The 144,179-nt window shown below is 45.1% G+C and overlaps 1 protein-coding gene across 1 annotated transcript; it reads left to right on the plus strand.

Annotated features, from left to right (window-relative positions):
- Positions 1 to 16,023: 16,023 nt before the first annotated feature.
- Positions 16,024 to 76,905, plus strand: TAAR1 (trace amine associated receptor 1). The gene is made up of 2 exons (XM_069606678.1): positions 16,024 to 16,241; positions 73,999 to 76,905. Exon 2 carries the CDS (start codon positions 74,042 to 74,044, stop codon positions 75,134 to 75,136), a length of 1,095 nt encoding a protein of 364 aa, XP_069462779.1. The 5' UTR covers positions 16,024 to 16,241; positions 73,999 to 74,041; the 3' UTR covers positions 75,137 to 76,905.
- Positions 76,906 to 144,179: the final 67,274 nt, after the last annotated feature.

Below are 144,179 nucleotides of genomic sequence, written 5' to 3' on the forward strand. Positions count from 1 at the left end.
CTGGTGAAATGATTACCTGTGCACCCCTGTCTTCAGACCCAGAGTGCCTCTTTTCATTACAAAGTCTGTATACTCTGTATCTTTGCTTACAGGCGTGAGATACATTGTTTTGATTGTGTGTGTTTATATTTTATAGTTTAATGAAGCATTCTGTTTTAATAGAGCCTCAGATGCACATTCTTTTATTTTGGTACCACGGCACTATTATTGTTTGGACTGCTTCTGTTCAAACTCACATCCCTCCTCAAGAGTACAGCCCATTTGCTGCCCAAGATACCTTAAAGAGTTGAAGGAGGTTTACATGCCAGGCAGTGACTGTTTCACCTTTATGATTTGGATCGCTTGTGGTTATTTAGTAGCATGGCGCTGAAGGGCTCGAAATGAAGTTTGGATAAGCAGGAGCTAAAAGCAGCTCCTGGGTATCCTGCATTCACCAGTGACTAAGAGCTACCACTGGGGAATGAGGACCTAGTACATAGCGTTCCATAAATCGAACTTCCATACAAGATGGAACAAATAATTGTGCCCATTATTTATGACTCCCTATGCCTTCAATGTCATATGGATGTGCCCTAATGTTTATTTATGCATTGTCCCAAATGTGCATAGTTACCTTCACATGTTTGTTTGGCATCAGCCTGGGGATCCAAAAGTAGCTTGTGGGCTAAAATCAGGAGCTAATTAGCTCCCAGCTGCCCTCAATTTAAAATCCTGGGACTGATTATTAGTTTTATCCAGACCTCATCCTTGTACTCTTGCAGAGCAATTGTCATTTCGTCACAATCCTGGGATCCATTAGTGCTTGCTGATTATGATGCCGTTGAAGAACCAAAGGGGGTTGTTTTGGGGTGCCTGCTAGCTGAGACCAGGGGGACTAATGCATGAACAGGTGACCCTACACCAGCCAGAAAATACACAGAATAAAGAGGGAAGTGCTTGGGATCCTATGAAATCCAAGTAACTGTGAGTGACTGTTCGACCTGAAAGAGAGGCAGCCTTCAAATAAAGTAGCAAAGTGAAGGACCAAAGACCATGGTTCAAAACGAAATGAAGGCTCTAGTTCCTGCCCAATTGTATGTTAACCCCTCTCTAACCTTGCCAGTGTTTAGAAAGTCAAACCTAATCCCTTATATTGTAATAAGTATACAAAATCAGATAGCTCTACGTTGGTCCTGAATCGTCTGTTGATCAAAAAGCCGCTACAAACCACAAAACAGACCACATCAACTGAGTCCTGCGCAGACCATTTACGTGTCAAAAACGTTATTTGCCTTTTAAGTAGGGCTTACGCCCTTCTTGTGATTATGAAAGCAAATGGGAAGGACAGCTGTGACTTACACAATTACCCATTTATTAAAAATGCTTCAAAAATCAACATTTGGACCAAGCAGTGGTGAAATAACAAACATCATCAAGAGATAGTGGTCAATTATTGGAAATGATCCTGAACTTAAGCAAATCTTTTTAACTCTGCAGATTGTACCTAAAAAACCTGAGGCCATTGACAGTTAGGACAGACCTGGTGACAACCTCTGAGTGACAAATCCTATTAGCCACGGAGAAGAAAAGCACATTCCCATACCTTAATGGATCATTATGAAACAACGCCCTAAAAGGCTCTGAGATCTCAAATCCACAAATAGGTCAAAAAAACTATTTTGCAAGTTGTTTATCAGCGTTCTATTTGCATTTGTTGCAATGCGTAAAGGAAAAACCTAATTAGGGAAGACAACGAGAAGCGTAAAGCAACGGTATATTGAACATGAGTCCGACATAAGGTATCAATCCACAAAAACCCTGGTTGCTCAACATTGTATTCAATCCATAGCCCAGCTGAGTTTCCAAGTCAATGAAAAACACTCAAGAGGTGAAGACCGATTTTTGGTGATGAGTCATCCAGCTGTTGACTGGATTGACTAATTATCCAGTCTTCAAACATCTGGATTGAAGAAAAAGATCGACCACTCCGAAGATTTTTGACAAAGGTGTAATTTTTAATTTTGATCATGATAGTCATTGGAAACAGCACATCATTGTTTCATATCAGAGACTATTTTCAATGCAGCAGGGTTTATGTTCAGTAAAATAGTATGCTGATGTATGTATTATAGGATTGCATGTTATTATGTAAGGAGAGGTTTTGACCAAAAATATATGGTGGCCATTTTGGGTATGAAAATGTTTTTTACATTTTATTTTATTTTACATTTACAGCAGCATACAAAGCCTGAGGCATCTAGGCTCTAGTTACAGTAAGTGTGAAAACATAGTCCACAAAGTACAGGATCCAGCATAAAAGTTACAAAAAAATGGGTAGATCTTGAATGCACGCTCCGGAAAGCCTCACCGCATGGTGTTGGAGGGGGAGGGGGCTACATTAGGTGTGAAAGTGGGCATGGAAAACAGCAATCTGGTAACGCCTCACCTTATGATTCGGGGGGCTACATCAGGTGTGCAAGTACGGATGGAGAAAAGGAATTTGGGAGGGTGCACATTCTGGTGACAGAGGTGGAGAAGGTCATAGTAGTCTTCCAAGAACATGAGAGCGAGTAGGAGACTCGTAGAAGAAATATTCACCATGCAACTGTGCGTGAGTATAATCTCGCTCAGTTACTTTGCTTTATTATTCGCAGGCTACAATACAGTTACTGGTCAACAGTTAGGCAATATAGCCCACGGAGGAGGGCATTACCAGTAGGGTAATGCCCCTGGGGCCATAGTTAGAATCCCCAGCAAAGCGAGGGCTTTAGCCTGGGGGGCGTTGCGCCACCGGTAATGCCCCCCTCCGATGGTTATATTTCTTTTAGTACCCCGGCACATCGTACCGGGGTACTAATAGCAGTTGTTCTCAAATTGAGAAATGGCGCTGCAACCGTTTCTTGACTTGAGAAAAAAAAGCAAATAAAAATGCCTGCCAGGGATCGGGGAGAAGGGACTATGTGTAGTCCCTTCTCCCTTTCCATGGCAGCCACTCACGGAAAGAGCTCCGGGACGTGGCAGTGTTAGGAGCCTTGTCGGGCAGGTAAGGCCCAGGCAAGGGCCAATGAGCTTGCTTTTTACAAGCTCTTTGACCCTCACTGGGTACTAATTTACAATAAAGAGTAGACGACATATAAGGTGGAAACATGATAGGCAAAGTGAGTGTGCAGGATTATAAACGCATACATAAGTGGGACAGTTGCATAGTAAGCCTTAGTCGTGGTCTGGAAAAATCCAGACTCAGCGGGCTGAGGGCTACTTCAGATGTGGGATGCAGAGTCATAGATGAAGTGGCGGGACGAGTTTCTAATTAGCGCATTCCAAGTTCAGTTAGAGACAGTGCAACAAAACACCCAATTGCTGGATGCGAGTTAGGCAAGGTCATAAGGCGGGATCACAGCAAAGGAACGGTAGCCCAGAGGGCTGTTACAGCAGTATTGCAACAGGTGCAAAATGTGCAAAAAGGTAAGAAAATCACAACAGGAACAACCACGCGCGCATGTTACTAGAGTTACTAGTTACTACAGTTACAGACATTGGAAATGTTACGGTATAAGACAAGATAAAAACTCACTTGCTAGGACCCTGGTATGGCATGTTTGCATGCAGCATGAGGCAAGGATGGTCTAGCGAATGCTGTCCCGCCGAGGGAAATGTAAGTAAGTTTGTAATAGTCTGCTGTTTAGGTCAATAACACTGTGACCAAGAGATATTGCGGACAGTTGTGCTATTTCTTTACTAAACCCAAGGAAGTTCCCCATTACAATCTATATTGGGAGTTCCGAGCTGAGTTCCAGTCTGCCCCAGATCTCTGCTGTGAGAGGACGTGATTCTACAGCAGTGCTCCACTTTCTCACTGCGCTTCACCTTTAAGGAAAAAAGACCAACTGCCCTTCAAAAAGCTCGTGGCCGCGCGGAGCGCGCGCGGAGTTCCGAGCTGAGTTCCAGTCTGCCCCAGTCCGCTCCGGGAGCTGGGGGCTGGCGGCTCCACCAAGGACTAGCGGTCTGAGGCACTGAAGTGCTACAAAGATAAAGACCAAGAGGTAGGATCCCTCCTGTTTACCTGTGTCTGCTGGCGCTGGCTGTGACCCTACAAACTACAGGCAGAGTTTCCCTTTCTCAGCGCTCTGTGCTCCTTGCTGCCCCTTCTGGCCCCGGGGCTCAAGCCTCCAGGATTTCCCACTACTGTCGGTTCATAGTTGAGGTCTGTGGGTTCGAAGTGCTACAAAGACCGACTACCGACTTGGTTCCCCCCTCCCCCCATCACTTCCATCCCATTTCCTTCTTTCCACTTCCCTCTTTCCCTTCTTTCCCCTGGTCTTGTCTCTTGCTCTTTCCCTTCTTCTTATCCCTCTCCTATTTTCTGCAAGCTTCCTCCTTACCTTCCCTCTTCGCTCCTTCTCTCCCTTCTTTTCCCTCTCTTCCCCCTATTCTCCCTCTCCCTCCCCCCCCCCCTCTGCCTTCCTGTTCCTACCTGCGATGGAGGAAGACTCGGACCAGCGTCTCCTAAGGAGCCGCACAAAGAAAACTTTAATGACGGCGCCTCTGTTGGTGCCCAGCAGCGCCGCGGGTTCTGTCCCTTTTCGGCACCCGGTGAGAGCGTCAGCGGCCAGCAATGTGCCTTCTCAAGAAAATCTGAGTCAACCTGACACAAACCTGGGTCACGCTCACCATGGGTGCCCCAAAGAAACCTCTCTGCCTGGTAGTGATAACGATCACGGACAGAATCCATCTTTCGACCTGATGGGCCAAAGCAATGTACCTGTACTACCTACTTTTGGCCCGCCCATGGAACTACGGACCTCTCTGTCAGTACAGGCTCCTAAAGACAGAGCTCTTGGAGGCCAACTGGGCCGGTGGCAATCTTTGGATACCGAACCTACACGGCCCACCCCCGCACCGCCTCGGCGAGTGACCAGCCCTGTGCGGGGACTGGAGGGCCTCTGTCAGGGGGTCTGGGGGCGGGCCCACCTGCAAGTGAAGTGTTATGCGACCCTCAACTTCCTCCAAATCGGCCGGCTCGGCCGGCAACTATCTTTCAAAAAAGTTCAAGTGTCTCCGACCTGTCTCACCAGCAACAAGTCGCCCACCGGTCACTCCACCTGTCCACCAACCTTCCAGCTCAGGCCCCGCTCCCCATTTTACAGGCCATCCCGGATGTTCAGATCATTACGGCCTTGATTCACCCGGCTGCGCCGGGTAGCCGGGGCCCTTTCTACCGCGGCGGCGATGGGCTTTTGGAGAACCCAACGGCCTCTGCCACCCCGGTCAAGACAATCCAGCAACCCGCATCGGACGCTTTCACGCCACCAGGGATGGGTGTGGCGCCAGCCCCTCCCGACAACATCCGAGACATTGGGGAATCAAGGTCGTCTGACATTCTGTCCCCAGACGTGCATAATCATCCAACTTCCTCGAATCCCCTCCTGGACGAGCTTAGCGAGACAGATTCTGACCCTTGCTCTGCAACCTCAGATAAGGGCAGCCGTAAATTGATAACCCACCCAAAGAAAAAAAGACCTATTTTCAAAAAAAATGGCAACTCCGCATCCAAGTCCATAGAATCACTGTTTACAGTCAAACCTACAGCCGTCTCTAGACAGCCTAAAAAGGCTGTGCCGCAACAAGGCCAGAAGAAGAAGACCCACACTAAAGCTACTTTACCTATTCCACTTCTGTCGAACGCTTTGCTGAATTTCTTCCAGACGCAAGGCAAAAGGAAACTCTCCAATGACTCAGAACTTTCGGATGTGGAAATCCTTGAAGCCCTGGATGAGACGCTTCAGGCGTCTAAGTCTAAGACAATCTCCACTCTCGCCAACCCCCAGGGCACGCTACCCGGGGAAATCTCGGCTTTAACTATACCACCCCTTGGTCTACCACCTAATTCCCCCCCGCGGTCTGATTTAGAACTCGCCCATCCGGACACCTTGACCCCAACGGTACCTGAAGCCGTCCTACCGAATGTATCGTCGCTAGTCACGCCAAGACGGCAGGTCTCAGCTTCAAGTCCACCAGAGTTTGGTCAGGTGAAGGTTCCATCACCCCCGCTTCTAAGGCCGTCGGTCACTACAACGATCGACCCATTAACCAACAAAAGGGCCTCATACCAGCCTCTTTCAGACATCTTTGACTTGCTGCACCCCAAAGTAGGTCCACAAAGAGAAAGGTCGCCTCAACCCTGGCCAAAGAACCATCTGACGACCTCGTTGCCTGTTGCGAAGCACCAAGACGCCCCGACGCAGCTATCTCAAACAAGGGACCTAAATCTGAAGTCCCTTAGTACGTCTGAGCCTGGAGAGTGCAATAACAGGCGTAGACACTCACTGGCGAACCCGGTGGCTCCAGGACCAAGGGACCCGACAGCAAGTGGAAGATCTGATTTCTCCACATCATCTCAGAAAGACTTACCTAACACCAGAAAAGACCTGACAACAATAATGTCGGCAATTACCATCTCTATGGCCCCCTTCTGCAAGCTGTATGAAACGCTAAGTGATGTTTCCAAAGACAACACGGCCATTTTAGCAAGCATACAGTCGAAGTTAACCTTCTTAGAAGGCTATATAACAGCTATCGACTTAAAGTACGAATCCCTACCCCTAACAAAAGAGACGGCAGCCTCGGCTCGGGAGCGGTCTGCGGCTTCGTCATCAACACGAGGCTCCCTACCACCACTGATAAAGCACAAATCTACGCAGACGACTCAGGCAAAATATCTAAACGAAATTGCTCCAGTGTTCCTACACAAAGCAAAAGTGTCGCAAACATCCAACCTGTCGACTCCGATTTTAAATCTGGCTATGGGAAGTTCCCCGGGTTCGACCCATCCCCTGTCTAAAGGAAAGAAAATCCTGAAATTAACCGGGATCGATCAATCAATCTCATCAGTCGACAAATTAAATGAACGTAGCCCCTCACGGGAGGACCTGCCTTTCAACCCCAGAGTTCCAGGATGCACGGCTGAAAAAGTCACATGCTCAGGCTCAGTGATGGACCTCACCCAGTCTCCTAGACCGTTAGCATTCTGCTTGACCTCAGGCATACAATCATCCACGTCGCCTGGCAAGGGGCATCCCGCTCCTGTGAACGACCCTACTTCCTGTGAGACAAACTTGAATTCCAGAGCGGCTCCCCTCTCTAGTCGGAGGGAGGCTCCTGAGCCGATCAAAACGACGCAGATCCGACACACTGAAGCTCCATCAAGACACTCGACGGATTCTCAAAGCAGACCCAGGATGAGAACTCACTCAGCCAGGTTGTCACCGCAGGAGACGCGGACATCCAGAAGCGCAACAGACAAACACACTATCTGCACAAGGGGTAACTCTACCCGTCTCTTTAAAATAGAGCAACTTTCCAGCAAAGATAAGTACATCATCTTGAATAGAAAAACTGTGTTAAAAATTACATCATCAACACCCTCGCTATGCAAACTAAATTCGGATGATTTTAAGAGGGTGGAGCCTTATCACAGAGACAATAAAGCCAAAGCATACCTACACATTTATTCTTCTGCAACTCAAGATATAGGCCCACTAGCTAGCGATGAACTTAAAGCGCAAGGCCTCCTACTGTCTGAATTAAAGACTCCGGCCCTTAAGAATAATACCCAGGACCGACAATCAACAAAAGGAAGACCGGGTGTCTACAGTCCATCCCAACGGCACACCGATCGAAGAGAGTCATTGAAGGCACACTTTTTCTATCCATCACGAACCCGGAAGTCGAGGCAAGATTCACCTGATCGCCCCATAAGACCCGCCGGGGGCTCTCCGGACCCGCCTCCAGGGCCATCACAATTCTCCAAACGGTCTAACGACACTCACGGCCAAGCTAGACAGCGTCTACGGCATTCCTCAAACCAGCGACTCCGCACGGCGCAAAGAAAGCTAAGCTGGCGAGATCAATCTCCACGAAGAGATCATGCATCTCACAGATCGGGTGAGCAACCTAAACTACCACCGTCGCCAGTTCCGAAAAAAGCTGTTCCTCACACTGGCCCTTGGGACTGGATAAAAGGGGCTCTTTCATCACATCGCCTCAGATAGCAATTACCCAAAGAAGCCGACGTCCAACTATGTGATAAACTCTTGTCATTGGCCTCCTGGAATACCAGAGGTCATGCCCATCTGACTCACCCTAATACCTTCGACCTGGGACACTATGACATCTTCTGTTTGCAAGAAACTTGGCTCCAGGATACACCCTCTATGGATGGGTATGACATTGTGATCTCGCCGGCGACAAAAGGGCTGTTAGGTCGTCCCTCAGCAGGTCTGCTCGTTGGTGTACGGTCAGATCAAAATCTAAAAATGCTCAGAACCACAGCTAGATCATATGGGGTATTGGCAGTCCTAATTGAATGGAACCCTGCTTCGGAACCTTTAAATCGTCGGTCAAAGAAGCTCTCATCTCCGCCACTCGCTTTGATCACTACATACTGGAACCCGCAAAGAACCACAACGCAACTCTTCTGCCAAACTATGGCGGAGGTCATTGATGAGATCCTTATTGAATGGAATACTCCCTTCATACTAGTATGCAGTGATCTTAACGCGAAGTGCAGCCAGCAGAAGACAGTCCCTAAAAGATCAACCGAGGCAACAGAAGCAGAGCATAGAGGACAAGCATGGATGACCCTCATGGCATCCCGGAACCTACACAACGTTGCCTGGATCCGTGAAGGGCAGACCCATATCCCGACCTGGGAGAGGGGCCGGTCGACAGCCACTTTGGACTACATTTTTGCGTCACAAGCCCTGTGTGCTGCAATTCAAGATTTCAAGGTGGTTAAAACGGCCGCCAGCGATCATAACATGCTCACCACTTCTTGGAGCTCTTCAGCGAGGAATTCAACCTATTATTCACCATTGGTAGAAACAAATCCCCAACAATCACGCCTGCGACTGAGTCTGGCCAATATTAGAGCTATCACCGATCAATACGTGGCTGAATTTGGGACTGATCAACCTTCCATGCCATCGGCCAGGCCGGACTACCTTCCCATGCTCCTAAAGTACAGGCATCATCCGGCAGTGGGCCTAGCTATCCCCAAATCTGGCATCCACCAGTATGACATGGAAACTGCGGGGAGGAAAAACGGCTTGAGAACTCTCAGAAGACATGCAAAGGCCACCAATACTGTAGAGGCATGGGATCGCTGGAGAATTGAAAAAAAAGCCTACAAATCATGGATTAGGGCACGTCGCGCCGTTTTATACCAACAGGACGCAGAATCAATGATGAAAGTCCTAAATGCAAAAAAAACGGCAGACTTTTGGGACTTGGTAAATGCTTCGCAAGGATCCACAACCTACAACATGAGCAACTCTGTTCCGGAACAAGTTTGGGTCTCGTTTTTCACTGATCTATTTGCCAGTCCAACCCAGGATATGATCCCGCCGTTTGACACCACCGGAGCACCCTGGATCGACCTTTCTCCAATATCAGGCATAAGTACAGCCATCCAAAAGTTAAAATCATCCAGAGCCCCAGGCCCGGACGGCCTGTCCAACATAGATCTAAAAAAGCACCATGTGGAATGGGCTGCCTTTATGTGCATTCTGTTTGACCACTGCAGATCACCAGACAGATCTCATCATCATGGTGTAAAGCAACCATCATACCTATCTTCAAACGTGGAAGCAGAGAAGCACCGGAAAACTATCGACCGATTGCCCTACTGGACATAATGGGAAAATTATTTGCCACTCTCCTTTTAGACCACTTCCACCGCTGGGAGAAAGTAGCTCCCTGCAGTGATCCCTACCAACTAGGCTTCAAGAAAAATGGTAGTACCACATTGAACATCTTCATACTTACAATTCTAAAAGCCAAAATAAAGCAAGGAGCCCCTGCGGTGTATGTGGCTTTTATCGACCTTTCTCAGGCGTTCGACAAAGTGGATCGACATAGACTATGGAGAAAGCTGGTAACCTGGAAGTGTCCTCCGGCGATATTACACCCTATAATAGCCTTGCATACCAACACCTCCCTCAACGTTCGTCTAAACAAACAGGGGGCCTTGTCCAGAAATATTCAGGTGTATAGAGGTGTTAAACAAGGCTGTCCTCTGGCCCCGGCACTTTTCGTGGCCTTTTTGGGGGATTACAAAGATTCGGAAGTGCTGGTTCGATGTTTCCCCCCGAAGTTTGGCAATCTTCCCCTGTCCCGCCTTCTATACGCCGATGATATGATCCTGTTTGATCAAACTCCGATCGGCCTCCAAAGGCAGCTGGACAATTTGGCAAACTATATGACCACCAACAATCTTCAAATAAATCAGACCAAAACCAAAATTATGATCATGTCCTCTTCACGCCACCAGCCGAAAACCACTTGGTCCTGGTCAGTGTGTGAAACCAGAATTGAAGTGGTCCAGCAATTTAAATATCTAGGTGTGCTCTTAGACGGGTCGGCATACGAAATCAAAATGCAGCAACATCTCTGGACCAAAACAAAACAACTGACCTCCCAATTACGAGCACTTGACAGGAAATTTGGCAAATTTTCACTAATGCCGGCCATCAATTTCTATAAGGGCAAAATGGTGCCCGCTTTGACCTACGGCATGGACGCCATGTTCACTGTACCTTGCGAACTATGGCGGAAACTAGAGGCCTACATATGGAAGTCCCTTTTAGGTCTGCCAAATGCGATTCCCATAGAAGCGGTCAGACGAGAGTTGGGCCTTTTGTCTCTAAACGCCACCGTCAGCGGGGCTGCGCTTGCCCTATTCAGGAAAACCCTAATTAAAGACAGCCTGCCGATCTTCAAAATAATTGGGCAGGAACTTGAATCAACCACTACTAAGTCGGTCCAAAAGTGGGTTTCTCTGCAAAAAACCAAACTGGAAGCCCTGCAATGCTCACTCAATGACTTAATAACGAACCCGCAAAGAGTAAGTGAAAAACTAAAACTGGAGGACTGGATCACCACCATGGACAAAGCAGCTTCCACCAAGTGCTTAAACCATTTACCTCCAACCTATAACAAATTGAATCGTCCCATGATGTACTGTCTGCGATTTCCAGATAAAAAACTGCGCTCAACTTTCTTGAGGGCTCGCTTAAATCTGCTCCACACCCGTGAAATCTTAGGAAGAAGACTGCAGGCCAGTTCAATTACATGCAGATTGTGTGAAGACCCTGGCTCGGTGGAGAACATCCGCCACCTGCTCTTAAACTGCCCGGCTTTGAACGACATTCGCGCTCCATTTTTGACTCCGCTTTGGCTTGACTCGGTCTTGATCGAGGAGCACACGTGGTGGTGCCGTTTAATATCTGGCGAGAAGCCTCGATGGGCGGTAGCCACGGCCAAAATATTGGAAGCAGCCTTCATTAAAATCGGTGGCTTAGCTAGTGATCTGCCGGTGCAACTCTGAAAACTTCTGTGAAGTTTAGTCGCTGAGCTTTACATTGGCGAACTCTTCTCTTGATTTTCTTTTTGATTTACACCTACTGTATCATCAACTTCTTGTAAAAATCAATTTTTCCTTTGATTGTACACAAGTAAATAAATAAATAAATAAATATTGGGAATTTTGATTTAGAGACATGAACCATGCGGTAACTGGAAAACAATATGTCATTCTTAAGCATCTGCAGTGTTTACTTTATGAGTTTGTGGTTGATGGAAATTGTTTCTCGGTTCCGCAGATTGCGATTCTGCAATTGATGAATGGATGAAGGCCAGAAACATGTAGCTGGGCAGCAAACATGATACTGTTTTCAAATCCGAAAGTGCACATTTTGAAGGTCCTATTTGAGAATGTTGGGTAACCTTGAGATTGAAAAAAACAATATTCAGTGGATCATAAACAATGCGTATTTATTAAGTCCTTCTTGAATATGAAACATTTCTGAGCTAAAAATCCATGTCAGACATTAAGTAGGAGCATAGAAATCATGCCCGAGTGGACATCAAGATTGTAATTACAGTCCTTCTGTAGTTTGCCAAAGTTAGTTTTGGTTCATTGAAAGTGCGTGTTTAAAAAGGTTTATTTTTCGCTTCCATAGTTTGAATGATGCACCCGATGAAGGTCCAAAAGCGTAAAACACTTAAGGGCCGATTCATGGAATTTTCTGGGCAGTATATTCCATTTGTCGATTCATGGAATCGACTGCGCAGGACTTTTTTGTACTCTGCGGGTACTTCGCACAGGCTCGGCACATCTCTGTGAGCAGCCACGTGCCTTGCGCGAGACATCTCGCAGAGCTTGGGCGTGACCTGTGCATAGACCGGAGTAGGAAGTGGAACTCACAAAAAGGGAAACAACAAGGGAAAATGTGGGTGTTCCGAGGGACGGCCCGCACAAGGCGATCACACGCCCACAAATGCGCAAGTAAAATTGCATTCATGGATCTGACCGTGCAACCTGACATTGGGGAAATTACCATGCAAAGCTTTTAATGTTACGGCCACCCGAAAACAGGTATACAGACACTTGCGCATAGGAATCACCACACACAGGTAAAATTGCATGTTGGATATCGGGGTGCATGCACGCAGTCGGGGTTCTGATAGATGTTAGGGATGCACGTAACCAGTGTAGCGCCATGCAGGAACGGTTTATGGGTGTTAGCATGCAGATTTTTCTGAGTTTTACCATAGTTATGGTAATGTGTATGCATGTTGTTGTGGTGCGGGCAATAGTTACAGGGGACCTCGCGCAGTGTCCCCGAGGTGCAGACCTGGTTGGGGGGACCACACGCACTGCTTCAAGAGTGTGTGTGTTCGCAAAGCTAGTCTGGATCTTTTTTCTTTGCGTGGGGGCGTGTCGGCGACGTTCTGACTGCGACTTCTGTGTAGGGTCACTTTGTGGGAGCAATTCCATGAATATGCAGAGCGCGCAGAAAAACTTCTGCACGCTGGCTCGGGCAGAGGCGTTCTCGGCCCGCTGCCTTTGCAGGATCCCTGCACACTTTTCCATGAATCGGGCTCTTAAGCGTCGATTCACTGAACTTTTTGCATGGTGCAAAGTGACATTGCACTGCCAACAAACACCCTGATTCACAGAGTGGTGCAAAATGACTTTGTACTGACTTTGCACTGCTGCAAAGTCACTGTGCACTGCAAAAATACACTTTCGACCACTCTGTGAATCAGGGTGTTTCTTGACAGTGCAAAGTCAACCACGCTAAAAATTCCAGGAATCAGTGTCTTCCTGTATTGCGGCAGGAAAATAAGTTTATGTCTAAATGGCTGAAAATGCACGATTTGTAGAACCTCATTTGAGAATGTTGCTTCAAAGCGGACTAACAATACATCAAAACATGTTGTTAGCCTAGCAAAAGTAGTTTGAGATTTGCGTAAAAATGAAAAAGATATCACAAAGAAATGTGTAATGCACAACGAACATCAAGGCCACATTTCCTGCTATTCACAATGTGAGCCTAATTACATTGAGTGGGGTCCAGCCTGCTGTAGTTTGGTGCTGCTCCTTCTGGGACACCGTATGTAAAACAGCAATGAGCCCAAAGGCCAGACATTGCTGCAAGGAGAGAGGGGTTGGGCAGTGGGAGCTGCCGCACGTGCCCATGGCTAGTGCCTCTCATGGAGAGCTATGAGCGTTTGTGAATGGCGTCTGAGATTCATACCCACATTGGCCATTAACCAGGGGCCTGTGGAGAACCCATTAATAGTTGAATATAGCCAGTGGTCGAAGTGTACGAAAAGAAGTAGTGCGCAAGCCAAACCTCCAAACAAACACACCTGCTATTTAAGCACAGTGCACTGAAATGCAAGTTTAAACTTCTTCCAACACGTTTATTTAAAAAAAAAAAAAAACATTCCGGAATGGTTTCTTTTTAAAATAAAAGTATAGGAATAGTAAAACTTTTTAGAGGAGCACCGACCCCAACCGCTCCAGACCATTGAATATGGCACATTCACTGATTAGGTAGGCACTGGAATGTTTGATTGAATGCATCCCTGTGATTGGTTTAAGGGATCCACTTACCCCCAAATTGATACAAAAATAAACAAGAGCCTCTTTTATTACCTAGTAGAACCTGGAGAGGGGCCCGAAGGCAACCTTACCAGACTCCCAACTATCAGAGAGCGACTCTCTCTGCCCTTGACTTGATGGGAGCAACCAAGCAGCAAGCGTTTGAGATGCCATTACTCGGGGAAGCCTGGCCGTTCACTTCAGGGATCCAAGGGGAACTGGTGAGTGCATCGGGCAATGGGAATACTGCACTTGTGTACAGAATGGCCATGAGGAAGAGTTGTTACCACCTAACAAGTGAGGGGCTGCACACAGGGCTGGCTGAAGATGTATGGGAGCTTAGGCCCAATCCAAAATGATGTTTGGGGGACCACTTGCCTACAGCTGGGAACACTGAGGTACTTGCGGGGTGCGTAGATTATAATGGAGCAATGTGCATACCATTAATCCGTCCTTGCTGCTTCATTCAGTATCAAAATCCTAGATAAAGAAATTGAAGGACAGTGTTTAGCTTTAAATCCTCACAGGACAGTTTAATCAGCCTCTGCACGGCAACACAAAGATAGCCCCCAGGGAGTTGAAACACTGAATGACCAGTCATTAAGGTTCTATTGAACTGGAATCTGGAGTAGGAAAGCAAAGAGGTGAAAAAAATGCTAGGGGAGACAGCAAGGCCAGAGGAGTTGACGGCTTGAGGGCTAGCAATGGCAACCTGCAATGTGAGTGCTGCAAAGCGCACATTTAGGGCCTGATTCATGGAATTATTTGTGTGGGAAATAGGAACTTGCGCACCAAACTGTGTGCAAATTCCTGTTCGTCGATTCATGGAATCGACTGTACAGCACTTTTTCATAACTTGCGGGGACTTTGTGCAGGCTCTGCACATCTCTGCGAGCGGCCGAGTGCCTTGCGCGAGACACTATGCAGAGTGTTGGCACATTTGCGCACAGGGCAGGAAAGGGGGCGGAACTCAAAAAATGAGGACGAACAAGTGAAAATGTGGGAGTTACGAGGGATGGCCCACAGGCAGTCCATCAAATGCCCACTATTTCGTGGAAGGACATGTATTCATGGATCCAACCACTCTCAGGAGGCAAATGGCCATGCAAAGTCCTCATTCAATCCGCCAAACGAAGGCAGGCGTGCAGACACTTGCGCATGGGATTCACTGCGCAGAGGTATAATCGAGTGTCGGATTTAGGGGTTAAGTGTATGCAGGCGAGGTACCGAACTGTGTTAGGTGTGCACGCACGCAGTGTAGTGGGGTGCAGGAACGGTTTATGGAGGCTCGCACACAGATAGTTGAGTTACGATAAATCAATTGTATATTGTCGGGGCGCCAGTAACAGTTACAGTAGACCCCGCGCAAGATGCCTGAGACGCAGGCCTACTTGCAGGGGACCCCACGCACTGTTTCACAGGAGCATTTATTCGCGCCCAGGGGGCGTGCAAAGGTAGCTGTTTCTAGCTGATTTTGCTTTGCTTGGGGGTGTGTTGGGGACGTTCTGGCTGTGACTTGCGTATACGGTTACTTTGCGGAAACAAATCCATAAATACGCAAAAGGTGCAGAAAAAATGTCTGCGTGCAGGCTCGCGCAGAGTCGTTCTAAGAGCGCAGGCACTGCAGGATTTCTGCACACTATTCCATAAATCGGGCCCTTAATGTACTGAATTGAAGCATGTTGCTTTATGCTAACACTGCATTCATGGGGGCAAGAGTGAATGAGGCTAATTTCACATGGAAGAGTTGAAAGGCCCTTCATATTCCATGAATGCACAAGTAATAGGATTTCTGCTGCATAATGTATCTGAGCTCCTGCCATCCAGGATGGCGTAATTTTAAGGGAGATGGGGGTGTTTGTCCACCCCAACTTTCGTGGCACCCCATTTTTCCCCACTCATTTGGCAGGGGCCCTTTCCTTTAGATGTCATCTCCACCCTGCCCCTCGCCACTACGTCCAGCCATCCATCTTCCTGACTAAGCATTGTGTAGCTCAGACCTCACCCTGTTAACGCGTTTAAGGGAGTGGGAGGGAGCTGGCGGGAGTGGCTTCCTCGTCCTCGGGGATCTTATCTGCGCCGTGGATCAGAACCTGGCAGTCCTACCGGTCCCCTTATTGGCTCAACAACGCTGGCTAGAAAGTAGTTGACACGAGCGTAAGGGGCGTAAAGGGCGAGTGAGGCGAGACATCTCCGCTTCCACGCATTGAGCCCTGCGGGGGCGCAGAATCTCCGGGGAGAGGGTGAGACGTGCAGCTGCGCACAGAGGGAATAGCCGGCCATGGCAGAGTGCGAAGTCGCGGAGCGCACGGTAAGTTGCAAAGCGGCCTTTCCACTGTGCTTTAGTTAGGAAAAGAGGTGGGGGCTTTCCCTCCGCCATATCAGATACATGCAGCATCAGGCAAATGCGTACTGGAGATTAGAAAGTCTGGAGCCGTTTACTTGTGTGTGTTTGGCTGGGGGAGCTGCTCTATTTATATAATAATGATGCTTTCATATAGCGCTTTCTCCCTTGCGCGTGTACTTAAAACCCTTTTATTATAACTCGACCGAAGTTGGTAGTGCTTTAGAGACCTCGGAATGATAAAAGGCGGAGTTAGTCTTATTAGAAGCTGAGACTTCCAGCTTTTAACCATGGTGAGACAGTCAGTTTGACCAATCCTTCTTAATGCTCAGAGAACCAAGGGGTATTTAATCAAACCTGCCACGGTGGCTTTCTCGTGTAAAGTAATCGATCATCGCCCTCTTTTGATAAACTCTCCAGGGCTGGGGATGTTATGTGGGATTTTACCTGTATTTTTATTGCTATTTTCTCGCGATACTTAACTTTAGGTCTCATTGAGCCTAATGGCATTATGCCTAATTGGTTAATTTACCCATTAACCCATTTTTGAAGCAGGCTTTTTCTTTACATCATTTGACCCGCTTGTGCGTTTTGTTTTGTTTATTCTCGTTTTCTAAACTGGGATGACCGATAGACGCCCCCCTCGTTCTGCTTCTTCTCTCTCGCCGTATGCTCCGTCTTCTTTGTTTCTTGCCCTCTATTTCAATGTTGCCTTATTCTACCATATTTCCTTTTGCTTTCCTCTGTGTTTTTCCCTCAAACTCATGACTTCCCTTTTATTCTCTGGACAAACAAAGGGAACACAAAATGCCTCCTGCTCCTGCAATGTGTGCATATCAGAAATCCACTCTTGATCTCTGGGAACCGTGTCAGAACTACAACCCGAGGCACCGGGTGTGCGTGCCTTCTTTTACCAGAAAACCTTTAGGTCTATTTTTTGAGAAGAGCAACCAATTAAACGAAACATAGGACCCCCCAGCTTACATGGAATTTATTATTCACCTGTCTACATCTGGTTCCTATTCAACAGGAGATAAAAGATGGATCATACTTTGAAGGACCATTTTGCATACAAAAGACAAACACAATAGACATTTGACTTTCGGCATATACATATATACATACAGTTTATAAAACAAATGTATCACAACATGGGTTTCGGGTAAAGTGCCACTTTGGAAAGACATATAGTTTCCTTGTCACTCTAGACTCCGACTACTTTCCGAATTGGTGTTTTTTATAGGTTCTTAACCCCTCTCCTCTAGGGAATACTAGTAAGCAGTGGATGAAGCTGCTAAATGTTCAAGTCAACGCGGTGCGTTTCGGCCCCTTTGGCACCGAGATAGACCGCATGCATCCGTGGTCTTCTTCTTTAGTGGTGCCTTCTTTAGTGGTGCCGGGCCTTCATCAGGACGGGGGATCATTTTTCTGAAGGGCTTCTGTAGTCTTTAGCCCATGTGATACTTCTCTTCTGTCGTGTAAGGTGAGCGACGCAGTGACAGTGGGTCAGTCACTACGTTGATTGTAGTGGACGGTCATGGCCTCTTCTAAAGGCTAAGATGTTTCATTGTTGCTGTGCGGCAGGCTAATATAAATAGACGGCCAGAAGGGATTGTTCAAACCTCCTAGCTTGCACAGGCTTCTTATCCCACTCGTGAATGGCGAGCGGCTGGACTACTTTCTGCTATCTTGATAAAGGCTCCGTCCATGTATGAGCCATCTTTTATCTCCTGTTGAATAGGAACGAGATGTAGACAGGTGAATAATGTAGTTTATTAAAACTCCATGTAACCTGGGGAGTCCTATGTTTCGCTTAATCGGTTGCTCTTCTTCTCAAAAAATAGACCTAAAGGTTTTCTGGTAAAAGAAGGCACGAAACGTTTGCCAAAGGGCTAGAGGTGGTTTTATCTGACTGGCTGGTGTGAAGGTAGTGTACCTTGAGTCCAGGCAGCACTACAGTATCCCCCCGCTCTTTCCTATAGAACCTGCGCTATTGTGAGTGACACCCTCTAATAACGGGAAGTAGTAGGCTGCAAAACCAAGATAAACAAGCATTGGCAATGCCAACTGTCTGAGTTTATTTGTAGGCATGGAAAAGCAAATTGCTGGACACTGCTGTAGTGGTATGAACTGGCCATTCATAGAAGTAGATGCAAAATGGTGCACGTACCTGGCCATCTAATAGCAGTGCCTGGCAAATGACTAATACTTATAAACAAGCCATAGCTGTTGGCTTTTCCAATGCTTGTATTTAACAGGACTTCAGCTAAGGATATACATAGTGCTTATAAATCGAGTGGCTGAAGGCAGACCTGGTTAAGAGATTTTTTTTACACTAGTACCACGTTTACAACTCCAGTTAAGTCATTAACTCTCAGCCAGTAAACAGAGGCAGCGTGCCAACATGTGCTGCAGTCATAGAAGTGGCCTGCAACAAAAAGGCACGTCACTGCTACAACAGGTGGGGACATACTAGATGAGGCACAGTGGCTCATCTAGTATGTCCCCACATGTTGTAGCACCTAGAGGCCCTTCTTGGTCTCCATCTTTGCTCAGACCTCCTGATGAACTCACAGCGGGCCCCAGCCAAGAGCGCTGATGTAGCACTGTTTTCCACTCTGCGCACTCCTTCTGTGCCTTTCCACCGAATGTGTAATATGCTTCTTGTAGTTTTGAATTGAGATGCAGACTGCATACCTAAGCAACGAGAAATCCAATTATGCAAAATATTCCTGATTAAGTGTCCATAAAATGAAAGATTACATTGAATTGCATTCGCTCACAATATGACTGTGCCACATCATTGCTCTAAGCCAAATTGGATCCTTAGGGCTTTGTCGGGCCCTGCAAAATGGCAAAGTCAAATGCCTGTTTCTGACAGGCTTGAAAGTGGAATGGCATCGCATTTTTCACAAGGTAACCTTGGCATTGCACGTTTCTGAACAGGACCACTGCTTTGCGCTATATGAGTTTATACCTTTGCAGTTTGTCCATAGGTTAAGAGCATGGCTAGATTGACCTATAGAGAAGCCGGGCCACATTTCCTGACAGCATGGTGCAAAGGGGAGACTGGCAGTTCTTGATCACATCTTGGGTAGGCATCAAAGAAATGATATCTTTTAGACCCCCTTACCGACAAAATGTTCCGAACAAAAGCAGTTACTACCTCGGCAGTAAAAAGAGAGGAAAGTCCCCAAGGGGTATTAACTTATCCAATTAGTCGTAGCATGACATTCTCACTCTCTGTGTTACTATCGCAGAATGTTCGCAGCAACTCCGGCTTCAGAATGCACTAATTTAATGGGCTTCCGTATTAAATAAAGCCCATACATCCAATGTGTGTCACGTGATGTTCTCGCATCTGCGTGGGTACGTGATTACTGCGGCCAATCACGGGCCTCCCCCACCAAAACACTGGTCGCGGTATAGCGATCTCAGTGTTAAACAACAGCCAGGAAACACTGGCACTTTGGACTGTACCATTCAGCACTGACAGTGTCACAAGGATCAATAGAGGAAAAGGAAAGAATGCAAAACAGAACAAACACTCTCTCCCCCAGAGTTAAACATAAATTACATTAGCTATTTAAAAAAAAAACATAAAAACAAAATAAATGTACATTAGCTATTTAAAAATGGATTAAACTCTCATGCTTCAATGTATCATTTCATTTGGACGATGCGTGGTATATTTTCCATTCAAAGATGGCCAGTTTGTTTCCAGAGAGCTTCCTTAGAGACATTCATCCAAGATGGCTGCCTCCATGGAAGAGCTCACATCAAATCAAAGTGGTCCGAGATGGGCAGGAAGGGGTGGGATTAGTCATAGGGATAACATTGGCAAGGGGCAGAGAATGGGAGGGATTACAACTGTGTTTCCCTCCTCAAATGTTGTCTTAATTGGAAAAGCCTTTCAGACCCTATTCAAAGCCCATGTTTGAAGCTCTTAGGTTAACAACAATCGTTTCAGCTTTTAAGGTAACGTTTTCAGCACCACCTAATAGCCCAAACTAAAAACCAATACCTAGTGAAAATGGTCTCCATTATTATGTATTAAAAGCTATTTCAAGCTTTACAATGTATCTGTAGATAGGAAAAGTAGAGTGTGATGGGCGGGTAGGAGAAAACACAGGAGGAAATGCTGTAATATCCACAGCAGAAACTTGGGGCGCCTACATCTCAAGAAGAAAGAACCAAGAAGACTAGGCCGGGCCCATTTTTTTACTGTCTTGGTGCCTGTTATAACAGGAGACATCAGGCAGTGTTCTGTGAGGACACAGTACGGAGGAGGAAGAGGAGGAGTGGGAAGAAGTCGGAAGGAGCAAGGTCCTTTAGTTTAATAAAATAAGGTGCCTAGTTAACACGTCTCTGTGTCTATCATTCCCCAATCCAAAGGGGGTTAACAGCTGGCGATGAGGGAACATTATCCATTACGTGCCGGCAGCTGTAACTGTTGCGGTGTCCTGTTGTTACATTGGGGAGTTTCCTGCATCCTGCTTCCATTACCACATCAAGCTGGTATTGCTCCGGCGCCCCACGTCTGTGATGCATTACCGTTCCATTGCAGTGCTGCTGAGCGGTCTTGTCCATATTGTAATCCCTGATCCAGCCAATGAGCGTCAGTGACCCATCCCCACTCCACCTCGAGGCTGCAGAACAGTCATTCCTGACCACCGTAGTCCCTGTTGGGATCAGGGCCTGCCGTGAGTCAATCCACGGCTTTGTGGCCCAGCACAGGCCCCATTTGTACAGGGCAGCACGAACAACCATGCGCGCATGTCTGGAGGTACACGCTGGATGCTGGCATCCTATATTGATATATTCACAAAGGCCATAAGTAGAGTGCTGGCAAAGGTAGCAAGCTACCTCCAGTGGCTGCATTTAAAATTACAGGGAGCAAGTGTTTTGTTGGATTCTGGGTCAATTGTATTGCCTGCATAAATTACATACTACTGCCCTGAGGAACTACACACAAGGCATGTGGTACACCTACTGAGTGGTTGACATATAGAGTACCTGGACTGGATTGCATGGGGCGATGACCCTGCCTAGCCAAAATCAGCTGCCAACACCTGTGAGCTTCATATTCACTTCATCACAACTGCGCTGACAGGGGTGGTGGGCACCAGACACTGTTCAAGAAGGTGAGAACACGTCAGGCAAGCCGGGTGATCTGTGTGTGTTCATGGTGGATCAACCAGAAGACCAAGGGGTACAATAGCGGGGAAACACAAAAGTTCATTTTTAAGGAAACCATGCACGTTCATCATCTTGCAACCTCAACATGACAAGGGGCCACGGTGGACCGAATGGGTTGAAGACTTTGATGATTTCATTAGGGCCTCTGGGGAAGAGAAGTCACTGGTCATGAGGGATATTTTCATGAACCTTGCTGGCAAGGAGGTTAAAGGTATCACCAAGACCATCCCGGCGGGGGAGAGGACCACCTATGATGAACTTGTGGTGGCACTGAACAAGAAGCTAGTGATATAACCTAATAGAGACTATGAGAGATATGAATTTAATCAGTGTCATCAATCTCCACATTAAACCATAGAAGAGTTCATTACTTGACTGCGGCAGAAGTTGGACCACTGGCAATTCTCAGACTTCTTCGATGATGAGAGAGTTCGGCTTCACGTTATAGAGGGCTGTGTGTCGTCCGCCCTATGGAAACAACTGCTGAAGAAGCTGCTAACAATTGACAAGATCATAGAGATGGCAAGTGTCCATGAAAAAGCGGAGATCCAAGCGACCCGCATGAAGACGCCCAAGATGAAGGGTGACAAGTAGGAGAACGTTGCAGCATTCTCGGCATCTAGGGTGATGGAAAGAAGCACTGGTCACAACCCAACCATGTCACAAGGTCCACAGAGAGATGGGTACACGTAAGGGCGGATGGGCCCCCGTCCACAGAGACTATTTTATCGCTGTGGCCAGGACTTTCCTCATGCTGGCATGTGCCCAGCTATCAGCCAAAGATGCTCAAGGTGTTGCAGGGAAGGTCATTTCCACACAGTGGCCCTCATTACGACCCTGGCGGAAAGTGACTGACCGGACCGCCACAGCGTAAATAGCGTTTCCGCCATTGCACGAAGGAGCAAATTGCGGCCCATTCCGACCCATCGGGCACGAGCACCACGGCATGGCGGAAGTGCAAAGTCCGCGATGGCGGAAATGACCCCAAAACGGCCCACACCGCCGCCGTACGGCGCCCTAGGTGCAATACCGCCACCCATCACAGCGGGCACCGCAGAGTGCGCCTACCGGAAAGTACGGTGACCGGAAATATACGGAAACGGAAGTTAAAACATGGTCCCGGAACGGGAAACATCCCGCCGTGCACCTATAAAACCACCAAAACCACACAACCACTAAAAACACTACCCCGAGACACACCCCAACCCGTCATCCACCCTAGCGAAACCAAGAAAAACGGGAAAAGTAGCGAAGAAAGCGTGCGACCGCAAGCGGCAGGTCCACTTCTCCCGTGAGGAACTCACCGTGCTAACAGAGACCCTCCAGGAGAATGCTGCCGTCGTCTTCTCCACGCAAATGACCAGGACGGCACTTGCGAACAAGAAGGCCATATGGGCTCTGGTGGCACAGCGGGTAAGCGCGGTGGGGACCGCACCCCGCAACCCACAGCAATGCAGAAAGCGGTGGGACGACCTGCGGATACGCGTCCGCAGCATACTCTCTGCCAACCGCAACATTGCCACAGCCACCGGGGGAGGTCCTGAATCACCCATCAAGTTGATCCCCTGGGAAGAAATCTGTGCCTCCACCATCGGAATGGAGAGCATAGAGGGAGTCGGAGGGATGGAGAAAGGAGTGCAGACATCAGAAGAATCAGGTACGTGGCCCAGATAAAACAATGCTAAATCCACAATGTCCAATCATGTGAAGTACCATGTGTCCACATAGTGCAACAGAAACACATGTCCAGGAGAACGTCCACACACATCGCCCTGATAGTGCACCTTAAAACCACAATAAATACATAAATAATTAAAAACCCCTAAAACACCCACCACACGTCCAGCAGGCACACCCTAACTGCAGGCTGCCAAACAACTGCACCCTCACCCCACACACAAATAAAAGCACCTCCAAGGCACCGACCCAAATCACCCTCATGTACCACCCCAATGCATGTGATACAATGCCATTCCAATACCCACAGACCCATTAATAACCCTCGCCCTCCTTTACTCCACCACAGGCTCCGATCCAAACGACGAGCATCAGGACACCCCTACCAGCACACCTGCAAAGAGGGCCAAGACCAACGGCCAAAGACCCTCCACCTCAGCTGCACGCATCAAGACACGGCAGCAGCACAAATCAGGTGGCAGCACAGAGGGGGGAACATCAACAGGCACCCCAGCAGCCAGCATGCCCACAACACCACCACCACAGGTCCCCCCAACGGATGCCACAGAAGGCACTGCCTCTGGTGGCAGCAGCACCACAGGTGACACCCCATTGATGGCAGCATGCTCCGACACAGAAGACGGGGATGTCGAAGTCAGATCCATCCATGACCTGTCCCATTCCCCCTGTCTGTCCCATCCCGTACAACATGAGGATACCACGCAGGGGCACCCACAAGACGACGACTGGCCATCCCCCCCAAGCCCTGTGGCAAGGCAACATGAGGTCAACAGCCCCTCTGTGACACCCCCGCAAATGGCCATGGCCCAGCAGAGGCAACAGTCCCTCGACCAGTTAATCGTGCAACAGCAGCAACTGGCCACGCTCCTCAAGGACCATGCCGATGAATGTGGGCGCACTAAGTCAGACATAGAAACATCAACTGAGACACTCAGGGCAGAAATGGAGAGAAGTACAGAGACACTAAGGGCACAAATGGAGAGTAGCACCGAGAGCCTGAGAGTCCAAATGGAGAGAAGCACCGAGAGCCTGAGGGGGGAACTGCATGCGACGTCCAAAGACGTATGTGCCGAACTTGCCGCAGTGCGCCGTGTGCTCACTGAGCTCTCACAAACCCTTAGGGACATGCATGGACGTGAGCAGGCAGAGACGTCATCCGTTGCAAGTTCCGTCCAGGGCAGCCCCCAACGTAGATCTGGGAGGAACCTGCGCTCCACAGGCAGGGGTGCCCCTGATACCCGCAGAGGGGGCTTGCAATAGCGACAGCCCACTGACAATGAGCTTCTTTGGACACTGGTGTTCGGGGGGGAGGTAGGAGGGTGGAGGGGGTGTGTTGGGCTCACTTGGGTGGCGGGTCGATAGGGTGTTCAACATGATATCACATATGCCATAAACAGTGCACGATCAACCAATGAGATGTGTGGACAATGATCTTTGTGTACTAGGCCATCATAGGCGTACAGTCCATATTGTGCATGTACCAGACACACACAGTGCCACGAGTCCCGTGTCCATGTATCAGCCACCAGGCGTGAGTGCTAGAAGCATGCATCAATGAGATGCTGACGAATGTCACGGCCCTCCGGTGCCTCGCAGACTCCTTGAGGTGCTGCCACATCCCCACCCTCATCATGACCATCATCAGGTGCTTGCAGTTCAGCGTCAGGGGGCATGGGCACATTTCTACGTACGCACATGTTGTGGAGCATGACACATGCCATGACCATCTTTGCAACCTTCTCATGGCGGTACAGGAGTGCCCCGCCAGACCTGCTGAGGCAGCGGAAACGAGTCTTCAGTAGGCCGAATGCCTGTTCAATGACTACACGGGTACGTGAGTGGGCATGGTTGTAGTCCTCCTCATGCTGGTCCCGTGGGTTCCGGACTGGTGTGAGGAGCCATCTCTTCAGTGGATACCCAGCATCACCTGTATGTGGACGAGAAACGTATGATGTGGAATGCCATTGCTACGTACGCACCCCCCCCCCTTCCTGGCAGTTCATTGCCGCATCACATACCCCACATCATCATGCATGAAATGAGACTCACCGAGTAGCCAGGATCTGTTCCCTGCGTGTCGCTCCATGTAGCGTGGTATAGTAGAGTTCCTCAAGACCATAGAATCATGGGTTGATCCAGGGAATCTGGCACAACAATGTGTAATGATCCTGTTGGAGTCACACACCATTTGTACATTCAGGGAATGAAATTGTTTTCGGTTGCGGTACTGGGCCTCCATGGCATGTGGAACGACCAATTCCACATGGGTGCAGTCGATGGCACCAATGCAACCCGGTATGCCGGCAAGTGCATGGAATCCCACTTTTATGTTGGTAATTTCCTGCTCCGAGCGTGGTAGAGAGATGTAGTCGTCTGCGTGCTGCAGGAGGGCATCGAGCACTTGCAATAGTGTCTGTGAGAACAGTGGCTGTGAAATGCCATGCAACTGTCCGACTGTGTGCTGGTAGGTGCCTGTGGCCAGGAAGTGGAGTACAGACACCACCTTCAGTAGGGGTGGGATGGCGGTTGGGCTATCTATCATGCTGACAAGGTCAGCCTGTGTCATGTCCACGATGGCGGCTATGGTGTCCCGGTCCAAACGGTAGAGGGTGTGGATCTGCTCATCAGTGAGGTTGAACGGATGTGCTCGGAGGCGTGGGATTGCGGGCTGCCTGCGTGGTGGTAGTGGCTGTGCTGGCGGCCCTTGCTGGCCCTGCCTTGCCCTCCTCCTCCTCCTGCGTCTCCTCCGTGCGGCCGGTTGTAGTTGGTGTTCGTCTTCTTCTTGGAGTTGGAGTACTTGCAGTGCTATCAGGTCCCCCAGGGCCAACATCGCGAGTCCTGCCGGTAGCATTTCGGAGTGGGTGTGGTTGTGGGAGGAGACTGGGTGTGCAATTTATGTGTTTTCAGGCTGTATGGCCTCCACCTGTGGTGATTCATTCCACCTGTGCAAGCTGCTCTCCCCTTTGGCCGAGCACGTCCCGCACACAACGCTGCAATTCGAGGAATGGCATCTTGCTCTTGCATTCATGTATTTGTACCCGATGGCCGTGTAACATTTGTTGATATGTACATTCGGCTATGGTCCCATTGTTTCACATACAATCTTTGCAGTCGCGAACAGACTTGTGATGGGTCAGTGGGACGTAGTACTCGAGTAACGGTGGGCCCTCATGCATCACTGTACCGAGTTGCAACGACGGGCGGGGCGTCCCATTCGTGGGTGAAGGCAGTTGCCATTTTCACACACAGCCGCACTCGATGGATTAATTAGTGATTTCAAACGGCCACAGATGCCTTTTCGACGTGATGTTGCAAATGAGGAATTCGAAGGCCGGCGCTTTCGGTTTTCAGCTAGCGCCGGGGAGATGCCCACAGGTCTGACTGCAAATATAACGTTCTTTTGTTCGATGTCCTTGAGACAGGGGCCATGGCGAGGAAGCAATGATTGATATGAATAGTTTTGGATGCGCAATAGTGACGTGGGCGATGAGGCCGGACGTTCCCAAATACATGTAACTTCACAACACTGGAATTACGGGCTGGGGCACTGTGGATTTTGCAGGCTGCATAACGCACAGACTCAATGGAAAGTTCGAATGTTTTGTGAGTAAATATTCAGGCGTTTTTATAACAGGATGAGGGAATGATGAATGGATGCATGGGCAGGTGATTTGATACAGGGTTTGCCATGTACAGGGCTTGTTGGAATCTATCCGCCTCCCCTGCGCTATGTGATGCAGGGCTGCCATAGTGGGACCATCGTCTATCTGGCCTTGTTGAGCCCTCCCTGTCTCGACGCGCCTTCAGACACTTGTGTCCATGCACGTTAACATTCCCATCTGATGGAATCTGTTCTGACAGACGCATGCACAGGTACACTCGTTTGTGATGGTGTTTACACCTCGATATAGATAGTTATGAGTCGCAAGTGGTTTCGGGGTGGTGATGATCCTTTCGAGTGGGCTAGCATGCATATGACTGTGGATTTAGTGTGATCATTGAAGTGAGTTGTTCGAATGTAGTTCTGATGGCCATTCTGTTCTTTTTCTTTTCTTTTGGTTGACAGGTATCTCCTCCCCTTTTGCCACTGCCATCTGTATGCCACTCCTGCAGATGGCGTTTACTCCCGACACCTGCTGCTTCGTGTTAATCAGTGGAGCAGCATTACGATCTTATGGGACGATCGCCAATGGGCCACATGCCCTTACGCAGTACTAGTGGCTCGGAGCAACATTTCGGCCTTTCAGCTGGACTAGTGCCTCCCCATTGGGACGGCCCTGCGGGTCTGTGCGCTTCCATGTTGCCTTTTCGTACGTGAATGTGGCTCTGTGTACCATGATGGAACAGGGCGTCACACAAGTAGTAGCTGGTCATTCCTTGCGGATGCAGCCCACAATGGTGATATGTGTTTTGGAGTTCATGGACTAATGGCTGTATGGGCTTGGTGATTTAGTTGTGCATTAAATTTCTATTCTGATATGGGCCGTGTAGCGTTCTTCTTTGCGAGTGATGTGGCATATTCCTATTTGGGGAGCGATGTATTGTGAGGAGATCTGCATTGGGTTCCAGCTTCGGAGTTTAGTCGCGTGGTACTGTGCTGGGCGCGTTTGCCTACGGAGCCCAGTGAGGTCAGGGATGGGGGCTGCCAATGTGACTGTTTGAATGTTGTCATGCTCAGGGGCGGGGGAATGGGTTTTGTGTAACAGATGCCGGTCAGCCAGGTGGACTGGTGGAATGTTGTGATTTTCGGAATATTGCTGATCACAGGTGCCTGTGTTTGCGTGCGTTTCGGGGGGGGGGACTGTGGTCATGTCCATTGGAATGGCTTCTGTATTCGTGCCATCTGTGCCCTGCAGCTCCCATTGGCCCCTCTTGTGTTTCTTTTGTTCGTTGGCATGCATGGGTGACTTGTACATTTCACTGGTTGCATTGTGACTTCATTGCACCTACGGGGAGTTGTACTTTGTGGGCAGGGAGCGGTGTACAGGCACTCAGTGGGGCCGTTTACGGTTGATTCGCGATGCCGTACTTCTCACCATGGCGGATTGGTGCTTTCCGCCATGCTTGATGGCGTTAGGTACATGTCCGCTAGGGTCGGAATTCGCGTACCCTTGCGCCATGGTGGTATTTACGGTTTGGCATGGCGCGCGCGCGCGTACTTGGTGCAGTTAGCGTTGGCGTTCACTACGGTGTCGCTAATGGCTTCGTACTTTGCGGTGACGGGTCATAGTCGCACCGAGCGGTATTCGATGGCGGTATTGCATTTCCGCCATCGTTTTTCGGATTCCGCCAGGGTCGTAATGAGGGCCAGTGTGTCATGAAGGGAGGCTATTCCCAGCTGGACGTCAACCACAGGTGACACCCAACCACAGGTGACACCCATGAGTTGGCACCCACCTGCCAGGCCTAGCACGCAACAGCATTGGAGACCACCACCAATATATCCACAGCTGCTGAGAAGGATTATAAGGGACATGACCCAGAACCAGGACCATGCAGAGCCTTCCGGTGATGAGAGGACACCACAGGTGGGGTTTGGCATGGATCAGTACAAATATTCCAGAGACACATACTATGAATATGATAAGTACTCACAGAAGCCATACACTTACTACACAGAGGAGTTTGTCAATTTAATGCACGGCGGCAAGAAGGAGCTGGTGCCCCGAAGGTGATGTTCAAGATGGGCGAGGCGACACACTGCTTCCTGATCGACATGGGCGCCACTGTCAACATAATGGGACAGCAGGAATTTCTACAGATGGGAGACAGGAGAGATTTAACCGAGTCCAACATGTGCATTTGGGAAGACGACCAACACCATCCACATACTTAGGAGCCCCATAAACTGGAAGTGTTTACTCAGCTGCTACACAGCAAAGGCACTGGGGTTGATAGATGTTCACTACCAGGACAATGAAGTGGTTCAGTGTAGTGCGAACCTGGCTGAATATCAGAGCATATCAGAGCATCGCTCATATGACCGGCACCATGATGGGGAAAGAAGTGATCAAACATGCTTTTTCTGAGCTATTTCACGGACTGGGGAAGCTCAAGGATACTGTACTGTTGTACGATTACACATTGACGGAAACATCAGGCACGTCCCGCCTCACTCCAGGAAGATAGGGTTTCACCTGCAGGAGGCAGTGTCTCGGGAGTTACAACAGTTAATTAAATTTGAGAGGGCGACCGTACCCACACCTTGGGTTTCTCCCCTAGTTGTGGTGCCAAATGAAGGAAATATGATAAGACTGTGGGTCTCTTTCCGAGATTGGAGGTAGCCATGGCGCTATTTGGGCCATGGCTGCCTCCAATACCGGGTCCGGCACCGATCTTGTTCAATGGGGATTTACCGGTGCATTCCGACCCTGGAGGGACCGGTAAGTCCCCATTGAACAAACCATTCCCCAGTCCCATTTGAGCCCCCATAGGGCTCAATGGGAATGGGGAGGGTGCTAATAGCGGGCTCTCGACTAGCAAGCCTTTTATTAGCACCCTGGTCCCTTAGCAGGACTCGTAAGGGACGGTCAGACCACACGTTCCTTACGGTTCCCACTAAGGGACCTCGGAATCGGGCAGTAAGGGATTACAGGCACCGGTCTCCTTACCGGTGGCGGTAATCCCTTACCGCCCAACTCATAATGACCCCCTGTGTATTGCCATGAGGGTGCCCAACACCGCAACGGAGAGCGAAATGCACCCAGGGCCCTAGATCTGGGATATGCTTGTAAAACTGAATCGAGCTACCAAATTCTCTAAACTGGACCTCAGCCAGGGGTACCACTTGCTGGAGTTACACCCCAAGTGTAGAGTGATCACGACTTTCTCCACCCACAAATGCCTGTTTTGTTACAAGCACCTCAAATTTGGGATATCGTCCGTTGCAGAGATTTTCCAGGAAGCCATCCGACAGCTACTAATTCTGGAGAGGTCGGCTTTTAACTACTCTGATGACATTCTGGTGCATGGAACATGACCAAGGCCTCATGGAGGTGTGTAACATCCTGAGGAAAGCAGGGCTTACCCTAAACTATAAAAAATGCAATATCAACAAGCACAAACTGTGATTTTACAGACACATATTCTCCAGCCAGGGGATGCAACTGGACCTGGAGAAAGTGTGCATGATCAGTGAACTTCCTGCACTAGCTCAAGTGGCCGATGTCCGGTCATTCTTAGGAATGGCAGGGTACTGTGCCAGGTACCTTGCACGATACACTGTTACCACTGAACCACTGCAGAGGTTGTTGAGGAAGGAAGAGCCTTTCCACTGGTCGGCGGAATGCCAGAGAGCATTTGACACCATCAAACTGGAGCTAGCAAATGCAACACATTTGGCCTATTTCAACCCAAGTTGGCACAAAGAGATTGTGGTTGATGCCAGCCCCGTGCGACTGGGGGCCATCCTCGCCCAACGTGAACAACTGGAGGCATCTGCCAGTCTTATTGTGGCCTCTGCCAGCTAAGCACTATCCCAGAGAGAAAGCGCATACTCACAGGCAGAGAAAGAAAGCCTGGCAGCGGTCTGGGTATGTGATTACTTTCACCACTTCGTGATTGGCAAAACCTACACCCTTGTGACTAACCACCAAGCCCTCCTGTCATTATAGGGCAACCCAAGCACAAAAATGCTGCCCAGAATAGAGAGGTGGGGCATCTGAATAAGAATAAGACTATACCATCATCCACCGGCGGGGACAACAACTCAGCTGATTACATCTCACGACACCCGAGCTCGAGGAAGAAGCCACCATGGGAAGGGGATGCAGAGTATTTCGCTTACATCACTGAGCAAGCTATGCCGCCAGCGCTGACGACCGTAGAACTGGCATAGGCATTGCACAATGACCCCTCCATTGTGATGGCCAGGGATCTGATGAGTACCAACAAATGGAAAGACTATAAGCAGAAACTATCACGCCATAGGGGTGCTAACACGCAGGAGATAGAGCGGATGGCAAAAGTATGCACAGAACTGGCCGTGTCGGAACAAGGGAAACTACTGAGAGGATGTCTCCTCGTTGTCCCATCCTCCCTTCGAAGGGGGTTGGTGCTGCTGGAATTTGAGGGACACCAGGGGGTGGAGGCAACCAAGATAATATTGAGACAAACAGTGTGGTTCCCATTCATGGACAACATGGGGGAGGAAGCAGTCAGGAAGTGTTTCTCGTGTCAATGTACCGCCAAGAGTGATCTGCCACTCCCGCTACAAGTGACCGAGATACCTGAGAGGGTTTTGCACAAGGTTGTGATGGAATTTTATGGACTACTGGAGATGGGAGATTACCTGCTAGTGATGTATTACCCAATTTGATCCAATATTATTGATTGAATGGTACATATGACCGAATTCGGCCAGTACCATTCGAGCGATTTGATTTGATTAAATTAGGCAATAAATACCAAACATGGGCAGCGCGGGTTGCGGGGGTGTCCCCTGCTCCCCATGTTTGGTATTTTTGGTCTTGGGAGGTTGCGGGAGTGGCCCCTGTTTCCTGAAGATTGGAGGCAGGGGATGAAAAAAACCCAAGAAAAGGAGACCCTGCAGCATCAGGTCTGACCTGTGTTAGAGGGACGGAACTGACGCTGCCTGTCAGGAGAGGCAGTGGACGTGGAAAAGGAAATTGAGAGGATGTCTTGGGGTGGTGGGGGGGGACATAGTTTGGGTGAGTCTGGCCACTGTAAAATTGTATTTGTGGTGAAATTGACTACGGTCAATTCAACTGAGAACAATTCTGCCATGGCCAAACAACAGAGATCCATAAAAGATGAGTTCTCAAGATTTCCGTTTGTAAAAATGGCTGCCTCCACAGCATTCACCCAGGTGGTGGGTGTAATTGATGAGGTCTTCAGTGATTGGGGCATCGCCCACACTGTGAGAACGGACAATGGACTACCACTTAATGGCCACGAGTACCACAAGTTCACAAAACAACTAGCGTTCATGTACCAGAAGATAACTCTGCTGTGGCCCAAGGCCAACGGCATGGCAGAACGATTCATGTAGTCCATCAAAAGAACTATACAGATGGCTGTGATTGAAGGGATGTTGATACAACAGACGCTGTGCCACACACAGTGACGGGAGTGCCACATGGGGACCTGATGAGAGCCTTCGTGGCAAAGACAAAGCTACCCCAGGCAGGTGGAACGAACTGGGCACAAACAGAAGAGGCGGAGGTGACGGAAGCAGATCTACGAGAGAGGGGTACCAGAAGAAAGGAGATAGCCAAAGAAGGGGCTGACTGGAGGAGAGGGGCAAAGATGCAGGCTTCTGATGAAGGAGATGTAGTCCTGGTGAAACAGAGGATACAGATGAAGACGGATTCAAGGTCTGAAAGCGTGCCTTTACAGGTGACAGAAGTGAAAGGGACAATGGTCATCGCCACCAGTGAGAAGAAGGAAGTCACCAGGAATGCATTGTTTTTCAAGCATCTTATGCCCGGGGGAGAGGGAGCATCGGACCAAGAACATGCTGGGACGCAGGACACACCAGAGACGACAGGAGAAGATAAAGGAGGAGCTGCACAGCACGAAGGGCTGATGTCACTGGAAAATTAGTGTGAGCGGGCTGACCAGCCGAGACGACTTCCAAAAGACCCAGCAAACTCATTGAAGAGATATGAGGCAAACGTAAGGCGATATGGGCGGGGAAGGTGTCACGAGGGGAGATAGACATCAAGCAGTCTCCACTGAGGACACAGTACCAGGGAGGAAGAGGAGGAGATGGAGACGGAAGGATCAAGGTTATTCAGTTTAATAAAGTGAGGTGCCAAGTTAACATGTCTCTGTGTCTTTTCTTACCCAATCCAAAGGGGGTTAATAGCGCCTGATGTACAAAACGTTTTTCTATGGGATTCTGCCATTGTAAAACGCTTTTGTGAATCAAGCCCTTAGTGTAGTGAGATCTATGTAGCTGAAACATCTTGGGAAAAGGCCCATCCTAACCGTATGAGCTGAAAGCATTAGGTAAGAAGCGTAATGAATTCACATCACCTCGAAAGTTCTGGATAATTTTGAAGATCTTATCAAATATGCTGTGAGAAGAACAGTGTACAAAATGGCCTCGTGTGTCATTGATATGTAGTTTATAATTGAGACGTGCCTTCTTTCTGAGATTAGCAGTCGGTCTCATGTATGCATCATAATTACAAGTGTACCACATAACGCCCAGACCCAGAAACAAAACAGGGCGGAATATTTAGGGAACAATCAGACAAGCGGGCCAAAATGTTTACATCTCACCTCCAACAGTCCAACCTCCAACCACTCCACCCTCCAACAGTCCTTTCTATCTCAGTGGTGGATGCCGAAGGGGGCTGCGTGCAGACCCTCTCCCCGGCTGCACAAGCACCCTCTTCTCAGAGAGCTGCGACCAGGGACGATCTGCCAGCAGGGCACCGGGCACGGCATCCACCCCTCTTTTCCAGGGCAGTGGATGCCGCCTCCTCCTTTCTCCCTTCTTTTTTTTTGTTGAAAAATGAGGGACAGCGGGATGGGGGACATTTCAGGGGTTCTTCCTCCTCTTCATCGCCATTATAGTGGGGCGGGCGGCGGTCACGCGGCCGGCCTCACAGGTGATGGGGGCCCAGCACCATGTTGGTGTGCCGGGGTCACTAGGAATTACTGGTGTTGCAGGATAGGACCCTGTGAGGCTGTGGGGACACAGCCTAGGTGCTGGAGAACCTTGGCTGCCAGCAGCATCCTGGATGGTGGGTGCCTGGGCTGGACACAGGGCATCAGGCTGGTCTGCACAAACGAGCAGGGTCCTGCAAGACCGTGATCACATGGTATAGGCACTCAGGCCCAACGTGAGAGACGGATACAACAGGAGTCCCATAGTAGGAGTCTTCAGCCGTTCTCCTGCAAGTGCCTGCAGGGGCTCCTTTTATTAACTTGGGCCATTAGACAGTCATGGCCCATCTTAAAAGGGCAATACACGTGGGAGGGACACACATCTTAAAAGGGCAATACACATGGAAGGGTCACACATAACAATAGCATGGTCCTAGATGTGGTTATCAATCAGCATACACAGACAGGGTTTACATGAACTTCTTGCGGCAAATGGCAAACAAGATCATGTTCGTATTTAGTAGCTTATATGACAAGATGGAAAGTTAGAACGACTCCAGAGGGCACTGGAACACAATATCCCTATCATGTGAGCATCTTGTAGGGTGAAGGAGGGGGTTGTAGAAAGGGAGGACGTCCTAATGGTATGGTAAAAGAGTATGCAGTACTCACCCATGGGAAACCTAGTGGCCACGGGGTGGCAGACAGTGGTCGAAGTGGATGCGAGTGGTTGGGAGCAGTGCTCCTCTACTTTTTTAAATTAAGTTTTACTGTTCCTATACTTTTATTTTAATAAGAAACCAGAATGGTTTCGTTTTAAAATAAAAGTGTAGGAAGAAGTTGCTACTTGCACTTCCCTGCACTGAACGTTCGTTAAACAGCATGCACATTGGTTTAAGGGCAGGGTCGGACTGGGACAAGAAATAGGCCCGATCACCCAAAAAAAGTGGCCCACACTCGCCTCACGACCCTTGACCGCTGATGACATCACAGGAAGTGATGTCCTTTGACCCCACCCCAAAGTGACATCCCAGGAAGCGATGAAACACAACTTTTCACCCGTTGACAAAACAGGAAGTGGCATCAAATAGGATTGTTCCTAAGTACACTATGAAACATATGGTTATGCTTTCACTAATGTGATTCATTTCATACAAGAATGGATCACCATAGGTATCATTAATATCTGTGTGCATAGATCCATATTGTTGAATTACTGTGAATGCAAGCAGACGTCCAAGGCCAAATGATAACATGTTATTGTATAGCACTAAAGCTTAAGCTCTTTTTTATACAACAAATATGCATACAATATCACCCAACCTGTGTTGGTACTCATTTATCGACCTAAGAAAGTTGAAAGGCTTTTTAAAAAAAAAAATAAATAAAGGAAAAAACAATCTTTTTATTCTATTTTTCTTCCCAAACCAGCCCAGGCATGTCCAGAAACCGGCCCCACTCCCCGTTTAGGGGTTTGTATGGCATGTGGGAGGGGACGTGACGATGTGGTTTGTGGGGAGCGGGGGCAGGTCAGTAGGGAACATAGTTCCACTACTTCTTTTCCTACACTTGGACCACTAATGGCAGATTGAAATTGCTACCATGCAGAGGTAGGTGGGGGGATAGAGGCAAGTCCTGACATAGGTATCTGTCAATATGCCCTCTTAGAAACACCATCTGGGAAGAGAACTGCCGCAGGAAAGGACATCTGGCCAGAGATGCGGAAGAAAGAAGCTGTGGGCTTGCATAGGATGATTATGGCCTCACATGAGTATTGCAAAGAGGCCAAGGGGCAGTGTACATGCAGTTGCTCTTCAAGGATGACCATAGAGTTGCCCAGGAAAGGGATGAGCTGAGCACCTTTGCTGCTGCGCGAAGGGACTCGCGCACTATCGGAGATATTTCAGGAAGCGTCGGGAGCTGTCATCCAATAGCCAGAGAATCGGAATGAAAGCTATACTAGAGGAATTGGGCCGTTTCTCGGTTGAACACAGAATGACTGTTAATCTCAAAAAAACAAAGTCATGCTGTGTTTCTTCTAGAAAGATCAGTAGGCCAGTTATGCGCATTAGTTTGGGACCAATTGAACATACTGATACATATAAATATCTGGGAGTGGAAATGGACTGCAAATTAGGATATGTTCCCTGAATAGTAGGACCCTGCGCACCAGACAGATTACTATGCTTGTGAAAAAGTTTGCTTTAGAATATGCTGGCTATACGCTGAGAGGAATTATGCTTTTATATACCCAATGGTTCATACCGCGTATCCTCTGGCCTGGAGGCTGTCACTATGGAAAATCTAAACTGGCTCGAGAAGGTTCAGGGCTATTTTTGGCGGACCGTATTGAACCTACCGTCATCGTGTCCAATTCATTATACAAGAGCAGAATTCGGTTTCATGTCCCTTAGGGCCTTGATAAAGTACCGAAGAGCCCTTCTTCCATTGAACGCTCTCAGTCATCCCACGAGTGAAATGCTCCAAATAATAGGAAAATATGTAGTTATACTAGAAACTGCTGCTCTCTGCTTGACCTACTATGAAGAGCTGAATCGGTCATTTAAACGCTCCTCTTGTGCTAAATATGGGATCGTAAAAAAGGTATTTAAAAATAAAGCCAAGGGGAAAGACTGGGAAGACAATTTTAGCCATCTGACCCTATTACATAACTATCAATATTTGGAAGATATTATCCACAAGTACTTTTATCCCCAATTGTATCTAATTAGGTGTCCGAGTCCTAAAATGCGCAGGTTTCGATTAATGATGCGACTCAATCAATTGCCAGTTAGAGCTACGCATGGCACTAGGTGGAAACTAGCTTCTGATCAACGTATGTGTCGGATATGGGATATAGGAACCAATTTGGAAACTGTGAGACACATTTAACTGAGTGCCTGAAATTGGAAGCTGCATATCGCTGTATGTATGGTCAATACTATCACTGGTTTGATTTTGTTGCCACGGTGCTGTTTTGGAACTATTATTTAAATATTTCCTCACAAGCTATGATCATTGCACTTTATAATGTGTGAAAAGTAGCGATACCTCTACGTAAACCTAGCAGTTGTGTCCAGTAATTATAAGCACGTTTGAATGGAGCATCAGATATGCTTTTATAAAATATGCTTGATTGTAATGATACTTGGATTTTAAATATGAATGCTTGAATCATGAGTAGTTATCAGGTCTTATGATGATTTTAGAATGATCTGTTGATCATGATATTAACTGTATAGAAATGTGAAGTTCTTATTTATTTGGATGTTAAGGATGTAAAGGTATGACTTTATATGGCTAGTAAGAAAGAAAGTAGATGATATTTTATGCAAGTATTTTGTTGTAAAAGTTTTAGAAACTAAAAACAACAATAAAATAAAAAATATCCAGAGAAGGACGCTTGCAGGACTAGTACTTGTGCGTAAGATGTCTCTTGAAGAGAAACGACTTCAGGATGTGAGCCAGACAAGTGCCTGTGTATAAGGTGTTTCTTGAAGAGAAACACATCTTGAGGAGGAGGAGAGCCAGGCTAGTGCTAATGTGTAAGGGGTTTCTTGAAGAGAAACCTCTTGAGGTGGCAGACTAGCACCTGTGGGTTAGTTGTTTCTTGAATGGAAACATCTTGAGGAGGAGAGCCAGACTAGTGCCAGCGTGAAAGGTGTTTCTTGAAGAGAAATGTCTTGAGGGAGCGTGCCAGACTAGTGCCAGAGTGTAGTGTGTTTCTTGAAGAGAAACACATCTTGAGGAGGAGGAGAGCCAGACTAGTGCTAATGTGTAAGGGGTTTCTTGAAGAGAAACCTCTTGAGGTGGCAGACTAGCACCTGTGGGTTAGTTGTTTCTTGAATGGAAACATCTTGAGGAGGAGAGCCAGACTAGTGCCAGCGTGAAAGGTGTTTCTTGAAGAGAAATGTCTTGAGGGAGCGTGCCAGACTAGTGCCAGAGTGTAAGGTGTTTCTTGAAGAGAAACATCTTGAGAAGGTGTTCTAGACTTGCACCTGTGTGTAAAAGGTTTCTTGAAGAGAAATGTCATGAGAAGGTGTGACAGATTAGTGCCTGTGTCTAAGGTATTTCTTGAAGAGAAACATCATGAGGAGGTGTGCCAGACTAGTGCAAGGGTGTGAGGTGTTTCTTGAAGAGAAACGTCTTCAGCAGGAGGGTGTCTGTGTCTATGATGTTTCTTAAAGAGAAACGTCTTGGGGAGGTGTGCTAGACTAGCATCAGGGTGGTGCAAGGTGTTTCTTGAAAAGAAACCTCTTGAGGAGGTGGGCCAGACTAGCACCAGGGAGGTGTAAGGTGTTTCTTGAAGAGAAACATCTTGAGGGGGTGTGCCAGACTAACACTAGTGTGCAAGGTGTTTCTTGAAGAGAAACGTCTGCAGTTCTTTCCTGAAAATGAGGAATGACGGGGCACAGAGTAGTTCCGGAGGGAGCAAGTTCCAGATTCTTGCTTGAGAAAGGCAGTCTCAAAGTTTGACTCCTCTTGGACTCTAGTTGTTGTAGGCAAAGTGTGTCTTTGCTCTGTAGTACTTTGCAGTGTCCAAGATCAGAAGGCGCCCATCCAGACACTGCTCTGCATGTGGGCAGGCTGTCCTGAAAACACACCTAGCTTCAATCAAAAGCCAGTGTAATGCAATGAGTACTGGAGAAATGTGGTCGAAGCAAGAGTGCCATCTATGACGCAGCATGCAGGGTGGCCTTCCCTGGTGCTAGATGGCTTTCCAAGAGGCCTGTGAGGAGGGCCTTTCCAGAATCCTGTCTGGAAAGGAAAGCTGCTTCTACCACTGCACATAGGTCTGGTCTCTGGGAATAGTAATTTTATGATTCTTAAAAGACACTTCAACTGAAATGTCACATATTATGGCATGTTTTTGATGTTTGTATGCCTGTCTAGGAAAACCACTAGTGCCTAGAGCCACCCTGGTCTCTAAGAGGGCTGGCAGTCAGTGTTGGATGCGGGAAGGTTTTGGAACGTTACCATGACATCAGCGGAAGTACCGTTCCCTGAGGATTTTGCTTCAGTTCATGAAGTTAGATAATGTTTTGTTCCATCATGAATTGATGTAAATCTTAGTGTCACTTGCAGGTTCATGTATCCTGAGGCTCATGTCGCTTAACAGCCCAACCAATGGGTCCATGATGTAAACGTTCAATAACAAGGGCGAGCGGACTGGACCCTGAGAGTCACCATGGGGTTCAGGGTTTGGGACCAGAGAACAGAAACCAGGATGTGATGAAGGGAGGTGGTGGGGAGGGCTGTTATTGTGATAGGGCCTGGCAGAACCCAGTTCAGTATGAGTTCACATACCTTTTTCACTTTAAGTAGGGTCTTTTCTGCACATATGTGCTAGCATTTTCCACAAGCCTTGTCCATGTAAGGTCTCCTTCGTTTTTGTCAGTTCATTACACCGGCACCCTGGCCTAGCCCACCGGCACCCTGGCATAGCTGCTTAGGCCTTTCTTTTGCTGCCCGGTTAATCATTAGGAGTGGGAAGTGACGTGTTTCAATCTCATATTTCCAATTCCGTTTACAGCAATCTACATCCGTGACAATTAATTGGTTTACACTGCGATTGGTTTCCGATTTAAAACGTGATGGCTTATGATTTAAGCAAAGCATCCTAGTAATTCTCACGGTCTTATTATCACAAACAAACGCAATGATATGGCAATTAAAAAAAAAAATCTCCCGTGTATTGAGGAAGGGAGGTAGTGAAGGAAGAATCAAAGTAGGGATGGGTGGTAAGGAGAACTGGAATGAAGGGACGGGGAAGGAAGGAAGGAAGGAAGGAAGGAAGGAAGGAAGGAAGGAAGGAAGGAAGGAAGGAAGGAAGGAAGGAAGGAAGGAAGGAAGGAAGGAAGGAAGGAAGGAAGGAAGGAAGGAAGGAAGGAAGGAAGGAAGGAAGGAAGGAAGGAAGGGAGGGAGGGAGGGAGGGAGGGAGGGGCTGGTAAGGAGAAAGGGAAGGGAAGGGAAAGGAAGAGAGGAAGGAAGGAAGGAAGGAAGGAAGGAAGGAAGGAAGGAAGGAAGGAAGGAAGGAAGGAAGGAAGGAAGGAAGGAAGGAAGGAAGGAAGGAAGGAAGGAAGGAAGGAAGGAAGGAAGGAAGGGGGCTGGTAAGGAGAAAGTGAAGGGAAAGGAAGAGAGGAAGGAAGGAAGGAAGGAAGGAAGGAAGGAAGGAAGGAAGGAAGGAAGGAAGGAAGGAAGGAAGGGGGCTGGTAAGGAGAAAGTGAAGGGAAAGGAAGAGAGGAAGGAAGGAAGGAAGGAAGGAAGGAAGGAAGGAAGGAAAGAAGGAAAGAAGGAAGGAAGGAAGGAAGGAAGGAAGGAAGGAAGGAAGGAAGGAAGGAAGGAAGAAAGAAAGAAAGGAAGGAAGGAAGGAAGGAAGGAAGGAAGGAAGGAAGGAAGGAAGGAAGGAAGGAAGGAAGGAAGGAAGGAAGGAAGGAAGGAAGGAAGAGGGCTGGTAAGGAGAAAGTGAAGGGAAAGGAAGAAAGGAAGGAAGGAAGGAAAGAAGGAAGAGGGCTGGTAAGGAGAAAGTGGAGGGAAAGGAAGAGAGGAAGGAAGGAAGGAAGGAAGGAAAGAAGGAAGGAAGGAAGGAAGGAAGGAAGGAAGGAAGGAAGGAAGGAAGGAAGGAAGGAAGGAAGGAAGGAAGGAAGGAAGGAAGGAAGGAAGGAAGGAAGGAAGGGAGGGGGAGGTCTGGTAAGGAGAAAGTGAAGGGAAAGTAAGAGAGGAAGGAAGGAAGGAAGGAAGGAAGGAAGGAAGGAAGGAAGGAAGGAAGGAAGGAAGGAAGGAAGGAAGGAAGGAAGGAAGGAAGGAGAGAGACATGGAATGCCGGTAGGGTGGGAGCGAGAGAGGGGAATGAGCGATGGATGGAAGAAAGCAGCTAAAGGGGAGAGATGGAGGGTGGGGGGAAGGGAGGGTGGGGTATAGGAAGGAATGAAAGATGGGGAGGGGCAAAGAAGGAGGACACATGAAAAGAAGAAAGGGAGGGAGAATGGGTGGAGGAATGTGAGAGAGACGGTAGATCTCAACAGCTTTTCTCCACACAGCGAGGCAGCAGCAGGCAACAGGGCGGGCATTTAGTCGTCACCAGGGGTCGCAACTGCGACCCCTGTGGTCTCCCTGGCTACCCCTGTGGTCTCCCTTGCTACCCCTACATTTTTTAATTTAGGCTCTTGGGCTGTGGCCAGCATCATGTGGCTCTTTTTTATGTAATGGCTGGTTTTCTGGTAGCTATAGCCAGAAAGATAGCCCAACGGATTGAGCGCTCGCTGGTGCAATGTGTGCGTGTGATCAGCAGGTTGCAGGTTCGACTCCCGGCAAGGTCAACTCAGTCTTCCATCCTGCTGAGGTTTATTAATCAGAACCAACACAGGCTGGGTGTTTTTGTATGTATATTTGTTCTGTATATAGGTGAGGAAGCATAGCCCAGGGAGAACACATTTGTCTTGGAAGCAAGACAACGTAGCGCCACAAAGGTTTGAATCCCGATCCCGCTCTTATAAACTACAACGCTGGTATTAAGAATTGTGATGCTGGAAATGCATCGGAGGGACAGGGCCTCCGAATCCTTGTCCTTTACTGCCTTATCATGAATGTTCTGTCTTGTTTTCCACGTAGGAGTTCATGTGGGACTCCTGGCGGTGCAGCTCTTCCTGTATTTGGTTTGGTGAACAGACCCTTGGGATACCGTTATGGCACCCATGTGTGGGAGTACGACCCTGTACTGCTAGTGTATGTTTTTGGGCACCTGTGTGTGGCCCACAGAGCAGGGTTACAGGCTGGTGGCCGCTCTGTGCTGAATTGACAGATGCCCTGCGCATCATCCGTTTTGGGATGCCCAGGCCCTGTCATTGGAATCAGTGGATCCTGATAGGAAACAAAATGGCCTCTGTGGCCTCTTGCTTTCTATCGCCTGTTATCTTACTTTTCCCGAAGTCCCGGGCATCCCTGACTCTGTCCCTTCCCCCTAACTGGCTGTTGGGTGGAAGTTCCATATATTGTGTTGTGGGGAAGTCCAGGCCAGACTGGCTGGAACCTTCCCAATGACTGCATGTTGTAGGTACACCCGTGGGGTGGTACCTGGGTGAATGGAATGTGTGACGAATATGTATTCCGTGTTATGGGTGTCTAGTGTCTGGTGTTTGACACAATGACCGAGACAGCCCTGCCCAAAACTGGTATGAATGCAGTGTGTAGTGCTGAATTACAGAGTGCTTGTCCGAATCCACTTTCTGTGTTGTGAGTGTCCAGATGGAGAAGAATGGCTTGAATACACTGTGCGCCTTATTGGCTGCCTGACTGCCTGAATGCCCTTCTGAGTGATTGGTTGCCTGATTGTGACCCAGCAGAGTGAATGGGAGATCAACAGTATATCTGGGGGGTCCTTACTGCTAGAAATCGTCCAGAAGCTGAAGTTAATACTTGATGATTACTCTCGAAGCCGAGCCAGAAGAAGAAGGTGAACTGTTGTTTCCTTCATTGCACTCTGAAAGCTGCTGTGCCTTCAAGAACTGATCCAAGAGAACACCTGGGTAGGAGACCTCTTCTCGAGCTACGAGGGACTATCGTGCACCAGCTGATCTTTGCCAAATCTCCCTGGTAGACAGACCTACGAAAGGCTGCCGACCGGAGAAGGGGACCGCCGAGGAGAACTAGGAGAAGCAATGGACAGCCGTCCACCGTCGTCGACTGCCGTTGCCAACCGGAGCCGCAGTGCTCCCTTTGCCTAAGAACATTTTCATCCAAGGACTCCCTTGTTCATCATCGTCGTCCGCTTTTGTCCTGCCGGAGAGAGTCAAGGCTGCCAACGACCGAGGAGAATCTGCCGGTGGGACTCCCGCCACCCGAAGACCTCAGAGACGCCAACAAAGCTACTGAAGCCAGCCGTGGTCCTGTCCCGTTCTCCCATGCCAGACGCTGATGACTCAATGCTCTTGCTGGGGCAAAGTTCTTCATTGACTCTTTGCGGCCATGCCCACTCGCCGGTTGAGATGCACTGCATGCCTCTTCTTCACAGGACGTTCACAAACATTCGTCTACGAGCACCGCAAAGATCGAAGCTGCTCCCTCCATGACAATGTTCGCCCCTTTCTTCACCGACTCTCGATGACCCATGGCTCCTGCCTTAAAGGGAGTGCTCTCAAAAAGGGCCTGTTGACGACTCACCGAAGAACTCTATGAAACCAGGTACTTTGGGGCAGTAGAACTTTTATAGAAGGAGATAAGACTCTAATAGACAATATCTGGACTGCGCTTGTAGTGCATCTTTATTTACAGGTTGCCCAGGTGGGGGGTTCCTCATACAGAACTGTGCCTAGTGGTATGGGCCCTGTATTCTGACAATTGTCTAGCCAACTTGTTCTCCTCCTAAGTCTATGATTGATATTGCTTTACTGTGTTGATTCGTGTGCTATTTTAACAGGGTACAGTTGATGCATTTTAATGGGATCAGAGTAATCGTGGTAACACCTAGAACTGTATATATTTACCATTTTACAATTGTCGGAGCACAAAGTGTGTTATTGTGATTGTGTATATAATGTGAACCTTTATATAAAGAGCTGTGTTTTAACTAGCATAGGGTGTGGACATTCCTTTGTGGGTGCTTGGGGACTACACTGTACTTAAGAACCAGCCTGCATCACCTCCTGAGAAGCTAGGCCTTGATTGCTCGTCCATTGCTACCAACAATAGAGATTCTTGGCTGGGGTCCTCAGTGCCTCTCCTCTGCCATATAGAGCGCAGGAGTACAGATGCCCCCCTCCAGTGGAGTCTTTACAAGCTTATTATGCATGAATAATTAAATAAATAAAATATATGAAGTGCTTAAGCGTAAGTGCTATATAAAAACACATCATTAATCGTTTGGCCTTGGACGTCTGCTTGCATTCACAGTAATGTGGTAATATGAGCTTATACGCATTGATATTAACGATAAATATGGTGATCCATTCTTGTATGGAATGTATAGCACTTTATAGTGATACTTAACCATATTTTTCGTCGAGTACTTAGAAAAAATGCTATGTGGTGCCACTTCTTGTATTGTCAAGGAGTGAAAGGTTGTGTTCCATTGCTTCCCGTGATGTCACTTTGGGGTGGCGGTCAAATGACTTCACGTCCTGTGATGTCATCAGGGGTCAAGGGTCGTGTGATGTCATCAGGGGTCAAGAATGAGGACAGACAGATGAAGAACGTGCAACTGCAGCCCGCCAAACCTCCCGTTGACTATGAGTGACTGATTGAACCTTGCCCTCGGGGCCTGATGTGGATCCTGATCAGTGCATGATCATGATTATTTTTTTTAAATAAATTAGGGATTGGACTCGGGGCATTAGGTCCTCTTAGGTTAGGTGTTCATTAGACTTTCCTTTCGTTCCACATGCCTCTCACTGTGCCTTTCATAAATGCTCTCTTGTTTTGTTTGCCCATTCAAAAAATAAATTGACTGATCCCATTCGTTCTTTAGCTTGGGTTCAGCCAGGAATAAACCTGTCACAGTAAGAGACAAGCCAAGGTGAAAGAAGCACTCCTTCTAAAAGTAAGGTGAAATTAGTGTTGGGAAAGTGCCTACCCTAGCGCTCAATAGAATTAGTTTGATGTATGCCAATTCCTTTCCCATTACTCTAGTTCCCCTTTACTGTTATATTGTACAAATAAATCTGGTTGGGAAACCTATGATATTATGACAGTGTTATGGTCCTCCTTCCTGTGTGACACAGAATGTTGCTTTATCTTTAGTTTTGTCTAGCATCCAATTTGTTGGATGCTAGAACACTGCCATCAGATATGCGAGAGCACTAGAAAAGCCACCTGAAGTTAATATGGGGCTTTATTATTTGAAATTAAACCCCATAGAAGTCAGGTGAGTTTAACCCTAAACATACCCACTTATTTATAACATGCTTTCCCCGTCATCGTTTATCAGCAATGATAGGGTTAGGTATGCCAATAGACATTTGTTTGACATTTGTCTGTCTCTCTGGTACCTGTGGGCTCTCAACGGGAGTTAACTTGAAAAACAGCTTCAACATTTGAAGAAGCATGATACTTTTATATCTAAAATGTGTCAATTATCCTTCCAGGTTCTGGTATGTTTACAGACTGTGTAAAAGAGAAGTATACATGTGTCCACTATATGGATTCCAGTGATTACATTATGCACTCACTAAGCCTTAATTCAACTCAGGTGCAGTGGAGGAGCCGGGGAGGAGGTCCAGTGGAGGTAGCAGCAGCCTTTGGGCCCTTCCCTCATTCCGAGCATGCCTGCCCTCCTTCATCCACTGGTTTACCTCATTGTTTCTTTAAATAAGTCGTCAGATCCTCTCCAATCCTCACGGCAAGGTGGTGCAGGTGGTGAGAACTATGCAGCCCTGTTCTTGGATAGTAGTTGCCAGGTAACCACACTTTGGTTGCCACAAGTGTTCCTCCTGAATGCCATTGCATGGAGCTTTCTCATACCTGAGCCTTCCTGAAACCTCAGATTGTGCAGAGAGTGAAGGCAAAATTGCTGGATGGAAGGTGCCATTTTGTTTTTGTTCTACTTTTATGCATTCATGCATGTGTGTTTTCAATTTTATGTAATAATATGTAATGTGCGTGTGCAAGAAAGTATGAATAGGTGTTCACGCATGCAAGAATGTGTATTGAGTGTGAGTACATATGCATATGCATTGATGCTAACTCACAGCTCTCATACCCAATAAAAAAAAAATGCAAGTGGCCACGGAGAAGTTGGAAAACTCTGGGAGGGCAGGCTGCGAAACTATGACATCATATTTCTCATGTGTTGATTCCCTGATAACCAAAGAAAGTCTTTCTACAGTTTGCATTTGCTTTACAAGATCACTCCTGTGGCTTCTGCAACAACTTGAGCTCCTCAGAATAAATCCTCATGCCTGGTGGGCTATCAGCTCAGGAATGTAGTTCCTCTCTACACTGGTGTAGTTTGCATTGTAGAGAGGCATTTGTACATGCCATCTGCAGAGCCTGCCCCCTCACCTCCTTCATATTGGAAGAACCGCAAGAGAGCACTGTGCATGAAACCTGGTATCATCCCAATACCACATTGAAGGTATGAGAGACGTTATGCGCTCAGACAACCTTATCAAACGTACCCTCGAACTGATGCAGTAGACATTAGTTTGCAGACACCACTGGATATAGAAGAACTATAAGCAAAGTCAGACTAAAGAGAAGTGATGTCACAAAAAGAGAAGACACATAGACGCACTGAATCTGATATATGGATGATCAAAAAATGAAGATGTAACTGAAGCAACAAGGGAATCACATATGCAAATATGAAGAAAACCATCTATTTGTAGGAGATATGAGACACAAGTTGTTGTAGATGTATATACAAAGAAACGCAAGGTAGATAAGACACCGTAGAAGCTTGCTAAAGTAGGAAATATAACGTGTGTAAAGCAGCCATGTTGAGAAAATGGATTTCAGCATCGTATAATAGTAAGCGAGAAGCCTCAAGGAGAAAGACCAATGTTGCAGAGTTGACAGGCGATGGAATACAGATTTGTGAAAAGAACAAAGTGTATTTGCTGGGCTAAGGATCGAGGATGCCACAGCAAGAAGCAACTGCAAGGAACTAAAGGAGTCAAAGAGGATAAGCCATGTGCATAGGACATATTTCTCTCAGATTACGTAAAGCAGTGAATAATGACTAAGTGGCAAGTATTGAACAATCAAAGATGCAGAACGCACATGCAAGATGGAGCAACCAAGTCTCCATAGGTAAAGTAGAGTAATAGCACCCAAAATAATTGAATCAAATAACACTAAATAGAAAAACAGAATGGACAAAATCATGGTCTCCTCAGACGTGGTGTAAGACCAAAAAACAAGGCTTATTCATAAAGCTCCAGATGAAGATAGCAATGGACCTTCACTCCCTTTAAAGTTCTGAGGAAGAGAATGACCAGCAAGGTCAACTACAAAGAAGAAGCTTTGGCTTAGGGCCTAACGGATGGGAGATTATAGGCTAACTAGCTAAGAAAGGCAGTTGTCTGATGTTGTTCCCCTGCACCTGGGTTTTGTTGCTTACGTGCTGCTAACAAGCCAATTGTCCAAGGTTGGAAGAGGGTGCCAACCAATCATGAGGGTCTAAGTAATAGGTATTAACTGTTTGCCACGTAGGATGATGTCATAGCTGACGTACATCGAGCTATAAAGCCGTTTGCGTAATGGAAATGCACTGAGAGTGTGTGAGCTACTATCTCTTGGCCAGGTTTCCCTACTTTATTGAACTGATAATAAAGTAGTATTTTGCCATATTCTTTGAGTCTGTTTGGTTATTTGGGATTGAGATCATTTATTTGGTAATCCCATTTGGCACTTGGAATACTCCAGGTGCTACTGTACATTTTGGTAGCAGTGCGGATGGTTCAGAGCCAGACTCTCAGATTTTTGATGTCTTCTACCATTAGCCAGAAGACCAGAAGAGTTTCCTGTTGAGAGCAGAGAAAACCCGCATGTGAAATGAGACGGTCGGGAGGTGCCTCTTTGAAGAAATTCCTGTCCTTTCCCCACGTGCACCCCGTGGACTGAAGGTGAACTGGTCGATTGGGGAAGAGTCGATACCGAAGGGCTCGAACTGAGCAATGGACTTAAGTACAACATCGAAAGTGGCAAATAAAAAGGGAGGGATTGTATTGTAAGTGATAATATATATAGTAAGGAAACGGGAATTGTATTTATTTTAAGAGAGAGAGATTACCTTGATTCTTATTGTCAAGGAGATAGAAGGTAACGCATTACACTCCAAGTGCGGTATATTTGAGGATTCCTGAGACAAGGCCAATATGAAGAATGGGTTACACACTCCAAAATAGGGTAAAACGGAGAAAAGATACTTTTACTAGAGAGAGTAAGGAAAGACGATCGTAGAAATTGTTGGGCTTATGAATTTGTCAGTGTAAAAAGTTGATTTGTTAAACTAAAAACGTAGAACAATAGTAATAATCTGGCTGGTTATCAGACCCTAAAAACCAAGTGATTGACTTCAATCATAGGGAGAAAAAAAAGAAAAATTAGATTCTTAGATTGTCAATAATAAAACAACAGGACAGTGAGAATCGATAGAACTATAAACAAAAGTAATAAAGAGAATATTATTGTATAGGTTTGAAAGTTGGTTGAAGAATTGTTTTTGGATAATAGGCGGCAATTGATGGTGCTTGCCCGAATTGATTGTTGTGATATAATTAAGTAAAGTATTAGCAGAATAAAAAGTCCAGTAAGTAAAATTATTTGTCATCACACCTAAGATTAGGAAACATTATGCTGAATGGGTAAGATGCACGACTGACAAAATGTTCATGCCTTGGCCTCAAGAGGGTTCCCTATCAAGAACTGTATTGCAACACATGACAATATACTTACATGCTGTGTACACAGGGAAGAAGCTACATAAAAGGTTAGCTGTTCTAGAGCTATGAAAAATGTATCACAGAGAGAGAGAAGACCCACCTGAGAGAGAGAGTGGATGCTTACTCAGCATGAAGGTGGGGGCGCAGCGCCCTCAGCTCCTCTTTTCCCTTCTGATGACAAGAGTACCAACACTGGGAAACATGGATTCTATCCCTTAAAGAAATTAAAAGCAGCAGCAGGATATATGAATGGGATATATGTACCCCCAGTTTTATAGTAGTTAAGATTATACAGAAGAAAGTAAGATTGAAGAACGCTAATCTATATCCAGACGTCATAAAAGGGAGGAGCATAATGAGAGAATGGATAGATTGATAGAGATAGAAGAAAAGACCAAGGGCCTCATTACAAATCAGGCGGTCCGGAAATAACGGTGGCGGTAAACCCGCCGCCACCGTTGCTTCCGGACCGCCTGATCCCGACTCCTGAAGGCGGGAGGTGATGCTCCCGCCAGGTTTGACCTGGCGGTTTTAACACCGCCCACCAGCAGGCGGACGAGGAAACACCGGCAGCATTACGAGATGCTGCCGGTGTTTCCATGATCCCCATTCCCATTGAGTCCCATAGGACTCAATGGGAATGGAGATTAACACCATTCCGCCTCCGTGATTCCCGGAAAACCGGGGTTGTAATGCCCCGGTAATTCCGGGAATCACGGAGGCGGAATGGTAATACGAGTCCAGCGGTAGCCAGGCAGTTATACCGCCTCGGTTACCGCCGGACTCGTAATGAGGCCCCAAGAGACAAAAAGGAGAGAAAGACAAAGCCAGTGAAGTGACAATTGTACAGAAAGAGTGGTGGAGTACACATATTACTTAAATTAGATTGAAAGTGTATTAACGAAGTTAAAGAAAGAGTAGAAAGAGAGGAATGGGAAAGAAAGTAAAAGGAACGAGAAAAAGCATATAAAGATTAGAAGGAAAAAGAGAGGAAGCAAAAGGAAGAATGAAGAAGATAAAGAGCAAATAAAGGAGAGAGATAGAAAAGATGGGGAGAAAAAGAAGCGTTAGGAAATAGAAGCACAGAGATTGAAAGAAAGTTTTAAAGAAGTGAGAGGAAGAAGAGAAGAGGGAGATGAGACGACCGGAAGACTAAGGACAAAAGTAAATGAGAAGAAGTAGAGGACAAAGGGAGGACGAAATAGAACACATTGTTAACAGATGTACAATTCCATTCCCAACCAGACACAATCAAACTACCAATAGCACAAACTCAGACACCCCCATCGAATCCACACTCGACACCTTGCCCACCCCAAACAGCAATCCCATATCGAACTCGCGTCCCTGCACAGGCATTCCGAGATGCAATCGCCTCAGAACCAGGGCACACATCACTCTGTGCATGCCCAACACAACACTGAGCATAAGGAAAGGAAAAACTACCCCCCATCTTCCACATACAAAAGCAACTCCACAACAAACCACTCCCCACCCCATTGCTGCACTCACTCCATTCCTCCACCAGAAAAACCTACCAACCCATTACTGATACGCTCAAAGGCGCTCTAATCAACGCAAGATCCTTAGACGCCCACGCCTTAGACATTGCTGACATCATTTCGCTTAACGATCTAGACTTCTTAGCCATCACCGAGACTTGGCTCCATGCAGCTGCAGGCCCTACCCCTAATGACTACACCATCTACCGCTCGGACAGACAATCTGCCAAAGGCGGAGGTGTAACAATCAAAGCAAGAAGTTCGATCAACATAAGACACATATCAAACCAAACCCTACCGTCTGCTGAACTACTCACCATTAAACTATCTGCCACTCACTCTAGCACCATCACAATCCATCTCATATACAGACCTCCAGGCCCCATCTCCTCATTCAGTGAAGACATAGCGCTCCTACTTTCTACGAACGTCAAACCCAACACACAGATACTTATTCTTGGCGATTTCAACCTACGCCTCAACGATGAGAAAGATGATAAAGCCAGCTTGGTAGCAAATACCATTTCTGAACTAGGATTTACCCATCAGGTCACCCAGCCTACACACAACAAAGGCCGTACACTCGACTGGATCACAGACTTGAATTGTAACACACTCATCCTTGCTAATACACCATGCGCATGGACCGATCACCATCTCATCTCCTTCACCATTAACAAAGGCAAACAAACTCCAACATCGATGCCCATTGCACCTCCCACTTTCACAAGAAACAGCAAAAACATCACAATTGAGAAACTCATCCCTCTACTCCAACCCATTATCGACGTCCCGCTCACCCTCACTAATCCCACCGACCTAGTCGACCTATACAACTCAACTATCACAAAGGCCATCAATACCATAGCTCCCCTTAAATTACACAGAACCAAACCACAAGCACACCTTAATTCATGGTTCACATCTGAATTGAGAATTCTCTGCAAAAATAAAAGGCTAGCCGAACTAACCTGGTAACAATCTCCCTCCAATAACCACAAACCGCCTATTCAATTGCCTCCATCACCTACAAGTCATCTATTATACAAACAAAAAAAAACATGTATAATGACAGAATTAGCAAAGCCAAATCCAACACCAAAGAGCGCTTTAATATTCTCCGAGAGATCTTGAGTCCCCATCTCCCATACCCGACACCTGCACCAAAGACACTGCCTGGTGCACCAAAATACAAGAAGCCCTCCTGGGCAAAATCGCCATGCTACAATCCAAAATTGAGTCTAAGAAAGCAAGCCTCCCCCTCATAAACAACCTCACAGCACCTACTAATTCTACCTGCCAAGCCAAAAACAACCCATTTGAATTCTCAACCATCACTATGGAGGTTGAAGACATAATAAACTCACTCAAACCTTCTAAATGTCAAGGAGACATTTGCCCAGCCCCTATCATTAAAGAGGCGGCCAAAAATCTTGCCCCGTTCATCACCTCGCTCATCAATTCCTCCTTCACTTCCAGCATAGTTCCCAACAACCTAAAGCACTCATGGGTACTGCCTCTCCTCAAGAAACCTACTCTAGACCCCAACATTCCCACAAACTACAGACCCATCACTACCATTCCCTTCCTACTAAAAATCCTCGACAGAGCGGCTTACTTGCAAATACAGGACCATCTTGAAAAAAACAACCTATTAGGACTTAGGCAATCAGGTTTCCAACCCAAACACGGCACAGAGACAGCCCTTATCGACCTCAAGACCCAAATGGACAATCTCAAAGACAAAGGCAAACTAGCCCTCCTTCTACTTCTTGACCTTTCTGCCACCTTCGACCTGGTAAACCACAACATACTATGCCAACACCTAACCTCAGCAGCCAACTTCTCAGACAAAGCAAAGGCATGGATCCAGTCTTTCCTGAATAACCGATCCATGAGGGTCTTTGCTCCTACAGCAGCCACCCACCCAGCCCCCGTCACATGCAGCATCCCCAAGGGCTCATGTGTCTCCCCCACACTCCACAATGTCTTCACGAAACCCTTATTCGACATACTGGACCAACTAGGCGTCATATATACTAATTACGCAGACGACACCCCAATACTCACACCACTAACTGGAGACTACGCCACTGACAACGCTGTACTTAATAACATATACTCCATCATACAAGAATGGATGGCTAACCACGGCTTATGCCTCAACGACGTCAAAACTGAACTGCTCCTCCTAGGATCTCAAACCAGACTCAACAACCTCAACAAATCATACCAATCTTTCTCTATTGACAGCAACAACATCCCAACCTCCAACAACGTCAAAACTTTAGGAATTTATCTCGACTCCTCCCGCACTCTGACCAGACAAATCAATGCCACCTCACCCGCCACTGCCTACACTCGTAAGCTTATCAATGCGTGTAGTCCCTACCTCTCGACCCCTAACTGCATTACGCTAGCCAGAGCTCTTGTACTCTCGAAAGTCGACTACTGCAACGCCCTATATCTGGGCACAAGCATTAAGAACATCAACAAACTTTAAATAATCCAAAGCAATGCACTTAGATCAGCACTGAACCTCCCCAAGTATGACCACATATCAAACATCAGACGCTCTAATCAATGGTTATCCATACCTCAAAGAATCGATTACAAAACACTCTCCCTTACACACAAGTGTCTACACAACCAAGCACCCAGATACCTATCAGACAACTTCTCGTTCCACACTCCATCCCGCCTAACCAGATCAGTCTCAACATCAACCTTAATCATCCCTAGGTTCAAGCTACAAAAAGCAGGTGGCACCAGCTTCACCGTACTCGCATCTAAGCTCTGGAACTCCCTCCCCACCACGCTCAGAGCTGAACCCTCCTTTTACCGCTTCAGAAGCGGAGTCAAAGCATGGCTTCTTGCCAATGAAAGACAACAGCTATACTCAATAGGCAACTAGGAATATTCATTTCCCACTCCCTGTACATATTGACCCTCCGGATAATTTTCTAGGCTTTCACCCGCTGTACATAGATCTCTACAACCTGAACATGTGCTGCTTTGTATTAACCATTCCGTATTGAATTGTATTGATTACTGCTCTTAACTATGTTTACCTCACTGCATTAACTATGTAACCTTGTCAAGCGCCTGGATGCCCCAGGGCCAGGCGGCGCTATACAAATAATAAACTAAACTAAACTAAACAATACCAGTTGGAGAACGAGAATGATGGGAGGAAGAAAGAGGGTTGCAACAGCCCTGTACAAAGTTGCACAACATACCTAGAGCAAACAACATGGACTGATGAGCATGAGGCAGAAGGCATACGGAAAAGGATTGGGAATTATGTATACATATGAGGAAAAAACATGGATATGAGGCCAGAGGGAGTATCGAAGGATCACCACCAAGAGAAACAAGAAATATATTGGATGACGTAATAATGGACAAGGATATAACGCTGTCCTTAAGCAGCCTAGATCTTGATGATGAGGAAAGGGAACAAAACAAGAGACCGCGAGGAGGGAGAGCGCGTGTGGCTCTTTAATAGATCCAGACATAGGAAAATGGGTATAATGGTCAGACTTTGAAGAACTAGAAATAAAAACACCAGAGCCTATATCATATCCCGAACGACCAAAAGGATGATCGCATAGGGTTGGGGAAATGTTTCCACCTTATGTAATTAGATTGAGGTCATTGCCAGGACGAAGACAAGCAGGTGGAACTAGCCCTACCTGGAAGACAAGGAGCATAGGTGGGTATGATTGTAGAACAGGAATGACACAATTCTCGTTATTAGAGAAAGGGGCAGAACAACCACAATATATACTATGGCCGTAGATGGATAAAGATCATTAAAAAAGTAAATTACCTAGTTTGACCGGGGGAGCGGGTAAATGGATTCATGAGTTAGAAAGAATGACAGCGGAATGGCATTAGCAGGAGGAGGAGAGAGCTGATGACATTTGGAGACGAGCGGGATTTGCAATTGTAACAGCACAAAACACTACACACAATGGACCACCATTTAACAATTGCAGAGCAGACATATGGAGGGCACTTAGATTACAGTATCCTGATATGTCTGACATGGGTGTGATTGTGACAAGGAAAATGGGAGAGAATGAAGATCCTGTTGCTTATATTCAGGAGATTCAAGAACATTGGCGTCTTGAGATGAGGGAACCGTGGTATAAGGCCGTAGCATTATTTTCTCATATTTTATGTCATGGACTGCCTGAGCAGTGTAAAGGCTGATGAAAAAACAAGTAGGTATGGAAGCAAAACCATGGCCAGAAATACAGTTGACAATTGTACATCATTGTCGATTGTTACAAGAGAAGAATAAGAAAAAAACAGAGAACAGGAAGCTTAAGAAAGCAAAGTTAGTTCTGAAAAAATTGTTGAAATTTGCCATAGAAGGAGCAGTATTGACCAGTGGTGAAGGGGTGGTCACACAAGAGTTACCGCCTACACATCCATTTAATGCACGGTACCCCATACATCAGGAAAGGTACCATTATTGGCCATTTGATAGAGGGAATGGACCTAGAGGACAAGGAGGCAGATTTCAAAACCCTCAAGGTGGAGGAGGATTTAATTGAGGGAAAACGCAGCAATGCTGGAATTGTGTGAGAATGGGACATTTAGCCTGCACATATAGAAGTAGAGGGGGCATGCAGTAGAGCTCTGAAGCTCCAAGAGGGGGGACAGGCTATTTTCCACAGTATAGTACAGAACCACCAGAATATTATGTTCAAGATTACACGCAGTATTAGACGCACGCTCCATAAATGCAGCATATGCAGCCAAATCTGCTGCAATCACTGTCGCCACACGGGCAACGACAGCAAGCGCCTATGCAAACACAAGTACAGACACAACAGACAACAATGCCACAATGGAATACAAATACAGGAACCCCACAAATGCCTACACCCAGGATAGGGAGTGTGACTGTGGTGGGAGGAAATCCTTTTCATGGGTACAGGGGTAAATACATCCACACACACAATAAGAAAGCCCACAGAGAGAACTGAAGTGTTCAGTGCTATCAGTGCCACCAGAATCCCAAGAGGAAGTGAGGCTCACCGTAATGATAGGAGGCAAGACATTTTTGTTTCTTGTAGACATGTGAGCAACTCGTTCCTGTGTTCAAAAGGAAAAGTATCCAATGTCTGGCATTGCCATGAATGCGCAGGGATTCTCCACTGGCTCCCAGTTGCTGCACAGATTAAATTCAAATTCCTTTGTATCACCCACAAGGCTGTCTGAGGTCGGGGACCACACTATCTGCAACTCTCTCTCACCAAATACTCTGCTTCTAGACTTCTATGCTCCTCTGGCACCAACTCACTGTGTGAGAAGCGTTTCACTAAACAGAGGGCAGTAGGAAGCTTGCTTTCTTCAGCTAGATCCCTCCTCTGGAACAGCCTCCCCCTGCTACTGCATCTTGAACAGGACCTTTTGAAGTTCCGAAAACACCCCAAGACTCTCCTCTTTCCTCCTCCTTCCATTCTTCGTTCCTCTGCTAATCCCACCATTGCTGTAATTGGTGTCTTGGGCCCTTATGCATCCTCTGGGTCTCTGACCATTCACACCCAATCTCCCCAGCATCTGTCCTCCTTCAGCACTTGCCTCGGCACAGCCTCTGCACTGGAGATTCACACTTTCCACTCATGGTGGCGCCTGGCCACATAGCACTTATCATACTTTGCACTTCATCTCTGGCTCAACCTCGAGCACTAACACCACAGCACCTACCCCACTGCCCTCTTCCTCCCTGTACTTGCACGTTCTGAATACTCACAAGGCATAGTAGGTTCGGCCATCCTTTCCTCCTCTGTATTTTTTGTGTTTCATTGTACTGCTATCCCATGTTCCCTCCCTGCTGCCCTGTGGGCGATTTGAAGCAGAATTAATTTCTTTTATAAGCACCTAACAAGCAAACAATAAAATAAATAAATGAGATTAGTTTCTTTAACTGATGACTTACCAATTTCAATAGGAGAACATGACGTGTCTATGTCACTATTGTTTTCTCGGCAGACACCAGTTAATATATTAGGACGTGACTTGATGACAAAACTTAACATGAATCTACTGACAAAGGGATAGTATGTTCCACTCCGGGGATACATTACATGAATGTAAGAGAGTCTATATTAGCATTTACATGTCAAAAAGCATTGCAAGGTTTCCTCTTAGACCCAGAAGTATTTTTGTATGGAGTAAATATTTTGTTGACATGGTTTCCTTTTTTTTTGTTTAGACCTCAAATACCTATGAATGATGGGGAAGGACATGTTATTGGTTGTTCATGGGACAGATGATGAAGGAAGAGCATGGAGAACAGTAATAGTTCTTGAAAAAGGGTAAAGACTAACAGACTTGACAGATGAGGAGTTGTTCAGAAATGAGTATTCAGATGATGAGCTTGTGTTTGTTATAAGCCTTATCTATTGGATAAAGGTTGAGAATACGGAAATATCACAGAGAATGGCAATGGTAAAAAAGAAACCGTCATTCTTCCAAGAAGATTTAGAAAAGGTGCCAAGCATCTTATCGACCAACTGTCCATATGACATGAGTCTATTGAGTGGAGCAGTAGCATTCAAAATCAAGCTTAAGACAGGTGCATTTTTACCATGAGCACAGCAATACCACATGTCCATATAAGTAGATAAGGTATATTCGAAACCATTTCCACTTTAGTACGGCAGGGAATACTGGTACCATCAGACTCCACATGTAACACGGCTGTGTACCCAGTAAAGAAATCAATGGGTGGTGTCATGGAGATTTATTCAGGATCTACACGCCCTAAACAATATTGTCGAAGCAGAGTTTCCTCTGCTTCCGAATCCAGCTACGATATTATGTAACATCCTAACTACAGCTAAATATTTTACAATAGTAGATTTAAAAATGTTTTCTTTTCAACACCCTTCATGAGGATTCCCAATATTTGACCTCATTTTCATATAGAAATCAGGAGTGGAAACATACAAGATTACCACAGGGGTACTGTGAATCCCAATCAATCTTTAATAGTGTTCCTCAGATGGACCTAGGTTACGTACAACTTGAGAGCACAATAATTCAGTATGTAGATGACATATTAGTGAGCAGTGAGACAGAAGAAAAATGCAGAGAACATTCAGCCCAGCTAATAAGAGTATTGACAGAGAAAGGATACAAAGTGGACAAGGAGAAACTACAGTATTGCCAGGAAGAGGTCCTGTGCTTAGGACAGGTAATCTCTCAAAAAGGGAGCCAGGTGACACCCAAGAGAGCAGAGATCTAAGACAGTGAGGGAAATGCATCAATTTTTAGACCTATGTAATTATTGTAGTGCAAGGGTTTTTGAATATAGCACATATATTAGACCCTTTTTGAAGGGACGTAAAGAAGCACAGATAGGTCAAGATGACATAATATGCACATATGAAATGACAGAAGGATTTGAAGAATTAAAAAGGGATGATTTGTACAGCCCCTGTTAAGTATTCCAGACAATAACAAAGCGTTTTACTTATTTTCACATTCAAATTGAGTGTTAATGACAGCAGTCCTTAGGCAGAAAACATTAGGACATGGAAATAAACCATTGGCTTATTACAGTGGGATTCTAGACCCAGTAATGAGAGGGCATTACCCTTGCAAACAAGCATTAGCTGCTGCTGCTTTCCCAATTGAAAACGCTGCAAGTATTACAACTGGATGCTCAATGATGTTATTTGTCGAGCATTCACTTCCCTATTTGCCATTTTGGAGAAACCCAAAATCATGTTGACTACGCAAAGAGCGTCATGTTATGAGGTGATTATTTCAAACCTAGCGATCAACATTTTTAGATGTAAAGTAGTGAATACAGGAACATTCATAGTAGAACCAGTAGAGGAGGATTATGTACATGATTGTACAACGTATACTGAGTTTTATGATGATATTGCCCACGTTAAAGAAAATGCTCTAGGACGGGGTGAAATTCTATTCATTGATTGCTCTTCAAAAATTGACCAGACAACAGGAGGAAGGCATACGGGATCGGGAGTAGTGAAGTTAAAAAAGAATGGTGAATTTGAAGTAATAAGATTGCCTTCACATTGTTCAGCACAAGCTGCAGAATTAGTGGTGCATATTGCAGCAGTTCAGAGATATGAAGATGATGAAGTGACATTGTAGCCTGACTCTGCTATGTGACGTTAACCGTACACGCAGGATTGTCACACTGGAAAGGGGGGACTTCCTCTACACAGGCGGCACACCTGCAACATGTGCCGCTATTGGACAAGCTTATTAAGGTAATAAAGCTTCCATTGGCTATCACTGTGGTGAAGTGTGCAGCCGAAAGTAAGAGGGCAGACATGATTTCTCATGGTAATTAAGCCAGAGATGTTTAAGCAAACAGAGCAGCATATTTTCCAAATATTTATAATTTTGAAGTAGAAAGTGTTAAGCAAATGTCAGAACATCGCATGATTATGAAAGAAGGCTTTGACAAACATTTTATCCATTGTAAAGTTAATTGAGCTGCAGGGTTGAGCCCCACAAGAAGAACTGGATTTATGGAAGAGACAGGATGTTCTTTATCCCCACAGAGGCTATTTGGAGAAAGTTAGTACTGGAAAGTCAGTTATGCCTCAAGCCCTATTTTAAGTTTCGCTGGATCAGCTTCACTATCCTATGCATATAACCAGAGACAATCTTGCTGCCACGATCGCAGAAGACTGATTGTCGCCAAATTTATTAGAACATGTTGCATAGTTTATTGTGAATTGCATTGTCTGCCAGAAATTCACAGCAGGGCATGCCTTGCGAACAGTGAGAGTTGCAATACCCCACCCTAATGGTCCCTTTTAGCATTTACATATATATTATGTGGATATGTTGCAAACATGCAATGGCTACAGATATATGCTAGCAGTAGTGTGTAATTTTTCCTGATGGAATGAGGCAGGTCCAAGCATGCACCCAGATGCCACATCTAGTGCCAAGCTTCTCGTACATGAGGTGTTTACTAGATGGAGTGTATGCAAAGTCTTGTGGTCTGATAATTGGCCGCATATTGTAAATGAGATGTTTGAACAGATCACTCTTCTATTAGGCATAAAGCATACTTTTTCATCTGCTTATTACCTACAAGCAAATTGTATTTGTGAGCATTTAAATGGACTCCTTAAAGAAAGAATAGCCAAGATAAAGATGACTTTGAAGAAGGGATGGCTGCATTGCCTACCCCTTTCCATATATGCATTGAGAAACCAACTTGGCTCAGATCACCACCTGACTTCTCATGAGTTGGTGACTGGATGCCGAATGAGAGTACCCCTTGCAATTCCCACTCAAATAGAAACTGATGCCCATAGTATAGCAAAAACATTAGGGGATGAGATGCATGATTATTTGGAAAATATGACTGCTAGTGTTCCTCTTATTTCCCAACAGATCAATAAATGGAGGAAAGGGTCGAAGAGGATTGAAGAGGACAGCCAAATGATTAATGCTGTAGAACTGTTAAAGCCACCTACTTTTTATCCAGGGGACCAAGTGCTTGTAAAGTGTTTTGTCCGCACTTGGAATAAGCCCCACTTTCAAAGGCCGTACCTCGTAGAGGAGGTCACCCCCACTGCTGTGAAGATCCAAGGAAGACAAGCTTAGCTGCATCTGAATGATGCAAAGCCTTACAAAGGAGAGACCCTTACCCATCTGGTACCCGTTGACAGTGAAGCAAGAGAAGAAGATCCGCAAATGCAGACCAGATCGGCTACCAAGAGCCAACAAGAGTCATTGAAATAAAGACAATTCAAACTTTCAATATTCCCAAGTTTAAAGGCAAACAAACAAACTTTGCAGTATTTTCAGAACTATTCCTAATAGGTTAAAGAAACAATGTTTTAAAACATAAAAAGAAGCAGAGCAAACAACACCTTATGTTGCCTATAACGTTCCATACAAACTTGCATGGTGTTCTCACTTAAATACTTTGATTATATCCTGCTCTAGTGAGATGAAACGTTGATATAGTCACCTTTTTTGGAAATCCTAAGACAGGCCCTATTATTCAAAGGATCATCATTGCAATACTATTACAGTTTCCTGTTACAAAAAACTGTGATTGTAATACAAAGTAATAGGAAATACACATTCATAAAAAATAATGTTAATTTTCCAGTTGGTAAAAGACACATTGCTAGCAAGACAACCTATAGATACACAAAATGCAGTAAGAGGTTTGAATTCTTTTGCAATGCTTCTTGTGGCTACATTTTGTACAATGTGCAGTCTTTATTTCCTTACTGTTATAGCATTTTGCCAAATGATGTTTTACAATACAGATGGAGTGTTCAGAAATGAGACAGCTGTTTTTATCCCTAACAAAAGCATGAGTGATATTTTCTTCCCTGATATTTCCAAGCTTATTATCTGACTCAAGATGGATTCTGAGGAAGAGCATGAGGATGTAAATATATCTCGATAACTCAGCCCATTTAAAGAATAATATGTGGTATCAGCACATGAAGGAAGTGGGGAAAATAATGTTTGATGAGAGCTGCTATGTATGTTCTCTCATCCCTAATGCCATGAGCACAGCCAGAACATTTACAGCAAGAGTAATACCTACACATGATGCGAAGTGTCTCAGTCATCTAACAGTATGCATGACAAGATGAGAAGTTGAAGGAAAATGGGCGACCCTACGGTGGAGGTCAAAGAAAACATTCCCATATGAAGATGCTTACATAAAAATGCAGAAAATTGAAAAAGACCCAGTTTGGAAAAGCAGAATGCTCCTGTACTCATTCAGTGGTCTGAATGGAGAACAGATGAGAACTGTTGAACAAAAGAGACTGGATTGTGCAGACACATTGGAGACACCAGGATTGCCAGGATGCTGGGAGAGACCTCAGCAATTGGTATATGGACAAGTACCCACCAGTACATAATGGGAAGACGGAATGTTAGGATGCAGTGCACATTTATTGATGACAGCACCAGTAGAGATAGTGCAAATAGTGAATGATGAGTGCCTTAATGAATGGGCCAAGTAATCAAAATTATTGACATGGGTTGAAAATGAAGCAGGTCCTGTGTCCGTACAGCCAATGAAGAATGTGACACTGTTTCAGAAACAGTGGTCTGTTGGAGAGAACAAACAATGCAAGCAAATAGTTGATGTGCCAGGAATTAATGGAGGAACTGCCGTGCTAATGGACCACTATTGGGCCTGTGGATCCAAAGCTTATATGAAGCTGCCATACGAATTTGGGAGGAATATGTTCCATAGTGGTAATACATGTCCCTGCGTTGGTGATCCCTCAAAGTGATCTCCATATAACTGACTTTCCAAAAATGGATGCACATCAAAGGAAGCAGAGGTCGCTCAACCTCTTCCGACAGAAGAGAGAGAACAATTTTTCGGAAAGATCCATAGAAGCTTATCACAACATTCCAGATGAGCACAAACTGCTCAGTAGAACGGCAGTGATATTTCCAGCTATATTTATACCAGGAATTCAAACTGCAGTAAATGCCAAGTGGTTACAAATCACCAGATCGGAGCTGCTACAAACAACACATCAATAAAATAATTTAATGTGATTAGAGAAGAATTGAATTAAGGGCAATCAGACTCATGACTCTCCAGAACAGGTATGTCCTGGACTTAATTACAGCAACGGAAGAGGCGTGTGCACCAGGATCAGGCCTTCTCGCTGTCCATACACACCTGCCCATGATGGAGAAAATGGAACCCTGACAGAGGCAATAAATATGGTGTCAACTCTGCATACGAAAATGGTGGAAGAAGTAGATGAGACCAAAGATGAAGATTGGTTTTCATTTCTATTCTCAAGGGTCCCAACCTGGATGGCAAGTGCCTTCAAACTATTGGGAGCAATACTAGTGTTAGTGGTGCTGGGATTCTGTCTTATAAGAATGACTATAGGACAATGCAAGAAGACAGCAAAGAACTAATTGGAATGAAGATAATGATCGATGTAAATGCTGTGACTGACGAGCATACACAGACCGAAAACACCACCCATGAGCACTTCAAAGGAAGTACCTTGGCACCAACAGGAATGAAGTTTTATTATCCAAAGGATCATAAGAACTATGTGGGTCATTAGGTGTTCTGACAACTGACTGCGGAGTGCAGGGGGGAATGTAGAGAGGCAGATATACACATCACCTGTGGAGCCCACCCCCTCAACTCTGTCATATTGGAAGAACAGCAAGAGAGCACTGTGCATGACTTGGTATCATCCTAATGCCACATCGAAGATATGAGAGGCGTTATGCTCTCAGACAACCGTATCAAATGTACCCTCAAAATGATGCGGTAGACAAATCGGACTGAAGAAAAATGACATCACAAACAGAGAAGATACATAGACGCACTGAATCTGATGTATGGATGTTCAAAGAATGAAGATGTAGCTGAAGCAATGAAGAAAATATACATGCAAATATGAAGAAAAACAGATACATGTAGAAGATAAGTGACAAGAAATGTCATAGATGTATATACACAGAAACGCAAAGACAACGTAGAAGCTTGCTAAAGTAGGAAATATAACATGAGTAAAGCAGCCATGTTGAGAAAATGGATGTTGGCATCGTATAATAATAAGCAAGAAGTCTCAAGGAGAAGACCAAGGCTGCAGAGCTGACCGGCACTGGAATGCAGATTTGTGCAAAAAACAATAGATATTTGCTTGGCGAAGGATCAAGGATGCCACAGCAAGAAGCAACTGCAAAGAACAAGAGGAGTCAAAGAGGACTTTGTACATAAGACATATTTCTCTCAGATTAAGTAAAGGAGTGAATAATTATGAGTACCAAGTATTGAAAAATCAAAGATGCAGAAAGGACATGCAAGACAGAGCAACCAAGTCACCGGAGGCCAAGAGGAGTAATTGCACCCAATATAATTGAATCAAATAGCACTAAATAGAAGAACAGAATGGACAAAATCATGCTTTCCTCACATGTGGTTTAAGACCAGAAAACAAGGCCTATTCATAAAGCTCCAGACGAATATAGCAATGTACCTTCACACCCTTTCAAGTTCAGAGTTAGAGAACGGCTGGTAACGTCAACTACAAAGAAGAAGCCTTGACTTAGGGTCTTACTGATGAGAGATTGTAGGCTAATTAGCTAAGTAAGGCAGTTGTCTGACATTGTTCCCCTGCACCAGGGTTTCATTGCTTAAGTGCTGCTAACAAGATCAATGTCCAAGGTTGGAAGAGAGTGCCAAGCAATGATGAGGATCTAAGTAATGTTATACCATACATTGTTGTAGAAGCCTATCAGTTGCTGGTATTATCTGCATTTTACGTGGTTAGAGGGTGTTTAAGGCGTGCCTACCAGATATGGGGCAGCCAATGATGATACTAACACTTATATGAACTATAGGTATATATGTTCCCGTAACCAACCCTCCACCCGATAGGTTTCTATCGTTTGCCATGTAGGATGACATCATAGCTGATGTACATTGAGGTATGAAGCCGTTTGTGTAATGGAAATGTGTTGAGAGTGTGTGAGCTACAATCTGTTCGTTCGCCTGGTTTCCCTACTTTATCAAACTGATAATAAAGTAGTATTTTGCCATATTCTTTGAGTCTGTCAGGTTATTTGGGCCTGAGATCATTTATTTGGTAATCCCATACGGCACTTGGAACGCTACAGGTGCTACTGCACACCATCTCTGCCTATTAAAAAAAGGAATTTCACCAGATATGTGGGTAAAGATATGAGAACAATTTTTTTCCACATCTGTTGCCGCTAACTTAACACAATCACACTATTTCCTTCTACATAGATCTTACCTAACACCACTCAGGATATCAAAAAGGTCTACTACTATCACAAATGTATGCTGGTCTATTCAATCCCCATCCACTGATTTCATTCATGCTATATTCAAGTGCAAATTTGTCTTCTCCTTTTGGGAAAACATTTGGAACTGTTTACAAAATATGTTTTCATTTCAAGAACCATTAACATTATCCAATTTAATGATTGGTGTTTTAGTAAATCCTTTCATGACTTCCATCCCTTCACCAGATGTGTTTATGTTTTGTTGTTTATGTTGCCTTTCAGCGTATTACTTCAAACTGGACAAATTCACAAAAACTGACATTGACATGATGTGATATGATATGATGTGGCATTTATAATGCGCTTGGACACAAGTGCTTCTAGGCGTGACAAGACAAGGAGGGGGAAACAAGGGAGGACAAAATAACAATCTTACTAAGCCTTGTATCATTCAGATCACGCAATCGCGGGGAAGACGGAAGGGGAGAAGTGCCAGAGGGACGGGGTGGGGGAGGGGAAGGAGGAAGTGCAGTTAACTCACAAGTACAGCCAGCGGGGGGCTCATAAGTGCAGAAAGAAGGGACTATAGGGTTGCAGATACAGACCCTTGAATGCTGGGGAGCCTGCAGGCATTGCAAGGGCAACTAGACATGCAGGAAACTGGGGCCGAGTTCAAAGGGTGACCAGGTGACCAGTACACGGTGCAGTCAGGTGAATCAGCAGGGGAGAGGTAGACAGAAAGCAGAAGCGAAAAGGCAGGTCTTGAGTTGCTTCCGGACCCAAAAATGGTTCTGCTCAAGTTTGAGAGAGGCAGGGAGGCTGTGCCAGAGAGAGGCGCCAGCCATGGAGATAGATCTGCCCCCAACTCTCTGATTGGAGAAGCGACTGACTCTCCGAGAGTTGGAGGTGGATGAGTGCAGAGCTCGAGAAGGAAGATGTTTTGGAAGAGAAAGTTGGAGGTAGAGCGGTCCCAGGCCCCAGAAAGCCTTGTGGACAATGCAGAGGGTCTTGAAGTTGATCCTTGCAGCCACATGGAGCCAGTGAAGAGATGTCAGAGCTGGAGAGATACGATCCGTGGGCTTGAGGCCAAGGGCAAGTCTTGCTGTCCTGTTCTGGATAAGTTGTAAAGGTTGACGAGTAGAGGAAGGAAGAATTAGAAAGAGGATGTTGCAATAGTCCAGTCTAGAGAGGACCAGAGCTCTGGAGACAGTGAGCTTCTGGGAGAAAGTGAAAAAAGGAAGAATACCTCTGAGGAGGTGCTGCTGATAGTTTGACTTCTTAGAGATGTCAGAGATGTTAGGAGAGAGCGAGAGGGTGGAGTCGAAGATGACACCAAGGTTCTTAGTCTCACGGGAAGGAGCAGGAAGAGAGCCCAGAGTGGACGACCAGAGAGAGCGGAAAGGAGGGAGCGGGTTTCCCAATGAGGAGGATCTCAGTCTTACTAGCATTAATGCAGAGATCAATGGCCGCACACCATTACTGAATTGTGGCCAGGCAGTCTGGTATAAGAGACTAAGCAAAGGCAATTGAGGGAAGCCTGAAAGAGAGCTGAGTGTCATCCGCATAACATTGACAATTGGAACAGAAAGTAGCGATGCGATGAGCAGGAGGTGCCAGGTAGGGGTTGAAGAGCCAGGGAGAGAGGTTAGACTCTTCGGGAACACCACAAGTATAGAGAGAGATAGAAGAGAGGAAAGACCCCAGTTGGACCTTAGAGGGTCGCCTGTGAGAAAGGAGGTTAACCAGGCCAGGGCCTGATCAGTAATATCAATGTTGTCCCGGAGACAATTGAGCAGGATGCCATGGTTGACCATGTCGAAAGCAGAGGATAGATCAAGGAGAATGAGGATAGAAGGGAGATTAGAGTCAAGATTGGAGAGCAACTCATCACGGGTGTTCAAGAGAGCAGTTTCCGTGCTTCTGGCAGCTCTGAAGCCAAACTGGTGGTCATGGAGGCAACCAACAGATTCAGTATGTAGATTGAGCTGGGAGATGGCCAGCCTTTACAAGAGTTTGCCCTGGAAAGGAGTGATGGAGATCAGGAGATAGTTAGCCAGAGAAGTCAATTTGTTCTTTCCATAGAATTGACCAAATGTATGCTTTGTCTTCCCAAATGTAATGCCAAATGGGCTATCTTTACATCATATTTAATGTAAAATACTAATCTTACTTCGAATTGTGCTAGGCCCTATCCCTCTTATTTCCTTATTGTGTATCTAAGTGCGTTTTGAGCGTCTCCCCTGTCAGTCTAGCCCATTTTTCAATTTTATAAGCATAACGTTGAAATATAATAATTGGTTTGTTAACTACACTTTATTTGATCCTAAAAAAACGAATTGTTCTCTATTGTAGTAACATGTTTTATGGAGTCTTCTATGTAACAAGCTTATTTATTCTTTAAGAAATTGTATTGTTTCAAAATATTAATAAAAATGACTTAACGTAAAAAAGACTGGAAAAAAAAGCTATGTAAGTATTTCTAATTGGTGTCATGTTCACAGTATTCTTTGCATGACCCAGTAAAAGCTCAGCTTTTAAAACAATGTTAACAACTAGCGTGCATTTAGAGACGAAGCAGACAATTGTTTACAGGTTGGTTAATTTTAAATCCAGATAAATGTATTTTCTCTATTACTAAATACAAGGTAGTGATGTTTATAGGTCAATAAATAGATTATTAGTGAACACAAGACCTCAGAATGCATAGTGGTGCCTTAGATCACAAAGTATTGCAAGCCAAATGCTCCACTTCCCAATGCAGATAGCTTTCCTCCACATGGGCTATCGTCCACCTCTTGTCACTCACAGCTTCTATCTGTAATGTTGTAACTGACAAGCTAGAGGGTAACTCAAGAGTATAATGCTGAACACACCACCACTGGGTGAGACAAATTAGATGAATTGCACACCTGTCGAACTAATGGTAAACAAGGTTCTCCGGAATTGTACTCAGTATGTTGGGTTAACAGCAAAATGTGTTTATTTTAGGGTTGTGGCAAGGCTATGCACATTTTCCAAATATACACATTTTTGGGTCACAAAGGAGGTGTGGGCAACACATATGTGACCCTCAACCCCACTGTGAAAAGCTAACATCTATGTGCTTGTGGCGTGTGCATCGGTTTAGGTGCGTTTCTATGTGTGTGTGTGTGTGTGTGTGTCTGTAAGAGAGACTGGGGTGGAGGGTGGACCTCCACAGGCATGATGAGGAATGCTTTTTCCTTCAGAGGCATGCTATCCTGAAAGTGCTTTACACAGGCAATGCTGGCAAATATTTGGGCAAATATTTGGGCACAGCGAGCAAAAAATGGTTTCCAGACTGTGCTTTCCAGGACTGCGCAAGTTTAAATTGTGGATAGAGGCATCATGAACTTGTACTTTAAAGTGACAGGCTGGCATATATTGTGAACACCATCATGAAAATGGTTTAATTTGGCAATGCTGGTATATATATTTGGAGACGTGGCATCATGAAAATGTTGTACACTGTTTCTGTTTATTCTGTTTACTGTTGCTGGTGACTTCAAGTCACCCTATTATATTAGTTTCTAACGTTACCTATAGGACCAATTGTATTGCTTTTTACCCAGTTATTCTAAAAATGCTGTAAAATGTACCACTTCAACCGATTATTTAAAAAGACTCCCCATACCCCACCCCCAACCTCCTGCACTGCTTAGGGTTGCGTTTCCATACTAGTTCAGGGTAACAATTACCATACCTTAAATTCCTTATAATGCAGGTGCCTGCTCAGGATCTCCCACACCAAAAGCTGCCAGCATCAGTGCTCAGGTGTAACCACTGACACTGCTTTTTAGGTACAGAACATTTTATGGAAATTAGGCTGTTTGTCAGAACAGACATTCACTAGAGCCCTTAATATTTCAAATGAAACCCTGTGTCACAATCATACTTTGATCTAATAATCTCTCCCCATGCCTACCTTTTCTTCAGCAGTTCCTGCTCTCCCTTTCTCCATATCCCTATTTCTTTCAAACAAGCAGTTTCTACTATATGCTAAGCCAGGTGTCTGCAACCTATGGCTCTCCAAACGTTTTGGACCATAATTCTCATGATCCTTACCATTGGCTATGCCTGATAGAGCTAATGAGAGTTATAGTCCAAAACATTTGCGAGGCAAAGGTTACAGCCCCCAAGGGCTAAGCAGTTTGTGCTCTCATTGTTTTTCATTCTTTGCCCATTTCATTCTTCTGAGGTTCTCCTAACACCTCTGCATTTTCTCTGTTAATTGCTACCCCATTAATAGTTTTTCTTCAGCTGATTTTTCAATCTGTCCACTCTCAGCTTCATCCCTACAATTGTCTCTTTTATATATTCATATCTGGAAAGAAGGCACTCAGCTCCGGTCCGACTCCGTCGTTTTCTTTCTCATAAGAGATGTTACCCAAGGACGCCATTTGTGGGTTGCCAGGGGTCGCAACTGTGACCCCTGGGGGCCACAGTTGCAACTGCTGGGGACTCCCTTGCAACCGCAACATAAAAAAATAAATGTTTTAAAAAACTGAATCTCCTGGTGTAGCAGGAGTCCCCGCGATATGGGGGGCTCACCACACCAGGTCTGGTGGGTCCCCGGCCCATCCTCCATATCAGGGTGAAGGCTGGGCCGGGGAGGTGCTCAGTAGGGGTTGGAGTGACCATGACATGTGGCACAAGTCACATGCCACGTTCAGCTCCAACCCCTTCTCCCTCGGCTTCCTCGCAGCTCACATAAAGGAACCAGGAAATTCTAGCAGCTTCCTGATTCCGGTTTGTGAGCATCACAGAGAAGGCAAGGGTGACCTGGAAGGACAGCCAGAAGCTGCAAGAAAAAGGTATGAAGGCTTTAAAAAAAAATATGATGTGTATTTTGCATGTGTGAAGTGTGTGTAAGATGTTTGTCGATGAATGAGAAGTGATGTGATGTGTGTTCTTGAATGTTCTGGGTGGGTGTGAACCTGTGTAGAGAATGCAATGAATGGATGTAAGAGAAGGTGTTGGTGACTGGTGGGTGAATGAGAAGTGAAGTGATGTGATGTGATGTGATGTTATGTGTGTTTTTAAATGTACTAGGTGGGTGGGTTTGTGTCTGTGTAGAGAATGCAATGAGTGGATATAAGAGAAGGTGTGAGTGACTGGTGGGTGAATGAGAATTGATATGATGTGATGTGTATTTTTGAATGTTCTGGGTGGGTGGGTGTGTGCCTGTGTAGAGAATGCAATGAGTGGATGTAAAAGGAGGTGTGAGTGACTGGTGGGTGTATGAGAAGTGATGTGATGTGATGTGTGTTTTTGAATGTTCTAGTGGGTGAGTGTTTGCCTGTATAGAGAATGCAATGAGTGGATGTAAGAGAAGGTGTGAGTGAATGGTGGGTGATTGAGTATGAATGTGGTAGTGTGTGTTTGAATCTTCTGCGTGGGGTTTGGTGTGTGCCTTTGTGGTGAATCCAGTGTGAGTGAATGTGAGAGTGGATATATGGGTGAGTGACCTGTGGGTGAAAAGGGATGCATGTGGGTGTAAGGACCTGGGAGTCTGGGGATCACCTGAGCACTTTTGCCACATCCTTTATTGACTTTGCATGTTTTACTGGTATTTTTGGGCAGAGCCAAGTTCATGTGTGTCATTACCTGGCTAGACTGGCATTTTGGGGCAGTCAGTATAGCCATTGCTTACTGTGGCATGACATTTGTTACTCAGCATCTTTAAAAAAGCAAGCATGATAAGTAGTGTTACCTCGCTAGACTGATCTTTTGGTGTAGCGGCCTGTGTATTTGTTACTGTAGCATGACTTTTTAATTAATTTAGCATCTATGATGAATCAAGCATAAGTGTTCCTATGGGTCTAGACTGGCTTACATTGCAACCAGTTTGAATAGGTTTTCATGTTGAGACATGTCACTTTTACTGGCCAAACCAAAGGGAGTATGTTCATACCTAGGAGTACTGGCATATATCGGCAGAGCCAGTTGTGTGCCCAGTGCCAGTAATGATACCATAAAAAAACATCTTAAAGCGAACAGGAGTATGGTTTTATATGGGAATACTAGCATATTTTGGTGAAGCCAGCATGGAAACGTATGGGCACAGCCAGCATGAAAATGTTTTTATACTTACATATATTGCAGGGACCGGCATGATAATGCATTGGGAAATGCCTTGTGCACTTTTGGTGACTTGCATCTATTGTACTTTTTTTCATGATTTACCCTACACCCTAGACAACTGATTGTTGGCCTTTTACCCAAATTGTTGGCCTTTTACCTACATTTTCACAGAAAGTGTGCTGTGTAATGCACCATTATTCAAAACATGTTCTCAGGGGAGGGAGAAGAATCCCACCTGTCCCCCCCTGTGAGAAACCTGAGGGTATTCTCCCAAGTAGACCTCGAGAATCCCTTATTCAGGTGGCCAGGGACGGGCTTCGCTCTCAGATCCCAACCCTGGGGTTGGACGAGCGTGGGAGGATCACCTGGGTAGGGGAGACCGGTGTTATGCTTGGGGAATATCCAAGGTGAAGCGGAGTATTATGCTGGAGAAAGGGCAGAGGAAGAAGCTTTTATATGCTGCACCAACTCAACCGCCCTTCCACCTAATGAATCTCCCTTATTCAAATTCAATGACCCCTCCATATCTGGTAAATTCTCTCGGAACCCAAACCCCGTCAAAATTGAAAACCACAATTACCAGAATCCCTGTTTTCCTGTTTTTGACCTGAACGCTCCCAATTCTTCTTTTCCACGTCACTTTGAGTATTCATTTCCGAACACCCAGTCTACTTGCAATACACTCTTTTGTTCCCACAACCCCCCCTGTTCCGTTCACGATAATAATCCCGGTCATTCCTGTCTGTCTCACAAACCATATCTATCTCACCCTTCTGAGTTTGTCAAACCCCCTGGTACGAGGGTTGTAATTCCATGTAGCACCTTTTCCCATCCTACCACGAAAGACACTGGACTAATATTAAAACTGTCTACCTTATAACTCAACCCAAGGGTCAGGCAAAGTCAGGCAATTGACCCGAATCTCACTCACCTGACAGCTCTTTCCTTTCCCCACAGGGATAAAAGGTGGAGCAGAGGAGCACACAACGAGCATGGAGGACTGCACAACGAGGCAGCTATCCAGGCATGGCAGTCCAAGATGGGGAGAAAGGCAGTGAATATCATAAGGCTGACAAGAAGAGAAGCAACCTTGCCCTTTCTGACCCAGACCCGCGAGACCTCTGCAGAAGGAATCGTAAGACTGTGGACAATAGCTCAAGTGAGTTGTAGCAGACGTCAATGATACACAGAGCGTGCCTACGCTGATAAGCAGGACCGAGTGAGATACCTCCTACTTTGGTTCCAGTCTTGACTGCAGAAGGAATCGGCACCACGTGGGTGTTCACTCGAGAGACTCTAGTTAATCCCATGTTGATTGAAACTACTGATACCAGAAGGCGGTAGGAAAGCCGCCAAGAGAGTTCAAAGTGGTCATATAGTGGTCTAGCAAAATCCCTGTACAGTCAAAAGTCTTTGACCACCAAACTGTTGAGAAAGAAAGAGAAGTGATCCTGCATCAAGAGAAAACAAGAGGAAATATGAAGTGTAAGAGTGAACCCGAAGGAGGGCTAAGAGGGGCGAAGTCTGAAGTCCCAAGAAACAGTTGTTGACAAAAGTGAACCCGGCAGAGGGAGGTTCACTGGAAACTGTTTAGAAAGACATTAAGATTTGTGAATACCAAGGAGAAAATATCTTTGCAAAAGCCAGCGGGAACCCGACAGGAGGGAGTTAAACGTTCGAAAAGGATCTGAGCCAAGAAGAGGGAGATCCAGAGGTAAGAAGCCATCACCCCAACGACACGTAAAGGCAATCGAGAGGTTATTTTTTAATATAAGCCGGAGTGAACCCAACAGGAGGGAGGCTGATATTTGAGAGGGATCTGAGCCCAAAAGAGGGGGACCCAGGTGTGAAGAATCATCCCCCCAAGTGTAATCTGAAAGTAACTTTTTGTTTATTATTTTTGGTACCTATCAGGCCCTCGGAAGCACGAAATATTAAACCCGAAGGTCCTGATATCAATAGGAGCTGTTTTGGGATCCAAGCCGGAAGAGGGGTGTCCAGGAGTGAAGATGAATCACCCAACATATACATTTGAAAGGAACGTTTGTTATTTTGGAGTCAATTAGGTCCTCAGAGGCAAGAGACTTTTTTGTGGAAAAAGAGACTTAACCACTGATGGTCCTGATACCTGACGCAGAACTGTCGTCTCGTGCTGGAAAAGCTCTAGCGTGTGCTGTGCTCAAAAGTCCCACCTTGTCCCGTGCTCAAAGAAGGGAGGCCCCCAGCTACCGCATCCTGACTTATTATTTGTGAACTCTTCTTTCTTTCTTGTGAATGCTTTCCCACACTCTTTTTGGTATTAGTGATAAAGGTTGCCAATCGTTATTTTTCAATATAGGCCCTTTTATTTTTGACAAGACGCCACTATAACTGCCTTATTTTGATTTGATGGTCGTAGCTTGCTCCCATTTTAGATTTAGGTTTAGATTAAGCGTTTTTCGACCCTACCTGTACAGTTGAATAAACACCTTTGAACTGTGATCACTTGTGTCTGTCTGGTCTTGATACCATGCCTTCCTTAAACCCCCAAACACATTTTCGTTAGTTTGGGTTGCCTCGCTACACTCAGTCGCAAGCACATACTTGTGGCAAATATTTACACCCTCCAAAAAAACAACTCACCAGCCATTTGTGGACCCGGCACCGCCTCCTTTTTTCTATGTTACATTAAACATTTAAGCTTTGATTAAAACACATATTTACATCTTTCACTTGCAGTAGTGCAAGCCCCTGCAGTGGCAAAATCATCATGGACAATGCAGACACGTGGTGGTCCGGAACGGGCCGGGGTGTGGCGTGCCCTGTGCTTGTTAAAGAATTTGGGGGGGGTCCTCACAGTGTGGCTCACAAAATTTTGTGCTACGCCATTGGGCACCACTGGGTCTGACAGAGGGGTAGTGGGCAGTGTGCGCCGTGAAGCCTGCCAGTGAGTCCCCAGATGAGAAGCAACTTGTGGGTGTTATCAATTTAAAATAACTGTGTGGTGCCATGGACTTATGTGTGCAGCAATGACATTTCATTGAATTGTGTTTTTTTTATAGTCCTTTCCCATCCAGTATTAGGCTTGGATAAAAAAAAAACTATGGGGGATCTTGGGTATATTGAAATAACCTTTCCTAGGTGTTATACTCCAGCAAAGTTAACATTATCAGGTGCACTCCCCTGTGTGCACGCAGACCAGTCTAATAGGTTTCTTTTATCGTACTGGTAGCTGACTCATAGATACATTTATAACCAGGGAATTTTGTTGGTACTAAATCCTGGTCAATTATTTAATTTTCAGGCCTTGCCCGTGTAGCAGCACACGCCTCCCCAGGTCAGTGTCTTCTTGGCTTGTTTAACACATCAATGCCACAGAAAACGCAAATGTCTGTATCCATTGATCTATAGATGTTTCATGCACTAGCTTTAGCCTGCTTTAGAGATTTTGGTTACCCTGTTACAAATACTGCATTATGTATGTTTTACATATCGATCCCACGTCGAATGTGGAAAATGACATCCCCCAAATGTGTGATCGTGGACAAATCATGCCTCCCTCTGTGCCTCAGTTCTTACATCTGGCTGAAATGAGAGCACCTGGAAAAACGGGTGGTAGATGCACCTGGAAAATCTGAAGGTCAAATGACACCACTTCCTGTGATGTCACCAAGGGGTCAAGGGTAGTGTGCTGTCACTTCCGATACTCCTGGCATTTTGGTGAAATGGCGTCCCTGGTGTTACCCGGTGATGCATTTACATTTTTTCTAATAATTATCAAAATGATGACTAATCTAGTAAATTAGATCAATGCTTGTATTCTAAACCCTGGTGCTCATGAGGCTGCGAGATCTGCGAGTGAACAGTATGGGCCTCATCACGAGTTGGGCGGTAACGCCGGCGCTAGTAGCGCTGGCACTAATAGCCACACCGCCAAACGCCCCCAGCGCTATTAGCGCTGGATCACGGGTTCGGCGGAAGGGTTATTGCCCATTCCCCATTGGGCCCAATGGGGAAAATTTGTGCTATTACCGCCGGCGGATTTTCCCCCCAGCAGCAATCGCGCTGAAAATCGGCAATTTTGCAGCAGATGTCCCCCAGCTCAGAGCTGGGGGGAAATCTGCCAAAGCCATGATCTGGCAAACACTTAAATGCGGAGGTAATAGCACTACTGCTGCATTTAAGGGTTACCGCCAGACTCTTGATGAGGCCCTATATCTGGCCAAGGCCACTGCCACCAGACTCTTGGCCTCTGGCAAATGTCTCCCCATTGACCTGGGCCATGATGCATGGGAGCTGCACAGTATACAGTATGATAATTATCTCTGGGGATGTATGTTTTTTTCTAGATAGTGAGGTAAAGAAAGAAAGCTTGCAAGGTTTAACTGGGCATGCCTTCATAAAGGAGATTATGTGGCTAGAATGCTATAGACAAATGTAAACCAATTCTACCACCATTACAAGAGTTACATGCTTTCTTCTTTTATTTTCATACAGCATTGCGAGCCTGAACTACTCCCAGAAGGCATTGCACTAAGACATGTGTGACAGTAGTGGATCACAAATATACCGTGGGGTTAAAGAAAGAAACAATTATTCAACCACCTTTGAGAAGATGCCCGCTCAGTTCTGCTTTGACTCTGTGAACGGGTCCTGCGAGAAGAGCATCTGGCCTGTCAGCATTCGTGTGCCCATGTACACCTTCATGGTCTGCACCATCCTGACCACGGTGGCCGGTAATCTGGTGGTCATCATCTCTATTGCCCATTTCCGGCAGCTCCACAACCGGACTAATTACTTGATCCTCTCCATGGCTATTGTGGACCTTCTTCTAGGCTTCATGGTCATGCCTTACAGCATGGTGCGCTCGGTGGAACACTGCTGGTACTTTGGCGACTTCTTCTGCAAACTCCACACCAGCATGGACATTATGCTTAGTACTGCCTCCATCTTCCACCTCTCCTGCATCTCCGTAGACCGATACTATGCCGTCTGCGATCCTTTGCGTTACAGGAGGAAGATCAACACAGTGGCCATTCTCTTCATGATCTGCCTAAGCTGGGGCGGCTCTGCCATTTTCGCCTTCAGCTTAATCTTCCTGGAGCTCAACCTGAAGGGGTCAGAGAAGTTCTTCCATGACCACATCAGCTGTGTCGGGGGCTGTTTTGTGTTTTTTAATAAAACAACGGGTGTCATGGCCTCTCTGATATCCTTTTACATTCCAGGATTCATCATGGTGTCCATATATGGAAAAGTGTACTGCATCGCCAGGAGGCAAGCTAGATCTATCACCGATACCACATACCAGTTTCAGTTCCAGATGGGACTTGGAGAAAAACAGCAGATCTCTAGAATCCGAGAGAGGAAAGCAGCAAAGACTTTAGGGATAGTGATGGGGGTGTTCCTGTTTTGTTGGTCCCCATTCTTCTTCTGTACCGCCACTGACCCTTTCATGAACTATGCCATGCCACCGGTCCTAATCGACGCTCTTGTTTGGTTTGGTTACCTGAATTCCACGTTTAACCCCATGGTGTATGCCTTTTTCTACACGTGGTTTCGTCGAGCCCTGAAAATGATCCTCTTTGGGAAGGTTTTCCAACCAGAGTCTTCCAGGACAAAGTTGTTCACTGATTAAACTCTGGGGTTTGGGCCTTCAAACAGTCAGGCTTGGATGTGAAGATGTATAACTGATAAGGGGGTTGCAGCACTGCAGCCAACCATGCGTGCAATTTTGGCAGTATGTGATTTTCCTGATTTTGCATACAGAAATTTTACATGAACTACCATGAAGACGAAAAAATGCAATCTAGTATGAAAAATAAGGAAGTGCCCAGCACAGGGGTGGGAATGTGATGTCAATGGAGGGTACGGGGGAAAACACCTGCATCCAAAGAAAGGGGAAAATGCTATCAGATATGATATGATATTTTATTTATATCGCGCTCATACACAAGTGTTTCAGAGCGCGATGAGGCAAGTGGGGGGACAAGGGAGAACAAAACAGCGATCTTACTAGGCCCAGGGACATTGAGAATGAGCAAGTGCAGGGGAGAGGGAAGGGGGAAAGTGCATTGGCGGTAGAAGTGGAAAGTGCTGAGCAAAGGATAAAAAAAAACAAGTGGTAGTGCAGCCAGCAAGGTGGCAAGTGCTAGGTTTAACTCACAGACAGGGGGTGTCTGATAAGTGCAGAGAAGGTGACTGTAGGGTTACAGATACAGACCCAAGTGCAAAGGTTGCCAGGAGGCAGTGCATGTGTGTGGCAGGGTGGGCATGTACCTGGGCTGGAAATCAGAGGGTAACCAGGTGCACGGTACCGAATCAGACAGATCAGCAGGGGAGAGGAGGAGAGAAGGTAGAAGCAAAGAGGAAGGTCTTGAGGTGCCTCTGGAACTGGAGATGGTTCTCCTCAAGATTCAGAGGGAGGCCCCAGCCGAAGACAGAGATCTACCCCCAACTGGTTGCTTGGAGAAATGACTGACCCTGAGGGAGTTAGAGGAGCGAAGAGCTCGAGTGGGAAATTATTTATGAGGGAGAGTTGAAGGTATTTTGGACCCAGGCCCCAGAAAGCCTTGTGAACAATGCAAAGGGTCTTGAATTTAATCCTTGCAGCCAATGGGAGCCAATGATAGACAAAGTCGACACAGAGGGCCTCATTACAAGTCTGGTGGTAACCCTGCCGGTGCAACTGGTGGGTTACCGCTGGACTTGCAATATTTACCAGCGCCTGGCTTGCCGGAAACACCGGGGGATTACGACCCCGGTGTTCCAGGAAGTCAGGCGCCGGTAAATGTTAATCCCCATTTGCACTTGAGTCCACAATGGGAATGGGGACCACAGAGGCACTGGCACCATTAATAACGGTCCCGGTGCTTCCGTGAAACTCTGCGGGCGGGTGCCGTTCCGCCCACCAGGTCTGACCCTGGCTGGGTCGGGACATCACCCACTCACAGAGTCGTGCTATGCCTGTCCGGTAACAGCGGTGCCGGTAGGCTTACCAGCACCGTTGTTACCGGACCGGCCTGGTCGTAATGAGGCCCAGTATGGGTTGCTGAAACCACTTACATCCCTGTTTTCTATCAGACAAGACAGATGGAGTATAATTGAGTCACCTCCGTATGCAAAGGGTATATTCAGAAATGGAAATTAACGCCATTTTCTGTGAGGCTCCTCCACTTGCCTTCCCACATGGTACCCTTTTTGGCTTTGCATTGGAAGGGAACCTCAGTTTAGAAGAGGCATCTGCCGGGGAGCCTATTAGAATGTATGTGCTGGAAAATTGATTTGTGATGCAAGGACAGATGCAGAAACTGAATGCAACAATCCACAATTTGATCCATTAATCGCAAACATATTTTATGTTATTTATTTTGTTTTCACACCTTTGGCGGTGAAAAAACAACTAAACTGAGAACATGTTCAATTTGACAAGCTGTGTGTCTTTATTCTCAGGCAGAAAACGTGCTGATTAATTTCCAACATTATGGCTTGTTACTTTTAACAAAAGTGGAAATGGTTTGTTGTGTTATTTTGTGTTATGTTACTTGGTGCTTTGCGTCCTGCGAGTAAGAAGATGGGGTTATGAGTGGGTTAGTGGGGGCAGATCATTAGATCAGCTATGCAAGGCAGGCAGGGTGTCACTGGTGCCTGTGTTGGGAATTTATATGTGGGTATGGTGAGATGGCTAGAATGAGTGATAGGAATGGGAGATGTACGAAGTGCTTGATTTGTGCGCAGAGACATCTTTATGGGAGGGCAAAAGGGGCACTTGCCCTGGGCCCCCACCTTGGAGGGGGGCCCCATAAGGCTACATTTGGCCTCATAAGAGATTTGGTGGTAGCCTTGCCTGTAAAACTGGCAGGCTGCCGCCAAACTTCTGAAAATTTCCGGCACCCGCGAATGGGCAATTACCAGGTCATTACGGCCCTGCCGGACCCAGTATTTGCACGTTTGCGGGCGCCGGTGCAACTGACATGCTGTGCTCGTGGGTGCCTTTCTGCCTGGCAGGTCCGACCTGGTGGGCAGAAAGTCACCCGCGAGCACAACTCGTAGTTTGCCAGTCCGGGAACTACGGTACCAGCATGCTTACCGGTACCGTAGTTCCCGGACCAGCAAACTTATAATGAGGCCCATTATCTTTAGAAACCAGTTTCCAATGTTGAGCAAACATAAATCGCACACGTTAGGATATTTTAGGGGCTGCTGCTGAGGCTAATCCTATTGCCGGTTTGCTGTTGACAAGAACATTCTGTTCCGATTAATTCACCCTGTAATACTTTCTTTGTTCACTGTGTATACATAGTTTGTGCGTCAACAATAGTACACATCCTGTAGCATTTTTACCTTTCTGTGGAGACCCTATTGATCATGTGCAACAGCCAAAGTTGAAATGCATAAAGATACATTTGAGTGCTGCGATGGTGAAGAAGATAGCTCAGTGTGTTAAGCACTCATTGCTGAGATCTGTGTTCATATGCAAGATTACAAAACCAAATTCCACAAAGGCCGACTCAGCCTTTCCTGTCTGAAGTTGATAAACCAATATGTCTATGTACTTTGCTTTGTAGCACATCAGGTGCTAGTAACAGCAATCTACCTGCACCAGATAGCGGTTGCTATAAAAACAAAAAGCACCAGTATGTTGAAGGTCTAGATATCAGAAGTCGTGTTTCTTCAGACAGGTGGTTGTAAAACACAGGCAGCCCCGCCCCCCCTTAATGATGAGCATAAAGTGTTAATTCAATAATGTGAAACCAAGACGTTCATTCGCGTGTCCTGGCTTTGTCAGCAGATGGTACAGTCATCCTGGACAAATCATTTATATATCTTGACAGTACTGTGCTGTCTTCTATGGAAAGGTTTGCCTTATTACATGCTGGTAGCATCGTTTAGCACATTACCTGACCTTTTTATAAGTAATTTGTTGGTAGGGGGTCCTACACAGAAGAAAACGGACCAGATATTGAAGGTCTCTGGCAAGCATCCTTTAAACTATGCTCAATTGACACAAAAAACGTTTTTTTTTTTTATACAATGCACAGGGTTATCTGTGCATTTATAAAAAAAATAATTTCACAAGCCTGAGTTATGAGAATATCTAAAGCTTTAAAATACAAAAGATAAACCCAGATAAAATCTTTTAAGATCCCATCAATTAGTATGCTGATACTTAAATACTTTCCTTGATGATGAAGGAAATGAAGGTAGAATCATCCCCATTTTTCATTATACGCCTCGATAAAATGTAGTTTTAAAAAAAATGTCATGTTGGGTTATGTGACTTGTGTGCTTTACAAGTTGCTTGTATAAAGTTCATTATTTTAGTTCATGGTAACATCTGGAAAAGAAACTAGCAGACATTGCAGAATAGGAGCGAATCCCAGCATCACCGCGTAACCAATGTGTGATCCTCATCTCATGTAATCTCATATTGCCTCCCTTGTCAAAATGACCAGCCCCCAAACCTTTCAAAAATGTCACCGCTCACAGTGATTTCGTTCTCAATGTATGGTCTTTAAAAAAAGCCTCACACATGCTTTCGATAGATACAGTGTTACCTCCCCTATAATAATAGTGAGCATTTATATATTGCTCCCCACAACCACTACAGAAGTACCCTTATCATGGACTGCTAAGGTTGTCCTTGAAATGCTACTTCTTTATCATTCTGATTACAGCAAGAATGAAGAGGGTAATGGGACTGAAATGTTGTACCTATGCTTATTTTGAGAGGCAACAAATCAAGCTATGAGTGGTGATGGAGATGAGGGGGGTGCAACCACATATTCGGATCCCTTAATTCTTTTGGTTTGGTGGAGGGGGGGCACAGGTATCTGTGCCCCGGCGGACCGCAAAAGTGATTCAGATGGCCCTGTTTGTGCGGAATCTGTGTTGTGTTAGGACTGGAAGGCGAGGCATGCGTGCTATTGTAGAGTTGTGAGGCTGTTCGTTAGGGTAGGGGGTTTGTGAGTTAGGTACTATTCACAGACAGGAGTTGCGTATCTTACCCAACACAGCAGGTGTCAGTGACATTGCATCAATAATCAGCCTCAGTCATTGCTTGGGTCCAGACATCAATATTCCCTGCAGCATATTGTGGCCTAGAACATGACCGCATAGCGTTACATTGTATTTGAACAATGCATTGTTTGCTCTGTCTTGTGATTTGTAAATAAAGCACATACTAAAATAAATCTCTCAATGGCGCAGAGCTCCTGCCATTGCACCTTTGGGCTGATATTGCAGTCCTTAACACATTTCTGCTTTATCCAACTAGTTTTGTTGACCTTCACCTCCCACCAGACCAGTGGCACTTATTTCCTATTTGCCAGCTGATCAAGGACTGAAAGAACGGGGCTCCCCAAAGGCATTGCTAGCAAGGGTGGTATCAATGATACGTCCATGAAGATGGGTGTGTCCAGTCTTGGGTGTATGCACAACTTCCCTAAGCTGAAACTTGATTTTTGCACTGCATGGAAAATGGAACAGTGTAAATAATGTATTAATTGGAGCGGGGCATGACTTCTGAAGGCCACTGAAAAGTACTGGTAAACCTGCTGCATACAATTGATACCAAGACCATTATATTGGGAAGATGAAAGATATCAGGGGATATTTCTTTATAATATCTCCCTCGGTAAAAGAAAGAAGGGGTTAATACACTGTATGCTGTGCCTCCAACACTACTTTGGTAAGAAGCCAGTTGATGAAGAAGTTGTCCTGAGGTGCAACTTTGTGGAGAGGGTGGCCACATGCTAAAGGGGTATCAGGCCATGGACTCTGAAACCTGAGGCTGATCATTCAGATTCGAACAATTTTTGCAAGATGACTCAGCACCCTATCCTCTCTAAACTCCTTACGAATATGATTACTGATACACATCATGCATTTGTGGCACACATTAATGGCATGACGGCAAGGGTGTAGGAGCCCAGGCTTTTTCTGATTCTTAAATTAACAAAATGATGCAGTTAATTCCATCTCTGAAAGAGCTGTTCATGAGTTCCCCCTTTCATAAGCTCCATGCCATAAGCATAGTGCGTACCTGTGTCCTGCTGCATCAGTACCCTGATTGGCAGCACCTGCCCTATGAGTAGCACCGAGCAGGTTCATTGCTCACAGGTGCCCATTTGACAGCTGCAGTGATAGCAATGTCTCTGCAGTGCACAGGCTACATTTAAGATATGCACCCCTATCCAAAACCCCATCATTGTGGGTCTACCTCCTGGTGGCATGATAATATTTAAATATAAACCTTAGTTAGGGTATGGTGGGTGGTATTTTCTTAATTATTACAGCCACATCCAATTTGATATCACACATGTGTCAACTCCTGAGAGTCAGCCCAGCTGCCGAAGGTGATGTGTATTCTGGCCAGACGGGCTACGCCAGCCACATTACAGGAAAGGAACCTGAATGGCCATGCCTCTTTTTTGATCTCTTTGTGAGGATAGGTAACTCCCTCCGCCAGACACAGCTGCCCACCAGGTAGCTGCCTTGGTCCCAGGCATCAAAGGAGCACACCAAATCAAAGGGAGTAACCTTACACCAGGGTGCTGTATTTTTAAAGGCCTTTCATCCTTAAAGGGTTAAAGTAGTGAGGTGAGCGCTGTACCAGGAAAGACTTTCACCATTCGTTTCTCTCTGCTTCATTCATTCCTTCCTGTCCCCAACCCCACTTGCCCTAGAGCAAAGCCCTTTGGGTGTGATGTCAAAAGGGCAGTACACTTCTTTCAAGAACAGGGATTGGACCACTAAAGCAGGCTAGCTTTAGTCCAATCACCTGTGGACGTTTACCTTTAAAATAAGGGGTCTCCCACCGCTTCTTAGATTCAATCTGGTCCAACACCTGAGAAGGAGTCATTGGACTTCTTTTGGGAGAGTTGCACTTTCCAAAGCCCTCAACCACTGACATGAAGAAGGAGCAGCCCAAGGCAGAGAAGGGTTCTTCACCATAACCACTTCCAGGGCACATGGGGTGTGAATTTTGCTGTGGACCAGGATCTGCCACTCCGCACCAAAATCTCTCAAGGCAGAGAGAACAGGCCCTGAAAGGACTCATCCTCTCCTATTGCCTTTAGAGTGGGCATCTGGAGGACCAGATCAGCTAAAGGCTCCCTGAACTGCCGTTGAACCACTGACACTGAGCGATACCGCCGTTTCTAATTTCTGGCACTCCTCCAAACCTTCAAACTATTGCTTGCACATTGAGCCGCTTGATGCTGCATAGTGCCTCGCTGAGCACTTCATCTGCTAGAATCAATTGAACCGCTCAACACCGGGACCCGAATCAAATTGCTGGAGAGTCACTTGCTGACTCTAACCAGGGGTTACACTATGACTCGACCCAACCCTACCCCTCAAAACTGCTGCTTCACTGAATGCACCTCGGAGCAACAGGATCACCATTTTGACCATTATTGCCAGCCGACTTGTACCGCTGGAGCGTAACACATCGACCTTTCCCATGGTTACAACCTGAATCAGCTCTACCTCAAAGAGATCCTGCTGAATGCCCCAACCTGCATCACCAAAAGCCATCTTCGAGCCACACAGAGGTACCGTATTTGAACCTGCTTGACTCCCGCTTGCTGCTTGGGTCCACACAAACTACTGTACCCGAACTGAACTTTACCCACTCGCACCATTGCTCGATACCATTGAGCCATATAAAAACCGAAACACAAGGTACTATGGATCCATACCTGCCCACTCAGTCTTTAGACACTAGTTATGTCACTTTTGCACCTTTTTTCATCGAAGAAAAATATCCTTTTAGGAACATTGTTGTTTTCACTTACCCTACAATCCTGATTAATTACCCAGAGTTCTGTATTGTGCTACCTTTGCTCTTTCCTCTGGGTGAGTTTTGTGTAGTGTTTTCTATTTAGTTTTTTTGCAGATGGTTTGTTTTAATAAAGCATATCTATTTTTATAGAATGTTGATTGGACATTCCCTTTATTTTGAACTGTTATGCTTTGCTGTTTGAGTCGCTACTGAATCACATTCAGACCCCTCTTAAGAACATAGACTTTCATTTGCCTACATTAACTCAAAAGGCGAAGGAGGTATATCTCTTAACTGTGACTGTTTCACCTTTATGATTGTGTTGGCTCTTGGTTTGTTGAAGTGTGAGGGATGAGTGGGCATTTTAGCCTCCGTCTGCAGGGCAGAATCCAATAAATCTCTGCGGAACCAACGACTCTCCTCGGAACTAACTCTGTGTATGACTAAGTTTGTCAATCTTTCACTTAATCTAGTCCCTGATTCCTTGAAATTATCAGTTGTCTCTGCGTTACTGAAAAAAGTTGGTCTGGATCCCGAGGACTACAATAATTATCGCCCAATTGATTGTCTTTCTTGGCAGGGCAAAATCCTGGAAAAGGTGGTCTTCGACAATTACAAGACTATATCGAGGACCACTGTCTTCACCATCCCTTACAGTCCGGCTTTCACCCCCTGAACGGGACGGAGACGGCATTGTTGGCAGTGTGGGATGAGATGTTACAGGCCGGGGATGCAGGTAAACGCTCCCTGCTTGTGATGCTCGAACTGTCTGTCGCTTTTGATACAGTGGATCACGGTACTCTGTTGGACGACATGAAAAATCTTGTGAATGTAGACTCTTGTGCGCTACAGTGGTTTGTCTCATTTCTTACCGGACGCCAACAATATGTCCAGGCTGGAGGCTTTCTCTCTGAAATCCTCATTCAGTGTTGTGGGGTCCCGCGAGGATCGGCACCCTCTCCACTTCTCCTTAATATCTATCTTCGTGTCCTTATGGATATCTTGGAGAAATATCATCTCAGATTCCATTTGTGCACTGACGATACTCAGCTATGTATCAGGCTCGATGATGTAGAGGATGCCATTGCCTTGGTTAGCAGCTGTTTGGAAGAAATAGGAACCTGGGTGGAAATAAATTGGCTACAACTTAACCTAAAGATAACAGAGATGATTCTGTGTGGTCCAAAGCATTTTCTTAAAGGAAATAGCTGCCCCTCCACCCCCAGTTCTTGGGAACCAGCCTTACGTATACCACTAAGTTAAAGAATCTCGGCTGCATTTGGCAGAGCAACCTGAGATGTAATTCCCAGGTCCCAGGCAAAGTGCAATCGGTTTTCTATAAAATCTGCCTTCTAAGCCAAGCACTTCCCTTTGTTCCCACCACTAATTGTGCTCTGGTGGTCGGGGCTCTAGTCAACTCCAATTCAGATTACTGCATTGGACTTTAGGCTGGCGCTCCGGGCAAACAGATCCACCATCTTCAAAAATCCCAAAATGCTGGGGTAAGGCTGGTCTTTCATGTAGCCAAGAACACCCCTATTTCTGGCCTGTATTAGTCGTTGCACTGGTTAACGGTGGAAGACCGAATAAAATTCAAAATTGGGTGTCTGGGATACAGATGTCTGACTGGGTCGGCACCAATTTGCTTAATAAATAAATTGAAGCGCTATGACCAACTCAGGCCCTCAGGTCTGAAGACCAATTTCTTCTCATTATTCCCGGGACCGATTTTGTCTCAAGAGGAGATCACAGCTTGGCCGGACCAAGACTGTGGAATAGTCTTCCACTGAGCCTAAGAAAGGCAAACTCTTTATTTAGACCTACCTGTTCAAGTAGATATGGTGACTGTGGCTTTTGTTGAATTTCTGTGGCTTTAGTTTATTAGGTTGGCGCTCTCGTCTACTATACGGTACCACCTGAGCCAGGATTCGATCAAGTTTGTTGTGTGCGTGATATAAATCCTTCAAATACAAATTCAAATTAATCACAAATAGCCTGTTAGATCATCACATCATCCTGTATTTTGTCTAGGTAGGGCCAGCAAATTGATTCCAGTGGGCAAGTTGATGATTTGTATATGGAGTGGCCTTTATTGCAAATGCTTGTGAGGTATTGAGAAGTGCTATGACACTCTGAGGAATGCAGCTTCCATAAATGTAAAATTGCTACCTGAAAATACATAGGGCCTCATTCCGAGGCTGGAGGTAAGGGTTAACGGTCACCGTTAATGGCAACGGTGACCGTTAACACTTACCACCATGTTCCGAGTTCCCTTTTGCGGGTTGGCATTTAACGCCTGCTTTTAGCAGGCGTTAAAAATCCAACCCGCAAAGGGACCTTGGAGTAAATTACGGCACCGTAATTTACGGTGCCGTAATTTACTCCTTCCCCATTCCCATTGAGCCCTAAGGGGGCGGGAATCGGGATGGGGAACCGGTATGGTGAATGGGGACTTACCGGTCCCTCCAACCTTGGAATGGACCGGTAATTACTCCATTCACCATGCCGTATATCCATGGAGTAAATAGCTCCATGGTTGCTTACCATGGTGCTCTTTACTCCATGGATAGCTCCAGCCTCGGAATGAGGCCAATAGACAGTGATTGGTTTACAAAGTTAAGAACTAGCATTAGTGACTAAAGTCTACAATATTCTGATGACTTTTATGTCTGATAGTGACGGGCACTAAACGATTGTTGATAATAAAAATAATGAGGTCAGACTTTATGAGTTGGCGTGGTAGATATGGTAACCAGTGTTCAGTCTCCCACTGAGAATGTGCATCCCAATTAGTTAATTGCAATATTTGAACATCTAAACTTTAGTATGGTCAATAGTTTTATCCTGGGTAATTATCCAGGGCAACAGTTTGAGGAAGGGAATCAACTCACCATGCAGTTTGAACTTGATACATCAGCAAGCTAAAAGAAGTCCTAATTACTGGCATGCCGGTGCTACCGTGTCCATGAACTCCAGCTGCTGGAACCACCGGCTGATTCTGTGTTGCTGTGCATGCGCATTCCGGCATGCCGGATACGGTGGCACCGGCATGCCATTAATTCCAACAACCCTCCCCCAAAATGCCAACACTGGCACCATTGGTGCTGGTGACTCTGAATCCGGCATCACGCTCCCGAGACCACCGGTACTGGTAAAAACGGTGCCACAATTACCATGACCAGAAATACAGTGATCGCCAGAACAGGAAATTGACCAGTGGTCATTAATAAAACACAATCCATTGCAATCCTCAGAGCACAGAATACTCATATGCTGAGCACATATTTTGCTAATTGAAGATGACTTCAAGAGTCAGTGTAACCAGCAGGCGCAAGCCACGCTTTAGCGAGGCCGAACTAAACATGTTGGCGGTCACCATTGTCAAACATGCAGACCAACTGTTCTCCACCGACCAACGCAGGCAGGCACAGCTCAGAAAGAAGACCATCTGGGAGGAGGTTGCATAGAAAGTAACAGCATTTTGCGCAACCCCCTGCACTGTATGTGACTGCCACAAAGGTGGGACGACCTGCGCCTGAGGGTGCATAACCTCCTGTCGGCCATGGGCAGCTAGGGCATGGCCACAGGTGGCGGCAGTGCATCCCCCATCCACCTGCAGACCTGGGAGGAGACATGCGGCAGTGTGCTGCACCTTGAGTCTATTGAAGATGTTGGAGCTGTGGAGGCCGGCGCCATGACATCCGAGGAGGCTGGTGAGTACACGTAACCCCAATGTGACATCAACCTCCCTGTCTACCCTGCACACACAACAGCTACAAAACACATCAAGAGCATTGTGCAAGGCACCAATACAGTCTTGCTGCCCCCCCACCTGCAACCTGGCTGCACACAACGACACACACCTTCACCCCAAACTTCACTCATACCCCAATCACACATAGAACATAGCACAGGCACCCTGGTCCTGCTGGCACTCAGACACCCCCGCCCCGCCACAGTAAAACTGATGTGCTTCCACCGTGCAACTCCAGACACAAATTCACGTCAGTGCAATGCACCTACACCACCCACAAATGACCAGCATCACACACCAAGGAAACATGTGACACCCTCGTCCTAGCCAGCCGGACCCACGTGCACAAATATCCACCGATTGCTGTAAGTGCTACAGGCAGCAGGCACATGGGGACCCCATCGATGGCACAACCCTCCACAAGATGACATCATACAGCTTGTGTGCCACACCACTAACATCCTACCCAGATATTACAAGTACACCACGACAGTATCTCCATCCCACCACACACCATGTAGGTACATCACACATCCACCCGCACAGTATCCATGACACAAGCATTTGTGCACCATGCCATGCGCCATGTCCCTGAGACAACAATGTCATCAAAAAGCCAAAGCATTAATATCTACCTCATCAATTCACACTCTTCACTGACGCCCTGCCTTTCTGACTCCCTCAGGCACATCATCTTGCAATGAGGAAGCCCATCCCATCACATCAAAGGGCACCAGGCGTTGACGCTGAAGGACCACCACCATCTCAACCCAGGACTCCACAGTCTCAACAGGCAGATGTGCAGCTGTAACCCCAGCTGCATCCGTTCAGCAACCACAGGCCCCTCTGGTCCCTCCTGTACAGTCACTGCAGGTCCCTGTGGCCCCTCCAGCACAGCCACTGCAGGCCCCTGTGGTCCCTCCTGCACAGCCACCCCAGTCCCCTGTGGCCCCTACTGCACAGCCACCGCAGGCCCCAGTGGGCCCACCTGCACAGCCACTGCAGGCCCCTGTGGTCCCCCCTATACAGCCACGCAGGACCCACAAGCTGCACCCACCCTGGCAGCCCCAGAAGCAGCAGGGCTGCCACCACTGCCACAAGGCCATGGACATGTGTGCATCAGAGACGACACAGCGGATGAGGGTGGTCTTGAAACTGGAGACACGACAGACCAGACCATTGAGGAGCCTCTGCTCTTCAGCCCTATGGGCCCAATTAGCCCCCAATGGCCCCTCTTCCCCAGTGTGAGGGATATTGAAGGCCGCCTCACCAGGAAGGAGCAGCGGCAGGATGCACTCACATCCCTGGTGCAGCAGCACCCTCAGGAGGCCCAGCTCATGCGGGAGAGAACATGCAGGCCAGTGGCAGACGTAATGCACGTGCACTTGGTTGATGCACACGTGCCATTGTCCAGATGTCATGGAGAGTAAGGGAGGGCAACAGCATGATGTCTTCCATTGCCGAAACAATGTCCATGTTACTCCAGGTCATCCTGGACCGACGGCCCATGGCACTACCACCCGCTCCATCTTCAAGCGCAATACCAAGTAGTTCTATGCAGAGCAGTCCAAGACAAAGTACCATGCGGCTGTCCTGCCCTGCACACAGCCGCACACCGGAGCCAAAAAGGGGACACAAGTAGGCCATGGACGCATATGTGCCCTGTCTGCTAATGTATAGTTCCGGAGGGAGAGTGGAGAGGGATAGTTGGGGAGGAGCAGTGGGAGGAATAGTTAGGGAGGATTGGGGAGGGATAGTTGGGGTGTATAGTATTGGGAGTTAAGTCATTTCATATTTGTATACATTTTTTCTTATCACAAAATATAGTTGGTGTTGAAAAAAATAATGAATGAACATTGATTTTTCAGTGTCAGTGATTTTATGTATGTGCAGTGCACAGTCCTCTAGCTGGCCTGTGCTGTGTGTGTGACAGGTTATTAGAGGTAGTGCGTTATAAATGAATCTCGTGTGACACGTCCATCCATGCCATTACCGTGCACTGTGCAATTTCCAGCTCCTCATCACTGTCAACGTCAGCCTCTGGTGGGTGCATGCCCATGTCGGGGTAGGAAGATATTTCACTTGATACTTATGTTGTGCAAATTGGCACATGCAAGCACTATCTTTTCCACTTTTTCAGGGTTGTTGTACATTAGTGCTCACCCAGATCTGCACAGGCACTGGAACATCACCTTTAACAGGCCAAATGTCTGTTCAATGGTGCACTGAGCACGTGCACGATTGTATGCCTGCTCGTGGATGTTGTGTGGTTGCCTCATGGGGGGTCATCAACCATGGCATCAGGGGATAACCAGCATCACCTGCACGGGAGCAACAGAAAGTGTACAATGTCATACTTCTGCCCATATCATGTTGGCACAGGCTGTATAGTGTTCATTTGAGAAGAAAAACATGCACATGCAAAATGCAGTTTAGCTAGCATGTGTCCTATTTCGGGTACCAGAAATGCACTTTGTCAGTATGCGTGTTGGGTGTGTGGTGTGGAGTGGCATTCACATGGCCCATTCACAGACAACATAACCTCTGACCCTTTTAGTAGAACTAACAAAATGGAAGTGCTTTATGTGACATTATTGTGTTACATAGATATTATACAGCTATGTCCATGTACTAGGGTACGTTTTGTTTTCTAATGAGATGCATGTGTGATTGTGTGGTTCTAACAGGCAGGGACCTGCCCAATTGGTCTGCAGACAAATGGTGTTACGTGTGTGGGACCATAAGTATTCTCTGTCTGTGTATCAGGTGTTGTGGGTTTGCTTGACTGTGTTTGTGCTTCTTGTTGTCACTTTGGTGTGGTGCATTCTGCTACATGTAGTTCTTTTGTTCATTGCTGTACGGAATTGATGTTGTCATGCATGTACTGGATTTTCTTTTTAAATTGAGATACACCTGTCAAAGCCTTGCACTCAGGCATGATACTACTGTGTTGCACCTTGACTATCACCTTTACACTTGCACGTTTAATGCACTCACAAAATAAAGTAGGTTTGTCTCCCCTTAACTTTTGTTACTTTACCTCTTGTACTATTGTCGCAATTGACGATGCTTGCTCTTATTCATGGTCTACCTTCCCCTTTAACCTCCCGATCTGCCCCCTGTGCACTTTCATGGTATTTTAGTAATAGTATGGGCACATAGAAGTAGGAGTAAAAATGGATTGATGCATACACTGTGCACAGCCACTGGTGATGGGTGTTATACATGCCCATAATACCAAAGTGCACATGCCCTTGTACTTAGAGTCACCCAGCAGCCAGGTGAGCTATGGTCTTTTCTGCCCCCCTCCCCACAAATTCAACAGTGCACATGCCCTTGTAGTTAGACTCACCCAGCAGCCAGGTGAGTTATGGTCTTTTCTGCCCCCCCCAACTTGAACAGTGCACATGCCCTTGTAGTTAGACTCACCCATCACCCAGGTACGCTGTCCGCCATGACGTGCCATGTACCGAGGCAGCGCAAAGTTGCGCAGCAGCAAAGAGTCGCGGGTAGAGCCAGGAAATCTTGCGCAGCAATGGGTGATGAGGTGGCGTGAATGATAACGTTTTATGTTGCAGTACACTGCCTCCCCAGCATGCCTGGCCATCAGCTCCACATGTGTCCAGTCCAAAGCACCAATGACGTTAGGCATGCCTACATGGGCATGGAAGGCTATATTCGTGCCATTAACCTGGTCAGCAGTCCTGGATAGGCTGATGTGGTTGTGAACGTGATACAGGAGTGCATCAATGACCTGGAACAGGCCACGCGAAAAACAGGGTTGCAAGATCACATGCAGCGCACCAACAGTGTGCTGGTATGTGCTTGTGGCTAGGAAATGTAGCACAGACACTACCCTGAGCAAGGGAGGATGGTTGTGCCGATATTTATGAGGCTGACCAGGTCATCATGGATCATGTCCACTATTGCAGTGATGGTGTCCGTGTCTAGCCGGTACAGGTTGTGGATCTGGACTTGGCTCAGGTTGAAAGGTGTGGCCCTTAAGCGTGGAATTGGTGGCTGTCTGCATGGTGCAACCGGCTGGACATTGGGGTTTTGCTGGGCCATGATGGCCTCCTTCTTCTTAAGCGCCTCGGGTGCATTCTCTGGCTCCCCGCCTCTTCAAGTAATAGGCCGGCAGGCATGGCCTCCCGCTCCAGCACTGCTACTGCTACTGCTAGCATTGTTGTGTTGTAAGGGGTGTGAGAGTGGTTCTTTTGTGCTGTAGCACTGCTCAGTGGGACCACCTGCACTGATTTTGTGCACCTGTGGCATATTTCTACACACCTGAATCTACTTAATGCCTGATCTGCGATGCCGGTGTTTTGGCATCGTTTTCACGTTGCTACCGGCATGTCCATGCTGGTAATTGCGTGTCCGTGCAGCTCGGAATGTGCACTTACTAACGCCATGCCGGTATCTCAGGCACGGCTGCTGCGTCTCTCTGCGAATTCCGGCAACAGTGTCACTTTCGGTGCCAGTGTTAGCGGCATTGCAACTCAGACTAAGCTGGTCCGGAAAAAGGTGCCGGTACGGATCTACCAGCAACGCTATTTCCGAACCGGCATACTTGTAATGAGGCCTAGTGTCACTATTACAGTATTTTTGGAATGGTGTAGTGAAATATTTGCACGACTGTAAAAACACATTGAAAAAAATGTTATTTGTACTTGGACAATTGTTCCATACTAAGGGCCTTCAGAACGAGATTGGAAACGTAGCCTTTCCAGGGTTCTTTGTTCAACATGCATTGCATTGAGGGGCTTGATGCATTTGCAAGAGGGATGAGCTAGCAGTGGCCTTGAAATTAGTTAACATGTCTCCTGTGGAGACCCTCGATGGGCTAACAAATTCATCTTCCAGGATCCTCACACATTAATGATCCATACATGAGCAGTCACTCTTTACTGCCTCTTGAGCATCAGTAAAATCACTGTTTTCTCTGGAGAATGTTCTATTAATCCCCAAGCACAGGAAGGGCATGGTCTCCCAGACATTTTTTTACAACTCATAATTGTGAAGGAAGACATTTGCAAAAACTCTTCAGGCACACCTACCGGACTGGGTGAAAGCTAATGATATCTTACCTGTAAATGATAATTTTTTCCGAGCTGGAAACTCCATGATGTCTTCTTATATGCTGTCTCTGGATCTGTGGGCAATATGATTACTCAAAAGGTTTCCCTATGATCTCCTTAATAGTGTCATGGCATTCAAAAAAGTTAATCAGAAGTAATCAACAGTAACTTTGGCAGAAGCACTGCTCATGTGGGATTTGCATCCCTGTAATTCAGGGTTGTCCAACTCAAGGCCTCCAGGGCCAGATCCATGTCGGGTTTACAGGTTACTCCTCATTAATATTCATGAGATAAATTTGCATACAATGATTCTAAGTGTATGCACTTTTGTTCTCATGAATATTAATGAGGGCTATCCTGAAAACCCGTCAGGATCCATTCCTGGCCCTCGAGACCTGGAGTTGGACAAATTGGACTGATTCAGAAATTGTCTGTTGGTAGGTGGGCCTGTGTATAATTGGGGTCTAATGGTCTAACAGTGCTTGGCATGAGATGTGCTCTTGCCCCTATCATACACTCTTTGACCCAGGTCGTATTTAACTTTATAATGTTTCCAACTAATATAAACAATGTACCAATCGCTGCTTTATTGCATGCCGTTGACTCATCCTCCTTTATCACACACAGGTGCTGCCTCTGCCAATGAAGTGCCCCGTGCAGGCTGAGTCTAGTTATGGAGGCCAGGGGGCAGTAGCAGGAAGCTTCCTGGCTGCTTGCATGGTACCTGAAAACGAGTCTTTCATGGATGCTTTTAGGTAGTGTGTGGTTGGGGCTCTGAGGCTGCCCTTACATGACAGGGAGTAACCCTGGTCTGGCCTGTTTTGACCACCTTGACACTGCAGTGTGACTGCCTCCTAGATTGGACTATGGAGCCCAGATAAGTGTGGGAGGTGAATGTGACTTGAAACATCCTTCTTTGGCTTAGAGTGACTTCCGTCCATGCTGCTCAGACACAAACGCAAGCACAGGACACATGACTAGTGGGTAAAAATAAAATTAAAATAAGTTGGGCTTTTATATTGCAGAGTGCAGGACAGGGTATTGAACCCATACTGCTCCTTGTTGTCTTGCTTCCAAGACAAACTCATTTCCCCTGAGCTACCACTCCCACACCCCGAGGCTCATGCATGAAAAAGAGGCTACCTATACCCCACACCTGGCTTTGTTTGGCCTTGGGCTGCCCCACTAGTATTGGGGGTGATAAGGCACTCACTCCTTCCCAAGGAAACCAACCCATTTTGGCCTGACATGGCCTGGTCCTTCTGGAACTGCCACATTGCCCAATAGAGTAGTCCAAGCAGTAGAGATGGGCTGGTGCATAGGGGAATTAGAAATGTGAGATGCCATTGTTTTCTGAAGGGGTGGTGGTATAGTTTGGTGTGCATAGTCATAGAAAGCATTTACCAAAGCTTGCAGGCTTAGACCCTTTGTTATGGTGTGACTGTGGTAAAATTGGATGAACCTGGTTAAGTTAGAGGAGTGTATCCAAGGGCGTTGCTAGGGGGGGCTGAAGGCGCTATAGCCACGGGTTTTTTGGTTGTAGCCCCTGATAGAAGATCAGGGGCAACAGAAAAATAGGCTAGCTAGCCCCGAGTCCCGCCAGTCCCACGATTTGCTCTGCGCCTGATCTTTTTCAGACCTAGCAACACCCCTGAGTGTATCATAAAGGTAATTTGAAAGCTATACTCGTAGTGTGTATTAGGCTAATTGTAGGCCTTTAATGTTGTATTTGCCGTTGTTGCTTTTTTCGCTTGATGCTCAATACATTTGTTCCTCTTATTGGTGAGGTATTTATGATATGCTTTCCCTACAATGTGAAATGTCTCAAAACATCATGAGCTAATTTGAGGTAGATCAAAAGTATGACAACTTGGCACACACAATGCAATCACTAGGATGACTACTTTCAGAGCTTATGATCCATAACATGATGTACTCATATTGCTGTGTTCATCCTCGTGGCCTACTCTTCCCCCCACACTGCATAGGAATCCCGGCGGTTCACCTACCGTTCTGTATGACAGAGTCACCTCTCACCTATTGCCTTGACTGTATCCCCCATCACTCAGAGATGTCCCATTCCTTTACATTTACCTGCACTAGCATCCATGTTTGTTCCATTGCCAGCACCTCATTGTACCACTATCAACCTGTACACCCCTTCACAGTGACTGATGTCAATGCCAAAGGGGTTTTGTATAGCACCCAGCTGCCATAGATATCCCTTGGCAGAATAGCAATCACACCACTACCGTATCAAGGAGAACAGTGTCTGGGTGGGTGGCACGTTTCATACAGATTTCCTGTATATGGTAGCTTGCAGGGGGTTCTCCAAACTAGCTCTGCCAGCTTGTCACTGCTGCTATATTGCACAGTTCTCAGCCGTGAAGCGAGCCGTGCATGCGCGGTCAGGTACGGCGTGGGCTAGGGCTCTGCTAAACACTTCCTCAAGTGCTGATGCGAGGGTTGGAGTTACCTAGATTTGGGTATGTCCAGATTTAGGGTGGCGTATGCAGTGCTTAATTTGTGGGGGGATTTTTGAGCCCCTGCACTTATTGTCTCAGACTCACTTCAAATGTTTCCATAGGAAAAGGGTTGGGCTTGCTGAAAATATGCAATATGGGGCCACTTTGAACATTATTTCCAAGGCTTCTTTTAGTTCCCAGTACACCCCTGTAACTAGCTCAATCATTATTTAGAGGGACCAGCGCCATACTCGGGTGCTTTACCACATTCATTTAACTCAGTCTAAGGCTTGGGTAGGACTTACAGTACTAGGAGTTAGCAAAAGTCCACATGTTTCACATTTTCAATGGTTAGCGCAGAGAGATCAGAACTGCCCATAGACTGTATTCTACTCTGTAAATGACTCTGTTTAGTAGTTAGACTCATTTGAATCATGGGCAGGGATTACAGTGTTCTTTTGATGCATTTAGAATCCGGCCAAACCAGGACACTTGTGGTGAACTGGTTTCATCAGCAGATGCGTTTGGCCCACTGCATTGCTGTGTGGCTCCTTAGTAGGGTGTGTTTCTGCAATACAAGCCCAAATGAGTGCACAGCATGATTCATTAACAGGTTAATTGTGGTTTATGTGTGTCAAAGTCCTGGGAAAATACTACCACATATCTCTGATGGCAATAACCTTTAAACAACGGCCGCGCCCAGTGTCAGTCAAAGTGGAATATTACTGTAAACCTTTATTCCGTGTAGAAACGCTAAGAGAGGAATCACTGATATGGACGGCACCCAGGGTCGGACTGGGACAAGAAATAGGCCCAGACGTCCGAAAAAAGTGGCCCACCCCTCACCTCAAAAAAGTGGCCCACCCCTCGCCTCAAAAAAGTGGCCCACCCATCGCCTCAAAAAAGTGGCCCTCAAACCATAATCCCTGAATCGCATCAATTCACGACTTTACAGAAAATGCTATGCCAAAAACTCACACCTGGATAAATTGCCCTTTGCAATAGGGTGGCCAACTTTTCAAAATGGCTTTGCTGGACACTTGGTTTGTAGCACGCAAGATTTTATAAAGCGCCTGGGCAGGTGGGCAACTGTTATCTTGTGGTAGTCAACCTCATTCATCCTCTAGTTTGGAGGGAAGAGCAACTGCCTTCGCAAAACACTTTAGACATGTCACAGGGCACAATATTTCACATCAGAGTAATCACTGGTTTTAATATGGTATTAATATGCTACCGATGGATATGCTTATCATACGTGTGTAGATCTTGTGGACTACTGATGTTGAGTCTGGGTGTGGGGAAAGGGTGGAGGGGGTGGCAGATATTGGGTTGTTAGATTAGAGGTAGGGATTAGAGGAATCTGCTGTTACTCAGTCAAACTCTGTATTGCTTTGGAACATTGTATGTCAATTATCTGTCTGCCTTGTGGTAATAAATAAAGCTGTCGAGGAAAAAAAAATAAAGGTGTGGGTGTAGATCCCCCTAACATCAACTCAATTTCTTTGGGAAAAAACTCCTGCCCCAGCCCGCCTGCTTCCCAACCACCTAAGATTACAAAGAGACCTAAACACCTGCCAGTGCTCCTCGGTCTATTTAAATAAGGACATTGGAAATCTACAAGTGAAGCCTCCCTTCCTGAGGAGATCTTCTGCATTTAGTTTCTTGCACCCCTTTCCCTTTTCCCTTTCGTGCTCTGAAGCGGGAAATGATGGCGTGATACAAACATGTTTCTATTAAAAACAAAATGCCTGCTATGCTCCTCTCTTCCACTGTGGATCCACTGACCTTGGTAATGGAATCACAGATCCCCTGGGCAAACATGGCAACTGCTTTTCAAAGCTGTTCCCCTTTGCGGATGGCCATCACAGACCACCTCTTTACTGTTAAATCCCTTGCCACCCTGATGCCAGGTTTATGCCCTGTGCATGGTGGTTTGAGATCTTTGCATCTTTTGGTGGAAAAGAACCACCACACCTTTTAAGACCACATGCATGGAGTCTAGCACGTGCTGTAATATTGTGTCATATTGAGGTGAAATGTCATCTATTGGCCCATCCTTTCAGCCTAAGCAAACCAATCTGAAATGCCTTTAAAATGTCCCAGATGGTTTCTTGCCATGTACTAATGACATTCTCTTCTCGTCCTCAATTATTTATTTTTTATTGCACTAAACTGGGAACCAACTTTACTAATGTGTTTTCAGTGACTGACGATTACACTGTCTGTCATCAAATCCCCTTAAGTAACGCATACACCCGTGCCTCTCCTGTGGATTTAAAACCGGGAATCAATGGAGAACATTAAATCATTGGGTTTAACCTCACCCATACGTATGAATACTGGAAAAAGAGGTCCTGCATAGTTGGTCATCCAGTGCTGTCCCTGCTGCATGCATTCCCCCACCCTTCGCAACACTCACACATATTACACCTTTTCTAAAATCACAAAATCCACAGTGGTTTATCCATAAAGAAAACGCCTAAAGTGCTTGAGGGTGGCAGGGACAGGCACCCCAGGCGTCCTGTCCAAGGAAGGGACTTAGGCAAGGAATCTATATTGCAAACATCCTCATTTTTGTTCCCCGCAAGCTGCATTACAGCGCTATCATCTCCCTGCCCATCCATGCATACCCAGTATCATCCTGCTTCACACACAGCATAGTGAAAAGGGCGATGCGTATATCTCTCAAGGAAGCAAGGAAACCTTTCGAAATGATGCTTATATTGGCCTGCCTGAAACGGAGTCACACAGCAGCGACACTAATGCAAGATGGTGACATTATTCAACACTTAGGCATTTATCATAAGAATAATCTGTTCTTTTCATAGCACTCTCACCGAGGCGCTTTAAATAGAACACTTTTATAAACAATCAATATTAGCCAACTGCAATTAGTGTGCATTTGGCGACCTCAGAAGGATGAAAGGCTGAGTGGACCCTGGCAGGATTGGAACCGGCAGAACACACCCATCTCAGCAGCAAGCACTGAAACCTGCTGTGCTGTCTTACCAGCTATTTATCGAGCCGGCTGTTGGTAATGCCTTGATTCTGAGGGTTAGATTTCATGATAATGTAACGCCTATTATTACAGCGTTTAGGAGCAGGAAGGGTGTGTCATGGCACACCTCTGATAAACATGATAATATTAATGTTGTATTTTGCATTTGAAAAGCAGTGTAGGGCACAGAGGACAGGAGAGGCGGAAAGTTCACAATCATCGAAATGGTTACACACCCCAGTCATCTGTGCAGAGGGCTATCGAGGCACACAATCTCACAGACTGCGTGTGGACACTCACACAACCGAACACAAGGGCACCTGGGGCAGCAACAGACCTCGCCCCCTGTCAGCGTACCTTCACTCCCCTAGCACCGAGTCAGGACCTTCATGTTCCCTTGCAATCTATGCAAAGCTTCCTGCATAGCCAGCCCCGCATGCGCACATTAAGGGACTTCACTGTTGACACCCTGATTGGAGAGTGCCACGTTCACGCAACTCTTCATGCAGACCCTACTCCCTGAACTCGCATAGCTGCCAAGTTGCCCACATACATGTCTGACTCCTCGAGCCAGTCCTGTTTCTGTTCCCCACTGCATGCTGGGACTTGTAGGCTATTCCTTACAATGGGAAAAAACAAACTACAAACTCCAGCATGCAATTGGAAATACAGATTAGGACTAGGCAGGGGTGCATCTACACTAACATTTCGTCGGGAGAGCTGGGGCTAACCTTTCAAACGTTGGGAGGGGCGCTAACATCACAGAATGTGTGGGGGGGACACTTCCTTGTGTGGGGGAAGCTAACTTCTTTACACATTCAAAAGAGACTATTCTAGTGCACTCGCAACGTTACAAGCAATTAACTCTCCCCTTCATATCTGAAACCACACACACCTAATAACTGCAGTGAGAATGAGCGGTCTATTTCTTATGGCTTATTTGGCATGGCCTGGCTGACCCAGAGTCATGGCAGGACAGGACAGGACACAGAAAATAAATAGTGCCCTCGGCTGCACAAATAACACAAGCCCGGCAATGACTAATGTAACACGTTTCACTGTTAGTACTTGCGTTCTTATAGATACGTTTGTAGACAATTAAAATCGGGATTGGTGGGGGGGTGGGTCGGGGAGTTAGTACTTGCATGTCAGTGGAGGGATCGGAAGATTAGGGGGTTCAGACCGCTCATTCTCACTGCAGTTATTAGGTGTGTGTGGTTTCAGATATGAAGGGGAGAGTTAATTGCTTGTAACGTTGCGAGTGCACTAGAATAGTCTCTTTTGAATGTGTAAAGAAGTTAGCTTCCCCCACACAAGGAAGTCTCCCCCCCACACATTCTGTGATGTTAGCGCCCCTCCCAACGTTTGAAAGGTTAGCCCCAGCTCTCCCGACGAAATGTTAGTGTAGATGCACACCTGCCTAGTCCTAATCTGTATTTCCAATTGCATGCTGGAACTTGTAGTTTGTTTTTTCCCATTGTAAGGAATAGCCTACAAGTCCCAGCATGCAGTGGGGAACAGAAACAGGACTGGCTCGAGGAGTCAGACATTTATGTGGGCAACTTGGCAGCTATGCGAGTTCAGGGAGTAGGGTCTGCATGAAGAGTTGCGTGAACGTGGCACTCTCCAATCAGGGTGTCAACAGTGAAGTCCTTTAATGTGCGCATGCGGGGCTGGCTATGCAGGAAGCTTTGCATAGATTGCAAGGGAACATGAAGGTCCTGACTCGGTGCTAGGGGAGTGAAGGTACGCTGACAGGGGGCGAGGTCTGTTGCTGCCCCAGGTGCCCTTGTGTTCGGTTGTGTGAGTGTCCACACGCAGTCTGTTAGATTGTGTGCCTCGATAGCCCTCTGCACAGATGACTGGGGTGTGTAACCATTTCGATGATTGTGAACTTTCCGCCTCTCCTGTCCTCTGTGCCCTACACTGCTTTTCAAATGCAAAATACAACATTAATATTATCACGTTTATCAGAAGTGTGCCATAACACACCCTTCCTGCTCCTAAGCGCTGTAATAATAGGCGTTACATTATCATGAAATCTAACCCTCAGAATCAAGGCATTACCAACAGCCGGCTCGATAAATGGCTGGTAAGACAGCACAGCAGGTTTCAGTGCTTGCTGCTGAGATGGGTGTGTTCTGCCGGTTCCAATCCTGCCAGCGTCCACTCAGCCTTTCATCCTTCTGAGGTCGCCAAATGCACACTAATTGCAGTTGGCTAATATTGATTGTTTATAAAAGTGTTCTATTTAAAGCGCCTCGGTGAGAGTGCTATGAAAAGAACAGATTATTCTTATGATAAATGCCTAAGTGTTGAATAATGTCACCATCTTGCATTAGTGTCGCTGCTGTGTGACTCCGTTTCAGGCAGGCCAATATAAGCATCATTTCGAAAGGTTTCCTTGCTTCCTTGAGAGATATACGCATCGCCCTTTTCACTATGCTGTGTGTGAAGCAGGATGATACTGGGTATGCATGGATGGGCAGGGAGATGATAGCGCTGTAATGCAGCTTGCGGGGAACAAAAATGAGGATGTTTGCAATATAGATTCCTTGCCTAAATCCCTTCCTTGGACAGGACGCCTGTGGTGCCTGTCCCTGCCACCCTCAAGCCCTTTAGGCGTTTTCTTTATGGCTAAACCACTGTGGATTTTGTGATTTTAGAAAAGGTGTAATGCGTGTGTGTGTTGCGAGGGGTGGGGGAATGCATGCAGCAGGGACAGCACTGGATGACCAACTATGCAGGACCTCTTTTTCCAGTATTCATACGTATGGGTGAGGTTAAACCCAATGATTTAATGTTCTCCATTGATTCCCGGTTTTAAATCCACAGGAGAGGCACGGGTGTATGCGTTACTTAAGGGGATTTGATGACAGACAGTGTAATCGTCAGTCACTGAAAACACATTAGTAAAGTTGGTTCCCAGTTTAGTGCAATAAAAAATAAATAATTGAGGACGAGAAGAGAATGTCATTAGTACATGGCAAGAAACCATCTGGGACATTTTAAAGGCATTTCAGATTGGTTTGCTTAGGCTGAAAGGATGGGCCAATAGATGACATTTCACCTCAATATGACACAATATTACAGCACGTGCTAGATTCCATGCATGTGGTCTTAAAAGGTGTGGTGGTTCTTTTCCACCAAAAGATGCCACGATCTCAAACCACCATGCACAGGGCATAAACCTGGCATCAGGGTGGCAAGGGATTTAACAGTAAAGAGGTGGTCTGTGATGGCCATCCGCAAAGGGGAACAGCTTTGAAAAGCAGTTGCCATGTTTGCCCAGGGGATCTGTGATTCCATTACCAAGGTCAGTGGATCCACAGTGGAAGAGAGGAGCATAGCAGGCATTTTGTTTTTAATAGAAACATGTTTGTATCACGCCATCATTTCCCGCTTCAGAGCACGAAAGGGAAAAGGGAAAGGGGTGCAAGAAACTAAATGCAGAAGATCTCCTCAGGAAGGGAGGCTTCATTTGTAGATTTCCAATGTCCTTATTTAAATAGACCGAGGAGCACTGGCAGGTGTTTAGGTCTCTTTGTAATCTTAGGTGGTTGGGAAGCAGGCGGGCTGGGGCAGGAGTTTTTTCCCAAAGAAATTGAGTTGATGTTAGGGGGATCTACACCCAAACCTTTATTTTTTTTTCCTCGACAGCTTTATTTATTACCACAAGGCAGACAGATAATTGACATACAATGTTCCAAAGCAATACAGAGTTTGACTGAGTAACAGCAGATTCCTCTAATCCCTACCTCTAATCTAACAACCCAATATCTGCCACCCCCTCCACCCTTTCCCCACACCCAGACTCAACATCAGTAGTCCACAAGATCTACACACGTATGATAAGCGTATCCATCGGTAGCATATTAATACCATATTAAAACCAGTGATTACTCTGATGTGAAATATTGTGCCCTGGGACATGTCTAAAGTGTTTTGCGAAGGCAGTTGCTCTTCCCTCCAAACTAGAGGATGAATGAGGTTGACTACCACAAGATAACAGTTGCCCACCTGCCCAGGCGCTTTATAAAATCTTGCGTGCTACAAACCAAGTGTCCAGCAAAGCCATTTTGAAAAGTTGGCCACCCTATTGCAAAGGGCAATTTATCCAGGTGTGAGTTTTTGGCATAGCATTTTCTGTAAAGTCGTGAATTGATGCGATTCAGGGATTATGGTTTGAGGGCCACTTTTTTGAGGCGATGGGTGGGCCACTTTTTTGAGGCGAGGGGTGGGCCACTTTTTTGAGGTGAGGGGTGGGCCACTTTTTTTCGGACGTCCGGGCCTATTTCTTGTCCCATCCGACCCTGCTTGGGTCTGCAGTCCTTGGCTCTCCAGATGTCCGGGAGTACAACCAGGGTCGGATTGGCCCCTCAGCCTTTCGACCCGGCCGGTCCCTAGGGAGTGGGGGCCGGTTTCTGGCCATGCCTGGGTCGGTTTGGAAGAAAAAAAAATGTTAAAAAAAAGATTATTTAAAAAAAAAAAAAAATCTTTCAAAAAGCCTTTCATCTTTCTTAGGTCGATAAACGAGTACCACACAGGTTGGGTGATATTGTATGCATATTTGTTCTATAAAAAAGAGCTTAAGCTTAAGTGCTATAAAATATCATATTATCATTTGGCTTTGGACTTCTGCTTGGATTCAAAGTAATTTAGTGTACTTAGGTACAATGCTATTTGATGCCACTTCCTGTTTTGTCAAGGGGTGAAAGGTTGTGTTTCATTGCTTCCTGGGATGTCACTTTGGGGTGGGGTCAAATGACATCACTTCCGGTGATGTCATCAGAGGTCAAGGGCCGTGAGGCAAGGGGTGGGACACTTTTTTTGAAGCGAGGGAGGGGCCACTTTTATTTGGGTGACCGGGCCTATTTCTTGTCCCAGTCCGACCCTGACTACAACGCCCTTCAGCTCTAGCAAGCAAAGTCCAGGGTGAGGTACCAAGGGGGTTGTAATCCCAAACATCTGGAGAGCCAAAGGTTGCAGACCCCTGCAATACACCGTAACCTAACAGCTTCATCCGAGCGATACACACCGCCAATCTATAGTTTTAACAACCCTATCTATATTTTTAACTACAGTCCAGTACACGAGTCCAGTACATGTTCCCCTCACAAATGTACAGCCACAGTATCAAATGTATACCTGTTTGTGATGCAGCGGTTTGTTTACAAACATGCTTGGACATCCCACGCCTGCACAGCTGAACAGTTCCATACTTTGAAATCGATGATCAGGAATGCTCGTTGCTAGAATCGTTTAGGAGTGATGGATTCGTTGGCGCCATGCTCAAATATTTACTTGAAACTAGAAAAGGTTAACTCCTGTTGAAGAGGGCAGAGCATTACACAAACATGTTGGATTTATACACTTGGCAAGCTGTATGGTCTGTATACGAGAAGATAAACTGGACACACACCGAGGAACTGAACAAGGTTTCCATTAAAAGCATACCTACCGGCTGATGTATTCTTCTGCTTTAGTGGTTTGTTCCTTTTGTTTGCAGAAGGCGGCTGCCTTCCAACGACAGGAAGTTCCCACATTCTAAAAACAGCCCTTCCTTGCTAGGGATTAGTGGGAGTTTCCATATTTAATTCCCATGGCAGCAACAAAGAAGTCGTTTTCTGAAATGATACTTCGCTACTAGCAATGTGTACAACATTGAGCAAGAAGGCTGCACGCGCCACCGATTTGCAGCAACAGTGGGGCCGTGCACTAACTACAGGCAGCAGCTTAAACTGGAGCATGGATTTACACTGCAGAAGGCAACGTGTCATCTTGTCACCTTACTCCAATGCACTTCGGTCAGATTTGATATTTGTATTGCAAATTCAATGCCCCCTGTTGCCTCGATCTGTTGGTTCCCCAATCACTCATGTAGAACACTCTTGCCATAGAACTGGCCTTTTCAGTATCAGTGATAGCCAAGGCACCTGGTGCAGAAAACAAGTGGCTCCTATTACTGACCAGAACTGATAGCCGGAGGGCTCGTCGTCTGTCTGAGAGGTATCTGTAATTTAAGAATAGTGCCAGTCCCTCTGAGCTACGTTTAGGCCCATTTATGCTTCTCTCTCCAGGTTTTAATGTTGGCTATTAGGCGGCGCTCTATTTCAACTATAAGCCAAAATGACATGGAAATATTGGCAGGAGATGGGATGTGAGGAGCGATACACAGTCTGTTGGTGTTGTTTGTCTCTTTACCCATCCATTGGCCTTCCCCATGGCTATGCTGTACAGAACAGCCATTCCCGCCCACTTCTCGCCCATCAACGCCAAAAGCCCCCCCACCCTTTCCCCTCACTCAACCGGCGTATCATTGAACTGGATTTACTGTGCTGTAATGTCATCATGTTTGCATAATACACCCTCCATAGCCAGTGAATACTTGAAAACTAGCAGAAAGGCACACGTTACAGACTTTCCCATTAGTAAAAGACATAGTAAAAAGTGAGTGTCTTTTTTAATGTTAAGGGTCTGAAAACACTAGCTTGTAGAACTTTATATTAGTTTTCAAGCAATTAAAGGGTATGTATGCAGGGCACAGCTAAGCAGTTATGGAGACTTTACGGTGCATTTTGAGGTGGTCATGTGACTATATGGTAGTGCAGTAACATCACCATAATCCTTTAAATATGGCCCACATACAAAACCATTACTTGAAAACTCACAGCAATGCTTGTAATGTATTTTCTCCAGACCCAAAACATTAATAACAGACATAGTAAAAAGAAGGAACGTCTGTTCGCTGCGATTAACGCCTGTTTACAACTTTTCAACTGCTCTCCATTCTTAAAGAACGTTTATTTCTAACAACTGTCCAATAAATTACTTTACCCGACACGGATGCAAGGATGCGATATCCCTTAACAAATGACTATATAACCCCTCAAATATCTCTTTGTTTTGGCATTAACAGGCATAACCCTCAGGTTACTTTACTATACCAATCATGAAGGCCCCATGTTTATATTGTAGCAGACATATTCCACAACTATAAAATCTTACTTTTATGGCCTGTATGTATCAACTGTGAAATAATATCTTGTGCTAGGTTATGCCTGCCATTTAGCCATAAACTCGTCCATAAGAAAATAAGTTGCACTGCAATTTCGTCCATTATAATTGGAATGTCCAGCTAACTATAAACATTATGGATACAAGTAGACCCCGGGACAACCAACATTGTAGTTAAAAACTTGTTTTCGGCGACCTGATTTTTTTTGCATTTGAAAAAGCTCATTTGTTGGTACCATATTTGCTTGAGCTCTGGTTTTAAATGAGTATATCCTTAATATTTGTGAAAAATCTACTTTTAGCACCTGGGGCGGAGGAGCCAACCAATCGGGTTGCTCAGATCGCAGGCTGGATCCCACAATCCAAGCTCGCGTTTCAAGCAATCTGATGGCTGCTTCCACCGCTCGCCATTTTACCTCACCCATGGCCGAACCAAAAACTCAAAATGCTGGTGTGGGCCAGTTTTTTGGGTCCAAGTGGGCCAGTTTTTTGGCCAGTGTGGGCCAGTTTGATGAGCCATTTCACCATGCGGCTAACAGTTTTGACCATTGTTGCTGAATAAATATTCTTTAAAAAAATATTCTTTAAGATGCACAATTTGCATAACTTTTAATCAAAAAACTGCCCCTTAGGTACTATTCAAACAGTGTCACAAAAGGAATGAATTGCCATTTGCAACTGTTGGTCACTTTTTCGTTGGTGCCTGAGACAATTTTATGCCCCAGTCCAACCCTGCTCCCTTGCCCTCGCGTCTCCGGTCCCGCTCGCACACCCACTTACCTGGTTTCTTTCGGTGGCAGCTGCACAAGGGTTGCCGCTCCAGTCGCCTGGGCTGCCACGGAAATGAAGGCAGGGCTCTGTATGGAGCCCTGTCTTCTAGATCCATGGTGGCCATCATAAGTTAGTATTTTGTTTCAATGAATGGGACGTCCCAAGGCATCCCGTTCATTGAAACAAAATACATTGCTCTTACACTCTGGGTTTCCGGATTTAAAACCCAGGGTGCTATTAGCAATAACACCTGGTCTGGCCCACTGGATCGGGTGTGTTATCATTTCATTGGTGAATTATTTAAAACCCTAACAATGGCCTCATTGGTTTGCACCATTAATACGTATCTCTTATAAATCTGTGCCCACCAGGAAAGCAAATTTGAAAACCGGAGACATAAATCATCATAGTTCTTGATCAATTCCAATAACTCATCATTTTAAAAATGTGCTTGAAGATACCATAATGATATTGGATGTGTTAATCTTAACTTGCAAGCCAAGAACATTCAGGAAAGAAGTATCTGTCGAAACCTGCTTTTGTGAAGCAGACAGAGTCCTTGCTATTAAGGCTACATTGTTTGCATATAAAAGTGTATGTTTTTTTCTATTGAAAATTCAGGGAATATCCCGGGTAGCTTCCATAAGGGATTGAGACAATGATATAAAAACGGGTGATTGTAAGCCCCTTCCAGTCCTTCTACTTAATACAAGATCAATGCTTTCCTGCTATGGCTATTAAGGCCTGTTCGGAGCTCTTGATCAGCTAATTTACAAGGATCGTAAATGCTTCTTTCAAAGAGTGTAGAATTCCCACCAGATTGAAGGGTTCCTGGATTCCCCCTGCTAAAGAAACCTGATCTCGATCCAAAAATTGCCACTAATTACCGGTCGATCTCCAATTCTCCCTTCATTTTAAAGACAACGGATAGGGTGGCATATGAATAACTCCTTTGCCACATAAAAGATTATCCTATCCTGAATGAAGGTCATTCAGGTTTTCGACCAGGTTTCAGTAGCACATCAGCTTTTCTGGAACTAAAATCTAACAAGATGACTAATATTAATGAGGGAACAACAATGTTGTTTATGTCCTTGGACCTATTGGGTGCATTCTATTTAGTGGATCATCCTCTCCTTCTGGATAGACTGCAGAAGGTAGCTAATTTTAGTGAGCAAGCAAAGGTCTTGGTGCAGTCCTTCCTAGGGATGAGGACCATGCAGGTTTGTAGTAAGCAAGTGGAAGCGGACCCTGTTTCAGTTAGGTTTGGTGTTCCACAAGGGGCCTCGCTTTCCCCGGTCTTATACAACCATTGTACAGCCTCTTTCTTTCACATGCTAGAGGAAAAACAGATCTGCTTTTCAAACTATGCGGATGACTCGTAGTGTCTTATCCCTCTAACAGGCATCTACGAGGAGGACGCAATAGCATAGTCAGAGGTATACAACCTTCTTCACGAGTGGATGGACATGAGTGGGATGGCGTTGAATCATGTCAAAACCAAGCTTATAATCATTGGCTCTAGACCTAGACTCGCCAAACTTGACTCGGAACATGATTCTTTCAGCATTGCAGGCTATGACATTCCGACAAAGGGAAAAATAAACATTCTAGGAGTGATACTTGATCAGACCTTGAGCATGTCTGCCCAGGTCAATGGCTTGGTATCAGCGTAGGCCTATTATATAAGGCTCCTTTTGCAAATTTGCCAATTTTTATCCCTAAAGGGCTGCAAAACGATTGCTCAGGCTATTATCTCTGCTAAAATGGATTATTGTGGTTCCCTTCTCATCGGTTAGGCAAAACAGAACTCGCCAAACTCCAAGTGGTACAGAATAGCACCATTAGAGCGATTATGGGTTTACGAAGGTTCACCCATGTGTCGGAGGTGAGAAGAAAATTGGATTGACTACCCATTGCAGAGAGGATAGAGTATAGGTTGCTCACCATCACCTATAAGTCTCTTAACGGATCCTTTCCTCCTTATATCGGCAATAGCCTAAAAAATAAACCTGTGGTGCACTCCCTTCATTCAAACTGTGAACAAAACCTGCAAATTCTTTCCTTCACTGGAACTGGTTACAAGGGGTGTCTTCTGGGCAGATGCCCCGGCAAAATGTAATGCCCTGCCTTCAGTTCTGGGAAATTGCCCGATACTGGAAGTATTTAAAAAAAAAACCTCAAAACGCGCCTATTCAAATAATGGGGAATGCGCAGATCTCTGTAATTTGATTGTTCGCTATTGCTTGTCTTCGGTGCCCGTATGCCTCCAGGCCACTTTGGCTGCACCTAAAAAATCATTTAAAGGAAAGTAAAAGTTAATATATAGATTAAAAAGCAGTAGTGCAAGACTACACCTCTGACATACTTTGTTTGTGATCCAGTTTGCCACCTGCCCCAAATCTAACTCTAACACTAGAATTAAAATGCAACACCTTTACAACGGCTAATAGATATTCTGGTATCCCAATTTGTAATAATTAGACACACTGCAACTTCATATTAGCATTTTTAAATACTGAAGTAAGGTCCATAAATGCTAGAAAACCATTGTACCACCCCAACAGAGATACTTTGCAAACAGCAAATATACATTTAAACATGTTAGTTGCTAACCCAGCTCCAAATCTATATTGTGTTTCATCCAGTACATGATTTTTCTCTACCTACTGAGAAGAATCCTGCAGACTCCTCACTAAAAGCCTGCCTAAAGTCTCCTCCCAGGTTGCCAGGGGAGAGCAGAGGCTTCTTGATCGCAACCCTGGGGATGGTGTACTGCGGGAGGATCACCTGGGCAGGTACAAGGCCCACGGTAGTGAGGATATTCCGGGGGATGAGACACAGTATTTTTTCTCCAAAGGAAATAGTCTTAACCCTAGGCCAGATGAGGCGAGGGTTTATTGTTTTTTTTAATATCCCAACCTCCTGTTAAAACTAAGGGGATAAAACCCAAGGTGATAACATCTAACCCTATTGTACCAAAAGAAGGAATTCTATTGAGCCCTAACATCACATGTCCTTGTCAATATCAAAAGTGCACTGCAAGGCATTGAGAAAATGAGGTCTCCTTCCTCTTATAGAGTTAAAACTTATAGCTGGCGCCGTCATGAGAGGAGGATGCAGCTTCAATTAAATCATCTAGAGGTTTGTAAGATGAAATTACTGCATTTTCATTTTTTGATGTACTGCCCTTTTTATGATGTAGTGTTTGGGCATGAGATTGATATTTTTTTGATATCGCTCTAGCTTTTTCTTTGAGTGCTGGACAGGAAAGAATTTTGACAAACTGTTTTGTCTGAGATTTAACATTAGATTTGACATTCTTAAGATTGTTTGTCTTTTTTTCCGTGCTAAAAGTGACTTTTTTTGCAACCTTAGTCCTCTCCACTCTTGGTTTGTGTACAACAAACATGGCATATAAAGGTTTCACCACAGATGGAATTTTACTCTCTGAAGAGCTAGCATTGGAACTACCTTCATTCTTTTCTAAAGTCCAAGGCAAGTATCTCTGTTCACCCCTTGCGTTGAATCAGTCAACTCAGTTATAATTTTTGGAAAATGGGGAACAACAGTTTTAATGAACGATTGTATTGGCATAAATTCAAGATCATTTGAGATCTGTGTGGCTACAGTAATGCAAGCTTTTGGTTTCAGGTCAGAAATAGCTTTCATAGTTTTTTCCTGAGTTCCTTCTATTCTTAGCATCACTGATTGCTGCCACGACATGATCTGATCAATTTGTTTATTTTGGGCACTAATTTTTCGTTCCATTGACTCAAATAATTTGCTCATTGATTGTATTGCTAGATTCATCGAGCTCAAAGTAATCTGCATCAAACTATCTATTGATTGTACTGGTGGAGATAATGCCTTGGAGATATTTTCAAGCCCTCTCCTCGGTGTTGGGGCAGCAAAGGAGATCTCAGATTCTGCAGATAATGAGGAATTCGAATATTATACTGGGGAGGCAGAAAGGTTGTCATCTAAGGTTCGTGAGGACGGGCAAGACTCATTCAAGTCAATGTTAGCTATTGTAGGAGCTACAAACTCAGAGGGACAAACAGCAGAAGCCTCTTTTGAAGATGAAGTTGGAGCAGTCATAACATTACATAATAATACACTGTCCGAGAGAGAGGCATTAAGTTCAAAAATACTTACTGGCCCCTGATCAAGGTGGCCCATGACCGGCACAGTGTCCATCTTCCTAGTCTCCATGGATGGAGACTTTATAGCTTCTTTCGTTGTGTTTATAGTTGCCTTCTTCTTGTCATGATCTTTCACAGTTTGCGGCGCCAAAGAAATGGCTCTATGCAGGGTGGGCGTGTTCTTGCTAAATACTGGCGACAGAGGTTGTGGCAAGGTCGCATAAAACGACTGAATATCCACGTGTCTTCCTACTGTCTCCTTTATTTTAACATTATAATAAAAAGGTTTTGGAAACGGTGTGGAGACACTCCATGACCGTTTTTTTTGTTGTGGCGGGGTCATAAACCCGGAGGAGGTTTCCCATAGGCTTGCTAATTGAGCTCCAGGAGGCATGCCCGAGGTTAATGGGTGCATTCTTTCTTTGACAGATACTTAGGCACCCTGTTAAATCAAAATGTGCTTATTTCTGTCAAAGATAACTGCCAGCCGCTTACTCGCCAACCGCTTGAAAACCGCGACAAGCGCGGCAAAGCGGCCAAGCAGTACTTAAACGGTACTTGGTACGGTGCGCGCGTAGTGCGCGCACCTTCCTGAATATATACCCGCTTTAGAAATGGGCGTGTCAGCAGCTTGTGAAAAGCCTAAACAATGAAAACAAAGATAATTGTAAGGGCTTATAACAGTATTAAGTTGTTGTAAAAGTTATTTCCTTGTGCAATGTTCACCTGCTGGTAAAGATAGTTCTTGCAGTGATTAAGTCCTTGAAGTCTTTAAAAACCACAGGAAACGAACAGCATGCCGCCGGCCAAGCGGTACTTAAACGGTACTTGGTACGGTGCGCACCCCCCCATTACAAACACAGATGGATTTAGATCTGCTCTTAAAAAGTCTGCACCCGAAAGTAATTGCCCCACCTTCGAGGCATAAAAGGCTGCAGCAGGATGGGGAAGGGAGAAGGAGCCATTAGAGAAACTGGAGCGGAAGCTGAGTTGGTGGCAGTAGAATTAGAAGGAGAAAAGCACAAGGCTGGCAGTTCACAAGGAAGTGTGAACACTTAAAGGATGCAGGGACAAGTAAACAGCATATTTTACCGCTAGGTTCTGAGGGAGTCCTGTGTCCACAAACCCTGCTTTGCCGTGGCAGCACTGAGAGAGACACATCGAAAGTAAAGGTTTTCCCAGGTGCTCTCAGTGGCTGTGATTGCAGAGCTGTGCTGAAGCCTGAGGCCCATAGCAAGAAGCAAGCTGAGGGACAGAGGAGTGCAGGAGACTCCAAACGGGCACGGTAGAACCAAAGACACCTGTGTTGTGAAGGGGGATTTCCAGAGTGCCAAAAGCCATACAAGAAGAAGCAGAAGTCGTGACGCTGAAGCAACCCGCAACCATAATGTTTTTGTAGCCGGTGAGTGAAGTTTGGCATTCAGATTCACTATTAAACTCTCGCTGGTAACTGTTACAAGCTTTTAAGTGGCTTGCGTAAGAAGAGAAACAAACAGAAGTTGTTCATCATTGTGGAAGTTGTTCTGCACAATGGAAATGTGTCACACACACTTTAATTGAAAGCAACAGTGTTCATGTATGAAGAGAAGCCTTTCTTTTCCATTGTTGAACGCTTTTATATTTTCGTAGTGGTCGCATGCCTCCGATTGAAGGGAGCATGTTTTTCGAAATTCTCTGAAAACTCTGAAACTAACTTTCACAAGTGGCATCAAAAGAAGGTTGCATGTGACCAATTAAGATTCCTTGATCGGAGTAGAACGTATCTCTGTGTAATTCGTAGGAATACCAACTCTTACAGACAATTGAAGCTGAAGAACTACATGAAAGAGTTGTGCATATACCTAAAAGCAATTTTCCTTTGAAGGCTGAACCTAGTAACGTTAAGAACGAACATTCTTTCACAGTAGAAGTTGTCGTATACATAAAAGAAAACAAGCAATACCCAATCCAAAAGGCAAACCCTTTTGAGATTAAAGAAACCCTTTTGAAAGCAATCCAACTCAAAAGGACAATTATTCAGGTCCAGTATCTTCTGATGCAAGTGAGATATTCTTCTTTGAAGCTAGTAGTGAAGCAATACAGCTTCAAGATAACAGCTGGAACCACAAAAATGTATATAAAGCTGGGGAAGGTGACTGCTTGTAAGAAGATGTACCCGAAGTGGCAGTAAAGCATACTATAAGAGGCAAAGAAGCTGTTATTCAAATAGAAGATAGAAAAGAAGAGTGCCTTGCCTACCTGGGCAGGTTGAAATGTCTTGCCTTTAACATGCCTGACTATTCTTCTATTTATATTTGAATTAGAATCACCAGAACTGTGGTTGGGTATAAGACTGTCAGCAGATGTCATATTGAAGTTGATGGTGGTAGAGATACACTGTGGAACCAAGTAGGCGATTTCCATAGTGACAGTAGTAGAAACCAAAGTTGCTAAGAGGAGTACAACAACCAAAAGAAGAAACATCCTGACAAATATAGCAGTTATACTACAGAGGTCATGCAAAATTGTAGATTTGAAGAAGAAGAAGCAGCTAATCTATTTTCTGAACTGTAACCAAGCTGTCCTGGAAGGCAGACATCCAGGATTACCATTGGTGCTGTTTCTTTGGCTGAATTGGGAATGCAATATTTTTCAACTGGAAGCTGAAGGACGGTTATCAGTGGAGTTTTGTTTGGTGAACTTTGGTTTATTCTGAACGTTCAAGAACTGATTCAAAATGTAATTCTTTTGTAAGCACAATTAGGGAAAATTGTTTTTGAGCAATCCTGGGAAAGGGATTTAGCAAGGACAGGTGAAGGTCATCGAAAATATTGGTTGTGTAACATTCATTCTTAAATGTTGTACTACATGCACTTTACATGCTTTTTTGTTTAGTGTGAGGGCCAGTTTGTTTCTGTCAGGAGTGATGCCCTTAGTACTTAGAATAGGTAGGTAACTCCCCGATGGAGTAGGTTTAAAGAGGATGTATTAGCATATTTGTCTGTTAATAAAATGCTTAATATTGGAAACCACACAAGATGACAATAAAATACTTTGGTAAAAAAGCTTTCCTGTACCATTTATCAAAGAGACAGGCCTGTAGCGGGATGGAACTGTCTTTGGCCCTCTTCCATATATGCAGGCAATTATACTGTTGACAAAGAATGATATTGATATCCTAAATACGATCATAAAAACTAGTTAGCCAGCTTATATAAAGGGCATACATTTATTAAAATCATTTGGGGCTACATGAGGACCTGATCTCAACCCCAAAGGCTGAGTATTTAAAACACTCTCAACTTCCTTTATACGAAATGGCAGATGCCCCAAAATGTACTTTATTTATAGGAGCTCCCCCAATATTCTTATCTGTTATAGTAGCAGAACTATTACAGAGTCTTGAATAATAAGTAACCCATTCATCCGGCATAAAATGAACTTGAATTTCTGAGTTTCTTTTAGTTGGACTCATGAGTTGTGCAATCACACCCAAAGCTAGAAGGAATTATCCTGCATTGCAGCCTCTTCATGTCTGTGCCCTTTATCCTGGGTAAATGAGGTTTCCTTTGGTGAAGGGCTCTTTAAAACAAACATCTTGCACTAATCCTTTATTTTCTCTCTGTCAGGTGGTTCTTCCTTCATAGTGGAAAAGAGGAAAGCTTCTTAGATGCTTACCATTCTCCTTGAGCCATGATTAGTTGTTCACATTGCCGAGGCAGACTTCTTCCACCACTCCGAATTCTTGCATTAATGCTTTGGGCAGGCTCAGTCTGACATTCCCTAGGTTATTTAAATGAAGACATTTCTAAATAATGAGCCGGTTCTGGGTAAATATTATATCATGAGATTTTTCTTGATGTGTAGTAGTCCATTTAATATGTCTACCATTGCTTGAGACCTCTAGAGAGGTTACCACTTTCAAAGTATTAATGGGTATTTTATTCTTCTGGGCTAGTATGAGTACCAGTGGGTTATGATCACTTTCCCTTTTCTTATCTGCCTTGAAGTCCTTCATGTGGTCGCAGTGTGCCATTGGACATTTGGAATTATTTATTATGCTTCTGGTCTGAAAGCTATCAAATGTAAACTGGCCAGGAAAATCCCCAGGACCACGACCATTGATAGTCCTAAAACCAAGTTCCAATAGGAAAGACTAGAATAAACTCCCTTTTTCATTGAATACAGGGGCCATAAGCACAGCTGGGGAAAAATGAACACATACTGTTTGGATACATCCACCACAATATCCATCATCCTATCTTAAGTTGAAATATCCCACAAGTATACTTCTCTGTCTCAAAGACTTTTCCAAAGCCAATGCATGATCTTGCAAGGATTTTAAAAGATAATTAAAATCTTTACCAAAGTTTGCCTTATAGCTATGAATATTTCTAATATTTCTCTCATCACTGTACACAAAGCTAATGTTATGGATGTTTCAACTAACTTTGGTATGATTTACATTATTTATTGCATCAGTAAACTTTAATGATATGACTAAACCTCCTCAATGGCAACCCCCGACACTTGTACAGGTTTTTCCCTGATAAATGTGAAAGTGTCTTAAATACATTTAATCGGTGGCCCATGTTTCTTGGAATGAAAGCTTATGAAACTCTAACACATACTGAGCCCAATCTGCTTGAGCAATGAATAGCTTCTTGCACAGGTTTTCAGACTCCCACACCATCCCTAACTTTATCTTTTTTGGGTGACATTCACTTGATCAAAATCGGAGGTGTAAACTCATTTCTATTTTCCTCAACAATACAGAACTTCCTTCAGCTGTGCTTGAATCTGTGAGGAACAAAATATCTGACGTGAGATTATTGATGGCTGTACATAATGTGTAGTGCTAAAAGGATATCCAAACTATGCCTCAATAATGGATCATCATTCCAAATCCTCTTCTTACTTCAGAGGTTAATATCAATTATGTGTGGGAAGTTTTTATACCCTCTGATTAACAGCTTGCCTGGCACAGGATTCTTTTGGTTAACACCTCACATTGATTTATGGAAATAAAACCGCTCCTGAACTATTGCAAATGGGTGTATCTGACCCTTATTGGGTCTTAAGGTTTTGTACGATAGAAAAAGCCTAGCGGAAAAATAATTTACCCCCACCAGAGTTGCTCCGACACCCAGCTGTTTGCAGAATGTCTATGCCAATTATGGGTGAGCGACTCATCACCACTATACTATCTCCATCAAGGGTCTTTGGTCCAGGGCCAACCTAAGAGAATCTCCTGGCGTTAATGATGTGTCTTTGGGGTTGGAGGTTTAAGTTACAGATCTTCTTAATGTGATAAATAGATTTGCAATCAGACAGAAACACGATTCATGTTGATTGACTCTTAGTGGACTCATTGAGTTAGAATTATGGTTAATGGAATAGCTTTGGGGTAAATCTGTTGCTTATTTGATGAACATTTCCAATGGTCCTAGTACAAAAACAACACCCAATCACAGTTTTCTCTACATGATCTATTATAACAGTTTGCGCCTCATTACAAGTGAGGCGGTAAGGGGTTAACGGCGCCGGTAAAGGTGCGGGCCGTTATCCCCGTACTGCCTCATTACGAGGTTCCCTCGCGGGATCCGCTCTGGATGTCTGATCAGACAGACGTCCTTTGCGGGTCCCACGAGGGGACCAGCATGCTAACAACGGGCCTGTCATTAACGGGCCCATTGTTAGCATGCTCCCCATTCCCATTGAGACCTATGGGGGCTCAAATGGAAATGGGGATGGTCCGGGTCCGGGTTCCCTGAATGGGGAAATACTGGGCCCTCCAAAGTCAGGATTGCCCAGTATTTCCCCATTCAGGGACCACGGACCCAGGTTTGGAGGCAGCCATGCCCATATTAAGGGCATGGCTGCCTCCAAACTCATAATGATGCCCTTTGTCTTTTAAAACACCATCTATAAGGTTCTGATTAATAATATGTACTGTGGTTTTTGAACAGTCGATATGCTCATTCTGCACAAACACATTTCCTCCTAGCTTCATCAGTTCCTTTTTCACCCAGTTTTCTAATTCATCTGTTTGGGTTGACTTTTCCTCCATATTTTCATAATCCATTAAATTAGCACATCCACACAACCTATCCAATTTCATTACCATTCTATATAGCTTTTCACTTAATTTAACAGCTAATCTTTTAATATCTAACAAGGTACTGTATATATATGAAAGGTCCCCACTAAATTTGAAGATTGATCTTTGTAATTCTCACATCTAACTTCAGGCATGCATTTGTTATAATTCTGTAAAAATATGGATGGGGACTCTGTCTGGGTAATTTTACATGGAGCTATCCTACAGAGTGCTTGCATGTTTAACTCAACCTCCCCCTTAAAGCTTTTTTAGGATGTTTTGTCTATGCTGCTTCCAGCTCACCCGGTTTCTACTAACATCTTTAAAAGAGGTTTCTTACTTTCTGACTTACCTGCAATACGTTTTCCCACTCTATCCTCAGTTGCTAGCCCCTCTAAATCAGTTTCACCAGAAGCTACTTCCTCACATTCTCTATCCGGATATGCTCTATTCTCACACGATTGAATAGTAACTTTATCTACACTGGATATTTCAGTCCTTGCAATCTGTTCCTGTAACACAGGGAGGTGCAACCTTTAGCTCTCCATATGTTTTGGATTACAAGTACCATCAGCACTAGCCAGTATATTGAATAGTGAGGGATGATGGGAGTTGTAGTTCTCAACATCTGGAGAGCCACAGGTTGCAGATCCCTGCTTTAACGCATCCACTACCTTAGTCAAATATGCATCAATGGATTCAGTATACATCTTAACTTTCTTTATTTTATTTATTTATTTGCATTTGGTTATAAAAGAAAACCCTTTACAAATCATTTAAAACAATATCACCCAGTTTCATAATCAAGTTTATACCTTAACAAAATACCAATTTAAGAATATTTGAATTACTAAAAACACTTCACACGCATACATAAATACAAATATAAAACACCTTTACAAATCTAAATGAATCCTAATATAATCACTTAGAATACGAAAAAGCTTCTCATTCAATATTGTTCTAATCTATTAAATTGCCCACCTCCTTCAGAAATCTAGCAACACACAATTTTAATGATGCACTTTTGCCATGCAACATATTAAGCCAAAAGCAATCAAGTGACACAAAAGAAAGATTAGGCACAAAATTCCCCAAAAAGAAGACCCTCTGATTTCTTAGGGCTGGCCAATATACTAATAAATGTCTGAAGGATTCCATTATATCATAATCCTGACAAAACCTACAAAAAGACAAACACATATTATTGACCTTACTAATACACAGAATTTCATTGGTTAATAAAACATTTAAACAAAAATGCATACAATTATTTCTTGTATGCTTCCTTGGAAAAAGGGTCAAATGCAATTCTAATGTACCAACTTTGTTTTTATATGACACGTTGCCCTATAAAAACCTTTATTAGGGTGGGCAACAATGGGATAGCCCAAATACACCATAGAATATTTTGCTTGTATCTTAATCTTATTGATGTACCAGGAGAACAAACATTTCTTTTTCGCATTCTACAAAATGTCAATATAACTGTTTTTGAAGGATTCATTGTCAGGTCATTTGCTTGCATGTATTCATTAAAATTGTAATAATCTTTGCAACCCTATGGCCGTTACCTCCATTAATACGGAATCGTCTGTATAGGCTGCCCATGAGATCTGAATATTACCTATTTTGGGTGGGACGAAGACTGCCTTAGTCAAGTGAGGGCAGACATTTGAAATATAAAATATCAAAAAGTGTTGGTGCAACAAGCAACCCTGTCTTAAGACATTACAAATTGGAATTTGCAGGGACATTAAGCCCTCATTATTCTGTCTTACCCTGATAGAGGAGTCCTAATGAAGAAAAATCAAGACATTCAGTAGTCCTTCAGGCAAACTGAACTCTTTTAATTTGCACCAGAGTTTGTAACAATCCACTAAATCAAATGCCTTTGAGAGATCCATTGAGAAAACATACACCATTGAATGGTCCTCATTCCAAGCAGATTGTTCCAAACTCCTCAAAATAAGTCCTCCACAATCGGTTCCCAAACCTTTACAAACCTTTACAAAACCCCATCTGAAATATATGCAGTATATTTTTCTCAATGCATCATTCTTCTATATGTCTTTTGACAATAGCCGCAACATTTTTTGAGTCTGCATCCAATATATAAATAGGCCTGTATGTTGGTCATAGTACCCATGACAACGTGAGAGAGTCCTTGGCCTGCTCAAAGTGGGGGTGAGATCCGGGGCTGCAATGGAAATTATAGCATTAAACTCACATAAGGCCTTCTACAGGGATAGCTGAGGTAATCTTAGGGGGGTCTTAGAAAGCTTTGGATTTGGCCCTGGGTATATCAAATGGGTTTTGGCTCAAATGTCGGTCAGGTTGCTGATTACCAGGGGCACTAGGCAGGGATGCCCTATGTCCCAGCTTATGTTTTCATTGAGCATGGAACCGCTAGCCTGTCGTATCAGAGCCAAAGCTGACCTAGATGGATTTGAGCTAGGTGGAGTTAACTATAAGGTCACGCTCTATGCTGATGACATCCTGCTCATCCTCTGAGACCCCAGTACCTCGTTGGTCCAACTATTAGAGGAATTGGTGAGCTTTGGACAGATCTCTGGCTTCAAAATTAACTTTGACAAGTCACATGGGCTGGATGTTTCTCTGGGCACCCAGAATAGACCCTTTATTGAAGCTCTGGCACGATACAGTGGTCCCAGCGATTGATCCCCTAGCTGGGGGGGTGTATCCCTAGCAGGGTCTCTGATGTGTATCGCTGTAACTTTCCACCCCTGTTCCAAGTATGATTTAAACAGATGGGTGGGGGGGCAGGAGATATCCTGGTTGGGAGGATTGCAGCGGTGAAGATGAATCTCATACACTGCTTGTTATATGTCTGTCTAGCGCTGCAGGTTAGGATCCCTGACTCCCAGTTTTGCAAAGAAAGATTCTCAGATCCATATGGGTTAACAAACAGGGAAGAATCTCTGGGAGGGTGTTGATGAGGCCTATGGGGGTGGGGGGCATGGGAGTCCCAGATGTGCTCTGCTACAACCTAGCTGCACAGGTTTCTCACATGGTCACCTGGGGTGATCCCGAGATACACCTGGCATGGAAAGTCATAGGGCAAGCCCAATCCGTAGTAGAACTAAGTCACCTTCCTTCTGTTAGCAAGCGCTCCCTAAACTCAGCCCATGGTTTCTCGCTCCTGACCACCGCTAGGAATGCACTTTACTATATGGGAAGGGTGCGTAGGGTTGGGCCCACTCGCCCCTATTTGAAACAATCTGGAGTTTCGAGCAGGGTGTAACAGTACGAGTTTTGGCACATGGATAGTCGGCGGGTTGGAATCACTACAGCAGTTGTATAAGGTGGAATATCCACTAACCTTCCAAGAATTTAAATATACCTTTGCTGTGCCAGAGACAGAGCGTTTTAGATACGTGCAGTTGAGACACTGGGCTTCTCACCCCTCCACTAAAGCCGGGGCCACTGGGCAGTTGAATGCTCTGGAACTGGCTCTTCAGGGAGGGAGTACCCGGGGTAGAATTTCACAATTATATAGGTTACTGGATACGGGGGAACCAGTGGTGCAGTTGCCATACAGGAGTGGAAGGGAAGAGGATATAGGAGGGCCAATAGAAGAGGAAGCATGGCTGAGAATATGGGCAAGAATGCTTAAATCTTCCAGATGTGTCACAGATAAGGAGTGTGCTTCCAACTTCTGTCACAGGTGGTATCTTACCCCAGTGAGGCTCCACCGTATCTCTGCAGACCACTCACCAAATTTCTGGTGTGGCTACAATGCTGTGGGCTCTCTCTTCTACAAGGTGTGGACATGTGCAAAGGTAGAACTCTTCTGGAAGGAGGTGTTATCTAGGATTAAGGAAGTCACACGGTTGTCTCTTCCTGTGGATCCCGGGTGATCTTGTTGGAGGATACAGATAATGGGCTATTTCCCCTGACTGGCCTGATGGCTACCATGATTGGGCACTTTCTCCTGGCAGCCAAGTTGACTATTGCACCCCAATGGAAAACAGTGGGGGGCCCTCTGGTCCAGATGTGGTGGGTAAAACGATGGGACATCTTGTCAGCGGATACAATTACAGCACTCTGCGAGGGGAGAAACAATGAATATTTTTCTACCTGGAGGTCCTTCATTAACTTTGCAGAAAACTGACCAGCGATAGTGGGTAAACCCCCACTGTTGAGACACTTTGCACTGATTTGATGTGACTGGCAGGGACAGTGGCTCCCCGGATACAAGGTTGTCTCATGGCGTCTTTAGTTGGAAACTGAGGGACTGGACTCCTCCTCCTGCGCAGAAAATAGGTCACCTGATACCCCTGGCCTGTTTGTCTTCTCGCAATGCAGTATTTGTCATATAATTCTACTGAAATTAGTTTTATGTATGCACGTGTATGTCCTTTCCCGCAGTATGTTAAATAAAAGCTTTTTGAAAAAAAGAAATAGCCCTGTAGTTCTGTGGGGATAGCCTGTCACCCCTCTTAAATATTGGACATGCATATAAGGTTTTCCAGGATATAGGAATTTTCTGTAACTTAATGTCAGTAAATACAATATATAGTATACTGGACCACAGGTCCATGTTCTGCTTACAAATAGTATATGTTAAAGAGTTAGAGCCCCTGATCTTGAAAGGCTAGTCCTAGATATACATTAAATAATGTCAGCCAGAGTGAACTGAAGCGACCAGGTAGCTTCGCTTACAGCATGAAAGGAATCCCTGATTAGCTCTCCCACTTTGTACAGATCACTAAAGTAGTGGTCCATATCTCCTCCCTTATTGGATTAGTCAGCATTATAGTTTGGGTTCTTTCCAAATTGTTCAATTGACCCCAAAAAGTAAGCAAACTACCTACCTTCAGAGAGTTTATCATCGCCTCACTGTCCAAATGAAGAAGCTTGGCCTTATACATTTTAGACCAATTCCTCAACCTCTGCTTAATCCCTTAATCTGCGTATTTCGGGAAACCTGCTCACTCATCTGCATGGCCTTTACATACCTAATCTCCTTACGTGCCCGCCTTTTAAATACTGCACATTAGGATCAAATTTGTGTCGATGCACTTTGCCTGAGCCATCTGTGACTCTTATATTCCCAGTCATGGACAGCACCATCTCTAAATACTGATTTAAGGAGAGAGAAGTGCAAATCAAACTCTTTGCTTCTAAGGAAGAGCTCTCAAATTTTTTGAAGGTGGACATAGTAAATGTAGAAACATTATTATCGTGCAATCTGAGGTGATTGCCTTGTTGGTTTTTCTTAATCAGGGTTTTTTTAATGACAGCCCTACTTTCCTTCCTATTCCACTCAAAGCTAGCGATCAACATCACATGGTCACTCCATTCATTACGCACAACCTCAAAAGATCTAATCCTATAGTATAAAGCTTGCAAGATTGAAAAAAAATGAACACATGGAAAATATGTGAACAATTTATATGCAAAAAAAGTGTAAAGTGGGCTCAAATAAATCCTCGCCTTTTATGCTGGTACCCATTCATCCACTCCAATGGAGCTGTCAATTGCCTGGGTGTGACTCTCCTCCAGGACAGCCAGCCACCCAGTTCAAACTGGTTTCAGCCAGGCACACCAACAGACAAAGGCCAGAGATGTTTCGGACCCTGCCTCACTTCCTACCTTCGCAGACACACTTATTTATTTATTGTTTACATTTGTATAGCGCACAAATAGCCTTTGGGCATCGAGGCGCTGTTACTTGCAGGGAACTTAGTTCCAGGGGGTACATGTACAGGTAGGTAATGCATTTACATGTTATACAATAATACAGTAGGGTACAGTTTATAAAACATTTTGCAGGTTACCAAGAGATGTATTCCGCAATTACAGGTGATGAGTGAGGTGCCCATCAGGTGAAAAGTGCTGTTTTCATGGCTTTGTGGAAAGCCATGAGAGATAACTCGCTTCGCAGAACAGGAGGTAGGGCATTACAGTGTGAAGGTACATGATAGGGGAAGCTGGCGCCTCCTGCTCTAGCTCTTTTTTACCAGGGGCACGCTCAGCATGTTGGAGTAAGGTGTCCTGGTTGGCTTTATGGAGGTGGAAGGGTGGATTTGTTGCGATAGGTAGTCAGGTCCGGAGAGGTGGATGCACTTATGGGTCAGTGTCAGTGTTTTGAATATGATTCTTTCTTTTATTGGGTGCCAGTGGGCTGATTTTCTGGCGTCCGTGATGTGCTCTCTTTTGGAGATGCGTTGTGCTGCAAGGAGCGCATTGTTCTGAATGACTTGCGGTCTTTCCAGGTTTTTAGTGGAAGTCCCCACTGGAGCCTTGACTGGCTTCACAAAAGAAGCCTGCCAAAGACAAAACTCAAAAAGTTCCCACCCCCACCTGGTATGATAGAAGAAGAGCCCAGAAGGAACTTACAAATGAAAAATGACGAAATAAGAAGACAGCGGACATTTTGAGAAAATGATCACCCATGGGTGCTGTACTGCAGCTGACAGATCAGCCTGCAAGTAGCCTGCACATACATGGTAGAAAAATATCCACTGCCACCAACCATTTAAGTTTGTTAGTCACTGTAACTAGAAAGTTACAGGAGCAGTGGGAAAGGAGTTGGAATGTAAACTCCCAGCACCCCACATACGGTGGTGTGTGCTTGTCCCACAAAGGAAAAGGTAAGATACAATTTACCCTACTACTCTTGACAGCATTAGTTCACATGAAAAAGTAAAATTAAATAAAAAGGGAAGTCCAAGTGACTCCCCAGCAACACTACAAATAGGGTGCTCTGCGCTGCAAAAGTAAATTACAGATATCTGTATTGAAATGCATAGAGGAAAGCATAACTCCATTAAAGTAAAAAGAAAATACAAAAGTAGTAAAATAGGAATCCCAGTCAGAGCAAAAAAATGAGTGAGTGGAAAAAAGTTCCATTCACTAAGGAGAATAAATAAAAAAATCCCAGAGTCCAGCAAAAGGTGCTAGGGGTCTCTCAGATTGAGGGGAAATGTCACAGAAACTGAACATTCTACCTAAAAGTTGCAACCTCTCCTCCCCCCGTCTGCCCTTTATGAAGGCGGCAGTGTAACAGGATTTCTGCCTCTCCCTGCTGGAATCATGTAGGTAATTCCGGAGCACGACCAATGGGCCATGCCTGGCTTGCACGTATAGCTATATCAGACATATTGATGGATCTAGCATCACAAAAGTGGTTTAAAATGACAATTATGACATATTGTTTGCAATGAGATCAAGATGTGTTTCACAGTGGCCGTGCTTGCATGTCCCACGTGCTATTGGTGACCAGGCATATATTGGAATTTTCCATGTGTTCGAGAATTACTTGTAAATTGTATGTGGTTTTGCCCAATTTTTATCAACAACAGTGCTCATAAATTGCACCATTTCAGCCCAGTATTGAAACGTTGTAAATCTCATGTCAGAATGTGAACATGTGCATGCAGGTTCCCCACATATCTCTGTAGATCTCCCAATTTCTGCACATAGCCAAAGGGGATCAACCCTATTAATTGTTCTCCCATCCCCTGGCCGTCCTCAATGTTCTCCCACTGTATTCACCACCATGTTTTGTACACTGCTCTTTTACTTAGTAATTACGTTTAAGCTATATTAATGCTGTATATATCAAAATATATACGTACAAACCACTGCTCACTTGTCCCCTGATTACTTCATCTGTACTCTTGTTTCGTAAAACATAGGCTGAAACAGAACTCTCAAATCATGTATTTCAAGTCCTGGCATTGATAATACATGTCAGTTTACAGCCCTGTTTAGTTTTATAAATGTAAGTGGACAAGTACCAGAATGCAATGCAGCTAGTAGTTTTTTCAACATTTAGTTAAATATCAAATTGCCATTAGTGCTACAATTCCTGTAGTGGGACACACATAGATCTGCCACTTCCATATAATATCAAATTCAATCTTAACATTTAATATAATTGAGGTACTAATGCCTTAAAATAAAGAACTAAGTATTAGCAAATAAAAAAACAATTGACTGTTTTACCATAAACCATAACATGTACAGCTGGATGAACCTTTTTTCTTGCAAGCTGTGACTCAAACTAATTGGGCCTCATTACAAGTATGGCGGTAAGGTAACAACGGTGGCGGTAAGCTACCGGCACCATTGCTACCGTACCCCCATATTATGAGTTCTGCAAGCGGGTGCCTGTCAGCCCGCCAGGTCTGACCAGGCGGGCGGACCGGCACCCGCCCAAAGACCATGACGGATGCACTGGCACTATTCTTAACGGTGCTGGTGCATCCGTCCTCCCCATTCCCATTGAGTCCAATAGGACTCAATGGGAATGGGGAGTAATGGTTTCTGGCACCCGGGAATGGGTAATTACCGGGTCCGTCGGGGCTGTCATGCCCCAGTAATTGCCCATTCCCGGGTGCCAGAAAAAAAATGACTCCGGCGGCAGCCGTGCCAGGGTCATTTTTCAGGAAGAGGAGAGGGAGGGGCAGTGGAAGAGTCCCAGGGACTTCCGACACCAGAATAAACACACAGTGCTCATTTTGGTGCCTGATGCAAGGAGATACTTGAAAACCTCAGGCGAGCTACCAGTGGCCTGTGGTCTACTGGGTGGAGACCCTGGGTTTAGTCACTAAAGACTGAGGCAAGCTACGACAGCAGAGACTGCCCTGCAATGCCGCTGTGCTACGGCAAGTGCAGACATTTAATTGTGATGCCTTCATTCTGGCATCAGTTTCACTGTCGGATTCATTGCGTTGCCGACGCCCAGCCTTCCAGATTTCCGTCCTTCTTTGCTGCAGAGACTGTCTTGCACTGCCGCTGCGCTCCGTTGTCATTCACGATCACATGAAAGCATACCTGTGGCAAAACAAAAATATATTTCTGAATGACCATAAGGAATCATTGTGTCTTTGTTTCACACTTCTCAAATTAAAGCTTCTGCAAATGGTCCTTTTGCCATCTGGATGTAGAGGCAATGACTACTATTGCAACATTGAATATGTAAAGGTTCCACTTGTGAACCAGTGATCCGTGACTACTATTGCAACATTGAATATGTAAAGGTTCCACTTGTGAACCAGTGATCCGTGCTAATCATGTTGGAATTGTTTGAAAATACTGGCAGGCTGTGATTCCCCTGACATGGTAAAACACTGGGTTCATTAAATTCTGTTTACTTTGTCTGTGCTAAAAGCATAAAGACCCTGTTTTCTTTCCATTGTTCTCAATCCTGCTGCTCCATTTACATTTTGACAATGGAATTATTTTAAAAATCTTTTCTCCTTGGGGTTAAGAGTTGTTTGTATCTATAGAGACCTTCTTTGGCAAAAGTTAAGCTCGTGAGACTGCCCAAGCCACTTGCTCGAGATGATAAGGAAATATACAGCCACACCTCCATGCAAGTTCGATTAAATCGATCTGGGAAATTAACGAAAGCTATTACGACCTATCGAGGATTAAAGCAGGGGTGCATTTTGGCCCCTGCTTTATTTAACCTCTTTATATCTGATTTAAGAAAGTACTTGAAACAAGCACACGCCTTACCGCCTCGGTTAAATGGTTACCCTATTCAGTGGCTGTTGTATGCTGATGATCTGGTCCTACTGGACCCGACACTTGTGGGATTACAAAGACAAATGACTGTGTTAGAAAAATATGCTGTCACTAATAAATTAAAGATTCATGTTGCAAAATCTAATATATTGAGACTGAGGCCTGGTAGCGAGCACAAAAAGATGGATTTTAAATGGTATCTATATAATTACACTGTGGTTATGGCAGACAAATATCTATACCTAGGTATTTGTATGAATAACAACCCCAAAGATACACCTAATTTAATGTAGCTTCATCAGAAGGCAAAGGCCTTGGCAGCCCAAGGGGCAGCAGTACATGAGAGGTTTTGTCGCTACTCCATATGCCCGGTTTTGGTATTCTATAAGCAAAAAGTCGTTCCTACGATGGCTTATGTGGCACAGGACAAACTAAACTTATTTGATTTGATCAAGAATTTTATTGAGGACAGTTATTGGAAAAGAGTGCTCCAATTTTCGCATAGCATTCCTATCCAACTGGTGCGCTTTGACTTGGCTATGATTAAAGTACCTGTTCTTTTGAGAAAATGTATACTGGTGCAATCAAACTCATTATTGGCGTGGTTGAAAGAGGCGCTATGGGCGTGTTTGGATTGCGCTTTGTCTTCGTGGGGAAAGAATTGCATTGAAATAATGGAAAAGGCGGATATACGCCTAGAAATGTTGTTTAGCAATCCGGGCAAGGTTAAGGATAACATCTCAATCATGGACTGGTTGGACACTCAGACGCAATGTAGGGAGTATAAACCTTTGGTTGTCTTCCAAAATATCCTGGAACATTCCCTTGTACAGTACATAGAAATATATTTCTTATGTTTTGCCGGAATTTATTGCCGACCAAAGAGATAATGGGTATTCGGGAAATGCTAGATAAAGAAGATTGGTTTTGTAGATTTTGCAAGGTAATTTCAAGTTTTAATAAACAATATAGGTTGATAAATGGAAGCCTGCTGGAACATTTTGTTTAGTGGCCAATATGTAAATGTGTCTTTAGCAGTAGTTAGATTTGTGAAGCTCTTGGGTTTGCAGATATAACCATAGTTTTTATGAGTGGTTTTACTTATTATGCTAATTATAATTACATTGCTCTGGTTATTCTTTTTGTGTGTTTTAAGATTTTGATTAATTATTATTTAACTGCTTTACGCAATATTTAATTTATATGGATATTTAACTGATATTCTAAAAGCTGTTGTTTATTGTAGAGGTTGAACTATATTTAACTATAAACAATTCATAAAAAAGGTTTTAAAAAAATACAAAGTAGTTATATAATGCAATGTTTCTTCACAAAGCAACCCTCTCTTCCAAGGTCTGTTTCTGCTCCTCTATGCATGAGCTATATGCCTTGAGAAGAATGTTACTAGACAGACGCATGTCAAATTTGTATGGTTGCATCCAGTCTTCAGTTACTGAAGAAAGTTTATTCTGCAACCTGCTCCAGAATGCGGCATCGCTAGGCACTTCCAGTGTTCTGAAACAGCTTCTTTGAGACAGATATGTGGATCTGCCTCAAGCACAGCAATTATAGAAATACATTTACATGCAAAATAGGCTGACTGCATGGTGCTACCGAGAAAGCTTTGATTTTCTTGAATTACTTTCACATTCTTTTATGATTTCCTCAAGGTACATACATGTCTGCGTAGTTTACACAAGCCAGTTAAAAAAACAAGAACTCGGCCCTTAAAATAGCTTAGTAGAACATGTTGTGGGAGATTAGAAGAGCCTTGGTCCTATGTCATCTTTCCGCATGCTGCTGTCCAGTTCATTTTGTGTCACACTCGCTCGCTAAAGCGAATGTATAATTAAATTATTTTTGTATGAATCATTTGATTAGGCTCTGGATATTGCACAGAAGCAACAGACATCTGGTTAGTGCCGAAGGTTTAAGACTTACCTCTGATGATGGGCATGTTGCCAAAGTCCTGTCAGGGTATTGTAATTCATGCCACTTGTGAAGGGCCATGCGCTTTCTTGTATATGGGAACTATCTGAATGCTAGTTAGTGATATTACAGTCTTTTGGGGGCTATGTGACTGTCTGTTTAGGGTGTGCAGGTCTGTTGAGGGCAAGGTTGGGCAGGTTTTAGGAGCTATCTGTGTAATTGATAGAGAATGTGTGAGGAACTGTTGAATGTTGTGCAGGACTTAATGTGATGAGGGGCTGGTTTACTTGTCACATGTGCTATGCAGACTGATGTGTGCATAAGTGCAGCCTTAAGAGGTGATATTGGTGGTGCACGGGCATGAGGATAGAAAGCTACAGAGAAAGGAGAGCTAGCAGAGGCCAATATTTTAGAAGTAAGAGTGACCACATTTTGTCCCATTGAGGGAACTCACATAAAAAATGGGGAAATGAAAGTTGAGACATTGATTCATGGTGCAATTGTTCCCACAACCTCCACCCTGTCCCTCCTTCACATTCTTCTCATGTTCCCTCTCTCACACTAAATTATGCATTGCTTAATGTGCAGAGCAAGAACCTAAAATGATATGATATGATAAGCCATTTATAACGCACCTGTACACAAGTGTTTCTAGGCACCATAAGACAAGGGAGGGAAGTCAGAGGGAGGACAAGACAAACGATCTTAGGAGGCCTTGTGTCATTCAGATCGTGCAAGTGCAAGAACGAGAAGTGCAAGGGGAAGGGAGGAGGGAGTGCAAGGCAGAGGGGAGGGTAAAACATTGCAGCAATGCTCTGGGTAAATGTAGCCAGGGCAGCGCCGCTTTGGGTAGTGCAAGGAGAACAATGGACTGTAGGGTTTACAGTTACAGCCCTTAAGTGCGTGGTAGGCCTGGAGGCTGTGCAAGGCTGACTGATCAAGAAAAAGCCTGGTACCCAGTGAGACCCTGAGGGTGGCCAAGCAACCAGTTGGTACAGCAGCAGGTAGGTCAGGTAGGTCAACCTGGGCATAACCGGTGGGATTTCGCTGAGGTTTGTGGTTTCTGTAAACAGTTCTGTTCAGAGGTTTAGAGTGTGCCTCATAGTACAGAAGTGCAAGCACATCACCCATATTTGGCTGTGTGTGTTCAAATTGGCATGTATGCATCACCTTCTTAAGAAAATCCATCTTTACTTGGTGATAACTCGCAAGAATTAACCTGGAAACTTGTACTGCTCACCTTTGACTGTCGGAACTCCATGTAGATAGGTTTTGCAAAAAATACCAAACACTCCAAGTAAGGGCCATCTAAAGCCATGTTGCTTGTTATATATTTACCTCTCCAAGAGGAAACCCATCACACCAGAACTCATGGTTCTACACATTGGCTCCCCTTCAAATCCAAAACTATGTCTGAAAATTCTACATGCATATCCAACAAATTCCCTAACTACACCAGAGCCTAAGTGACCTCCTGCACCACAGACAGGAAACTCATATACTTGAGTGAGAAACTCTTGCCAACTTCAAAATGTAAAGACCAGAAAAAATGTGGAAAGAAATACCCACCTTCTTCAGAATGTAACCCAACAACAAAAGGTTTAAAAGAATGCTAAAATAAGTGCTGTTCAAGTCAGCATTGAGGGATTAGCAGTTGAGGGATATCGTCAGACCATTCTGAATATTTTACCACAACTCTGCATTATAATCCTTGCAGGGAGTCACCCTCAAGGTCACATCCAATATCACTGAAGACTTTTAGTGAGACCCCACTGCCATCTTTAACCACCCAGAATCTCCTGCTTCACCTATCTAATGCTGTGTATGTTTGGTTTGTTTCTATGATCAAACAGGAATGTGTGATCCTCTGTAATGTACCACGTTTGTTTGATTGTACTAAACTATGCTACCGCATGTTCTATCCTACCTATGGTGCTTTGATTGAAATTCTATTGTTTAAAGTTGGCCCATTGCAAAACACAAATAATATAAAATTAAAACAAACGATGTGTGTGCGTGTGCAACTGTATTCACGCATGTATATCAATGTGTCCGCATGCAAATATGCGTTCGTATTCACATGTGTTATGTGCACACATGAGTATATGGATGTGTGTGCGCATCTGTGTGTCTGAATGTGCGTGTTAGCATGCATGTTTCTGGTCCTGTGTGTGCCCAGATGTGTCTGTGTTTTTTATATGTGGCATTAGCCATACCCCTCCCCACTAGAGAGATATTACAGTCATAGTAACTCCATTAACCTTTCAGCACAAATGATTACCACACTCATAGCAAGTGCTCCAACATCACTCTAATGTCAACTACCCAACCCCTCTACACCAAATCATGCATATATTGCCTATATTGACCAAATGATGTCAGTATAGCAGTAAGTGCACTTTCTGTAGTGATATGACACAGGTGAACACATTAAGCGTCATTGTCAAGTTGAAACAGTGGCATAGTGTTGGTGGAGAAGCAACCAAGAAAGGGATATTGGTTGCGTGACTTGCGATGGGTGGACTGTGTGGTCCAACAACTGCGCCTAGACTGAGTGCACCCCTGTATGGAAGAGCCACTGAAAGCCCCTATAAAGAAGCTTGTGTTTTACAATAACCTCTTATGTGTTTTGAAGTCAAGATACTGAACTGCCTATATGAACTTGGGGAAAACAACTATTTCATAAGAGCTGTGAGGTGTCCCAAGCATTTGTGTTATTGTTAAAAGCTGGAAGAGTGGAACTCTTGGGGAAGAGAACACCTGTATCTTTTGAACTGTTTTGAACTTGGGAAAGGGAAGCTGTTTGCTAGCCGAGAGTAGGAAGAAGCTCTGAACTTTTCTTTGAACACTATTCATTTTGTTGCTGACATCCCTACATATCGTATGCACTTAGACGTGAGGGCAAGTATAGGTTTTGGACACAGACAGACATTTGCTTTGGACTTCCTGACACAGACTATCCTTAGTTTTCTTTAGTTACGGAAATCCCACCTTAGCATAGGGCAAGTTAGGCCTTATTTCATCCTGCATTTTAAAGTTAATAAAACTGTGTGGAATAAACTTGAACCTGTTGTCTATGTCCGATTCATAATGCCTTCACACACCTTTAATTAATTAATGTATTACAGTTTAAATATAAACTTTACAGATATTTATAAGAAAAGGAAAAAAGAGCATACATTTCCATTCACAAAAAGTCACAAAATTAATTATCATATATATCACATAAGTAGGATAATGACATTACTAAAATAAGTCATATTAAAATTAATTCCACATAACGCAAACAAAATAAGATATCTGATTTGTTTCATCCAATAGACTTTTCATTCATAAAACTATGGTTGATGCTAACTGTACGTTACCCATAGACTGACTACTTTCAAAATCAATCCAAGACAAAGAAAAAGTGATGCTACAATCTTATATAGTTATACCCAATATATTTTCAATCCTAAACCATATTCTATACATTGCCAAGTGTATCTTTAAGTTTAAGGAGTTGACACAGCGAAACCAAAACATGGGTTCCCTGATAATTTCCAAATCATGCACATGTTTTCAATAGTGTAATAAGTACATTTTTGACAAAGATGAGCAATCAATCGGTAAATGTTTTGCTGTTTCGCTAATGGCTGTATTTTTGCACATCCGGCAATATCTTTCAGAAGGGGCAATTGACTACACCTTCCCTTGTTTGCTAGAACCGGTAAATGGTATAATCTCAGCAGAAGGAGAAATCGTCTGAGTCTACTGGATGGACACAAGTTCATATATTTCTGGGGTTTGTTAAATGTATATAACATATAATGTATAAATTGATATTTTTTTAGTTTGCCCAGATGCTCATAATTTTCCAACCAGTCCTAGAGATCAATCCGTTTCAATAAAGCTATTTTCGTTGAGGAGTCATTTCCCCCCTGTTTTGGGGTCCAGCAGATCTCTTAATAAAAGCTCTCCATTTTCTGCTTTAAGTGATAGTTTGTCGACTCCTTCGAGATTTCTTGAAATATGGATGTCAGTCGCGGGTTCTCCGGATTGCTGCTCATCTTTCGGTAAATCTCAGCTCTCCTTTTCAAGACGATGGCTTTTAGAGAACCAGTCATAACTCTAATCTGATGATTGCCATTGATATGCATTGCGGTAGTCTTAATATCCTCCTCCAAAATTTGCCCTCAACCACTTGGAGCCATTTTAGATCGATAGATAGTAGAGCTTCCATGCCATTTAGATTTTCAACACATAGGGCCTCATTCCGAGTTGGGCGGTAAGGGATACCAGGCACCGGTAAGGAGACCGGTGCCGGTAATCCCTTACCGCCCAATTCCGAGGTCCCTTAGTCTGACCACACGTCCCTTACGGGTCTCCGCTAATGGATCTGGGCACTAATAACGGGCTTGCTAGTCACAAGCCTGTTATTAGCGCCCTCCCCATTCCGATTGAGCCCTATGGGGGCTGAAATGGGAATGAGGAATGGTTTGTTCAATGGGGACTTACCAGTCCCTCCAAGGTCAGAATGGACCAGTAAGTCCCCATTGAACAAGACCGGACTCGGTCACGGTATGCGAGGCAGCCATGGTGCTAATAGCACCATGGCTACCGCCAATCTCGTAATGACCCCCATACACATATTAATTACTTTTTTCAAATAAAGCAAAAATATATAGAAAAATACATAGGAAAGTGGTACAAAATGTTTTTACTTCACTCCCTCTCTGCACTCATACTTCACTCTGTATGGCTTTAAAGTTATCCATTAGCATTTGTGATCTTGGTTACCCGATGCCTTTCAGACAGTCATATATCCTTTATCAAGGGGGCTCCTGCCATGTCATTCACTAACCTAAACACGTTATATATCTCATGATAAATATACATATTCATTCTCTACAAACATATTACATCTTCAATGATTACTCCAGCAGTTATTTTGCAGTTTGTTCACCAGTGTCAGCAATACATATGTCCACCGTAATTGTAAATTCAAATCTCTGAAAATAGAAAACATACAACAATCGGGAGTGATTTACTTAATACCGTGATAAGCACACAAAGTCTAAAAGATTCAAAATAAATCAATAATGCCCACATATGTAGGTTGCATCCATACGCAAAGATGCTAACGAAAATACACTGCTTCCTAGAAAAGCAAACCAAAACATCAACTTCACCTATTCTATCGCAGAGTAATTATAACCTCACTTATAGCCACTAAATCCTGTCAAGACCAGTGTAAAGAAGTGTCTCACCGATATATATGTTCTTCTCAATTCATATAGAATATTTTGACTCTGCCCAGATTCACCTGGAGTAATTTGTCCTTCAGTAGTCTATAAACATAAAATACTGCAAAGAGTCCCCTGTCATCGAACCTACACATAGAAAATCTATTTCCCAAAATTGCAGTTCTTATTTGAACTTAAGAAATGGCTCACCGATGTTGGTTTTTCTCAATTCTATTAGAGTAGTGAAAGTGAGAGGCCCCCAAAAATGCAGTTAATTCTCCCAATAAAGTTAATCAGGACACTTCCCCAGAGGGAATGAGACCAAGAACAAGTGCTGGTTATATCAAATGGCTTTATCTAAAATAGGGCAAGCAGAATCTACTCTGCTCACGCCGAGAGCGCTCTGCAGAAAACATGTTACAAATTACTTTTATACAGCTTTATCGTCAGCGAACAGAGGGAAGGCCTAAGGGACACATGAACGCTTGGGATAGGTAACTAGGGGTGAACACCTATAGGTGCCATAGGGTCGGGAGGCTGTGGTTGGCTCAGGAGCACGTAGTGTTGTGATGATGCTTCTCGGGTCAATCGGTCAGCTGGGCTCATCAAATTGGTATGCGGGATCGGCAACTGTTGTGATGTTTCATATTAAATGACTATTTGACATTTGCCCTTGTGGCCACACATTCTCATTCATTCAATACCATAATCTGCTTTGTCCAGCATGCTCTGTGACCTATGAGCTTAGACACCAAAGGAGAGACGTTTCTCAAGTACAGGTTAATTTATCATTGGGCATAGGTCAAATACAGCTATTAAATGCAGTGTTTAATTCATTGATTGATAGGCTTAACTGGGTGTTGATATAATACAAAATATATTGATTAAGAAGGTGGGACCTTTGAGGTCATTGCGTGGTCTGGAATGTCCATCTAAGAAACAACAAAGAGGGCTCTAAATCTAAGGCCTAAATTACACATTAAAAGACTAGGTCACAAAGAGGCACATACCACAATGGTCATAAGTCTTACTGCGGGGGTTAAAGACCGGTTGTTTAACTTGATTAAATCTCTGCTGACCTGCTTTAACACTATGAAGGGTGGAAGGGAATTGAAACACCTTTGCAGTGTAGTTCTGCAGTGTACGGGAAAACAGGGCCTTCAGGAGCAGGTTTTGTACAAAGGCTTTTTACACGTGGTTTATTACATTCTGATTATATTCATCTAAAGCATGTCATCTTTTCTACCTGACTGAGTGTTCTCATGGCTACATACCTCACGATGATAAGTCGCGTATGTTCAGGTCATTGTCCATACTAAACTGAACAGTTCATTATTAAATTCTGCACATGTAGGCCCGAACATATATTGTCATGGTAAAATCATACTGGTTTTGGCAACTGGTTGCTATATTGTTATAAACGAAGTAGCTCTGTGCTGGCATGTACAGTGTTATGTTCTGTTATGCATTTTGTTATTGCAATCCATTTCTATTAAACTACATTCTATACATTAATACAAACCACATTTAACACTGGAATCTCTCATTAATAATTCTGGTTACACATATAATATATGATACACTCATGTGCTTGTTATTTTAATGTGGTTCTTTCATTATTCCGCATGCAATGGGAACAGTTCATGTCCAACATTATCTGATTGTGTGAAGAAAGACACTTTGATTTAAAGGCGCAAACAAATAGAACATACTTAAAGAACATTTGTACTTATTTGACCATGCTCAAAGGATCTGGGGCTGGTATTCTTTATGGCCTGGGTCTGTCAAATGGGGGCAGGTTTGTGGAGATGAACGACTTCTGTTTTCAGTCCCTGTGTGGGCCGTGGCAGGGTCAGTGAGTTAAGACGGAAGACAGAAGATACAGTGTAAAATTTGTTGCATTCTTGCGACGAGTCTCCCATGAGAACCGGACGACTACAGGCATGGCAAAGGGGAGGAGGTGGGGGGAGTAGCTTGTTCGCTCTGTATGCCTGGCGGGGAGAGCTGCAGGCCTGCGTTCTAATTTCACGACTGGCCTACCATTATGAAATAACAAAATGGAGTCGGTAGCCCACAAAATGGAGTCTCGTTCAACTCTAGTTTTATGCTGACTTCAAGGTGTCCCAGTTCCTAGGGATATTCCCGCGCGGGTGCTCCGGGGCCGGGACCCTGAACCCAAAGCAGCCGTAATTGGGCTTACCCAGGAAGTGTAAGAATGGAGGGGGGTGTTCCAAGAACCCCTCCTCCCACACAGTAGTTTGCTTCTGCCCAGATTCACCTGGAGTAATTTGCCCTTCACCATTCTGTGAACAAAAGATGCTGAAATCAACCTCCTGTCATCTAACCTACACACAGCACATCTATTTCCCAAAACTGCTGCTCTTAATGCACTTACCCAGCCTTCAAGCGCGGCGGATGAGGACCCGACCTGGAGTACCGGTCAGACACCTCATTCTTTACCGTTTATGACGGCACAGGGGACATCATCACGTCATCCCGGTCAGTCATTCTGCAGCAGTGGTGGGCATCTTATAGTGTTCAAATCGCATATCTTTATGCTGCTTGTCTAGTTTCAAGTTCACCTTTCATAAACCTACAAGCCTAAGGATCTCCTTTTGATTATTCCTACCCACAAATAACTCACCAATCGTAAAATGTACTGTGACATCATTTTATGGGATGGGAAGTCTTTCTACCCGATCTGCTGTTCATAGCCCCTACATGGCAACATAGTCTCTATGACATTATCTTGTGCTAACGTGAGTGGGGATGGGGTCTGGGAGTGGATAATCACTTCCACGCCCTGTCCCCACTCACTGATTTACATATTGCTGCTCGGTTTCATCACAGGGCACTAGTATCTGTATAGTAACACCCTAATAGCATTAGTGGCCATTTTGGTGTATATTCTAAACCTTCACTATTGCTATGTTTTATATGCCACTTGAGGAATTATCACACAGCATTACTAACATCACTGAGGAAACTGATACTATTAAAAATCATCTTTTAGGTTTTTTGAGCAAGGAACAATGTAATACAATTTTGGAAGACAAATCAGAAGCTTGCAAATTATGAAAAGAAATTCAAAACAAAAAAGTCAGAACATTTTGCAGTGATACACTGGATTATAAATTAGACATAGGGCCTCATCAGGGGTTGGGCTGAGTGGTAACATTTTTCCAGTAATGCAATAGTCGCCACATCACCACCTCGACCAATCCCAAGTTTGGCCGGAAAGATTGAGCTTTACCTCCAGCTTTGAACTGGAGGTTAATCTGGCCACTTTCTGTCCATGTCTAGTGCAATTATCGCACTGCAATTTGTGCCACAGTAATTGTGCCAACACTGTCCCATACAGTCCTAAAAATGGGTAGTAACAGCATTGCTGCAACTTGGGATCTGGCAATAATAGAGCCGGATCGAGTTGCGGCAACGCTATTTGTGTTGGGCGGTATACCGAAGGATTTACCGCTGGGATATCGCCCAACTTGTGATGACCCCCATAGTGTACAATTGGCAGGAATATTACAGGACGAGAGAGAATATTCTCCACAGATCAACACATTTGATGTGGGTCTGATAACACTTCATCAGACATTTCACAGGGGGAATCTGAGGTTTTACCTCAAATAACGACCACAGAGGCATCAATCGAGACAGCAGAAGGTACAAGTGAATTACCCACAACTTCTTTGAAGCTAGTAGCTTTTTTGGCCCAAAGAGAGTTAGAAGAGGGAAGAAGAAAAAATCCCCCCAGAATGAGCATACTGGCTTGGAAAGTCTAGTGGTGAATCTATCTTCTTTCCGCTTCTCGAAGCTTGAAAAATTGGTATTACAGAAAGGCCTGTCATTTGCGGGCCAATATTCGAGAATTCTTTTTAAAGAAAAGACAGATCTTTACAAAATGCTCTGCAAAATGGAATTGAAGGTATTTTTTTTCGACTCCCTTGAAGACTGTGATACACCAGAACACACTGAGTTCTTAGAAATTCGCGCAAAAAGTAAACTTAAATCAAATGCATACAATCCTACTCTACAGGTGTTTGAAAAAAATACCCCAGGGGATTTTTCGAAAAGTACGCTTCAAGAGCAACAAAATATTGGGGAATTTTACCAATCATGAGCGGGAGGATTTAAATCACCTTTTCACCAACGAGGAGATAATATTCAAACCAGCTGACAAGGGGAGAGCCTTAGTAGCAATAAACAGAACTGACAAAATAAGGGAAATAGAAAACCAATTGAGTGACAGTGATACATATGTCCAGTTACCAAATGACCCTACTGAAGAAGTATGTCTGCTCTTTTTAGGGGTGCTAGATGAAGCAGAAAGTAATGGCTTTATCACTCATTACACAAAAGCATTTTTAAATAAGCCACACCCTACAATGCCAGCAATCGGAAAATACATAAGAGTCTGTTAAATCCTCCAGGATGCCCAATTATTGTGGCAATCAACTGTGTTTTGGAGCTGCTAGCCCAATATCAGGAAAGCATCATAAAAACGTTGATTAGCACGAGTGTGACATAGATCAGAGACACTGGCCATTTTCTGAGTAAACAGAAGGGTACTGATTTTGTGCCAGGCAGAGATATTATGTTTACAATGGGTGTAACAAGCTTATATAGCAACATCGCCCATGAGGCAGAGCTTGAAGCCATGGAATGGCTTCTTCTCACAACTGATGCATGTTAAGCAGATAAGGTGTTCGTACTATCACTACCGAAGATTGTGCTAAATGTGAGAACCCTGACAGTGTTCTCCCACCTACTCCCCAAGATCTTCTAGTGTAGGTGGCCATGGAAGGGCCATCGCTTTTGGATCCTGACCCAGGTGGTGGACAAGCGAGGGAGGATCACCTGAGTGGAGCAACACAGGGCATTGGTAGGAGAACATCCAAGGGCGAGACATGGTATTCCCCCTTTTCCCATTCCACCCTCAAAACCCTTTCCCTTGTTTTCATGGGGTATTTACAAACCTATACCATCACCCCCTCCCCATTTCCAACAAATGCGGTGACGAGGAAGAGACAACAGGGAGTAGTGAAGATTTCCCTTAGGATTAACATTGGGAGTGTAAGGGGAAACCGGCTGTAGAAAGAAGCTAAGTTGTCCCATTGATAGAGTCAGGCATTCATTAATTATCACTCACACTTGACTCCACTTGACTGCTTTTCCAACTATAAAAGGTGTGGTTCTGCACAGCTAAATGAGCGAACTGGGGACGTTATCTGGACCAGAGAAGCCAAGGATCAGAGAATCGCAGGATCGATGGCTTAGTGGAGAGCGGCATGCCACGATGATGGCCTGGTGCTTCTGAGGGGCTGCAGCATGGCTAGGGAGCAGTGCCAGGGAGGCATCCGGAACATTAATCGTTCCCTTGGGACCTATGCCGGCCCAAAGGGTGCCTGAGGGGCAGGTGGTGAGAACCTGACCTCAGACCCGCACAACAAGGATGGACCTCTTGCCACTGGGCTGTTGCCCAGGTGAGTCTCATGTAAGAGAGATAGAGAGAGACTCGGGAGCATGTGACTGACTGAAGCGGGGCAGGCGAAAGGAAATGCATAAAGTGTCACTGAGTGAAAAGAGGAAAGGAAAGGAAACTAGTAAAGGAAGCCAATTGAAAGAAAAGTGACAAGATCAAGGAAAGGTAAAGAGGAAGTCAGAAAGCAGAGCATGCAAGGGACGCAAATGAAAAGGTCTATATTAAAGAGGACACAAGTGACCCGAAATGAGAGAGAAGGGTGCAAGCGACCAAGCATAGTGGAAAAGGTGCCACTGGGCATGAAAAGGTAAGGAAAGTGCAAGTGTGCACGGGATAGTAAGAAGGGAGATGCCAGTTGGCACAGGAGGTAAAGGAAGTGCAAGTGTGCACAGGAAAGCAAGGAGGAAGGTGTCAGTGAGCATGGAAAGGTCAAGAAAGTGCAAGTGTGCAGGAGGAGGAAAAAAAGGTGCCAGTGGGCACTAAAAGGAGAGTGCAAGTGTGCAGGAGAAGGAAACAAAGGTGCCAGTGGGCACAAGAAAGAAAATCAAGAAAACAGAGGGAACAAGAAGGGGTGCAGAAAGCCCCCAAAGGAAAAGGTTAAGAGCAGGAAATAAAGGAAACGGTTTATAGCTTGAAGTGGTCAAGCTTAGGAGGAGCAAATAACCTGGCGTTTTCAAAAGTGTCTGATGCTAACCCTTTGAAAGAACTGTATATGAAGAAAAAGGTACATCCTGACAAACTGAACTTGTGTTTTCTTTTTAAGTGAAGAGGGGCCTAAGCTTGGGAAAGGAAAACCCTGAGAGGCCTAAGAGCTGAACTTGTGCTTGAACTTGGAAGAGGCCTAAGCTTGGGGAAGGGAATCCTAAGAGGCCTATCACAGTGGAATCTTGATTACTTTGTGTTACTGAAGGAACTGAAGCTTGGGGAAGGGAAGCCCCCTTTATAAAGGATATACGACTGTCCAAAACGCATCGGGTATCCAAGATTACAAATGCTAATGGTTACTCTAAAACCATACATAGTGAAGTATAAGTGCAGAGAGGGAGTAAAGTAAAAACTGTTCATACCACTTTCCTACATACTTTTCTATATGTTTTTGCTTTATTTGAAAAAATAAATTAATATGTGTATACATTGAAAATATAAATGTTAGGTGTTATACTGTACATCACGCTAATACATTCTTTGTTGAAAAACATTTTTTGGGAACATTCTTGTTTGAAAAAATCACTTAAAAATCATTATAGAAAGAATCATCATCAAATGATTGAGTGTGAAGGGTATTAATCTATGAAAATTTGTTGTGGGGACGCCCCTAAAAGTGTGCAATTGGGAGACTTGTTTTTCTCAATGAGTTCTTTTGTTGCAATTTTGTCTTCACTTTCCCTTTGCACCAACTGCACATGAAGATATCTAAATTTATATACAACATTTAGAAGTAAAAGGAATCCTAGCTGTGCACTCGCACATGGTAGTTTTTTTTTTCTTTTTTTCTCTTAAGAAAAGGAGTCATTAAATGTCCCCACCTGGTTTTGGTCCCTTCCCTTGTTCTTTTGTGGTATAAGATAATTTGTCAGGGCCATGTTGTATATGGTCAAAATGCTCAACAATTGGATCTCTCAAATAGCATTGTCTAATACACTCTGATGCCATCAGTACTGGTTTTTATCAGTTTGAAGGTCAGTCTGATGTATCTAAATTAACCTGTAAGTGCAGACGTATAGATAAACCAAATTGGCAAAGATGCAGTTAGTACAGAGGAGTTGTTTAGACCCAAATCTCGTGCCTTAAATCTCTGTGTCAGTGACAGTAGACAGGCCACACAATTCTGGTATGGATTAGGTTCACCTTGGCATGTAGTCTTTGTGTGGATCGGAATGTAAGAATATGGCAGTTTTTCTGTAGGCTTTTTTAATATAATTGGTTAAGGATGAAAATAACAAGATACGCTTGATTGTGTCACCTGCTTCTGCCTGGGGATGTGATTCAGGAGTGATTGCCCTAGGAATGCCCTCAGCTCTTTTGCAAGCCTGTTCGATGATCTGTCTCGGCTATCCTTGCTCAAGTAGATGTATCGACAGCTGTAAAGCCTGTGGGATTGTGTAGTGCCTCCTAAAGCAGAGTACCTCCCTGCATCATTTCCTGCCCCATAAGTCAAATGTGCAATGTTTATACAGCATGTGTGGTGATAATGAGGACAATAAAAAGGGGTGCCCTTTATCCATATGCAAGGTTGCCCTAAAGAGGCATTTCAATCCTGGATCGAAGCAAACGAGAGAGCAAAGACCTGGGATCAACACCCCAATTTCGGATTCCAGCACTGTAAAGTAGGTTATCCGATAGTGCACATTCTTGCACCTCAACCTCTGACAGTAGTACATGGGGCACTAAGACAATCTTTTGTACAGTGCAAACATGTAAGAGGCTGTCTGTAGTACAGGATTCTCCTGCCGTCCGGCTTGATGTATGCATCCAAGCCACCATAGTAATTATGTGGGCCCTCTGCAGACCACATAGTTGATGCCTATGTTTTCTACACATGCCAACTTGGTAGTTGTGATGATCAACAGCAAGTCTAACTTTACAAGCAGTAGGTGTGGCCATTTGTACTTGTTCAATTAGCTGTTGAAATCCTAAATTGACCCCAGGCTAGGTTTAATGTGAACCATCACTTAGTGCTACTGAGGCTATTTTCTCCAAGAACAGGTGGCACCACTCTTACCCACACGTGAGAGAGCTTACTGTAATAAAAAAGGAATACACATAATATCGCTGAAGACTATGGCATGAGGAAACACCAGGCCTTTCAGTCAATAGACCACACAACAGATTCTCCAGATGATTATATGGGTGCAAGACAGCAATGGTCGCACAGATGGGGGGACGCCGGGAAAGGTGATGGTAACTTTTACACTGGCAGTAGTGGTTGTTATCCAAACTTCCATGATCATGCAAGACTCAAGTCCTGTCCGCTACTATGAGGCACCTGAGTGCAGTGCACCAGTAAAAGTTTATTTTTCTCTTCATTTTTGTTCTATTTGTCTTTACGAAGCACCAACCAGAGGACTCAATGCCAACGCCCTTCTACTGCACTCACCAAATTGAGTGTATGTCATAATCTATTTGGGCACCAAAAGACTAATCATTTACATTTAGATAGGTGACTGACAGTTTAGAACTTTAAAAAGTGTGATGATCATAGTTCTCATTTTAAAACAATGTTTTACCCACCAGGATGGAAATCTAATTGTATCTACTAACCAGTGGACCCACTGCTTAAATCCTAGTACTGTGCTCAAAATGTGGTGGTTCTGTCTCAATCTATTTGGCTCTACCAACCGGTGGAGCCACGCAACATCCTCTACATACTGCTACACTCTTGCTTCTTCAGTCTGCTTGACACCAGCATTGGATTCATGGGTGGCTCAGCTTCAGTTTATTTGACTCTTCCAACAAGTGAAGCCACACAACATTCCATACAAAATGTTACATTCGAGTCTTCCTCCATAGACCAACCAATGTTGGTTGCAGTGGTAGTTCTACCATCATCTTTTTGGCTTTTCCAACCAGAAGAGCCACTGTCTGAGTCTGTGACCTCCACTCACAACATTAAGGTTCTGCCTCAATCTATGCGGCTCTATCAGCAGGCACTCACAACTATGATCAGAGTACATCGGACAGATGAGAGGCAGGGGCTACAGATAAATCATGCATGCTGATTCATGACTTCTTTCTAAGTCCTAGATCCACTACCAAAAACTGGAGATTAAATATATTTGGCACTACCAGCCAGTGGAGCCAGTGTGTTAAGTCTTACTATTCCATTCACACACCAAAGGTTTTGCTTCAATCCATTTGGCTCTTGCAACCAGTGGAACAGCTACGTCACAGTGTCACTCTCACAAACTGGAGGTTCTGTCTCAAACTATTTGGCTCTAACTACTAAAGTGCCGACTGCTACCTTTCTACTGGACTCTTCCAGTTTTCAGTGTCTCCCCCTTTACTACCTTATTGCCCAGTCACTTACAAGAGGATAGGGTGGCACTTGAGCATTCTATTTTCCATAAAATCCACCACTGCCACAGCCACAGTATCCAGCACCCCCTTTCTCACAGAAGACAAGGTAATGCAGGCAATATGTGCATTCCATATTGCTCTGTCTCTCCTTACCTAATGTGAAGGCATCATGATGCAATACACAGGGCCTCATTACAACTCTGGCGGTATACATGCCGGTAAAACCGGCAGGCTGTCGCCGGAGTTCTAATTTTTTCCGGCGCCTGGCTTCATGGAATAACCTCGCACCATATCCATTAATCAAGCCGTGTTTAATAATATTGGGGCTTTCACATCCTAGTTGGCAGAGTGATTGTTTCTTCATGACCAATCAGGAGTCTCAGGAGCTGAAGCAATCCAATATGGGAGGGTGAAGCATACAAACGTCTTGCAAGTGTGAATTGGGCTTTTTACCACTCCATACCACCACCTTCCCGCACCTCTACACACACCACCTCCACTTCCAACGCCACACCACCCCAGAATGATGGGGCCACACTTCCAATTCACACCACCACACTCCCGATCCACACCACCACTGCACACAGCACAACCATACCTCCACTCTAGTCCCCAACTACACACCTCCACCCGCTACACTGACTCTCGCCTCACTCCCACACTTAACCCCCTGCACCACTTTACCAAACTAAACCACTGCACCACCTTTGGACATCACCACTTCCCACCACCACTCCACCCCACTCCACACCTTCACTTCACACCTCAACACCCCCACGACACACCACTGCATCTCATACCACCAGACCCAGCTCCACCCCCTCTCCACACCACTGCACCCCCCTACTCCACACCATCACTCCACACCCCACCACTCCTCACCACAACCTCTACTCTATACCACCATCTGAACCCACCCCCACAATATCTCACTCAAAACTACCACACCTGCATTCCACAGCAATACTCCACCATCCCACCAGATTTCGCCACTTGACACAAACCCACCCATGCTCCAGATTCCAACACTTCACCCCACTCCACACCACCATGCCATACCCCACCACTTCATAATACCACCACCACTTCCCAGCTCCAAACCACCTATATCAACAACACCGCTCCACACTGTGATGAATCCAATGGAGTCATCATGGATTCCCAGGCGGTGACCTCCTCCTATGGAGCCAGGGGACGGCAGCCACTACCTGATCCTGACCCTCTGGGTGGCTATACGAGGGAGGATCACATGGGCGCAGACAACTAGCGGGGAGATGTCATAACTTCATTGGACGAGAAGCGGTATCCCCCCTTTCCGATGAGGAAGACCCTGTAATGCCCAAGCAGTTAATGACCTATTCTTAGCTGTTTGTTCTGCCTTGTAGAGGAAGTAAAGAAACCTGCCAAAATTCTTTAGGTCAAACTCCCACCTATGACCTGAAGACACAAAGCTACAACAGAACCCATTTTGCTTCTAGTGTAAAACGACTGAGAAAGACTATCTAAATACTGAATGTCCAATGACAACCATGGATTCCAACTCCCATAACCACCTAAGTACTGACACAAAGAGGATGAAGGAGTTGGTACAAGGTAACAGGAGACCGGAGCTCAATGTGCAGACTAGTTGTTCCACAAAATCACCTGTGCGCGGGATATTTAAAGTTGGCAACCGCACTACAGAGTGTGGCTCTGCAGAGGCTCAAGAACATGAGAGACACAAACTGGTGTGGCAGAGCAGTGGAGCCCGCCAAGACAAGGAGAGATGCAGTGCATGAGCAGGACGTCCTGTGGAGATCCTGGGAGCTGGGAGAGAGGTCCTAGGCACTCAGTAGCTCGGAGAGACAGTGCCCTCCTTACCAGGACCTGAAGGGAAGCAGGCATGTGACCGTAGAGCTGCAAAGAAAGCCGTCAGGATGTCTGTACACTCAGCAGAGCCTTGCAGCAGAAGTGCAAACAGGACCAGAGATGCTGGAGAGAACCGGTCAGTCAGTCCAAAAAAAGTGGGGACCCCAGGGCGTTCCGGCAACCACATCAATGTCAATTTGAATGTTATGAGATTGCAAATACAGAAATCATAAGATTGGTTGAAAGCAGAAAAGGCAAAGTACAGATCCAAACCTCAATAAGATAAGAATGCATGAGATGCAAGTGTGGGGCAAAGTTTGAATGAACATTAACGCAGACGGATATACTGAGTCAAGCACAGTCTATGCAGTTTTGATTATACAGAAGAACGTTGAAAACACCTAAGAAGTCCTGGCAATAGAAATATACCAACCAATTGAAACACAAGAGAAATCCTGGAAAGAGAAGGATACCCGGCAATTGAAACATAAGAGAAATCCTGGCAAGAGAAGTATACCAGGCAATTGAAAGACAAGCGAAGTCCTATCAGGGGAGTATAGCACGCAATTGTAACACAAGAGAAGTCCTGGCAGGGGAGTATAACAGGCAGTTTAAACTATGAGAGAAGTTGTGGAAGGAGAGTACACCAGGCACCTTGAAGTACATAAAGAGTCCTGGCAGGGGAGTGAACAGGGATGGGGAAGCTTACCACCCACTCCCCCTCCTACCAAATTCATGACGAGGAAGAAGTCCAGAAAGCGCCTCAGTCACCCATTCTATTTCGGACAAATTCCCAATGACCCATGATTGACAAATATGTCGCAAAATATCCCCTTAGCTAGCCCTACCGGCCACAGAACAGGAATGTGTGGATTCATGTGTGGATGAAGAGCCTATTCATGTGTGGATGAAGAGCCACAGGTTGTGATTAAGGATACCTGGATGTACAGCTTGGACTGAACAACAAGGAGCCATGTTGCTGACGTCATTAGAAACACCAGGACATAGCAGCATTAGACATGAAGCACAGGTGCCATCTGCACTTCGGGACACAAACACACAGTCGAATACATGAAGAACACAAGCATACAATTCTATAGTTAGTGCACAGATACATATACATACTGTCATTGCTTTTATTATTTTGCCATTAGCCAAATGCAGCAACGCAGAAACACAAGGCACAAGAGATCCTGAGCAGAGCTTGCTGATGCTTACATGCAAATAACCCTATGGAACTGCAGGAGCACCTATGGGACCTGACAGAACCAAGTGTGACTAACCTATGGAAATGTAGTGTAGTATGGACACTGCAGAACTGCATCATAAGATTTAGGAAAATTACAGCATGCTCCGGGCCTCAGAGCAAGAGACGACCTGAGCTGATTCAGGTTGGACAGAGAGCATGATGTGTGAAACAGGACTCGCAGCCAAGGCCAAGAGAAACAGATGACATTTCAATCCACAGATGACAAAGGGACCAGCTGCAGAAACAACTAATAAATCATAATAATTCATAGCTACACAGCTCAAATTCGTGGTCTCCAAACATGTGACATGGCCAAAGCTGACAATG

This window comes from Ambystoma mexicanum, chromosome 4p (genome assembly GCF_040938575.1).
Source record: "Ambystoma mexicanum isolate Mex_15411 chromosome 4p, UKY_AmexF1_1, whole genome shotgun sequence".
Taxonomy (NCBI): Eukaryota; Metazoa; Chordata; class Amphibia; order Caudata; family Ambystomatidae; genus Ambystoma; species Ambystoma mexicanum.

What these genes read in the sequence shown, in the direction of transcription:
- TAAR1 (XM_069606678.1), top strand. Translation starts at nt 74,042, where the DNA reads ATGTGTGACAGTAGTGGATCACAAATATACCGTGGGGTTAAAGAAAGA.